Source organism: Schistocerca americana, chromosome 5 (assembly GCF_021461395.2).
Source record: "Schistocerca americana isolate TAMUIC-IGC-003095 chromosome 5, iqSchAmer2.1, whole genome shotgun sequence".
Classification (NCBI taxonomy): Eukaryota; Metazoa; Arthropoda; class Insecta; order Orthoptera; family Acrididae; genus Schistocerca; species Schistocerca americana.
Window position 1 is genome coordinate 646,094,501 of NC_060123.1, and position 144,179 is coordinate 646,238,679.

The window sequence follows — 144,179 nt, forward strand, 5'->3', positions numbered from 1 at the left end:
ACAGGGTTGCAGCCCATCCCCGATGTTATTCAATCTGTATATTGAGCAAGCAGTAAAGGAAACAAAAGAAAAATTCGGAGTAGGAATTGAAATCCATGGAGAAGAAATAAAAACTTTGAGGTTCGCCGATGACATTGTAATACCGTCAGAGACTGCAAAGGACCTGGAAGAGCAGCTGAACTGAATGGACATTGTCTTGAAAGGAGGCTATAAGATGAACATTAACAAAAGCAAAACGAGGATAATAGAATGTAGCCTAATTAAATCATGTGATGCTGAGGGAATTAGATTAAGAAATGAGACACTTAAAGTAGTAAATGGGTTTTGCTAGTTAGGGAGCAAAATAACTGAGGAAAGTCGATGTAGGGTGGGCATAAAATGGCCGACCGGTGTCGCCGAGCGGCTCTAGGCGCTTCAGTCGAGAACCGCGCGACCGCTACGGTCGCAGGTTCGAATCCTGCCTCGTGCATGGATGTGTGTGATGTCCTTAGGTTAGTTCGGTTTAAGTAGTTCTAAGTTCTAGGGGACTGATGACCTCAGGTGTTAAGTCCCATAGTGCTCAGAGACATTTCAAACCATTTGATATAAAATGTAGACTGGCAATGGCAAGAAAAGCGTCTCTGAACAAGGGAAATTTGCTAACATCGAGTATACATTAAGCTTCAGGACGTCTTTTCTAAAAGTATTGGTATGGAGTGTAGCCAGGTTTGGATGTGAAATATGGACGATTAATAGTTTAGTCAAGGGGAGAATGGAAGCTTTCGAAATGTGGTGCTACAGATGAATGCTGAAGATAAGATGGGTAGGTCACGTGACTAATAAGGAGGTACTGGTGGCGGTGCTGGTTGTTGGGATGTTTAAGGGGGACTAAAGGAGGTACTGAACAGGCTTGGGGAGAAGAGCAATTTGTGGCACAACTTGACTAGAAGAAGGGGTCGCTTGGTAGGATATGTTTCGAGGCATAAAGGGATCACCATGTTAGTATTGGAGGGCAGCGTGGAGACCAAGAGATGAATGCACTAAGCAGATTCAGAAGGATGTAGGCTGCAGTAGGTACTGGGAGATGAAGAAGCTTGCACAGGATAGAATAGCATGGAGAGCCGCATCAAACCAGTCTCTGGACTGAAGACCACCACGACACACATACACACAATTTTATCTCGTCGAGTTGCGAGATTTAAATCTCACCCGCTAGTCATTCTTGTCTCTCATTTGTTCTCCTTGTTACATCTTTAACCAGGTTCCGTCGAGGATCTGGTCCGCGCATTTCGACCTCGTCTTGTCGCCTGTCATTGCTGCGATCGTTTCTATTAACGTGATTGCCTGACTTTGTCTGGCATCAGATCGACGTGGCTGATACCAGGAATCACGCAAATTATCTCGGTTCCATTGATTCCTATTCTCATGCGGCGACTTTCCGTCTCGCCAGCCAGAATTTCTGTTATCACAGCTTGGCTCTTCATGACCTATTTGCTACAAGTGTTCAGGCTCTCTCTGACCTCTCTATAGTGGTTAGCTCACTCAATAATTGCAGATACGCGCTAACAACGTTCATTTTGCTTTTGCAAGAATTAGGAACTGTCTTATCCGCACCGTCCATCTTCAGTACTGTATCAGGTAGCTAAGAGACGAGTTCCCGCACTGCTCCATCGGCAGCATGCCATGCTTAACTCTCACTTGTTCTTCCTGTCCCCAAAACTCTTGCAAAAATGCTCGTTTGAATTAGCTGAACGTCTTGCATTGCCTTGCCACTAAACGTGCTGTATCTGTCGCTTCTTCTCAGAGATTCGAGCATTCAAATGAATTTAATTCTTCTCTGGCCACGATCTTGGTAAACCAGTCTTGAATTGGTCAGTCCAAAGGCTGGGGGTGTAACCGATACGATTCATCAGGAGAAAACGCGTACTTTTGGACTGGTACAAAGTGTTTCCTGATTTCGTCCCCTTCTGCATTGGTACTTCGGATATTCGATGCTGCTGATGACTGTTAATACTCTGGCGGCGGACCTGGCATTTCACGAATACGGCAGAGTCTCTCGGTCAACTCTTGCATCTCTTCATTCTCCTGCTTTTTTCGTCACACCGTGCATCACGGTTTTCTGCGCCGCTGTCCGCACTTTTGTTGCGCTGGCTGTCTTTCAGAAACTCGACAAATGTTTTCGCTGTTGCGTCTGCCTGAATCTCCTTAAATTTTAAGAGACTTACGATCTCTTCCTGATCTCTCAAATTTACCATCAGGGTCCTGTCCGAATCCGTTTCTTCATGCGCAGCTAATTTTTCTGAAGTTACTTCTTTCCATTCTTTTAAAGCGTCTACATCTTCTCATGTGGCATCAGTAGTGCTCACTATCATCCCTGCAGTTCCTCTGATGCGCTCTTCTACCATTTTTTCGTCTTTTCTTGGACGTTCCTTACTTAGGATTCTATTTTCGCTCCCAGCATCGTCATGCGATCTTCGCACCCTTTCTTGTTAAGCTGCTGTTTCACCTTCGTGAATCTGTTATCTAACGTCTTAAGACGTTCGTCTGTTTTGTGAACCTGCAAATCTGTCTTTTCTACGAGATGCTAATGGTTTTCTTCTGTCTTTCTGAAGAAATCTTCCGTTGTCTTGTACCGATCCTCGGCCAATTTCACTATTGTCAAATCATTTTCGTATTTTTTCAAAACTTCCCCTGCGGTTTCTTGTTAGCGCTTTTTCACGTACAGTGGCATTCGTATCAGATATTCCCTCAAAGCGAACGGTGCGGCAGAGGAAGAAATCGGTGCATGCGTAGCAAAGTTTTGAGTTCTTGTTACATTTCCAGCAGTTTCCTAGAATTCCGTCACCTGTGGTTCTCACCTCCCTGCATTATGTCACGCGATTGATCTATACTGCACTGAGCATGAAACGAAACATTAAGACTGTCCTCATGATCGGTTTCACGATCGTGATGAACCAATTCATCGCATGTAATTCAGGCGCACGAGTTACAATCGACATCACTAAAACACAGTAGAAAACTCTAAAACCTGACAAAATTATTCCTGAGTCCCAACACAGTAACATACGAAACAAATTCAAACATTTAAATACACAATCCCCAAAAATTTTCAACGCTGAAGTGAACAATGACGGATTATACAAACGACTTCGTCTGCCTGTTCTTCTAGATTGGAGAGGAACGCAAATTTGTACACGCGCAGCAGCTTATTCTAAGTTTATATGACCGTTTCTAAGATTACTGTTTAGTGCTTGTTTCCGTGTTATCCTAAGCAAAATTTAGATCATGGACTTCTGAAAGTTTTGAAGACAAATTTCGACTATGAACAATCAAAATATCGTGGAAATTCGGAAAATCATGGCAGCGGTAGCAGTAGTGTAAGAGGTGGAGTGGTTGTGGTGCATACATCTGGCATCCAAATGCCAAGTCCCCGTGATCGGAATATGAAGTGAAGCTCGTTACACAGCAAATTTACTTTCATATGGAAAGAAACAGGTTGTGCATCGGATTACATCTTATTAAGTGTGAATTTAGCAGGGGCATAAAAGTTAACAGTCACACATCGAATACACTGGTCATCCTCCACAAGACACCGCATTTTAGATCATGGAGGCAGCTAATTACTAACTGATACACGCTTATAATAGGTGCTACTTATTTCCGTTAACGTACATTCAAGTGAGAAAAATTTCAACAACATAACAATGAAAGCAAAGTTAAAGACACAATTACGTCTAAGTTCGATATTGATACCAGTTTCAGATCGCGTAATGATTACTGCCAATGGTCAAGCGAAGGGCACATCAGAAAGTACTATTGAAAAGTGAACTCGGAAGAAGAAACACAATTAACAGCTCCGAAGTGCGTCCTGCAAAACAAACGACTAAGTGCGGTCATCAATCACCGAAACGACTAACTCCGCAAAGTTAACAAGTACCGTGTCCCCTGAACTATTCCACGGAAAAGCATTGCTGGTCGAATCTCACCAAATGAGCTTCCAGTACTCGGCTGAGTGCGCGACGGCTGTGAGCGTCAGTTAATAGCGCCCTGGACCCATCGTTGCATGTGCGGACGGCGAGTTGCTGCAAGACCACCGTTCGTGGAGGCAGAAGGCTGAGTCAGTCCAAACAGAAATTCTAACTTCTCTATAAAGTTTTGGAAATATTCGATGTCCTCCACCAAAGACGGAAATGATTTCGAGCGTCGTCCAGTCTCTAGCCACGTTTCCCCGAGATTGCGACCACCGCTCCAATGGAATTTCAAAATATCGACGGATAGTGGGACTTTTCGTTTCTTTTGTAGGTGGGAACCCGGGCAGTAGCTAACCGTATTTCTAATCAAGTTGTAGAGCAGCTGTTGAGACGCTGTGTCTTGCTGTTCCCACGAAAACCATCCAACCGCTATTTCTTTAAGTAAAGGAGACGTTCCTCCGCGTAGGTATCGTTCCTTTGCAGGAGCGCCTTCTAGCCACCCGGCGCGTTATCTTCCGCCGTGTTAATATGGCCAGCCCTGAGTGGGGGAAAGTGCGAGAACCGAGGTTACCTCGGCCGTGAAAACCACTTAACACTACACGTTTATGGCTGTGCCGAAGGTCGAATGCTTGCGACCCTCTGCCATCTCTGTCTGCTAGGCTGTTTGCATAAAGGTTTGAACGGCAGTATGAACGTCAAGAGCGGGTGGGCATCCGACGTTTAGGAGATTGCTGCAGGGTGTGAAATGTTTACTACTGAAACTGAAACATGACAGGTTCTGTTGCCTGTCGCTAATGGATACAGAAATGAAGTCTCAAATCTTTCGTACAAGGTGGGGGCCTCATGGCTGGAGAGGAGCGGAAGGCAGATTTGAGCAGTCCGAGAGGTGGCTGAAAAGGGACCGTCCGCGCGCTCTTCAGCTCGCCCGCGGGCCCCACGTGACCGATTCCGTTCCTGTGATTGGCTTCACCAGGTACAGTTCATTGACTCACAGTGTCAGCAACGCTCGGTCATGGCGTTAGCTTTTCAACTCAAGTTCACACTTCCACGAGGCGAACAGAGAGTGCAATGGCCTGGTGTCAACCACCCAGGTCCTGCTGCAGATTAAGAAAACTTCACGAGCTACCAGGCATCGAATTTCCCTAAAGATGGTGCTAGCCGTCAGGGTAGGGCCAGTGAGACCGCGTCTGCAGCGCCATCTGCTTCCTGTAACAGCTGACGACGAATGTCAACACACAGTAATCCAAGTTCCATACATCGGTATCTGTTTCAAACCCGGAAGCATGTCGAGTTTTGTGCCTACGAACTACGATTTGCGGACATCATTTTCTGTTATCATTTGAAGAAAACTGCTCCAGAATCGCATAGAATTCTTGTCGATCTTTTCGGTGAACATGCTCTTGGGAAAACACAGTGTTTCGAGTGGTTCAAAAAATTCAAAATATGATTTTGACGTGAGAAATGACGGGCGGGGGAAACCACCGAAAAAGTTCGAAGACAATAGGATGAAAATGACACTCAAACTGAACAGGAAGTCGAGGAACAAATGAATGCGACGCAGAAAGGCGTTTCTCTTCGGTTGAAAGCTTTGGGAAAGGTGCAGAAAGTGGGAAAATAGGTTCCGCATGATCTGAATGAAAGACAGTGTAAGTAGCCTATTTATATGTTTGTATGTTGGCAGCGCGATAGGCTGCATTAATAACTCTGACAGCGCTGTACGGCCTCTGTAAGAGACTCTGTGTGGCTGGTCGGACTCGCAGTTAGAAGCGAATAGCCAGCAGTGATGGAGGTTAGAGGTCTGAAGCGTTAGCGTGAGCGGACGTCCTGGACGTGTTCGTCATGGAGATTTAATTTTGCTGACGATTATGTAATTTTTGGAACTGGATGTCACGGACAGTTATATAATTTTTGAACTGGTTGTCACATGATTAAGGTAAAATCTGCTAAATACATTGTTTGCTCTGCAACAAAATATTTCCTTTGCTAGCCACATGCCTATTAGTAGTTAGAGCCTACAGTCCTTAGAATCTTTTCATTCAGCTGGCTATATTGCTGGTCCCTGCATTGCTGTAGTCCGTGTAATGACGATTTTCTATGGGGTAAGTGACTTATGAAATGTATGGGCTATTGTTAGGATTTCTTCTAATTTAGGGCCATTCTTTTGACTTAATTTTAAAGCAGTCAGATCGCGTTATCCTTTAATATTGAGCTTAATTAATGAATAGGACAAGTTTGAGCTGCTTCTCAGGGCAAATTCTGTAGATGAGAAATGAAACAATGAAGACATGCAACGAGACAATACTTCAGTTTCACTCAGCAATTTTAAACAGTTCAGTCGCATTAAGCAATTTCATTCTGCAGTTATGGAAGATTCAGTTTCATTAAGCAATTTAAGTAAAAGCATAGAAGTTTCACTGTCTCAGTTATTTCAGTTTAAGTAAGTAAAAACATTTATTAAGAAGTTTCAACAGCAAAGAAATCGAAAGACCACCTGTGAAAAACTCTCGCCAGATACAAAAGAATGTCGTTGATCGTCGAATAGTGACAGATGACGAAAAATGTATGTATTTTGAGAGTCCTAAGCGTCGTAAATCATGAGAGAATCCAGGCAAACCATCGGCATCCACTGCAAGACCAAATCGCTTTGGAAAGAAGACAATGCTCTGAGTTTGATGAGATCAGAAGGGTGTTATTTATTATGAGCTGCTTAAACCTGTTGAAACCATTAACCCTGATCGCTACCAACAGCATCTGATCGATTTAAATCGAACATTACGTGAAAAACTGCGGGAATATAGAAAAAGGCAACACAAAGTCATGTTGCTCCACATAACGCCCCATCACACACAGTAAAACGGGTCAGTGAAACGATCGAGGCGCTCAGTTGGCAAATAACAGGGCATGCAGCTTATTGTCCAGACTTGGCTCCGTCAGGCTTTCATCTATTTGCGTCACTGGGACACGCCCTTGCTGAACAACGCTTCAGTTCGTGTTAAAACGTACGAAAATGTCTCGCTGACTGGTTCGCTTCAAAACAAGAAGTGGCGTGACATTCATAACCTGCCGGAGAGGCGGGAGAAATCTATAAATAGCAATGGAGATTATTTTGAATAATATATTGTTTATTATTTTCAAACAACAGAGTGTAATTATTGCAACCAAATTCCGGTTTCATACTTCTACACCTGGTACCCACGAACGAAAATTTAAAGAAATAAATCAATCTGTTGTTGTCCGCCCCCGGTAGTTGAGTGGTCAGCGCGACAGAATGTCCATCCTAGGGGCCCGGATTCGATTCCCGGCTGGGTCGGAGATTTTCTCCGCTCAGGGACTGGGTGTTGTGTTGTCCTAATCATCATCATTTCATCCCCATCGAAGCGCAAATCGCCAAAGTGGCGTCAAATCAAAAGACTTGCACCCGGCGAGCGGTCTACCCGACGGGAGGCCCTCGTCACATGACATCAATCAATCAATTTGCTGTTTATTACGCTTGTCCACCTTGGACACTGCTGTGCCGAATAAACAGAAAAATACCGATTCTCAGAACCTTAGTGAATAGCTAATTCAATTCCTAGCTTGATCCTAGGCAACATGTGGAATTACACGTGTATTTTGCAAGTACTAATTATGAAAAGAAATTTGTTACCCATTCACTATTTTAATAGATCTGCGGAGTATTATTGGAGCATAAAAGTATGAATAAGGTGTGTAAGGTGGCGCTACAAGCATAATTAAGCCTCTTTACAACATCGAGTACGAAACCGGAAATAAAGCAATATAGCAACAAAATATACACGAATATAGGTAAAACATGGCCACCCGGTTGGCCGTGCGGTCTAACGCACGGCTTTCCGGGCGAGAAGGAGCGCCTGGTCCCCGGCACGAGTCCGCCCGGCGGATTTGTGTCGAGGTCCGGTGAGCCGGCCAGCCTGTGGATGGTTTTCAGGCGGTTTTCCATCTGCCTCGGCAAATGCGGGCTGGTTCCCCTTATTCCGCCTCAGCTACACTATGTCGGCGACTGCTGCGCAAACAAGTTCTCCACGCACGCGTACACCACCGTTACTCTACCACGTTCGCTGGGGGAGGGGGGGGGGGCACTGGGGGCCGAACCGCACAATATAACCTTGGGTTCGGTGTGGGGCGGCGGAGGGGTGAAGTGGACTGCGGTAGTCGTCGTGGGGTTGTGGACCACTGCGGCTGCAGCGGGGACGGAGCCTCTCCGTCGTTTCTCGGTTCCCGATAAACATAACATAACATAGGCAAAACATTGTCTGTAAAAGACTGAAAATTATGAATGCCGTGAAATATTGGTGTTATAATCAAAGCAAGAGAAGACTAATCATTTAAACACAGATCTGCGTTGATGTTGCAGCTATAAAGTTACATTTTCTTCAATGACTGGACAACTCTGTGTAATAATCATCCTTGACATTACTTACAGACGATGCCCAAATCGAAAGGATGTACATTCAGTGCAAGTGCAGCACAGAGAGGGTTAAGAAAGGGCTCGACGCCTACTTCTCGTTGAGGACCAGGCATCCAGACATGATGTAAAGAGACCCTACGGCACAAGACTTGGTGCGCACCATGGAACACATGTGAGTACCTATAATTCTCTGCCCTATTTTTAAATGCTGGACACTCTGTAACCGTCACATACTCGACGTTGTAATATGTCATCATTCGTGTCTCCTTTCTGGCGATTTCAGCACCGTTTAAATGGAGCGTAACCTGCTAACAGAGATGAAAATCTAAATTCAGTTAAATAATAAATTCAGTTAAACGATTAAAACTGCAGATATGCACCTAAGGACAAACACATTGCAACAAGTGTTCCATAGGGCCACCGTTCAAGTCACGACAAGCTTCGTCCTCTACGCCTGTACTCGTTCAAAAATCACAAGCGTGTTCCAAATACAGTGACAACCATCCACATTTCGTTTCCAGAGTTCGTCGGAGCTATCAAGAGGGCTGAAATACATCAAGCTTTTTAAATATCCGCACATTCGAAAATCTCATCGGTTTCAGTTGGGGGGACCTGAGGGGTCATGGAAATGGTAAGTCACGAATGATATACTTGCTGTCGCGACGCTGTTTGCCCGCAGTTAGGTATCCAGAATGATGATAAAATCAAGCGAGGGCAATTTATCGCTTTCTCATTTATGCCTCACTCTCTGCGTATCGAAGTAATCACAGTCTTACACTTAAAAGTATTGTAATATTGGTACCACTACACCCGTGCATACGTTGTATCGAGGATACCATTCGTTTACAGACCTATGTTTATTAGGATTATTTGCTTGTTTCATCCTTTCGTCTGCACTTATAAAATTCAGATAATTTGTGTATTTACAATTACTTAATAATTATTACTCTCATTATTGTTGCTTTTATCATTTTATTATCTCTATATTGTAGCACAACTTTGTTATCAATTGAAACATGTAACAATTTCTTAACAAACTTTAGAGGCGCGCTCTTTTAGTGGGTGCGGAAAAACAATTCGACCAAACGTGTAGACAAAAAGACAGTATCAGACGAAGGAATCTGAGTATTTGACTAGGAGTCACAGTTACATACTGCTGCCACCAAGTCCTGTTCATTATAACCTGGTGTTGCACACACGCTGTCCTTCATGGCACCCTAAAGAAAAACAATCCAGCGGTGTCAAGTATGGTGAACGTGCTGGCCACCGCGTTGGTACACCGCGTCCGGTCCATCTCTCAGGAACTTTCCTGTCTTGGTGATCTCGGACAGCACGTGTCGTGAATCACAGTAGAGCAGCGATTAGCAGTCTAACAACACTTTATTTCATAGTCACAGAACATACAATACAACATGTCAAAGATACGCTGCCCTAAGAGTAAACAAACAGTCTCTCACTTACCCGAAGTACATCACTCTGTGACAGCATGTGCCAAGTGTCGTGTTGGGAGCAAACGTTCTGTCCTACTCCTAGCAGCATATCCTCGTGGAGTGCAGGCAACGCTTATTGCAAAAACACAAGGTTCGTATGAGCACTCAGCCTTGGAGGTAGCATCAACGGGCCAATGAGCGAGTAATTCACAATTTCCGCCTCTCTTGGTGACTATGGGCGTACTTTGAACGAGGATTCTGTAGTGTCCAAACGTGGCTGTTGTGTGAAATGAAAATGCCTTCACCGTTAAAGGTAGGCTCGTCCGTACACAAGGCACGTTCAGGAAAATGCGGCTGTCACGCTACTCGCTGCAGGAACCAGTCAGTAAATTCCAGACGCCTAAGGAAGTCGTCCGGACTGGTAACTTGCATCTTCTGTCGCCGGAAATGATGTAGACCTATCTCGTAAACGACATTCCAGTCGTGACGTTTGTCACGCAGTTTATGAGCGATTCGTCTGGTACTTGTCATTCGCTCTTGATCTATGCTACGTAAAGTAAGTTCGCCAAACCTAACGGTACGAACAGTGCGTGTTCTGCTTGTATCATGCTCATTATGGCGCAAGGATCCTGAGTCTTCTATACGTCTGTCAATTGACTGAAAAGTCAGGCAGCCTGCGATGTGGATAACGTTTCTGGTAAATCCTACGAGGCGTTCTTAGATTGCCAAGACGAGCGCCATAGGCCAAGTGCATGTTACTTAGCTCAATCTACGTGAAACCATATTCTACTTTGCTGTTTCACGACACACACACTCGTTGGTACCTACTCTGGTGGTCGGACCATTGTACTTACTGAATACAATGAAAGGCTACTTAAAACCAACGTTCTGCATTGCATATCAGTCGCACCTAGCGCTAGTGAGCAGACTCAATTCCTTCCTTTGATGCTGGCTTTCTGCCCTACGCTATCGGTCAAATTGCTATCTCGAGCCCCGCATAGACATAGAAGATAGGTCTATAGGCAGCAATGAATAAATAAAATAAAATATATCCTTTAGCACACAACCACATTGCAGCTCCAACAGTTTTGCGACTTCCGTGGTAAACGGAAACCATATCCACTTTTTCTAATTGTCGCACACATCGTGAAAGTCTGTTAGGTTCACAGGCAACTTGCCTAACCGCTACAACAGCAAAGTGTCGGACATGCGAAAAAAGGCCTCAGTTCTGCAGTTCATGTGAGGTGTAAGATGGATTAATGACGACCATTGGCCGAAATTTCATCACAATTCTGCCCAACGCCATCGTGGAGGAATCACACGGCGGGAAGGTAGTCTCTTCCCCTGTTCTCCACATTCCATCCCTTCTTTTGACTCCTCTGCGATGGAAGTCGGAATGGTGACAGACAGCGTTCAAATCACGCGGTTTTCTTATTGGCTTCCGAGGAAAACATTTGACACACACAGCCGCTTAGAATCGACACGGAAAGGCCTCGAATGGTGTCATGAAGGATTTCAATGTCACCCCCTTCTTTGGGGTGCTGATTCCCACATATTTCACGGTCAAAAACGACAGTTCGCAATGCGATAGGCAGTCTTGGCAACCCCTGACATTGCTTACTCCCTCGCACGTTTCAACCATTCTCTACGACATTATGGGACAACGTTCCCACTGAACATGATCACACACCTTCGGAGTGCAGCACAACGTTTTGCTCTCGTGTTCAGTTCGGAACCACTAGGGACCACTGGAAACCATTCGACGAAATTTGAACATGATCCGAAGCAGCAAAGGGTACTTGTGCATATTCATCCCCTTTATTTCGCGTCGTCCTCTGGCGTGACCAGGAGTGGGAGCTAAATTGACACATGCATGAGTAAAATAGCAAAGAATTCCTCTACGACCCCCAGTTCTACAATACCGTCAGCGACACCCACTGACGTAATTTTAAAAATATACATGTATTGAGAAAATCTGTGACGTAACAGTAGTTGCCTCCTAGCAGTGATCTGGAATCAGAAGAGAGGCGAGAGTCTGCCTTCCAGCAGGCACCTAGGTCTACTTCACACGTTGTCTCATGCCTCAGTACAGGTACATTTTTAAAAACCTTCAACATCGCAGAGTGTCAGCAATCGTTGGTTAATATGTTAAAAAACTAAAAACCTGCCTCAATTGCGAAAAAAGCACCTAGTGTCAAGTGTTAACCCAGGTTTCGGCGTAGATAGCTACACCTTCTTCAGAACAACAATAAAACCCACAAGTGCCTAAAAAGTTCTTTTTAGGAACTTGTGGGTCTTATTGTTGCTCTGAAGAGGATGTAATTATCTACGCCGAAACCTGGGTTAACACTTGACACTAGGGGCTTTTTCGCAATCGAGGCGGGTTTTTAGTTTTTTAATAAATTTTTAAAATTCGCAATAAAGGTTCCAATGAGGATATTGTCTAAAGGGGGGGGGGGGGGAAAGGGCTTAGAGGAACCCTTTGTCGTTTTACTGACAGATGTATCATTGGTGCCCTTCCAGAGGAGGGCGTGAAGCAGGAGCGGCGAAAATTTATGAGCATCCTTTGCCGCTTTGGCTCACGTTCAAATTTCGTCTAATGGTTTTGAACGGTCCCTAGTGGTTACAACACGTTCATGAGAGCAAAAATTGTGGTCACACTGCGCTTCAAAGAGGTACTATCACGTTCAACTGGGATGCAGTCCCACAGAGTCTGCAGAGAATAGTTGAAACGCTCAGGGATGTCAGAAGTGTCAAAGATCGTTAAGAACGTTGTCCTGCTGCTCGTCACACTGCGAATTGTCGTTTTCAACTGCGAAAGATGTTGGAATCAACGCCCCAAAGAAAGGGGTGGTTCCAATGACGCCCCTCGTGCACCTCGCGAGGTCTTTTCATATCAGTTCTGAGCGGCAATGTGTCTGAAGTGTTTTCCTCAGCCACCCATAAGAAAATCGAGTGATGTTAGTGATGTTCGTCGCCAGTCTGGCCTTCATCACAGAGACATCATAACAACGGGTTAACTGTGAGTAAGAGGGGTTATGACGACCTTCGCATCGTGTGACAGGCCGACGGTGGCGCTGGACCGAATTGTGGTGAAATTTGGTGCTAGCATAAAGTCATTAACCCACCTTACACCTAACGTGAACTTGTGAAGTGTGGCCTTTATCGCATGTATCGGCACCTTGCTGTTTGAAGCGTCATCAAGACCGAGTGTGACGTTTCAGAGCGCCACACTTTTGCACAGTTACAGAGGAGAGTCATAGGCACTTTTGAGCCAAAATTCAACCCTCTATGTTGCAATGAGAGACAATTACAGGATTAATTCTGTTGTGCCATGTATTTTGGAGGGACTATCATAGCTGACTCACCAGTTTCACTTCAGCTCTGTATACTTTAACTTTGTAGAGCTTAATGTGTGGGTGGCGTGGATTCATATGCTCATTGTAATTTTAAAATGAAAATATCTAGTGTATGTGATTCAAATAACCAAGTAAAATCAGAATTCTTGGTTTCAAGAGGAATTTTCATTATGCGCCGGTGTGTGCACTGTTTTCGACACTTCCTGGATGATTAAAACTGTGTGCTTGGCCGTCACTCCGACATGGAATGGTACCTTTTCGGGAAATACTCTCACTGACTGAGGTATCTGGGCACAGCCCACCCTCACAGCCTTACTGGCGGCTCCTCTCTGCTCCGTTCCAAACTTCACAGAAATTCTATTGGCTACTCTGTGGGACTACTACTACTGGAATAAAGGATATTTTGAAGAAATGGTTTGGCCACAGTCTGCGGGCAGGGCAGCGCCGCTCAGCTCGCTCACGGCAGACGCAGCTAATAATGGCTACCCACAAGGCGGCCATATTGCACATCTTCTGCGCATGCGTGAACCACTTGGCCGCCCCTGCCAGCGGGCACTATAGCTGGAACAGCCTCGTCTAGAGCACTGTTTACAAGCTGAGTCTTTCAATCCACAGCAGGGTGTGGAGGTTTAAGTCAATCAGTAAGAGAATTTGCGCATGAAAGGTAGGCATCTGGATTCGTGTCCCAGTCCAGCACGTAATTTTAATCTGCTGGGGTGTCTGTGAGTTCCTGTTTTTCGAACTAAATGCTCGAAACCACATACATTTCATTGAGTGATCTTACATAATCGGCTTGTGATAAGTGGTCAGGCAGTGCAGTTGAGGATGAGTTGCAGAGGGAGACACAGGGAGAAGGAAGAAACCGGCACTGACACTCGGCCTACCAGCCAAAGGGATGTACCGAGCTGTGCAGCCAGATGCTTCGAACGAACCAAACACGGTGGAGACTTCTGGTACACGGTTTGAAGCATAGAGTTCACTTACACACTGGTGATCAGGAGCTGTATCCCTCTGCACCTCTTACAACTCGCCAATCAAAAACTACTGAAGGAAATCTTGTCCACAACCGGTTTAATAATCGGCTAACCATGTGATGACTTGCAGTCGCTAAAGTTTTACATACTGTAGCCCAACAACTCACAGCTATGCCGTAATCCGTTTTCAGTCTTCATCCGAGACATTTTTGTGTAAATTTGTCGATAAAGCTTCTCCTGCTCCACAAAAGTGTTGCCTCAATCACTGCTTGCTACAGACTGTATCACTTACTTCTCACGTTTCCTCTTGGTAGCTCGCCAATTCGCCCTTGCCACCTTTTCTACTTCAAACAAAAGCACGCTGGTTCTTACATAACACCTATTTCTTACTTTGTTCCTAAGCGTGACCATTTCTTACAATTGTCGAATTTACATCAACATGAACAGTTTATACACACAAATATTTTAAATACAAAAATCATCAGAAAATTATTTAACGTAATAAACAAATTCCATAGTATTTTACATATATTACTCACATACAATTCAAAGAACGTTGAACTCCAGTGTAGCACACTTTACTTTACATATACAGAAAATGTAGAATCAATATGAGAAAATTTTAAAGCAAAATATTACAAAAATTTAGATGAACCATAAACAAATAGTGTTATACATCGTCAACTTACAATCCGCTTCTCGAGTTTAGTGCAAAAAAATGGTAAAAGAAACAAATTTTGTGGTGTTTTCTGAGTAACCGCCGGTGAACTAACGATGCTCCATAACCCTCTTATGACCCACTGTAAACTACATCGAACTGAAAAAGAACCAGCCATTTTCCCCATTTACCTAAACAGAAGGAACTGAGTAATATTCGTAATATGACCCTGTAGTGTAGGAATATGGCCCTGTAGTGTAGGTTAGCGATACTGCTGGGTATACAAATGGTCCCTAGAACAAGGGCTATCCAGAACAGTTGACCCTATCTTTCTATTACCAATAGAATCAGAGGTATGGCCCGGAAGAATCCAGTTTGTACGCACTTTCGGGAAATACTCCCATCATTCCTTCTAAAAGGATAAATATAAGATTTTCTTAAACTACGAATACACTGTGAATATACGTGGCACTATAGAGACAGGTTTGAAAATTACAACTAGCCAGAAGACGTTATTTCTCCATACACCGCTAAAATAAACTCATAGAAGCTTTGATCATGCAAAGTTAACCTCAGTGACGATATATAGCAAAGTTTCTGACAGGAAAGCTCACAGCAATTGTACCACGAAATGAATGCCTGCGTAATATAAATATAAATACATGTATCTGACATTCATCGTTTTGATCATTTTTCACCAACCTGCACACATGTACCTATTCTCACTGTATGGAGAAGTTGGGGGCTTGGTAAACCCTGGTAAGTGACAGTGGATACTTGACATCCGTAAACGGTTGTAACATGATTTACTGTGCAAATGAGACAGTTCACTACATTGATCATTATTACTCTTCCTCTCACAGTATCAAGGAACAGACTCTCTTTTCGATCCGTAAAAGGCAACTAATGGCCTGTTCCTTTAAATAACAATGTTTTTCCGTGGTTATGAGGACATAATTTTCCATACTCTTCATAATTACGTTGTTTTGCAACCAGCTACAGCTGTAATACCCCGAGCACATTTCAATTTCTTACGTCCCATTATTATGTGTACGTTCTTACTTTACTACTTTCATGTTCATCTTAATATTTTCATGTTATTATCACTATTACTATTATTATTACTTTATAGTTATTTATAAGCCTCTTTTAATTTTAATATCCTTGCTTATTATACTACCAGCGGAGTTACATTAGCTATTTCGACACTGTTTACACCTACAACTTGTTTGAATATTATTACCCATTATTCACGTACCACTTATATATCTTCATAATTACCTACAATAGTACTAAGTTACAAAAATTCTATGAAATAATATTGTAAAAGATCCAGAGGTTCTCCTATCACTGAAAAGTCTGTAGGTTACAATAGTTGAAACTTCCATTACTGAAATTTTTACTGTTCGAATTTCATTTGTAGCTTAATACCTCTTTAATGTGACTAAACATGCAGATAACTGCAGTAATCAACACAATTGGCTAATGTGACTATTTGGCTGTTTTCCAGACTGCTTTCTGCCGGAGGTTGAAAGGAATCCATTTGGTAAACGCTGATAAAGTGACTGATTTCGCAATGAAAATTGTGAAGTTAGGGCTTTCCGAGAAGTTACAGCAGAGGGTAAGGAAAAAACTCGTTACTCTATTTTGTATTTTGTTATACACTGCTCATACACCTCTAAACTAGGGAATGGTATATAATCAGCAATATCTCTGTAGTATAGAAAGTAATTCAGATCAAGGTTGAATGATCTAAAAGAAGAATGGAGAAATCCGTTATTTGGTGGTGAGATATGGGATCATGTCAGCGTATCCAGCCATATGTACCCTGCTTCTTCTCACCCTGCTTGTCTCAACATACTTATCCAGTTGTCTCTATTGTAAGTCTGTCGTTTATGCAGCGCTACAATTATTGAACTACACTCCTGGAAATTGAAATAAGAACACCGTGAATTCATTGTCCCAGGAAGGGGAAACTTTATTGACACATTCCTGGGGTCAGATACATCACATGATCACACTGACAGAACCACAGGCACATAGACACAGGCAACAGAGCATGCACAATGTCGGCACTAGTACAGTGTATATCCACCTTTCGCAGCAATGCAGGCTGCTATTCTCCCATGGAGACGATCGTAGAGATGCTGGATGTAGTCCTGTGGAACGGCTTGCCATGCCATTTCCACCTGGCGCCTCAGCTGGACCAGCGTTCGTGCTGGACGTGCAGACCGCGTGAGACGACGCTTCACCCAGTCCCAAACATGCTCAATGGGGGACAGATCCGGAGATCTTGCTGGCCAGCGTAGTTGACTTACACCTTCTAGAGCACGTTGGGTGGCACGGGATACATGCGGAAGTGGATTGTCCTGTTGGAACAGCAAGTTTCCTTGCCGGTCTAGGAATGGTAGAACGATGGGTTCGATGACGGTTTGGATGTACCGTGCACTATTCAGTGTCCCCTCGACGATCACCAGTGGTGTACGGCCAGTGTAGGAGATCGCTCCCCACACCATGATGCCGGGTGTTGGCCCTGTGTGCCTCGGTCGTATGCAGTCCTGATTGTGGCGCTCACCTGCACGGCGCAAACACGCATACGACCATCATTGGCACCAAGGCAGAAGCGACTCTCATCGCTGAAGACGACACGTCTCCAATCGTCCCTCCATTCACGCCTGTCGCGACACCACTGGAGGCGGGCTGCACGATGTTGGGGCGTGAGCGGAAGACGGCCTAACGGTGTGCGGGACCGTAGCCCAGCTTCATGGAGACGGTTGCGAATGGTCCTCGCCGATACCCCAGGAGCAACAGTGTCCCTAATTTGCTGGGAAGTGGCGGTGCGGTCCCCTACGGCACTGCGTAGGATCCTACGGTCTTGGAGTGCATCCGTGCGTCGCTGCGGTCCGGTCCCAGGTCGATGGGCACGTGCACCTTCCGCTGACCACTGGCGACAACATCGATGTACTGTGGAGACCTCACGCCCCACGTGTTGAGCAATTCGGCGGTACGTCCACCCGGCCTCCCGCATGCCCACTATACGCCCTCGCTCAAAGTCCGTCAACTGCACATACGGTTCACGTCCACGCTGTCGCGGCATGCTACCAGTGTTAAAGACTGCGATGGAGTTCCGTATGCCACGGCAAACTGGCTGACACTGACGGCGGCGGTGCACAAATGCTGCGCAGCTAGCGCCATTCGACGGCCAACACCGCGGTTCCTGGTGTGTCCGCTGTGCCGTGCGTGTGATCATTGCTTGTACAGCCCTCTCGCAGTGTCCGGAGCAAGTATGGTGGGTCTCACACACCGGTGTCAATGTGTTCTTTTTTCCATTTCCAGGAGTGTATATGAGAAATACGTTAATTAGTTACTAACTACGGCGTGCACACACTTTCTTGAACATGTAAACGTCACTACAGATATTCGTATTTAGGTTATCACATGTTTGTTCTGCCTGCCATCGTTGGCGATGATATGGCGCAGACGAATAGCGAAGTTCCGCATCATCTGCTGAAGTGTCGAAATGTCGATGACCTCCTGAATGGCTGTTTTGAGCTTAGCAATGATTTTGGTGTTATTGTTGTACACCTTGTCTTTAATATAGCCCCACAAAAAGCAGTCGCATGTGTTCAGATCCGAAGATTATGGCCAATCGAGATCCATGCCTGTGGCCTCGGAGTAACCCAGAGCCAGAATTCGGTCCCCAAAGTGCTCCTCCAGGACATCAAACACTTTCCTGCTTCGATGGTGTCCAGCTCTGTCTTTCATGAACCACACCTTATCGAAATCAGGGTCACATTGGAAAACGGGGATGAAATCCTCTTCCAATACCTATACGTACTGCTCGGTAGTCACCGTGCCATCAACGAATATCACAGCGATTATTCCGTGAGTGGACGTTGCACACCATACAGTGACCCGTTGAGGTTGAAGAGACTTCTCGATCGTGAAATGCGGATTCACAGTCCCTCAAATGCGCCAAGTTTGCTTATTGATTGACGAACCCATCCAAATGAAAGTGGGCTTCGTCACTAAACCAAACCATGCATGTCCATACTAATTCCCATCATGCACCGCAGCCAACCGTGCAGTTTGAACGTCTTACCCCAAACCGTTCAGAAGTTATGACGATTTTACTTCACATAGTTCAATAACTGTCAACCTGTAGCTACACAGTGTAAGATTCACAAACACACACACAAACACACAGTTGCTAAATTACTTATATTAATGACAGAGAGTTACAATTTTATTCGAGTCACTTGAAAGTTTTTTTAATGATTGAAAACCATATGATATTGTAACAAGCTTATTGTCCTTCATTCAGATGATGTAAAAGGGGTCAGGGGAAGGAAGGAGAAGAAAAAGAATGGAAATGAACATTAAGCTACATCTGATGGCCATGCATCCGATTAAAATGTGTAGCAGTAATGGGTGTTAAGTCTTTTCTAAAGAAAATGGTTGTAGACTGATGTTTTCGTAAAAGTACTGCATGAAACTGCCTTGTGCAAACCAGCAGGGCTTCAACTCATTTGCGCATTCTGTAGCAGGTAATCGCATGTCTAATGCAAGGAGATCGGTTGGAGCTGTTACAGAGACAGAAGGCAGTCTCGACAGCCAAACTGTGTCGAGAAGCCATTTACCAACATTCACGTAAAAGCTAAGCAGAAGTGGTTAAAGGCACGTAATTTTGATGCCCGTTTCCTGTTACAAAAATTTTTAAATTACAGGTTCAGTATCCACAGCTCACACCAAAACACATCATGAGGTTCAGTGTGCATCAGTTGTCACACATTCTTAACATTAGCGCCATGACTCAGACCCCCTTTACACGCTGCACTGACTGCAGTCGCAGGAAGTGAGGTTTCATGGTGTTCAGTGCACAAAACACATCATAATGATGGCAGGTATATAACATGAGAAACTTCGCGTATGTGACCCATCTCTCGTCACAAGTGGTGCGTTCCAAGTGCACACAACTGGTCAGTTGGAATACATATATTCCATAGGACGTGTACGAAGAGTTTCAGTAAATCAAGTAGGTAAACTTACAACTCGGCTGCAAGTAAGTGAGAATGCCACAAGGCTTTTAGCTGAGTAGTCCAGGGGTGGTACCAGTAGAACAACAATGTCATTTGTAGCGAAGTTCAAACTGTTGTGAAGACCTAGCAATTTAAACTGACTGCCACGCAACTAAAAATTGTCGGCTGTCAAGTGATATTGTGTAATAAGATGCCAACTGGAAAGTACAGCTGTGACGCGTCACTAGCAATAGGGTTCCAAAGTATCGTTGATGAAAAAGATTAATTTAAAGAGAGGGAGAGAAAAGGCGAGTGAGGGAGTATTAAAATGAGTAAATTAAATCTGCATATAATAACAGTAAATCTTTAAATAAGGTAACTGCATTATGTAAGATGCATCTCTGTCTCTCACAATCACAGCTCATTATTTAGTACTTTTATTTCATTTAGAGTATGACTTACAGAATTATAGTTTACAAGTACATACATTAAACTGATGCAAGGTAACATAATATACGAGGGGTGGCCATGAATTTCCATTTCTGTGCAGTGATGCAAATTGTAGTGGTGCAGCGATTGTTCCGATGCTCCGCCGTGGCATTGGTCGTCACTGGTCATTCCTCACTCACAAGATAGTCGTTTGGTCACTGTATGGCCAGTTCTGAAACTGTTGATGGAGCCCCATATTTATCTTTGTGCTTTACTCCCGACCTGTAGGTGGCCAGATCCCTTTCACCTGTCCGCTAAGGATCAATATTACAAAAAGTGTAGAGACTTTTCCCGAATCCCATTAAAACAGAAGTCTGCTCATTCCACATAAATAACAACATAGCAAACAACGAACTGAATGTAACCTTCTCTAACGAAAAAATTCGGCGTAATCGACACCCCGGATATTTGAATACGACTCTCGGCAGGTCCCTGACATTTAGAAAACACTTAGAACTAGCAGGACAAAAGCTAAAATCAAGAATTAATATATTAAGGCAACTGGCTGTTGCTAGACGGGGATCTACTGCAAACACCATGAGAACTAGACCACCAACACTTGTGTATCCTGCTGCCGAGTACTGTTTGAAGTAGAAATAGCCATGTCAATAAAACAGATATCTATGCAAACGACGCAACAACGATCGTGATCAGTACTCACCAATATTTCCTCACCTAATCTCCGACTACAACAAGCAAAAATACATGAGTGGGCGAAACTCTGAAGATAGAAAGACTTAGCAATTCATGAAATATTGGACAATTTACGGTACACCCGACTAAAATCTAGAGTAACAATCTGGTTTAAGTTATAGGAAACTCGTCCCAGAAAGCAATGATCTAAGAGATGGACGGAGAAATCAATTATTTAGTGGTGACATATGGATTCATGTCAGATCACGCGGTTAAATGTGCCCCACTTTCTATCATGCCGCTTGTGTAAACACTCTTGTACAAATGGTTCAAAAAAAAATGGTTCAAATGGTTCTGAGCACTATGGGACTTAACATCTGTGGTCATCAGTCCCCTAGAACTTAGAACTACTAAAACCTAACTAACCTAAGGACATCACACACATCCATGCCCGAGGCAGGATTCGAACCTGCGACCGTAGCAGTCGCGCGGTTCCGGACTGAGCGCCTGAACCGCTAGACCACCGCGGCCGGCGTACAAATGGTTCAAATGGGACTTAACATCTGAGGTCACCAGTCCCCTAGAACTTAGAACTACTTAAACCTAACTAACCTAAGGACATCACACACATCCATGCCCGAGACAGGATTCGAACCTGCGACCGTAGTGGTCGCACGGTTCCAGACTGTAGCGCCTAGAACCGCTCGGCCACTCCGGCCGGCGGGAACAGTACTAATGCAACATTTGAAAATACGGACAAAAGTTTAACTGCGTATTGTACTTTCGGAAAAAAACATCAGTCTTGTGAATACATTTGTTAAACATTTGGTAAAAGTTACATAGTAGACACCAGATTGCATTTTCAGTAGTTTATGTACGAAATATGTGTGTAATACGCATCAAAATACTCTTGGGAGCCTTATCCATTATCTGTTTTTGAAATCATAATGCAGTTTTAGTTTTTATGATGAAGAGTGTGTTTCAATTTGTCACGAAAATTCCAGGTTACGCTAAAGGTCTGTCTATTAGCACAATCTTTCTTCGGCCTTCACATTCCTCGGCTGCACGAAATGTCAACCGAATATAACATTTCCCTCAGAGAAAATTAGTTTCTTGGTTCATTTCTACGACCACAAGCATATAATACATCAATAACGTGTGACACAAGGTTCTTAGAATGAAATACGGACATAGGATAATACATGCATACTGCATCTAATACTAACTGTGATTTTTAGTTGCTACTTGCGACTTCTAGCTGCGACTTGTCATTGAAACAACAAATGGCACACATAGTTGAACCTTAAAGGTTATTTGAGACTCCTAGCTGTGACTGAAATCGCAGTTAGATTCTGTAAAGATGTTATTGTGATAACTGTGACTTCACAACCACTGTGATCTATAACAGATACGTGATTTCCTGCTCATCCCTAGTCGATGGCCTCCCCGACCACTGCAAATCGTGGAACTCCGAGGAATCGCCCTCTGATGATCTCAGCCTCCGTGCCAGGCGATTAACTGTACTTCTCTCGACAGCAGGTGTTCCATAGACTTTGCACAAGCGTTTGTGATTATTCCTCTCAGTTTATTTCTCTGCAGTGAGAAATACAATAACAGCACGTCGCCTGTAACGTACATCACCTACAGACGCCATTTTGAAACTATCCTGCAGCTACGCTATCCGTCGGAAGTCACGGTAATTTGGACCGCTCACTGAAGAGACTTCAAATAAAGCATACTTAACGTTTCATATTCTTAGAATTGTTTTCGGCTGAGAAAAAAATGCGGGGCATTACTGTCTGGGCAACCCTCGTGTTTTGTAAAACGCTGTTTATCCCGTTATGCAGATCATGTAAAAGAGGCCATGAGGACGGAGTGGGAGAAGGATAGCAGGAATCGACACTCAGATACGTCACATATGAGACCCCTACAACCATCAGTATGTTTAGGAATAATGGATGTAAAGTCTTTTCGTTACAGATGCTCAGTTTTGTTTCTTCACCTAGGACGTGTAACTGCTAACAAACACATAGTGAGTTTTCTGAGCAAATGCTTGTGAAGTCATATTTTCTAAATAGTTTTAAATAATGAGAGCAATCGTAGTTTCTTCCTCTGCTGCATCATTTTCTAGCACAACAACTGTGCAGTTGCTAACTGGTTGAACATCGTCCACAGCAGATATTCCTAGTGACGTGAACACAAACCCTTTTGGCACTGATTCAAGCTCTTGGCTCCACTTAAGCAGGAAATGTTTTAAATACCATCATCCTAACGAAAATCAAATATGCATTTCCTGCTGATTAGTTGATTCAGGATATCATGTCCTTATCAGAAAAAAACTATTGTTGCAGCACAGGAATTGTACAGAATGTTGTGAATCGATCACTCGACATCTAAAATATATTTTTGGGTAATCTTCAATGAAGACCTCATACTCAGTAAAATAACAAACTACAAGTAAGTTTTTAGTGCAGAAATTAAAATTTGAATCGTTTTCACACTATGTCTACATACGTTTCAATAAAACTGAGGAAGCTTTGAGAACCTGTTTATTGTTTTGGGGACACAGGCAAATGTGCAAGAAAGAGATCCAAGTCAGCAAAAACGAAGTTCGGATGAGAAACATTGTGAAGTTTTTCGCACAACGTAGGATTTGTTTTAAAAAAGGAGCAAATTCTTGACACAATGTGTCCATATTTGTAACAGATACCTGACCTTTAATTTGAAACCTAAAAATAGTACAAATGTCGAAGATGAAAGTAATGACAGCTGTTCAAGATCTGTTACAAGGAGAGTAACATACACAGGGTGTTAAGGAAAGTGTCGAATGCTTTGAGTAGTGTTATTACCCACTGAAACAAGAAGAATAAGTCCAATAAACATGGATCCGGCAATGCATACTTTCTGAGATAAATCCAATTAACATTGGTCCGGAAATGCGCACATTTAGCACGGTGGACCCCTCTGCCCTCTGGCGTAAGGAACGACGCACCCTTTAAACCACACAGGTTGTTGTTGAACCTGCTGTCACGCATTGGAGGCACAACCCTGTAGTGTCCGCACATCGTTGACTGGCGTGGCATTAACTAATTCCGTCATTTGTCCCCGTAACCAAAAGTCTGGGCCACTGAGGTCCGGGAAAATAGCAGGCCAAGGTGTACCAAGTGTCCCCCCCCCCCTTTCCCTAAACAATCCAGCAGTCGTGAAATGTCTGCGTCACATGTTCCCTCACATTGCGACGAAAGTGTGCTGGTGCGCCATCATACATGAACCACATTTGTATTTGTTGCTGCAATGCCACAGCCTTCAGCAAGGTAGGCAATACATCATTCACGAAGTGCAGATAATACGCCCCAGTTAACCTTTGTGGTAGCACGTATGGCCCCATTAATCTATCGCCAAGCAGACGTGCTGATACGTTGATTGAGAGTCGATGTTGCTGCCCTCTTTCCTGAACTCCTCGGGCATTTACATGTGCCCATACATGCCAGTCATCGGAATTCACGATACCGTCTCTTGTGAACCCTACCCCATCCGTAAATAAAATCATGGATGTGATCCGTGGATCTGCGACACACTTCTGCAACAGCCATTGACAGAACCGCCGTCTATCATGATGATCATGTGGTCTTAGGGCCTGAACGCGCTGTGGATGCTACGGGCACAGCAATTGTTGATGAAGCAACCCCCAGATAAAAGAGTGAGACACGCCTTCTGCTGGTCCTGGGGGATTCTTCAACAGAACTTAGCACAGGCTCCTCCATGTCAGGCGTGTGAACTGTGCGGAGCGTACCGCTGTCAGTCTTCCGAGGTGCTAGGGTAATTGTGTCCCTCAGATGCTTATAAAGCCTGTCGAACAACTCATCAGAGGGCACTCTTCGCTGTTGATGTTTTTCGGCATAAATGGCAAGGGTTCGCAGGCTACGTCCATTTGCTAAACCACTGTAGAATATCATATCCGCATTTCACTTGTCGAGTAGTAGGCTTCCATTGCTAAAAAGTGGTGCAAGAGAGAGAATGCAAATGTACTACACCATCAGTACGTACATACAGCGCAAAACACCATGATACATACCGATTGTCAGTACTGTACAATAAGGCACACAAACACGATGAAAACTAACGTAGCCTACAACACGACTCTAACCACACAATGATTGCACACCACCTAATGGTAGGTAGAGGCTGTGAGTAAGACATCATAATACCCTGCAATCAGATTTGAAGGGGTGCCAATGCAACGACAGTGTTAATATCCGCAACCAAGAATCGCGCAGCGCTTCCTGTAAACATGTATGGCATAAATACAGGAAGTATGCATTTCCAGACCCATGCTTATCGGACTTATTTTTCTTCTTTTGTGATTACTACCACCTCTCAAAGTATTCTACACTTTCGATATTTTTTTGGATGCCCTGTGTGTATGTACTTTTTACTTTCATCAGTCGTCAGTGTATCATAGACGCATCACGACTTCTTCTACGCCAATCTATTCAACTCATTTTAGCAGTTACACATATTAGTGTTGATAACTTTCTTCTTCCTGCGTGAAGGATATGTCAGGATGAAGTTCTATTTCAGCTTCACTTTACTTCCAGAATTCCTTCACTGTTTCACTATATTTATTTTTCCTCTCTTCAGACGACTTTCTGCCCTTTTTCCTTTCCCCCATGCCTTGGAATCCTTCCAGTTTCAAAACTTTATCCCTAACGCTCTCTCTTTCCAAAACTCCTTCTGCCCTTATTTTTTCCTTTCCAAGTTTTCCTAATCTCTTGAATCCTGATGGTTGCTAATTTCTTTACCATAAGATATCCGAAGATCTCCTTGTTGAGTATGTCGTCACCCATGCTGCAAATATGTTTAGAAATAGCAAGCACCTCTTCCTTATCGTTTATATGCTTTTTATGTTCAGATAAATTGTTTCTTGTTAATTTCCAAAATGTTGCATTTCTCTGAGGACCTAATACTTTTTGTATAACTCTTCTTTCTAACTGTTCTGATTTATCAATCTCTCATTTAAAAGTAGATACTTGCTAGCATACAGGCATCTGGTTTCACTATTCTAGTTGATTTTTTTAGACAAGCACTTTTTGTTTTAGGTATTCTTATATATATTAAATGCTTTTTTCCACCTCTTGTGAATCCTTTCCTCAAACGCAGATTTTTCTAAACCGTTGTCATGAGCAGCCTCCCCGAAATATTGGAATTTTTTTAATTTTTCTATTTGTATGATATCTGTTTTTAAATATTCTGGAGAAATTTTGACATTTGACACCAATTTTCTTTTTCTGCAGCTGTCGTGCTGTCTGGCTCTTCCAGACGACTGAACTGCACTGTTACATCTGTCAAGCTTTCAGAAAGTGTGGCAAAATGATCCGCAAATGCTAGGCAGTTTATTGCAACACCTTTCTTCTTTTTCCGTAGCACGACTGGCAATGTTTTGAATTCTTTTAGTTTTTCATGCCGAAATAACAGAATTTTCTCTATGACACAGTTAAAAAGATGATGACGTACTCAGAAAGAGACATAAGAATGTTATTACTCGTCACTTCACACAGAAAACTGTAACTAACATAATCAAAGTAAACGACCACATTATAAAACAAGGGCCAAAAAACTGCTACACCTGCCTAATATCGAGTACGGTCCCCCGCAGAAGTGCTGCAACATGACGTGGAATGGACTCGACTAATGTCTGAAGTCATGCTGGAGGGAACTGACACCATGAGTCCTGCAGGGCTGTCCATAAATCCGTAGGACTACGAGGGTGTGGGGATCTCTTCTAACCAGCACGTTGCCAGACATCCCAGATATATTCAATAATATTCATGTCTGGGGAGTTTGATGGCTAGCGGAAGTGTTCAAACTCGGAAGAGTGTTGCAGAAGCCACTCTAGCAATTCTAGATGTTTGGGGTGTCGCATTGTCCTGCTGGAATTCACCAAATCCGTCGGAATGCACAATGGACAATGAATGGATGTAGGTGATCAGACAGGATGCTTATGTACGTGTCACTTGTCAGAGTCATATCTTAGACGTGTCATGGATCCAATATAACTCCAACTGCACACGCCCCACACAATTACAGTGCCTCCACCAGCTTGAACTGTCACCTGCTGACACGCAGGGTCCACAGATTCATGACGTTTTCTCCACAGTTGTACACGCCCATCCGCTCGATACAATTTGAAACGGGACTCGTCCGACTAGGCTAGTCTAGTCTAGTGTCGGTGAGGACTGGCCCGGGCGAGACATAAAGCATTCTGCCGTGCTGTCATCAAGGGTACACGAGTGGGTCTTCTGCTCCGTAAGCGCATATCGATGATGTTCGTTGAATAGTTCGCACGCTGACACTTGTTGATGGCCCAGCATTGAAATCTGCAGCAGCAATTTGCTGAATGGTTGGACTTTTGTCACGTCGAACGGTTCTCTTCAGTTGTCGTTGGTCCCGTTCTTGCAGGATCTTTTTCCGGCCCCAGTGATGTCGGAGATTTCATGTTTTACCGGATTCCTGATATTCACGGTACACTTGTGAAATGGTCGTACGGGAAAATCCCCACTTCATCGCTGCCTCGGAGATGCTGCGTCCCATAGCTCATGCGCCGGCTGTAACATCACGTTCAAACTCACTTAAATCTTTATAACCTGCCTTTGTAACAGCAGTAACCGATCTAACAACTGCGCCAGACAGTTGTTTTCTATGGGTGTATTCTGCCTGTTTACATGTATATGTATTTGAATACGCTTGCCTATACCAGTTTCTTTGGCGCATCAGTATAATAAGTGTAAAGAAAGGGGTTTTTACCCAAAATCCACAAAGCAAACCAATATGAAAACCTACCTCATACATGGTCGAAGATTTCAAATAGCAATCTGTAGCTGCTCTGGTCAACAAAAAACTGATTAATCGTGTTCCTAACTTACTGACGAAATTTTGCATATCATTTTCAGTATATAATCTATGCTGCAGAGTGAAACGTTTGATGCCTGAATCAAGTAGGTATTTTAGAGATTTTAAAAAGAGAAATAGATAGTTTAAAATTACTTAAAGTGGCAATTAGTGTTATATGGTGGCAGGAAGAATTTTTCTACACGAGTATATGGTCATCAAAAAAAGATCAAATAAGGGTAATGCAGGAGTACGACCTTCATAAGTAAGGAATTAGAAATCCGGAGGAACAGTTGTGACACATAGTGGAAGCATTATCATAGCATAGAGAGACTGAAAGACACACCACAGTAATGCAAGTGTGTATTCCTGCTAGCTCTGTAGAGGATGGAGAGACTGAATGAATGTGTAATGATATAAAATACATTTTTTAGTTCGTTGAGGGAGACGAAAATGTAATTGTGACGAACGGAAGGAATTTTGTAGTAGGAAAAGGAAATGAAAGGAAAAATAGTAAGAGACCATTAAGTGGGAGAAAAAAATGAAAGGGGAAGCCGCATGGTAGAATTTTGCATGGAGTATAGTTTAATCAATGTGATCACTCGGTTTAAGAATCATGACTGATTATTTTATACGTCGAACGCAAGACAGCACCACAACGGTTATAACCTACGAACCATTATTCCAGAAAATGGAATACTATTTTTATTGGCTTAGCGTTTTTGTGCACAGTATTTGGTTCCTTTGTGGCTTGCTTCACGGCACTGTCACCTATTGCCTTCGCTGGTGTTAAGTCGATATCGAGTGTAGATATGATGCTTCTACGCTGTACCTGAAAAGGCGTTCATTTTCCCATTTAACTTTGTAAGGCTGTATGCATGTCTAAACTGTCTTTATATTTCCTGTCTTTTCTTGTAAGTCTCTTCTTTACAGTCAGTGTGTCCTCCTCCTCCTTCTTCTTCACCCTTGGCTTGTCCCGTTCACCTACAGGAATGACATTCTTACTTGGATTGAAGCAAAGTTAGTGACAGTGAGTGAGCAGATGCCCTTACTAGTGTCTTACTTTCCCCTGGGATAGATTTTGTGTTCCCCAGTGGTCTACGTCGAGAGTAAACCATATGTTCAAGTGTCAGGTTGGTTTCTAAATGTGTGCGTGTCGTTCTTCTGAAGCAGGATGAAGAAATCAGCAAGGTATTTGTGTAATGGGTTATGGGAAATCCCCTGAAACTCACATTCAGGTTGGCCTGCGCACGGATACTCGTCACTATCCGCAGGGCAGATTCGACCCGCGGCTGCCGCGTCTCTTCCAAACCCGAAAGTGGTGCGTTAACACTCTTAGCTGTCTGTACGGGTTTTATAGGCACTCTAAATTTTTTGGAGTACTGATACAGTGTGTCCTTTGCTAACACTAACGAAGGAATAATGAGAAAATGGAGTCAGTGCACTAAGATTATTTTGTACATAACACTCGTGTGGCCCATCCTAATTTATTGCTCAAGTGATTGTGATCCATATGAAGTAGGGCTAACAGGGGATATTGAACGTATGCTATAAGAGGCAGCACGAATTTATTGTTCTGAAGAAGATTCCATTACTGGAATCGAAACCTAGGTAAACGAGTGAAAATTACCTTGCAACTGAAGGATGTAAAAATTGTTTATTTCTAATGGTCTCAAGGTTTCCTTGAGCCACCGGACATTGTGAAAGGAATACTGGTAAATCTGGAATGGCAGACGCTTGATGCCTTGAAGCTAGACATGAACTATTCCATGAAAGTCAAAATTCAAAAGGCAGTATTAAGCGTGGAAAACAGGAACATACTGTTACCTCTGACGTGTAGCTAAAGTAGGAGCGTAACTCAAGTAGGGGCCGTGAATGAAATCGGAAGAAATCCTAATACAGTGTGATGTAAACTCTGGCGTGCACTTCACCATGGTTTTCAGAATATGGACGTTGAGCTGATGGAAATACAGGATGGGGTTTTATTACTGAGACCCTATTCCAGTTAACGTTTCTCTGCTTCAGGTACATGTCCATCTGCCAGGATCAACGACGCTGTTTAACCACGTGTCTAAAGAGTACCTGCCAGATGAACTAGGAGGTACTGCAGGTCCTACCGACAAACTTGCCTGTAAGTATGCACAGACACGTTCACCTCAGATGGTGGAATGATCCTGTGAAATTCGTTCATTAATTATTTCTTTTGATTCAACTGTGGGTACTTGCTGAAACATTATTACTTGATGGTACACCCATTTAGCTACTTGTTTCACAAGCTATTTATGTTTATGACTTCTCCGTCAGATTATTAACCCACTGTCTGCCATTAGAAAGATCCACAATGGGACAATTATAAACTGTTGAACAATATATGCTGATATGCTTTATACATTTTTGTTAGAAGTTGTTAGTTACAGTGAGAGCTGCATGACAAGCATTATTGATCATTTCTGTTAATTTCACACTAGGTATTTGTGAAACATCATCATAAGGCCAAACAGTCTTTTTGCCATTTTTTACAGTACTGCATATGAAACTCGTGACTTACACATTTTAAAAACCAACACACCGGGTGCTCAAAAAGTCAGTATAAATTTGAAAACTTAATAAACCACGGAATAATGTAGATAGAGAGGTAAAAACTGACACATATGCCTGGAATGACAAAGTATTGCTAGACGTGTGAAAGATCTCTTGCGCGCGTCGTTTGGTGATGATCGTGTGCTCAGCCGCCACTTTCGTCATGCTTGGCCACCAGGTCCCCAGACCTCAGTCCGTTCGATTATTAGCTTTGGGGTACCTGAAGTCGCAAGTGTATCGTGATCGACCGACATCTCTAGGGATGCCTAACCATAACTCCGGACACACTTTACAGTGCTGTTCGCAACATTATTCCTCGACTACAGCTATTGTTGAGGAATGATGGTGGACATATTGAGCATTTCCTGTAAAGAACATCATCTTTGCTTTGTCTTACTTTGTTTTGCTAATTGTTGCTATTCTGATCAGATGAAGCGCCATCTGTCGGACATTTTTTGAACGTTTGTATTTATTTTTTTTTTGTTCTAATAAAACCCCATGCCATTCCAAGCATGTGTTTCAATTTGTACCTCTTTGTCTACATTATTTCGTGATTTATTCAGGTTTCAAATTTATACAGACTTTTTGATCACCTGCTCCTTCAGTAAACAAGTTCTAAAATGAGGGAGGCTAGGCTGTTGCTTTGGAAAAGACATGATAGTATATTATGCTACAGTCCTCAAAACCCTAGAAGTGCCCTACACTAAGGATTCTGTCAGGTGAGAGTTTACGACAGACAATGGTGGTCCCGCATCCATATTGTGTTTTTCATTCATCAAGCCAAAATGTCAGGGGTAACACTTGTAAATAAAGTAAAAATCTTTATTATAGCTGATTATGTCAACCATGGTGACAGGAGTAAGGACCAGAGCGCAAGGTATAGTGGTAGGTAAGTGAGGCGCATGTGTCTACTCACTCTTTAACCTTGCAGTCTGAGCGAAGCACGCACGCCGATCACACGGGCACGGTATCGCACAAACAGTATGCACTCCTCGAGGCACAGATGAAATGAAATCATTGTATGCTATTATTGGCCGGGAGACTAGCCGGTATGTTTTCATCCACCTACTGCAAGTTCCCCTATTTGATGCAATTTCAGCGGCGTGTGCGTCTTTCTGCTGAAGATGAGATGACGAGTAAAACGTGAACAATCAGTCTCCGAACAAAGAAAATCTCCAGTCTGTTTGGCAATCGGAACCGCCACCACATGCTCCATAACCACAATCTTACCACCATGAAGTGTGCAGGACCAGTCACGCGGGTTATTGCTCCGTAAACTTCCTCTGAAACGTTTGTTGGTGGATCTAGTTTTTTTCTTTGTACTGCCACAGTTATACAGTTTGTCTAAGTAGTAAGGCTTACAGCATTGCTTTGCCCCATGACATAGGGTTAAAATAATCACTTGCTTAATAACACTAACCAATGCCGTGCAGTAATCCAAATACTTTCAAAAGGCCCTTATTGGACTGAAAACAAGACCCGCCAACAGTACCCTCACCATCACTAAATGGTTACTACTACCTCCTCTAGAAACACAGGATCTCAGCCTGAATTAGAAAACGCAAGAACACACACAAGAACTCCACACTTCCAATTTCCAATGGAGTAAAACGAAATTTTACTAATAGTATCCGTTCGTTAGACAACACCTCCAGCTAGGATGGCTAGCAAACGACTGAGCCTGTGCCTATGTTGGTACAACGAAATGCAGTTGCAAATTCATCCAATACTTTCCGCATCGGGAGAACCACATCTTTGTACTCTGACTACAAACTTCCATAAATAGCCTCTGCAATTCTACTTCCACCTCAGAGGCCATAAAACTTGCCTTTTGCTCGCCACGAAGGTTGCCAGCCGACTCGATTTCGCCAGCTCATAACCGCCCCACGAAGTTACTTCCACGTGAAAGTCTTTCGGGCAGTCAGGTTCCAGAGCTGACTGCAAGCATTTCGACACTCAGTTTCCTGTTAACGCTCATAGGACCTTGTAAGACGTTGCTGCCCGCTGAAATTTTCTAAAGTTTGTTACAAAGAGGTATTAGGAAACTGCAGTCATTCTGTCGAAATAACTCATCCTTGAAAACAGCCATGCCAGGGCAAACCATTACCATTTTACCGGGTTAATGTCACACGAGCCTGGTGAATAACGTCTGTCCCTGGAAACCAGAAAACGTCCAACGCCATTGACAACAGCATACAGCACACCATCTCTTGTCCTTATTTGTTTCCTCTAGTACTGCTACCGCGCCTTTCTATTAGTGTGAAATTTCTCCAATTTTACAGGAAAGTTATAATTCCAACAATTTAATTATCGTGATTTTAATAGGACTGACATAATTGTAATAATGATTTTAATTATTATAACTCCTTTCATTGTATGTGAACTGTGAACAAAATTACTTTGAATGCTTGGTTAGATGTCAGAAACTATCTGAAGGTCCTAGTCTTGTCAAGTAAATCATTGTGTACGTAAATAAATATTGTCTTGCCCTATGTAATGGGGTGTTCTACTGAAAAAGTTTATACGCAATACAAGCAACAGCGCAGTTGTCTACGTAGCCTTTTGATGTGGTTCAGCTCATAGTGTTTACAAACACTCACGGGTAACAACATAGATCACAAACAATGTTTGTGCTATCATGGCAAACACATCAAACTGGATTTAACCTTAAGTCTTCAAGCAATGCAGTGATAACCATACAGATAACATTTTTCGAACAGCACATGATGCTACAGTATTGGAACAACCTACATACCAAACCACAATACCGTTATTCAAGATGGCAGCGAAGACGTCATCCAAGATGGCGGCGATAGCGTCATCCAAGATGGCGACGATGACGTCATCCAAGCTGGTGGCGATGACGTCATCCAAAATGGCGGATTGTGAGTTAAAGTTTGAATTCTGGTGGGAATGTGTCACGCCCCCCTCCCCCCGAAAAATTGAGCGAATTTCAAATTCCAGCAGGATAATGCGTCACACCAAGGAGAACCGCGGGAAAAAAGGGCTTCTCTGTATAGTTTCAAGCATGTGTGTTCGCCACTGGGTCTGGACTCCAGCTGGCTTAGTTCATATCGGTGCCACCAGAGGACGCTCTCCTGACATCACCTGATGACACAAGTACCGTTCTTCAATATGGCTGCACACAGTGTATCCGCCACGTGGTGCAAGATTGGACACTTGGCCTACCTCCACTAACCTAACCCCCTCCCCAATAAAAATCGTGCGATGTTCAAATTCCAACATGATAATGCGATACACCTAAGAAAATTGCAGGAAGATAGGTCACTCGCACTTTCACTACCAACCTAAGAAAATTGTGGGAAAGAGAGGAAACTTGTACTAGCAACAGCCACCTGACCGCCACCTCCTCCTAGGGACTGGAGCCAAGTTTGAATTTGCCAGTAAACAATGCTCACTTGCGTTTTCGGTAACAACGTAAGAAAACTGCTGCAAACGAAGCTCACCACCACTAACCTAAGCCTCCAGGGCACAACCTCTTCGTAGGGGTTGCTGGTAAAAGGACTCAGGCCACACTAGGCTGATGGAGAGAGGAAAGAATGTACTTTATTTATTTGGGAGCAATTTATTTAGAGATGGAGTATATGTATCACAGAACATACGCTCAGACATGGCCCACATCATACAGACCGGCAAACTACTACTACATAACTCATCTATAACGCTCTACACACACGCTTGCTAAATGTAAACCGTCAACAATAACACATCGCACAACCTACAGACATAATGCAAAGCCTTTATGTCCAGATACCCAAACAACTCGTAAATTGTCAAAATAATAATCAATCTAAAAGACTCTGCTGGCTAATCGTCAGCTGCCGAAATCATACACCGGTTCAAAAATAGTCAAATTGCTCTGAGCACTATGGAACTTAAGTGCTGTGGTCATCAGTCCCCTAGAACCTAGAACTGCTTAAACCTAACTAACCTAAATACATTACACACATCCATGCCTGAGGCAGGATTCGAACATGCGACCGTAGCGGTCGCGCGGTTCCAGATTGTAGCGCCTAGAACTGTTCGTCCACCCTGGCCGGCTCATACACCGCCCTTTATTTAAAGAATTAGAGGCAGCACCACCACCATGAGTATTCGCCACTGAGTCCATAGCCCAACTGACTTAGTTCATATCCATGCCACTAGAGGACGCGGTAGTGACTACAGGTTATGACATAAGTACCGTAATCTAAGAAGGCGCCACCTAGTGTGTTCAACACGAGCTCCAGACCCCAGCTGTCTTAATACATTTCGTCGCCACCAGAGGACACCTCTGTGACACCAGCTGACAACGCAATTACAGTTATCCATGATGACGGCAAACTGTATGTTCTCCACGAGGTCTAATACTCAGTACCACGAGCAGAGGACGCTGCCGTGAGGTAAACCAAGATGGTGAGGGAAAATGGTGGGAAAACGACACAGCCTGCACTGGGGTACTGGGGAGAGTAAGGATGGAGTGCTCTTTATTTATTTTCAAACAACTTCAGGACACAGTATATCTATCACACTCATACAAAACATCCACCCTGATGTACCTGGGGTCATGTTGCACAGCCCACAGACACGCAACCAACTCGTAATTTCAGTACAGAATATGAAACTGCTCCTAAATAATTCTTCACATATGTTGACATGCTCACTACTCGTCAACTGTCCAAATAGCGCATAGCAGGGTCTACAGGGCAGCTGGTGAAATAACGCCGTCAATGCGCGCAAGACTGGTCCACCACGTCATGTCAGTAGAGCACACAGGAGGCAGCAAGAAGTGTTGCATCCATCAGATGTCAAACCGCGCAAAGCCCCTGCTCGGCTTCCGCAAGCATGAGGTAGCTGCACACCCATTCACACATAAAACATGAGGAATTCCTATCCGCTAGACATCGATGATGACGCGATCGCAAGTACGGTCGACGCAGCCGTCAGCTGGCAGAGCACTCACAGACCTCCATTTAGGGCCGCGAGCCACAACACCCGTCAAGTGAGGCAGCCGCAGCTCGGGTCCCACACGCTCCGTCGAACACCGGTGAAAGTTGCATGCCTCTACGCAGTCACTGTTATACTGTCATAGCATTACAGATCGCGATCACGCCAGTCTCATATTCGATATATCCCCAAGCGCCACTTGCCATTACCATTGAATGAAGAATAGCACAGAGCGTGTTGACACACACGTTCAACCGCACGTACCCACACTAGCTTGACTGACACATCGCCATCTAAAACATTCTCAAGATTATTCTTACGTCTCATGGCTTTGTGAAAAAAAAAATGTCAGCCAAGTCCAGCTGTCCATAACTTTATAGTGCCCCAGAAAAAGTTAACGCCTGCATTCTTGTTGTCTCAGCCTGTATGCGCCAAAATTCATGCACTAACAGAACCTCTTCAACAAAATATTGCCGAATCCAATCTTCCTCCCGGATATAACGTGATAGCCTTCCTGTTCTCAACATACGCAATTGTTCTCACCACTCCTATATCCCACTACAATCAATCGAGCAATTTTTTCTGGGGCTTTCTGTCGTTATTTTGCTAAGATTTCTAAATTGCACCGTCACTTCCCTCAATCTATACACCCACAACCTGTTCCTTCTTTCTACAGACGCTACAATCAGTGGTAATAAACTGCTTTACACTGATCATTTCGCTCCAAAAACTAAACATCGCAAAGCTGTCTACAAGTCGTCAAACACATACTATACTTGCAAGAATATTGGAGCGTTAAACCGATCTCCAACCAGGGAATATATCACCAAATACTGTCTCGATCTAGTAAACATGCAATTAACATCCCCCCACCATACCAAATCATTCCCTTGAAATCAGCGAACCGAAGTCATTCTCTCAGAACTGATGTGCAAAGTCAGGCTCGTTTCACCCCGGCACAAACGCGTTATTGTTTCCGCTTTCTTGCTCGCATTTCTACATACATCTCCATACTCTTCTATTAAAAGAACAACCATATTTTCCCCATAATATTATACAATTTTCGCCGTACTCCTCGGTATCAAGCACACAGCCGTAGCCTCCCGATAGCTAACACGTCATAATGCGCTACATATAGACTGTAAATTATTTCTCCACAAACACCAAACTTTAGCGAGGTGCAGCGTGCTGCAAGCTATTGACAAACTAGAAACAAATAGAGTACACTTATATTTGCACTCTCGAATACCGAAGTCGGTGATGTAACAGATTCCAAATGATCAATATTGTTTACAAACCAACTACGATCTTTCCCACGTCTAGAGAACAGGCAAACGTGTCTCCAACGTGGCACAATCGATATTCCCTCAACTAAATAAAGGCACCAAATGTACAGAAGCAGTCGACCGAACAATTTACATGGGAGGGAATAACGCTCCACCGCAAACGCACCATCTTCCCAAAGTTACACCTGATCAAGAAAGCTGCCCAGCACATACTAAGTATTAGTTCGCTATACGGTCGTCTAGAAGATAGTAAAGTTAACTCTGATACATTCCTACACTCCAACAGGCCTATGCTTTCGGATGACTGCTACCATTAACAAGGGAACGCGAATCATGCCACCACAGACTTTGCATACACGAACACATTCTAGAAAACCCCTCACATATATCTCCTATCATTATACTTACATTTAAATTTTACAATCGTGGTCTCAACTGAACGGTATTCGGCAATAAGCGAAGTATTGGAAATACACTCTGTTGAACGCTGTGGGTCTGGAAATACCTGTAGCTTCCTTACTACTAGACATACTCTTCCCTTCGCTATCACAGTACTCCAAGTCAAATACATACTCTCCCTACAACAGCACATAGACATTTCCTTTACACAAATACATATACTTTATAGAAATGATGCTCAAATGCGAGCATAACAAACACTTAGCACTAATACCAAGTATAAATACCTCCTCAATAACTGGATGCATACGATACCAAATAACACTGACCGAAAGTCAACGATGGGTGTGCATGTCTCTTACGTTCTTCCTGCGCGTCATATCACCGTGTCACAGACGTAATCGAGCACATGTTAAAGAAAAAATCCCGATCCCAACAACTACTGCACTAGTATCCATGTTAAAAGTTATATACTTGCTTTAGAAATCTAGGTACGTCATTACCTCTGAATGAGGTGGTTTTTTGTCCACACAAATACCGAGACGGTAATCGTAGGAATGGGTATTATCAGACCAACACGTAGCCCATGATGCAACCTCGTGATAAAATCAGTGAATTTTGAAAATCTTTCGGCTAAGGAACGCGGTATGTGACTGGTATTTGCAACTCCCTCACGCCGCTAGATGTTTCTCCAGTATGTGTAACGTATTCTGTCTCGATACCATGTCAGACGTTCAGTTATATATCGACTGAGTGAAAGACGATGACTGATTGAGAAGGATCACAAACAGTAGTAAATTGTATGCTTATTGAGGTCGTAAGAAATGTACACTAGCTTTTCACACCTCTGGAGTTACGCTATCCCCTAGAAATGATACCTATGATTTGGAATCAGGTCCTCCCATTCAGCCACATACCTACAGGAGATCACAGCCAGAAGTGAATCATATTTCTGGCGCTCTCATATCTCGAAACGAGTCACCTTTCCGGAACCTATGGCTACAGTAAAAATACAACATGGTCTTAGTCACTCCATACACATCTTGCAACTGCTTCCATTTCTACAGCTTTGCGCATGTGATCATTCCATTTTAAGTCGGAACTAAGCAGAAGTCGGACAAAGCCATATCCACCACCTTCTGCAACCAGTCTAGAAACAAAAGCGAACTGAGTTAGTGTGACTGGGCCATGTTTTGTCCATTCGGTGGAAATGCGCGCATTGTGGTGCATTCCCAAACTACATACAAGTACTACAGATCCATGTCCATCCAAATCTATCAGCCCAACATTCTATCATCGTTATTCTCTACCCCGCAACAGAGAAAAATTAACTACTATAGAAGCTCAAATAACTTTATCGGATATAGAACTCACATAGACGCTATTACTCGCGCAATGACGCAATACTGAGAGGGGGAGGGAGGGAGAGACAGAGAGAGAGAGAGAGAGAGAGATAGAGATTTCGCAGTGCTTCCCAGAATAGCACGGCGTGCAGCCCTCCAGGCATTCCTAACAGTATACTTCGTCCCTCACTGAATTTACCTGTCAAACTGCTGCTGCTACTACTCATTGTGTGGAACGAACCTATTAAATACACATGTATTGATACACTGCGGAGGGCTGTTTAATGTTTCATCACCTCTACTCTAGGAGAATGATCGTATCCCACGTACTATATCGTAAATCGCAAGAATCGCCCCCTGTGATCCTCTTTAGCTATTTGAAACACTCTTTTCTAACGCTCTTTGTATACTGCCAATCATTTCGTTTTTCTGTCACGACTTGGAGGGCTGCGCCAGGTTCCAAACTGACATTAAGAAGTTCTGATCCACGGGCTTTCACAGGAAACTAGACGTTGCACGGTGTAAATCATGTTCTTAGGGCTGATACCATAACATGCCACACTTCGGATGATTTTAAATAAAAGACAGCTGCAAGATAAGGAAAGCGGAAGAGTTTGCTACAGTTGTGTAGAGTCTCCAAATTGCAGTCTATATATAGTGCATTATGTCGTGTTAGCGATCGGGAGACTACTGCTGTGTCCTTGATATCGAGAAGTACGGCGAAAATTGTATAATATTATGGGGAAAATGTGATTGTTCTTTTAATCGAGAAGTGTGGAGATGTCTGTAGAAATGCGAGCAAGAAAGCGGAAAGAGTAACGCGTTAGTGACGTAATGAAACGAGCCTGTCTTTGCACATCACTCTGAGAGAAAGACTTCGGTTCGCTGATGTAAAGGGGATGATTTGGTATGGTGGGGGGATATGAATTGCATGTTTACTAGATCGCGACAGTACTTGGTGATATATTCCCTGGTTGAAGATCGGTTTCACGCTCTAATATTCTTGCAAGTATAGTATGTATTTGATGACTTGTAGACAACTTTGCGATGTTTAGTTTTCGGAGCGAAATGGTGATCAGCGTAAAATAATTTATTGCCACTGAGTGTAGCGTCTGTAGTAGGAAAGAATAGGTAGGGGGTGTATAGACTGAGGAAACTGTCGGTGCAATTCAGCAATCTTTGCAAAATAACTACAGAAAGACCCAAAAAAAAGAATGTTCGATTGATTGTGGTGGGATATAGGAGCGGTGAGAACATTTGCGTATGTTGTGAGCAGGAAGCCTATCACGTTATGTCCGGGAGGAAGATTGGATTCGGCGATATTTTGGTAAAGAGGTTCTGTTAGGGGAGGAATTTTGGCGCATACAAGCTGAGACAACAAATTAGCAAGCAGTAACTATTTCTGGGGGACTATAAAATTATGGATAGCTGGACTTGGCTGATGTTTTTTTTTCTTTTTTCACAAAGCAAATTGATGTAAGAATAAGGTTGAGAATGTTTTAGATGGCGATGTGTCAGTCAAGTTGGGGCGGGTGAGCGTGGTTGAACGCGTGTGTCAACACGCTCTGTAGTATTCTGGCATCAGTGGTAAAGACGAGTAGTGCTTGAAGATGCCTCGAATATGAGACTGGTTGGAACGCGCTTTGGAATGCTATGACAGTATAACGGTGACTGTGTAGAGGCATGCAACTTTCACCGGTGTTCGAAGGAGCGCGCGGCATCCTAGCTGCGGCTTCCTCATTTCGCGAGTGTTGTGGCTCGCGGCCCTAAATGGAGGTCTGTGAGTGCTTTGACAGCTGACGGCCGCGTCGACCGTACTTGCGATCGCGTCATCATCGATGTCTAGCGGATAGGAATTCCTCATGTGCTTAGTGTGAATGGGTGTGCAGCTACCTCATGCTTACGGAAGCCGACCAGGTGCTTGGCGCGGTTTGACATCTGACGGATGCGTCACTTACCGCTACCTCCTGTGTACTCGACTGACGGGGGGCGGTGGATTGTGCTTGCGCGCGTTGATTGCATTATTTCCACAGCGGCTCTGTAGAACTTGCTATGCGCTATTTGGACCATTTACGAGTACTGAGCATGTCTACACATGAGGGTGAAGAATTATTTAGGAGCAGTTTGCTATTGTGTACTGAAATTACGAGTTCGTTGCGTGTCTGTGGGCTGTGCAACATGACCCCAGGCACATCAGGGTGGATGTTTTGTATGAGTGTGATAGATATACTGTGTCCTTAAGTTGTTTGAAAATAAATAAAGAGCACTCCATCCTTACTCTCCCCAGTACCCCAGTGCAGGCTGTGTCGTTTTCCCACCATTTTCCCTCACCATCTTGGTTTACCTCACGGCAGCGTCCTCTGCTCGTGATACTGAGTATTAGACCTCTTGGAGAACATACGGTTTGCCGCCATCATGGATAACTGTAATTGCGTTGTCAGCTGGTGTCACAGAGGTGTCCTCTGGTGGCGACGAAATGTACTAAGACAGCTGGGGTCTGGAGCTCGTGTTGAACACACTAGGTGGCGCCTTCTCAGATTACGGTACTTATGTCATAACCTGAAGTCACTACCGCGTCCTCTAGTGGCATGGATATGAACTAAGTCAGTTGGGCTATGGACTCAGTGGCGAATACACTTTGTGGTGGTGCTGCCTCTAATTCTTTAAATAAAGGCGGGTGTATGATTTCGAAAGTTGACGATTAGCAAGCAGAGTCTTTTAGATGGATTATTATTTTGACAATTTACGAATTGTCTGGGTATCTGGACGTAAATATTTTGCATTATTAATGAGTGGTTCGCATGACTGTAGGTTGTGGAATGTGCTATTTTTGACGGTTTACAACTAGCAAGTGTGTGTGTAGAGCATTATAGACGAGTTATGTAGTAGTAGTTTGCAGGTCTGTATGATGTGGGGCATGTCTGAGTGTGTGTTCTGTTATACATATACTCCATCCCTAAATAAATTGTTCCCAAATAAATAAAGTACATTCCTTCCTCTCTCCATCAGCCTAGTGTGGGCCGAGTCCTTTTACCAGCAGCCCCTACGAAGAGGTTGCGCCCTGGAGGGTTAGGCTAGTGGTGGTGAGCTTCGTTTGCAGTAGTTTTCTTGCCTTGGTAGCGAAAACGCCATTGAGCTTTGTTTACTGGCAGAATTAAAACTTTGCTCCGGTTCCTAGGGGGAGCTGGCGGTCAGGTGGCTGCAGTTAGTACAGGTTTCTTCTCTTCCCCACAATGTTCTTACGTTGGTAGTGAAAGTGCGAGTGACCTATCTTCCCATGATTTTCTTAGGTGTACCGCATTATCATGTTGGGATTTGAACTTCGCGCGATTTTTATTGGGGACGGGATTATGTTTTTGGTGGTATACCAAGTGTCCAATCTTACACCACGTGGTGGATAAACTGGGTGCAGCCATCTTGAATAACGGTACTAGCGTCATCAGCTGACGTCAGGAGAGCGCCCTCTGGTGCCGCAGAGACGAACTAAACCAGTTGGAGTCCAGACCCAGTGACGAACACACATGCTTGTAGCTGATTAAATAATAAAGAGATGTCTTTTTTCCCGCCATTTTCCTTGGTGTGACGCATTATCCTGCTGGAACTTGAAATTCGCTCCATTTTTCGGGGGGAAGGGGGGTAATTCTTTCCCCTCAAAATTCCCGCCAAAATCCGCCATCTTGGATGACGTCATCGCCGACATCTTGGATGTCGTCATCGCTGGCATCTTGGATAATGGTACTGTGGGGTGGTACGCAGGTTGTTCGAATACTTGCTACTACTTGTGTTCTACATTGTGTATATGACGGATTTGTTGGAAAATATACACTATCAGGTCAAAAGTAACCGGACACAGACATTTTTCATATAAGGTGCACTGTGCTGCCACCTACTGCCACGTACTCCATATCAGCGACCTCAGTAGTCATTACACATCATGAGAGAGCAGAAAGGGGCACTCCACCGAACCCACGGACTTCAAACGTCGTCAGGTGATTGGGTGTCACTTTGGTCATACATCTCTCTACGCGAGTTTTCCACACTGCTAAACATCCCTACGTCCACTGTTTCCGATGTTATAGTGAAGTGGAAACGTGAAGGGACACATACAGCACAAAAGCGTACAGGCCGACCTCATCTGTTGACCGACAGACACCGCCGACAGTTGAAATAGGGTCGTAATGTTTAATAGGCAGACATCTATCCAGACCATCAGGCAGGAATTCACCCAAACTGCGCCAGGATCCACTGAAAGTACTATGACAGTTAGGCAGGAGGTGAGAAAACTTGGATTTCATGGTCGAGCGGCTGCTCATAAGCCACACATCACGCCGGTAAATGCCAAACGACGCCTCGCTTGGTGTAAGGACTGTAAACATTGGACGATTGATCAAGAAAAGCGTTGTGTGGAGTGACTAATCACGGTACACAATGTGGCGATCCGATGGCTGGATGTGGGTATGGCGAATGCCTGGTGAACGTCATCTGGCAGCGTCTGTAGTACCAACTATAAAATACGGAGGCAGTGGCGTTATGGTGTGGTCGTGGTTTTCATGAAGGGGGCTTGCACCCGTTGTTGTTTCGCGTGACACTATCACAGACAAGCCTACATCTGTCCAGACCGTCACACAGGAATACCAAACTGCATCAGGATCCACTGCAAATACTATGACAGTTAAGCGACAGGTGAGAAAAGTTGGATTTTATAGTCTAGCGGCTGCTCCTAAGCCACACATCACGCCGGTAAATGCCGAATGACACCTCGCTTGGTGTAAGGAGCGTAAACATTGGAAGATTGATCAGTGGGAAAACGTTGTGTGGAGTGACGAAACTCGGTACACAATGTGGCTATCCGATGGCAGGGTGTGGGTATGGCGAATGCCCGGTGAACATCATCTGCCAGCATGTGTAGTGCCAACAGTAAAATTCGGAGGCGGTTGTGTTATGGTGTGGTCGTGTTTTTCATGGAGGGGGCTTGCACCCCTTGTTTTGCGTGGCACTATCACAGCACAGGCCTACATTGATGTTTTAAGCACTTTCTTCCTTCCCATTGTTAAAGAGCAATTCGGGGATTGCGATTGCATCTTTCAACACGGTCGAGCACCTGTTCATAATTCACGGTCTGTGGCGGAGTGGTTACACGAGAATGACATCCCTGTAATAGTTTGGCCTGCACAGAGTCCTGACTTTGGAAAGCTCCCTTAAAACATTGGCTCTGTGTGATACGAGCACAATATAGCTTTCCAGAGGTGTATAGTGTCCACTGTTCACTTCTGATCACGGTTCAGAAGTTATACTATGCATGCCTCATCCCTATATAAAATGATCGCCAGTAACGGGAATACCTCTCACAAGGAAACAGATAAACGCATAGCAGTAGCCGACTTCGTGCCAGGCCTCAACGAGCGACATCGATACCTCTCCTCAGCGCAGCACTCCGCGAAGAATGGGCTGCCATTCCCCAAGAAATCTTCCAGCACCTGATTGAAAGCATGCCTGCGAGAGTGGAAGCTGTCATCAAGGCCAAGGGGGGGCCAACACCATACTCAATTCCAGCATTACCGATGGAGTGTGGCACGAACTTGTAATTCATTTTCAGCCAGATGTCCGGATACTTTTTATCACATAGTGTACGTTACCGTCAACACAGTATTGCATTTAATCGTAAAATTTGCAGATATTTCTTCAACCAACAATGCAGGTAGTCGAAACATTTAGTAAACATCCAATAGATGTATTTAAATAAATGTTCTTGTTGCTTGCTCCTCACTTTTTCAAACATCAGCTGAAAACAAAATTCTTAACGCTTTCGTGGCCACTTGTTGACAAACTGTCTGTTGGCTTCTGTCTCGGGTTCTTCGGACGACGTTCACCTGATTATTTTACTGACATTTCGGCAGCACGAGTGGCTGGCATTGTCAAAGCTTCACCCTCCATTGCCGGTGGTGAACTGAAGCCGAGCTCGCGGCCGCAGATTATATGTACCTGGCGCACCCACGTCCGAGGGCTTCTCCCCGGTCATTTCCGGTGCAATTCTCCTCATGCTACATGCGACGGTCGTTCACTGCCGTACGGGAACCGACACACACGGACCGATACCTGCACAAACTATCAAACCATCACCCGAGCCAGAAAAGAGGCATGATTAATACGTGCGTATCGCGAGCAGGACGAATATGTGAGCCGCAGCACCTCAGACGCGAAATGCAGCACCTGTTCTGAGGATCAGTGGGTACTCCTCAAATTATATTAGAAGTGCAACAGATCCAAACACTCGACGAAGTAAGGAATCAGAAAAATAAATGTAGGGTACAGCCTTTCTGCCATACATTCCCAGAGTGACGGACAGAATCGGCCGCATATTGTGCAAACACGGGGTAAAAACGATTTTCAAACCGACAAGGAAGATCAAAGAGTGTCTTAGGTCGGCAAAGGAGAAAACGGATCCACTTGCAATAACGGAAATATAAAGTATACCATGCACATGCGGAAAAGTTTATGTCGGAATGACTGGATGATCAATCAACACCAGGATCAAAGAACATACGCGACATTGCAGGTTGGGACAGGTGGAGAAATCGGCCGTGGCAAAGCACGCACTGAGTGAGACTGACCACGTAATAAAATTCGCCGACACGGAAGTTCTGGCTGTAGAGAAGTACTATCACACCCGCTTGTTCAAAGAAGCTGTAGAAATACAAAAACACGTGAACAGCTTCAACAAGAAAGAGGAAAGCCTTAAGGTAAACGGATCCTGGTTCCCCGTAATGCAGCCAACGACATCGCAGGTAGCAAGAGGAGAACCGCACCGGAAATGACCGCGGAGAAGCCCTCGGACGTTGGCGTGCCAGGTACATGTAGTCTGCGCCCGCGAGCTCGGCTCCAGTTCACCACCGGCAATGGAGGGTGAAGCTTTGACAATGCTAGACACTCGTGCTGCCGAAACATCAGTAAAATCATCAGATGATCGTCGACGAAGAACCTGAGACAGAAGCCAATAGGCAGATTGTCAACAGCTGAAAAGCATTGAACGTCTCTCCATTTTTACTAATCGGATGGACCCAGCGGATTATCTGACACTGATGCTGATATAAAGCGGATAAATACATGTGATCCATTTTGGCTGATGCCACAACTGTTGTATCAACCAAATAGCTGTGGAGTAAGGATTGCCTTTATTGGTCAATCATCATCGATGCTATTGGCGTCCGCAAAAATTTATCCAAAAGAAGGCAAAATTCCAAAAGTGGTAGTTCTCATTAGATGAGTTTAAGAATGTATTGTGCCTAGAGAAATGAATTTGACATGAAGTACTCAAAGCTTTGTATCTCCAATATTTTATTATTATCCACTCAATATGTTTTTGAAGGCATATTACGCTTGCACCTTAGAGGTAAGCATATTTCGCTAGTATATTCAAAGTACAGCTTTTTCTTATGTTAATAAGAATATGCATTTAGGAAACCATCCAAAACAATTATCAAATCGTTCAGCAGTAACAACTCTTGACAGTCCAGGACTGAATCTAAATGACAGTCATCTGCATAGTTCGACACATTACTTTTTAGCCATGTTTACGGGACTACAGAACTCCGAAGTATATCACTGGATGCCGCACTGGTTTGTATCGTATAAAAACCATATAGCTTTCACACACCGTTTACAACTTGATAGTTGACCATCCTTTCCTCTCCTCCGCGCAGAAAGTGACATTTCTTCTGCATTTAGGTCCACAGATGAATTGTAGAGCATGACCGTGCCGCTCATACTCTGTTACAGCCGCTCAACCTAGTAAAACTGAATGAAGTATCAACTTGCTGTGAATGGATCATACGCAGACCTAGCGTTGGTATTCAGATGTGCAGCTGGCGAAGAGACTGTTCTCATGCGAATTGGGGCCTGGTGTTGCTCAGGTGCACGATAACCATGTTTGCACATTGCTGGGTGTTGGAACTGTTCCTTCCCGTAGCTCGTTGAGGGCTTTACAAGGAAGCGACAAAGAAAAGATCGGTTACCCTACTTCGGATACGTCATGTAAAGGTGTTCATTCCCCACGACTGTAAAACAATGTAGAAGCCAGGACAAGAAAACAGTATAATTTTCTGTGAACAACATAGCAACCCGACAAAGTTGTGGTTACTGATGGCACAGTGTTTCCCTTTGCATTCGGCAGCGCTAAATCTGCAGCTGAGTAGAATCAGAGACTATTTCTAGAAATAGACGAGGAATCTGTAATCCATCCCTCTCCATGCTGACGCCTACGATCGATGATGATTACGATTTTATCATCTACATCTAAACATCAGTGGCTGATGGCAACCGACCGCAAAAGATTGATACTAAATAATGAAAATATAAAAATTTCTTAAAAATGTATCACAGAAATACATCAAATATCATATCAATTAATAAAGATACCAATCGTCAACATGTCATACGCCATAACTTTTTCTACACAGGCTGTGATGCTTTTTTATCTACCTGTTCGTAGTTCAGTAACGATCCATATACGTTAAATGCTTCTTACAGTTCTCTCCATATTTAACGTAACATGAAATTGAGCGCCATTTCTGTAGTGCGTCGCAAAGAACGTAAGCGTTAATAAATAAAACGTCAACAACCACGGACATCTCTCGTCGGCGAATACGATGTTCCTACACTGCTGTATCATTCCGCAACCATCTATAATACTGACACAGACCGCGTGAAAATGAAGGAAAGTTGAAAGTGTTTATTACTCGTAATAATTTCCTTCTAAAAGTAACAAAATAAAAGAGTAAAATTATTAGAGAACAGACCGAACACAAACATCTGAAAAAAGTTTAACTGTGGATATGTTGGTTTCCTTTCTGTAAGTACTTATATTTACAATGAAAAAAGTCAGTCTTTAGTACCGTAATCGCAAAATATAATTACATATTCCGGAGTGTCACTTTAGTACTTAAAAAACATTTCAAGCAGTATTGGCACACACCGCTTGACAACACGTATTAACTGAACGAAAAATTAAAGACAAGCCAAGCTTAGCGCAACAATTCCCAATGTTCCTGCCTTCGTTCGTTCAAAAATATTACTTCCCCCACGCCCCCTTCTCCATGACCACATTTGAAACTTGGCGAAAGTTTTGCCTTTGCGTCGTTAAGAGACGCGTTTACAAAAATGGTTCAAATGGCTCTAAGCACTATGGGACTTAACATCTGAGGTCATCAGTCCCCTAGACTTAGAACCACTTAAACCTAACTTAACCTAAGGACACCACACACATCCATGCCCGAGGCAGGATTCGAACCTGCGATCGTAGCAGCAGCGCGGTTCCGGACTGAAGCGCCTAGAACCGCTCGGCCACAGCGGCGGTTAGACGCGTTTACAAAATGGTTACTGTAAATGACGCAAACATTATTGACAGATGTCTCAAATAGCCTGGTTTCCTTACCAACATCATCAGAGGTCGGTATTTTTTATTTATCACCGATTTTACGTAGTTTCAGAGTTCAGTACCGATATTGAAACTACTTACGATTTTTAAACTTCCAACACAGATATTTTTCACAATATTGGTATTATGGACCATCTCTCGACCTAACACAGAGTCGGCAAGGAATGAGGAGGGGAAAGGGTGAGAGGGGGCACTTGCAACATCACCCTTCCCAGAATCTGGATCACAGACTCCTCATCCTTGATAAATTTTCATTCGTTTCTTGAAATGATTGTCTTCGATACTACTGAACACCAGTTTAGAAATGCTGAGCGCAGCGCGAAACACAGTGGCCTTAGCACAAGCATTGTATAAATTGAGTTTATTTGGTTTGTCAGGATGTTCGCGGCAAATTATAGCACTTAACTGGCGCAGCGGAGGTTTCGGCGCTGCTTTTCAGCCATGCTGGGTGCACAAGGGAACATACAAGCTTCGTGTCACCAGTTGTACAGTCTATTTGACGTGATTGCATAAGAACAAATCAAACAGAGAAATGTTGGTTAGTCCTAGATTGTTAACAGTCAGTTCTAACGGCCAATCTGACGACTGATTTGGAAATTTTCTTGCTTCTATCTCGTCGAATAGAGGCCCTGGGCTATATTTCACTCAAAGAACATAAAAATGTAGCTTTCAGAACACATCTTCTTAATTTTTTATGACTGTCAACACTAAAAAATAGGAAACGTGAAAATAACGAAGCAAATACATTATCAAGATAAGTTGTGAAATTTTGTTAAGTAAGAAATATAGTTTCGAAGTGGAAGAGGTTTTTATAAGTTTATTTCCTGTTTCTCACTTACAAGAGTATCAAATAGACACATTTTTGCTGTGTGTTTTTACTGCTAGCCACCATAGCAGTAATTCAATTCATCCATCTTCTTTTTCAGATTTCTAATTTTCAGTATCAACCTAACATTATTGATGTATGAATAAAAAAGTATTTTGCAAATATTTTGGAGCTTTATTGCGTAGCTTGTGTGCAGTAACATTTAAAAAATGCACTTTGCAGATACAAGTTAAAAACGCTTATCATTTAGGTATGAAAATAATCTTATCTCCCAGAACATAATGAGAGGATAATTTTCAAACGTTTGAGATTCGGTAAGTCTTGTGTATTCCCTCTCAGAGTAACTTCATAGACCACGAAACGTTCTCATACTCACAGAATTAGTTAATAAATGATGGTAATTGTTGAATCTTGCGCCCTCCTGGAAAAAGTTTCTGCGGACCTTCCCCATCTCTACTAAGGAGAGCAAAAGCCAACATTTATGCTGCAGCAGACACTGTCTGCCACCGATCAGCAGAATTAACGCTTTCATATCACCTCTCCCTACTCACAAACGGAGGTATTTATCAGCGCCTTTCCTAGTTTAAAAACTAACTTAAGCGTTCAGCTTCATTCCCTTTGCTGTAATGTATGGTCTAAACCGTATGCAACGATATCAACCATTTTCAATACAACATTTGTCAATAAGCACACGTGCTTGGCTAACTGTCAGAGCCGGCCAGGGTGGCCGAGCGGTTCTAGGCGCTACAGTCTGGAACCACGCGACCGCTACGTTCGCAGATTCGAATCCTGCCTGGGGCATCGATGTGTGTGATATCCGTAGATTAGTTAGGTTTAAATAGTTCTAAGTTTTAGGGGACTGATGGCCTAAGAAGTTAAGTCCCATAGTGCTCGGAGCCATTTGAACCATTTAACTGTCAGATTTCACAATGACTATGATAAACAACAATAACGCAAGGTTTTAGTTACGAATCAAAGATATAATCTAACCACATGTAAGAGAATCTGATATTCTAGTGCCACTTTCCCATCAGCCACTGATAGATTTGATGTGTCCCACCACGAATTCCTCCCCTGTCTCAACCTCTTCATTTCACAGCAACACTTACACTCATTGCTCTCACTTACTTGTTGGATGTATTCCGGTCTCTGTCTTCCCCTACAGTTCTTACGCTCCCTCTAATACCACGCATGTCATTCCGTGCTCTTAACAGATGTCTACATTTCTGTCCCTTCTTCTTGTCAATGTTTTCCACATATTTCTATCCTCACCGATTCTGCAAAGAACCTTTCGTTCCTATCGGTTCGCCTAACTTTGTACATTCTTCTAGAGCATCACATCTCAAATGCTTCGATTCTCTTCTGATCTACCGCTCGCACAATCCATGATTCACTGCCACTGAATGTTGTGCTCCTAAAGTTCATTCTCAGAAATTACTTCCACAAATTAAGGGCAACCTTTCATATTAGTAGAAGCTCGGAGTAGTGAAGCAATTAAACTACTTTATAAAAGTAAATGTTCTAGCCAAGACTGTATACCAAATAGCTTCCTTTCAGAGTACATTGATCTAGCTATCATAAACAACCGCTCGTTCGATGAACAATCCATACCCAGCGACTGGAAAACTGCACATGTCACACCACAGTTCAAGAAAGACAATAGGACAAATAAATTAAATTATAGGCCCATATCATTAACATCGATATAAAGCACGACTTTGGAACAAATATTGTGTCCGAACGTTAGGAATTGCCTCGAAGAGAATGGTCTGTTGACACATAGTCAGCACTGATTTAGGGAACATCGTTCTTGTGAAACACAATCGGCGCTTTACTCACACAAAGTGTTAAGTGTTAACGACAAGGGATTTCAAACTGATTCCGAATTTCTAGATTTCCAGGCGGCTTTCGACACCGTACTTCACAAGCGGCTTATAATCATATTTCGTGCATATGGAATATCGTCTCAGTTCTGCAACTGGATTCGGGGTTTCCTGTCAGAGAGTTCACAGTCCGTAGTAATTTATAGAAAGCCATCGAGTAAAAGAGAAGCGAATTTTGGCGTTTCCAAAGGTAGTGTTATAGGCCGTCTGTTGTTCCTTATCCATATAAACGACTTATGACACAATCTGAGCAGCCGTCTTAGGTTGTTTGCAAATGATACTGTCGTTAATAGTTCAGTGAATTCAACAGAAGATAAAACAAATTTCACAACGATTTAGAAATGATATCTATATGGCGCGAAAACTGGCAGTTGACCCTAAATAATGAAAAGTGTGAAGTGATACAAATGAGTGCTAAAAGGAATCCGATACACTTTGGTTACACCATAAATCAATCAAATCTAAAGGCCATATATTCAACTTAATACCTTGGAATTACAATTACGGATAACTTAAACTGGAAATAATACACAGAAAATGTTGTGGGGAAGGCGAACCAAAGACTGGGTTTTATTGGCAGACTACTTAGAAGATGTAACAGATTTACTAAAGAGACTGTCTGCACTACGCTGGTCCGTCGTCTTTCGGAGCACTGCTGCGCGCTGTGGTATCCTTACCAGATAGGATTAACGCAGCACGTCGAGAAACTTCAAAGAAGGACAGCACATTTTCTATTATCGAGAAAGAGGGGAAAGAGTGTCACTGACATGATACGGGACTTGGGATGGACATCATTAAAACAAAAACGTTTCTCGTTGCGCCGGGCTTCTCACGAGATTTCAATCACCAACTTTCTCCTCCTCTTCTTCTTCAGTAGCTCTACAGCCCTTGGTGAGCCTTGGCTTCTTCAACAATCTTCCTCCACACTTCTCGGTTATTTGCTGCTCTTTTCCACCCCCGGACTCCCATATTGCTGATATCCATTATTACCTCATCGATCCATCTTCTTCTAGGTCTCCCTTTTCGCCTAACTGAATGGATCATACCTTTCATCATTTTCTTTGGCATTCTATCCTCTGCCATTCTCTCCAAGTGTCCTAGCCATCGTATTCGCTGTGATTTAACAAATTTTACTATGTCCCTGCCTTGTATTAACTCCTGTAATTCAGCATTGTAGCGTATTCTCCAGCCTTCTTCCTCCCTTATTGGCCCATAGATTTTGCGTAGTATTTTCCGCTCAACGCTTCTTAGAGCATTTTTATCGTGTTCTGTCAATGTCCATACCTCTGAGCCGTATGTGATAACTGGGCGGACTAGGGAATTATATATTAGCAATTTAGTTTTTCTTGTAACAAGGCTACTTTTGAAAAGCTGCATATTTGCAAAGTAAGCTCTGTTTCCTGCTTGCATTCTTTCCCTTATAGCCTTTTCAATACTGTTATCATTTGTAATTAGGGCTCCCAAATAGTTAAAAGAGGACACTCCATTGAAGCATTTCCCATTGATGTTTAGGTTTTTAGGGGTTCTTCTGGCCTCAGAGTGTGACATTACCATATATTTTGTTTTGTTTACATTTACTATGAGGCCAATTTTTAAGGCTTCTGTTTCCATTGCCCGGTATGTTTCTAGGAGTGTATTGGTATTTCTTCCTACTATAGCAATGTCATCAGCGTATGCGCATATCTGGCTAGTTTTCATAAATATGGTGCCTCTTTTGTTGATTTTATTTACTGCACTATGCAGGGCAATGTTGAATAGGACAGTGGAGAGGCTATCCCCTTGCTTCACACCTTTATTAAAGTCAAAGCTCTCACTTGTTCTGCTAAGGACCTTTACTTTTGCTCTTGTCTCTGTCATTGTCATTCTGATTAGTCTTATTAATTTAGCACATATACCAACTTCTTTCAGTACTCTGTATAGTTCTTGCCGAATTATGCTGTCAAAGGCTTGTTTGAAATCGATGAATAAGAAATGCAGATCTATATCATATTCATAGAACTTTTCCATCATTTGCCTTATCACAAATATTTGAGCAGTTGTTCCTCTGCCCGGTCGAAAGCCACACTGATATTCCCCTAGTATGCCTTCTGCACACTTCCGTATCCTTTCGTTTAATATACTTGTGAAGATCTTATAAGCTGTACTTAGGAGTGTTACACCTCTATAGTTTTCACATGCTGTTCTGTCCCCTTTCTTATAAATGGGGACTATTATTCCAATTTTCCAATTATCTGGCATAGTTTCTGTTTCCCATATATCTGATATTAATGTGTGCAGTTCCTTTATTACAGCCTCACCACCAGTTTTTATTAATTCAGCAATTATGCTGTCTTCCCCAGGGGCTCGATTGTTTTTTGACTTGTGCACAGCCTGGGAGACCTCTTGTAGTGTTGGTTTTCTTGCCTCATTGGTTTCATTGTCTACTTCCAGCTCCACTCTTCCCTCCTGTGCAGCCGTCTCTTCATCTTCTAGGCTGGTGCTTAGTGTATCTTTGAAATATTCTGCCCATCTTCCCACTATCTGTTCTTCCTCCCTTATCATTTTCCCATCTTTACTGGAACAGGCCATTGTTTTTGGTTGGAATCTATTCTTCATTTTGCCTATGGCATGATAGAACTTTCTTATTTCACTCTGTTCCTTTAGTTCTTCTAGTTCTTGAAATTTCTTCTTATTCCACTCTCTTTTCTTTCTCTTGCACAGTCTGTTAGCTCTTCTCCTTAATTCTCTATATTGTTCCACATTATTTCTGGTTTCTCTCTGTAGCATTTTTGTTCTTGCCCTGTTCTTTTCCTCTATTGCTGACCTGCAATCTTCATCAAACCACTCCTGGGTTCTTCTGTTCCTTCTTATGCCTATTATTTCCTCTGCAGCATCCTTAATGGCTTTTTCAAACCTGTTCCACCTTCCATCTACTCCTTCTGTGGTCTCTTCATTGCTCAACTTTCTGCTTAGTGTTGCTTGGTATTTTTTTACTTCATCGGGGATGTTCAGTTTGTCTGTATTCCATTTCATCATCTTTCCCATTCTGTTGCCATTTGTTAGTGACAGTTTCTCTCTCAAGACTGATTTTATCAGAAAGTGGTCTGAATCACAGTTTGGTCCTCTGCAGCTCCGTACATCCGTGACTGACGTGGAGTGGCGTGCAATCACTAAAATATGATCAATCTGATTGACTACTCCATTGGCTGCAGACTTCCAAGTTCGCAGATGGATCCTTTTATGTGGAAAGCAGGTACTTTTAATAATCATATTATTCCTTGCTGCGAATTGGCATAATAAGTCTCCATTCTCATTGTTTTCTTCATGTAGTGAATATTTTCCAGAAACTCCATACAGATGTTCATTCCTCCCTATTTTTGCATTAAAATCTCCTATTACTAGCATCAAGTCATATTTAGGTACTGCACCGTATACTTTTTCCAAGTCTTCGTAGAAATGTTCTTTAATTATATCCTCTTTTTCCTCTGTTGGTGCATGTGCATTAACTATTGATATATTCCTAAATTTACCTTTTAGTCTGAGTCTGCACATCCTTTCATTTATGGGTTCAAATTCTAGAAGGCTTTTCCTAACTTCCCTAGTTATTATAAACCTTGTTCCAAGTTGGCCTGTTCTTTCTTCTGGTCCACTATATACCAACGAGTACTCAGGTTTATCTATCTGCCCATTCCCCTGCCATCTTATTTCCTGTAGCCCTACAATATCATATTTGAATTTTAAAATTTCATTAGCTATTTCTTTCATCTTTCCAGGCTGAAGTATAATCCTCACATTCCATGATGCTACTGTTAGATCCTTTATCCGTTTCCTTTGCCGGGGTCGTGATACATGCTTTCCATCCAGTTTCCGAGGCTTCTGTTGAATTTCCGTAATATTCTTTTTTTTTACAGTATGGGGTTATTAGCCCCATGCCCAACCCCCAAACTGGAGGACCAGGATTTGTATGAGGTTTACTCCTCTAGGGAAGCTGGCTTCACTACGCCTCTAGAGCCCTCCCTGCCCTATGTTGTGGGACACACTTTGTCTGGCTCCTCTGTCGGGACCAGTCCGGCTTGGGAGACCCTGCCAGTAGCTATGCTACCGCCGGCATAGCTCTCGACTTCACCGAAGCACGCAAACCCTCCCGCCCGGCACTGAAGGTGCCTACTATAAGGCGGTGTCCCCTGAGAGGGCAACTTTCTCCTCCGAATGCGAAAATATTTCGTTGACAACACCCACACAGCGCGAAACGATCACTATAATAAAATAAGGGAAATCAGAGCTCAGATGGAAAGATGCAGGTATTCGTTTATTTCCGGCGTGCTGTTCGAGAGTGGAATAACAGCGAATTATTGCGAGGGTGCTTCGACGAACCCTCTGCCAGGCACTGAAGTGTGGTTTGCTGAGTAGCCTTGTAGATGTAGATGTAGATGTAGTAGATTTGTTTTGACCAGGAATGCCGTCTGCTTCTGTGCTAGTCCGCTTTTACGTCCTCCTTGCTTCGTCCATTATACGTTTTTCCGATCCCAAAACTGTAGAATTTCTTCACTTCGTCTTCATCGTGGTCCCTAAGTTTGACGTTAATTTTATCACTAATTTCTGCTACTCTTGTCACTTTCGTCTTTCTTCGGTCTACTCTCGATCCATATTCTTTGACCAGTTGACTGTTCCTGTCGTTCAGGTTGTCCTGTAATACTTTCCCGCAACCACTTAGGGCAGCAATGCCATCAACGAATCTTATCGTTGATATTCGTCCACCACCGGTAGCTGAATGGTTAGCGTGACGGATTGTCAGTCCTCTGGGCCCGGGCCCCACTCCCGGCTGGGTCGGGGACTTTTCTCCCCCCAGGGACTGGGTGTTGTGCTGTCCTATCATCCTCATCGACTGCAGGTCCCTGAAGCGGCATCAACTTGAATGAGCGTCACCCTGCGAACGGTCTGCCCGACGGGGGGCCCTAGCCATACGATTAAATAAAATAAACAAATCGTTGATATTCTTTCACCACGAACTTTAGTCACACTTCTGAACCTATGTTGTACTTTCTCCATTTCTTCTTTGATGTACAGACCGAGAATTAGCACAGAAGACATCATCCTTGTCTTACACCCTTTTTATCTGAGCATTTCGTTCTTGTTCTTCTATCCTTATTGTTGCTTCTTGGTTCTTGTACATATCATATATCAGCAGCCTTTGTCTGTGCTTGAGGCGTAGCGCCGTACACCGATCCTGCCTTGGAGGCGGTTAAGTGGGATATGTGTCTCAGAGCTGGACAGGGACAGATGGTGACGTGAGACTGGACGCGCACGTAGTTTATGTATCAGCCGATAGAGGACAGTATTGGATAGGGGACTGATTTAGTTTCGCTTGTGCCCACTAGAGTGCACTAAAGTAATAGAATGTTTTTCATAAACCGTTATAGTATTTTCATAATGTGTTATTATGTCTTTTTGTGTAGGTAAAATGTTGTAAATGTGTTTTAGCAGTATTAATGATCCGTGAGTGTTGTTTAAGGTTAATATTAAGTTTTGTGGCGGCGTTCGTAGGGACAAGCAATTCGCTGTAGAAACGGCTTACGAAGTCACCGCCACACTTTTAATAGCGGGCCGACCGGTCCGCTGGAATTCGAGGGTTGGATTCCCTCTCTTCTTCATCGAAGAGTTTCACTGCCTGGGCTACTCTCAGGGTGCGCCTTCGACGTGGAAGATCCTTGCCGTGTCGTCTGTTTGCCGCCGCCGCCGCCGCTTGGTCGCCGCCTTCCGGTCCTTGTCGCCGCCGCCGCCGCCGCCGCCGCCGCCGCCGCCGCCTGCCGGGGCTCGTCGCCCGTCGCCCCCGCCTGGTCGCCGCCTGCCGGTCCTTGCCGCCGCCGCCGCCGCCGCCTGCCGGGGCTCGCCACCCCCGCCTGGTCGCCGCCTGCCGGTGCCCGCCGCCGCCGCCTGCCGGTGCTCGCCGCCGCCGCCGCCGCCGCCGGTGCCCGCCGCCTGCCGGTGCTCGCCGCCGCCGCCGGTGCCATCCGGTGCCGCCTGGTCACCACCATCGCCGCCGTCCTGACCCTGGTCTACGGCCGTCTTCGTCTTCATCCGTCTTCCTCTTTGTCTGTCCCCGGTTTCTGTCCTCTCCTCTTCGTTCTTGTTTCTCTCTCCCGTCATGTCCGCCCCCACCACCACTGTCACTACTACCACCACCGCCATTGTCTATACCTCCCCTTCCGCCGCCTCCACCACTATAACTTGGTGTGCCCAGTCCCACCTCCCTCCTTCCATTCCACCTCTCCTCACTGTCCCTTCACCCTCTATCTTTGTCGCCCCCTCTCCCGCTTCTTCCTCCCGCTCCTCTCGTTCTGATCCCTTCCCCCCACTCCCCCAGCCTGTCACTGCAGCTCCAGCTCGGGTGGTGGCCCGTCGGGCCACTGCCCACGCCCAGCTCTCCCCGTCACCTTCGCCATCACCGCCGCCTCTGCCGCCGTCATCGTCATCGTCGCCTTCACCGTCACCGTCACCATCTCCGGCGCCGACTCCGGCCCCGGGACCTGCCCCTCCCCGCCACATTCCCGTTGTTCCCATCCCCCACACCTCCTCCACCGCCGTCAAGCGCCCCGGTGGCACCCCTGCTTCCTCTGCTTCCAAAAAGGCTGCACCTCGTCCTCCTTCCCCCACCCTTGATGCCATGGAAGTCTCCCCGCCTGTCCCTGCCCCCTCATCCTCCTCCTCTCTCCCTTCCTCCTACCGCTACCTCCTCTCCCGTCCTGCTCCCTCTCTCCTTGAAGCCCGGAACCTCACCCTCTTCCTTCGCCAGCATTGTCCTGGTGCCCCCATCTCCCTCCTCACTCCTCGCCAAGATTCTGTTCTCATCTCCTCCCCCAGCCCAACCCTCCATACTGACATCCTCTCCCGTCTCCCCATCACCCGTTTTGGTCCCAACGCCTCCCTTACCCCTGCTCCTTCTCCATCTCCTACCCGCCAACCCCAACCTCCGCGTCGCCCGCCGACCCTCACCGCCGTGATCACGCGGCTCAGTCCGTCGATCACGGAGGAGGAGGTGTTGGCGGAGCTCCGGGCCCATCCCACGCTGGAGGTGCGGGCGGTCCGCCGCATTTTCAACTCGGCCGGCCCCACCCGCCTTATGCGGGTTTTCTCTGAGGACGCCCCCTCCATTGACCGTCTCCTGAAGGAGGGTGCCCTCCTCTTCCACCAGCGGTACAAGGTCGACCCTTCCCGTTCCCCTCCTCAATCCCTGCGCTGCCAGAGGTGTCTGCGCTATAATGCGCACCCCACAGCTGAGTGCCGCGAGGCCCCCACCTGCCCGCATTGTCGGCAGGCGCACTTCCTCCGGCAGTGCCCTAACCTCCAATCCCCTCCCTCTTGTAATACCTGCAATCTCCCTCATCCCACCTACTCCCAAAAGTGTAAAGCCCGACCCCCTCCAACCACTCCTGAACTCACCGTACCTGTCCGTCCTCTGGACGCCCCCACCCCTCCTGGCAATTCCCTTCGTCCCCCACCCACCGCTGAGGACATCATCAGGTTCCTCACCATCGTCCTCCAGAATGTTCATCCCTTTCAGCGCCCTCACACCCTCCAGCAGATCTCCCTTGCTGCCCGTTCCATCTTCCAACTCAAGATGTACGCCACCTACTCCAACAACCAGGCCCATTTCACCTTCTCCCGTCTTGACACCCTCGTTTAAATCCCAGTCATGGCGCGACAGCAACGTATCCTTTTCAACAACATACGCTCCCTTCCCGCCAACAAAAACCTGTTCCTGCACACCCTTGCCACCCACCGCGTGGATGCCTTCCTCCTCAATGAAACCTTCCTGCAACCCCACCACACAGTCCACACTTCGCCCTACCTCCTCCACCGCTCCGATAATCCCCTCCCGATTGCGCGTGGCGGAGTTGCCATTGGTCACCACCGCCAGATCCCCGTTCGGCTCCAACCTCTCCTTCCCGACCCCACCGAACACCTGATCCTTAGTCTCTTCTTCCCCGGCCTTACCGTTACCTGCGCCACCATCTATGTCCGCCCCAACGCTCCTATTCCCTTCGACTTCCTCTCCCACGTCGATCGTACCTTTTCCTCCTACGTGATCGCCGCCGACCTCAACATCCATAGTCGTTCCGCTGCCCAGTTACGGCGATGGCATCGGTTCCTCTCCACCCTTCAAGGTGACCTCGTCCCCATCCCCCGGCATACCCGTCCTGAATCCGACTCCACTCCTGATGTTATCCTCTCCTCCCCCAACCTCCTTGGCCGCATCACGGTGGATGTCCTGGAGCCTATTGGTAGCGACCATCTCCCTGTCCTCCTCACCGTTTCAGACGGTCGTCGCCCTCGCCCCGACCCTCGTACTGACCCTCCCCCTAAGTATGTCCACGACTATTCCCAAGCCGACTGGAATGCCTACCGGGATACCCTTTCCACCCAGGTCGATAGCCACCCTCTCACCTACCACCACCCTGACGATGTCACCCATGCCGCCTCCTTTCTCCAGCGAACCTTGTCTGAGGCCGTGGAGGCCCACATTCCTACTGTCGCCATCCACCCCCACCGTCCTACCTTACCCCCACAGGCCGTTCTCCTCCTCCGTGAATCCCGTCGTCTCTACCGTGCCTTCCTCCGCACGCGTGACCCGGACACACTACGACGCCACCGGCAACTCCAGCGACACGTTCGTAATTTGCTCGCGGCTAAGAAACGCCGGGACTGGCGACAGACATGCACCCGTTTAAATGCAACCCTACCTATCAACTCGTCCAAGTTCTGGTCGGCCTTCCGTCGCCTTACCGGAACTAAACCCTCCCCCTATTATCCTCTTCTCCATGATGATCACCCTTTCCCTGACTCCCTTAGTAAGGCCAATCACTTTGCCTCCTACCTCTCCGATGTATTTTCCGTCCCCGATGATCCCCAGTTCGATTACTCCCTCTTCCCAGATATCCGCGATCGAACTGACACCTCTTCCCCTCCCCTCGCTCCTGGCTTCCAGTACTTGGACAACATTACACACACGGAACTCAATGCCCCTATCACTACACAGGATCTCATTGCTACACTCCGCACAAAACGCGACACCGCTCCTGGTCACGATCGTGCCACCTACCGTCACCTTCGTGAAGCTCCTGTCTCTTTCCTCTCCACCCTGGCCAGGCTCTACAATGTAGTCCTGTCCACCGGTTACTACCCCGACCTGTGGAAAACCTCCCGTATCCTCATGTTCCTTAAACCTGGCAAACCGCCGTCCGTCGTCTCCTCCTACCGTCCCATCAGCCTTACCTCGGTCTTCAGCAAGGTCCTAGAATCTATCCTCACCCGCCGCATCCACCAGCATCTCCGCCAGCACCGCCTCCTTCCCGTCACCCAGTGTGGCTTTCGGCCATCCTTCTCTTCCGACGATCTTCTCCTTCACCTCACTCATCTCCTTTCCGAACAGCTTAATTCCCGTCGCTCCGCCATCTTCCTCTCACTTGACCTCGAACGCGCTTATGACCGCGTCTGGCATTCCGGTCTCCTCTTCAAGCTCCAAACCTTTGCCCTTCCCATTAACTACGTCCGTCTGATCGGTTCCTTTCTCTCCCGCCGTCCTTCCTATGTCACCATCCATAACACCGATTCCTACACCTTTTTCCCCTCCGCCGGTGTGCCCCAAGGCTCCGTCCTCTCCCCCCTTCTGTACCTTCTGTACACGGCGGACATGCCGCCGCCGTCGCCCCCCGTCCACCTCCTCCAGTTTGCCGATGACACCGCCTTCCTCGCCCTTGCCCCCACCCTGCAACGCTCCCAACGCCTTCTCCAATCCCATCTTGACCGGTTCACCGCTTGGTGCAACCAGTGGTTGCTCAAGGTCAATCCCTCCAAAACCCAGGCGATCATTGTAGGCAAAACCACCCCTTCCTTCCGCCTCCTTGATTTCTATCTCACCGTCTATGGCCGTCCTATCGCCCTCACTCCCACCCTTAAGTACCTTGGCGTCACCCTCGACCGTCGCCTCTCCTGGACTCCCCATCTCCAGACAATCCAAGCCAAGGCACGTTCCCGACTCCGTCTCCTCAAGCTCCTTTCCGGCCGCACGTGGGGTCTGGACCCCTCCACAATCCTCCACACCTATAAATCCCTCATCCGCCCTATCCTTTGCTACGCCCATCCAGCCTGGATCTCCGCCCCCCCTACCTTCTATAAATCCCTCCAAATCCTTGAACGCCATGCTCACCGCCTTGCCTATCGCATCCGTCTCCCCTCCCCCACGCGGATCCTGTATGCTCTCATCCCCTTCCCCCACCTCCTCCTTTTCCTTGAAAGGATACGTATCCTGTACACCTCACGTAAACTTGATCCTCCTCACCCGCTCATTTCCCCGATCCTCTCCCACCCCCGCACGCTGCCGCGCCTGTATTCCCACGTCCCACCCGGTCTCCATCTCTCCACCCTCCATACCCTCTCCCAAGGTGGCTTCCGCCAGCTCCCTCTCCCTGATGATGTCCTCGTCCCCTCCATCTACCCCTCCTATCAACTTTGACCCTGCCCCGCCCCCCACTTCCCGTGTCCTTTCCTTTCGGCACCCTCCCTCCCTTCTCTTCTCTTCCCTTCTTTTTCCGTCTCCCTGTCCCCTCCCTTCCCCCTCTTCCCCCGGGCTTCCTCTCCCCCTTCCTCCCTCCCCCCTATCTCCCCTGCCCGTGGCATCTCTGCTCTCCCCTCTCGCTCTCCCACTCCCCTTCCTCCTCCTCCTCCTCTCTTGGCAGGTCCCCGGACTCGCACACGTATAGTGAACATTCGCGCGCCGGAGATCGTCGCCTTTTGTGTCTCGTGTGTGTGACGTCGTATAGTGTTTTTGGTGTCCGCCGTCCCACTCCTACGTTCACTTGTGCCGTCGGACTCATCAGTGTTTTGTGCGCCGTGCCGACGTGTTTTCAGTGTTGTTATCGTCACATGTGAACGACTCCGTGTTTTTTATGTCTCTGTGACCTCTCTCTTTTGCCCGTCACTTTGTTCATTGTCATTCACCATGTTTCATACTCTTGTAAAACGCTATGGCTGAAGAGCGGCGTAGTGTGCCGCTGCCAGCCTACCTGAATTGTACAGGTTTTAAAATAACAATAAAGTAAAAAAAAAAAAAAAAAGTCCGCTGGAACAGTGAACAGAAAGATGAAAACCCAAACACTCTGATTAAATAAAAGTCGGTACTTATCTTTATTAACGAAGATACAGAAACACAGTAGTGAACTCCGTGTCTACAGAAATCTGTCTAGCTCGAGTCGGAGCGGCTAAGTCAGCGTCGGCTGACGACAAACAACAACTCTGCTGCGATGAACACACAACTGACTAGCAAGTACACAATTCGGTGGCGAGTATACAACTGAGCGGCGAATACAGAACTGTCCTAGCGCTCGCGACTCCAGCGCTTAAGAAACCAGAAGCCAGCGGTGGCGCGCGCAGACTTGCGGCGATTTCCTGTCTCACTGGCGCTGCTTATGCGGACGGCGTCCGGACTTTGATGCTGCCAACCTTTTGGCAGCTGGCTCGGGTGGCATTACTGGCTAGGATATAACATTAAGATAATTGTTTAACGAGTTATGTAGTGGGATTTAGTGTGGGAGCATTTCGAAGAAGTATGGATGTGGCTAAAGGGGATTTTTGTAGAATAGATTTGTAAAGTAAGTTTATGATAAAGGGAAAGTTAATTCAGGTGTAAATAACAATAGTAACTAACTTTATGCAAAAACAAAACTTCAGCATATTAGATAATTACGTCGGTAAAAAGCGCAGTCGTTAGGTTTACTATTTTGCGATTGGTTATTGATAAAAAGCGCGGACTGACGCGGGAGAATGTTGTTTTCCTATTGGCTGTTGAGTAAACTGACCAATGATAAAGCAATATATTTCGCGTGCCTTTCTCTGCTGGTAGAAAAGACTTAGAGTATTCTAGAGAGGAGTCGGAGCCTAGCCATGAAACACTTCTGAAATGTGTAGTAGTAGTTTCCGATGGAAATGATAAGTTGCCGGATCTAGCAGTGTTTCATACATCAAAAGTGTGGTAAAGTGACGGCATAATTATTCCGATGGGTGTGTAGAAATCTCGGAATTTTGAAGCGAATTTTGTGACGAGAAAAGACATATGTCCCGCGTGGCGTATTGAGCAGGTCGGTGGCTAAAAACTGTGACTGCATTAGGTACCGCCAGACCTAATATTTGGCGAGCATTCTCAACCAAAAACAATACGTATTTTTGTAGCTATTACGTTTTCGGGAAATGCAACACCATAAACTTGCTAAAGTGAGTGAAAGGTATTGTGAGTGACTGTTAAGACTAGCACGGGCTTGGCAGTGATACTTGTTCACCTAAGTTTCAGAATATATTAATTAAGGACAAAATTTCCAACCTTTCATTTCGTGTGAAAACTTTCTCCCGAAACGTAGATTTAGTGACTTTAATTGCAGCCTGGTTCACGTCGAAGTACAGTAGGTTTCGCTCGGCTTCCCTACTGATGATCTGCTGAGACAATGTTCACAGGTAGGTGCAGGTTCGTCGTAAAGGGACGGAAGGAACCGCGCCGCCGCATGCTTACACTTATTTTTCCGTGAATTTGCAACGTCTTGCACCAGTATACATTCTCCAACGCTTCTTCTAAGTCGACAAATGGTAACAAGTTGTCTTAATTTCTCTAAAGTCTTGCTTCCATTATCAAGTACTGTTTCTCTGGTGCCTTTTTTTCCCCAAGGCCAAGCTGACCGTCATCTAGCACGTCCACGATATTCTTTTAGTGAATATGCTTTTCAAAATCGGGTGAGTAACAATGCTACATGAAAAATAGCGTGAAATTAAAAATATAAATTCTCTTTTAGCATGTGAAGAGTAATTAATTTATTGAAAATCCAACCCCACTATCAGATCTGACGTACTCACATCTGTATACATATGTTTTTACAGCAGTAAAAGCGGACAAGACAATATACAGCTGCCAGATCTGGCACATTGGTGAAACGTGCGAAAACTCAACTGCGGACGTGTTTCAGAGTAGCTTGCCTTACGGCGGGAATCGTAACGCGTGAAACACCACTATTACCGAATTATTTACTAAAACATAACGACAGGCGCCTAGTGCGGCTTGGTCCGAGGCGTAACGTTTGGAAACCGCACGGAGAGAGTAGTCTGGTGTTCGGAGCTCCTGCGGACGTAATGGTGCACCGCCTGCCACTTTAGACCCGTGTAACATGGTCGGAATCGCCGAGGTGGCGATGAGGCCAACAGCGGATTGCCTTCAATAGCTCTCTGGGCTGTCAGTCACGATTTTCGTTTTTTCTATGCTTGGCACGACACAAGTCGGGAAAGGAGTCCCATTTTTAAACGCATTTTCCGTGTGTTATTCCATTTATTCGAGACGTTTTTAATGCGCCATTTTGTAATTAATGACCAAACTTTATATGCAGTTAATGGCGAATGTGGAAAAACCTTCTACTTACGATTTCTTTGTAGTCCAGATTCGCCGTTAACTCCGTATTTAGATCGACCATAAATCATAAAATGCTTGTGGTTACATGCTACAGTAAAGACAACAGAATTATGCAGCACCTAACACATCGAGAAAACTGTGTAATACACCCAAACCTCACTTGAAAATGGGAATCACTCCCCGCAATGCATTGCGCAAAAGATAAATATAAAGAAAACAGTTTCTCGAAGCAGAAAAAAATAGTTTTATATAAAAAAACGAAATGTTTTTACAGTCTCACGCTTTCTCCAACAATTTCTAGTGTATAAAATCAAGCCGGCCGTAGTGGCCGTGCGGTTCTAGGCGCTTCAGTTCGGAACCAGGAGACTGCTACGGTCGCAGCTTCGAATCCTGCCTCGGGCATGGATGTGTGTGATGTCCTTAGGTTAGTTAGGTTTAAGTAGTTCTAAGTTCTAGGGGACTGATGACCTCAGAAGTTAAGTCCCATAGTACTCAGAGCCATTTGAACCAGTTTGATAAAATCAAACTCTTTTTGTGAAGTGAAGGATTTGGTACGGCTAAAGCTGCTTACTGTCCTGTGGGTTTTCCGGCGCTAGCAGACACAAAGAAGTACATAACAAATTATGTCCCTGGGTTTAAATCCTGTACGAACAAAATCATTTCCGTCCCACTCCATCTCCCAGCAGCCTTTCTTGTAAGGCCCTTTTCAGACGTTAGATGATATCCTATACCGTATAGGAGAACTGAGTAACAATCTCAGCTCAAAGTACAGTTAATGACACATTTTTCAAACCAGCAAAAAATATCTTACTCCCTTGACGCACATTGTACCCTACTAGAGTTAAGTACGCTTCGTATCAACCAGACCTTCCTCATTTACCAAAGCTCGTGCTGTTCCAGAAATTTCTCTCGCTCAGAACTCAAAATGTCATGGTATATAATTTTGTTCACCTATATATACATTTTGTACCTCCTATAATAATTATAATAATAATAATAATAATTATTATTATTATTATTATCAGCAGCAGAAGTAGTAGAAGCAGTAGTAGTCGTAGTAGTAGCAACGCAAGTTTCTACATCATTAGTCGTTAATCATTGCTGTTGTTCACATTGTCCTTGGATACATTCCATTGTTACAAGTGAATTGTTAATTCCTATAATATCACGTTATTGCTAAGTATTCATGACATTAGAATTATTGTTTTTTCTCAAGAAACTAGTCTGTACAAAATGCTGTTTGTATAAAATCTTGGCCCGATGTAAGGCACTAATCTGATAAGGTTAAATAAATATAATCTATAAATAATCCGAGCCACACCACACTGCAACAACTGGTGGTATGGAGGTTTTTCTTATCCGGTGGATCTACATTTACACTATAAAGGTTTAAACATCGACTGATACCTGGAGTTATAGATGCGACCACATTACTAATTCAATAAAAGTTGTTTCTTTCTAACATTTAGGAGCTTCCTAACCAGCTTGGATGACAGTACTAAGCCCTTCCATATTTTTGTATACTGTACTTCAGAATCTATATGAAACTAGGCGTTATTTATGAAAGCGTTTAGATTCGTATTAGCGTTGAAAGTATATTTGTTATTTATTTTTAACAGTTCTTTTATAAAGGACTTACGGCAACAAATGAAGACAGCCATCAGGTGGAATCAGAGTATGAAAACAGAGCAGACGTACTTAGCGTATTTTACGGACTATAGTAGTAGTATGGTATTCTGTCTTATGGCAGGTCTTGTCATGGGTTAAGCCTCTTCCACTTTTGTCTGTCCGTAGCCAGTCTTTTCATTTCTGAATATTTGTGTCCTTTGATACTGTCCAGCATTTGATGTCTTCTTTTCCTTCATCCCATTTCCCCTCCACCATTCCTTCCATTCGTTCCTTCAATAAACAGTCCCTCCACAAACAATGTACAATCCAGTTCCGTTTACTCTTTCTGATGTCTTTCAGCATGTTTCTTTCTATTCCAACCCTTCTTAATATTTCTTCATTCCTTACTCGGTCTTCCTATTTCACATTTTCCGTTCTTCCCCATATCCACATCTCTAGTACCTCCAATCTTCTTTCATCTTCCTTCCTCAATGTCCAGGTCTCCGCACCACACATTGCAACGCTCCAGATGTAACATTTGGCAAGTCTTTTCCTCAGATCTTTGTTTGGTGGTCCGCAAAGCAATTTCTGTTTCCTCTTGAATACTTCTTTTGCCATTGAAATTCTCTTCCTAGTTCTTTTGAGCAATACATATCATTCATTATTACACTTCCCAAGTACCTGAAGTTATTCACTTGCTCTGTTTCCTCTCCTCCTATTTTCATATGGCGTTTTCTCTCCCTTCCTCCAATTACCATCATCGTCGTTTTATTCTTGTTAATCTTCATTCCATATTCTTCTAATTTTGTGTTTAGATCATCTAACATTTATTTCATCTCTCTTGCACCCTCTGCCATTACAACCATGCCGTCTGCAAATCTTATATACTCCACACTCCGACCTCCTATACAAACTCCCCTCCTTCCATCAAAACTTTCATTAATAATTTCCTCCAGATAGATATTGAACAGTGTTGGTGATAAACAACAACCTTGTCTTACACCTCTTCCCAGTTCATTTCTTAACTTACCACGCCTATTCTTACTCTTTCTCTCTGGTTCAAATATAAAATTCTAATTACTCTTCTGTCCCTCCAGTCAACTCCATGTTTCCTTAGGATTTCCATTAATTTGTCCCATCTGACACAGTCAAAAGCCTTCTCAAGATCAATGAACACAACGTATCCCTTCCTTTTCTTCTCCTTGTATCTCTCCCCTATCACTCTCAGTCGCCCAATCGCACCTGTGGGTCCCACCCCTCGCCTGAAACCAAATTTTTCATCTCCTACTACGCAATTCAGCTTTCCATATAGCCTTCTGTTGAGCGTCCTCAGCAAGAATTTGGCTGCATGCGATATCATACTCAATGTTCTATGTTTCTCACACTTTTTGCTGCTCTTTTTCTTTTCTATAGGTATTAAGATACTTTCTGTAAAGTCCTATGGCCATTTTCCTATCTTGTATATTTGATCACACAATTCAGTCCACTCCCTTTTCCGTTCTTTCCCCAATGACTAACAGTTCCGCAGGAATCTCATCAATTCCCATTGCCTTTCCATTTTTCATCTGCTTTATAGATACGTCAATCTCACTAGTTAGTATTGCATTTCCTTTGTCATCATCTGCAGCTTTATTTTCTTCTTCACTCGGTCAGCTGTCTGCAGCGTATAGCCATTTTATATAGTCTTCCCATCTTCTCATTATTTGTTGGGGTTCACTCACCATTTTACCATCTGCTGCCTCTACTTTCTTTAGTCCTTCCTTTACTCCTTACAGACTATAAGATGCACTTTTTTCTTCCAAAAATTGCCTCCAAAATTCAGGTGCGTCGTGTACTCTAAATTAATATAAAAAGGTCCACCGGTTGATTTAATACTCCTGCTAATCTTAAAAAAGGCCAAATATTCGATGCTGTTGCAAACCTATCTCTATCTGGTAACAATGGATTCAACTGACAGCAGCAGTGCACGATGCGACGTACATGAGTTGCGGGGATTCACAAGCTTGCTAACAATGTCTAGCCTATGATGCGTCATTGGAGTCTACGGTGCCTGTGAACTTGAACTGAACATGATTTTTGTTATCGGTAACAGTCCGATATTTATGTTAGTAGCTAGTTTCGTAATGGGAAAAAATAAGAGGTATTCGTATGATGCAGGCTATAAATTGAATGTAATAGCGTGGGCAGAAGAACTTGGAAACAGAGCAGCCGAGCGGCACTTCGGCCCTGCACCAACGGAAAAACCCATTCGCGATTGGCTGGCTAATAAAGAAGATATGACGAAAAATGAGGAAGACTAAATGTGCAAATAAGGGGACTGAATGCAAAATGGCCAAAACTAGAAGATGACGAATTGAAACGGATTCAAGGACACCGTCAAAATGGCATTGGAATTAATTCAAAAATGCTTCAAATACACGCTGGTGAGATAGCGCTACAGTGGGTCGTAACAGGCTTTGAGGGTGGAGTTGGTTGGTGCTACAGGTTTCTGAAGTGTCATGAACTTACTACGCGAAGCGAAACCAAAATATCTCAGAAAATACCACAAGAGTACGAAGAGAAAATATTATCTTCCCATAGCGTTATTATTCAACATCGAAAGAGAGTTATGTGGAACTAAGCCAAATGGAAAATATGGACGAAAATCCTCTGACATTTTATGTGCCGGGTAACAGAACTGTTGCCAGGAAAGATCCTAGAACTGTAACTACAATCACAAATTGGCATGAAAAAATGCACTACATTGTTGTCCTTTCGTGTTGTGCTGACAGCACTAAACTTCATCCAGTGATAATTTTAAACGCAAAACAATGCCAAAACCTTCTGAAATACAGCCAGGTGTTGATGCTCACGTACATGAGAAGAGCTGAATGGAAGAGGCTGGTATGAAACTGTGGATGAACAGAGTGTGGGAGAGAAGGATAGGTGCTTTATAGAAGAGGAGTTCTCTTCTTGAGCTAGATCAGTTTAGTAGTCTTTTGAAAATCCTGTGAGAGAGACACTGAGAAGGGGAAATACAGAGCTTGCTGTTACTCCGGGAGCCTTACATCGCAATTACAACCTCTTGGTGTCTCGATAAATGAACCATTTAAAGTGTACGTGAGAGAGGAATTGAATAAATGGATGATGGATGAAACACAACATGAATTCAAGAAGAAGAGAGCTTTAAAACGACCTACAGTGAAATAAGTGTGTAAGAGATGAAACAGTAAGGGTCTAGAGTGAGAAAAGACATTTGGCGTTAAATCTTTCAAGAAATGCGACATCAGTAACGCTGTAGATGGCAGTGAAGACCATCTTATGCATGAAGAGGGCAACGATGGCGATGAAAAAGAAGAAGAAGGAGAAGAAAGTACTGATGACGATTTTTTTTCAGGTCAGGTCGTTTTATAAACTAAGAATTTCTTGAAACTTCCTGGCAGATTAAAACTGTGTGCCCGACCGAGACTCGAACTCGGGACCTTTGCCTTTCGCGGGCAAGTGCTCTACTAACTGAGCTACCGAAGCACGACCCACGGCCGGTCTCACAGCTGTACTTCTGCCAGTATCTCGTCTCCTACCTTCCAAACTTTACAGAAGCTCTCCTGCGAACCTTGCAGAACTAGCACTCCTGAAAGAAAGGATACTGCGGAGACATGGCTTAGCCATGGCTCTGCCAGGAAGTTTCATATCAGCGCACACTCCGCTGCAGAGTGAAAATCTCATTCTAAGAATTTCTTTTTTGCCTGGTTTTGCAATCTAATATTTAAAAGTGGTAAAACTGTTATTTTTTTAAAAAGTACTTAAAAATTAAGGTGCTTCTTATAGTCCGTAGCGCTTATAGTTCGTAAGATACAGTCTCATAAAGGTATCTACAATAACTATAAAATTGCTTTCTCCTTATACCAACCTTCATATCTGTGACAGCGTACGACAGGTGTGCCTGAAGCTGACAAATTTTGCTACGTCCGCTTTGTTTCGCTGCTGTCGTCTGTTGTTGTAAGTCTTATACAGCGACATTAAAGAACTGTTACAAATTTTTAAACAAGCTGTCTGACAGCAATAAGAAGACTCAGAATGCTGTTGTAAATAACGGCTGTGTTTTTACAATCTGAAGTGCAAGCATTTAGCAATGTAACATGATCTGGACAGGAAAGGCTTAAACTTTAGGAAGAGACAATGATTATTGGACCATCAGTGTCCATAGTCGTCATCAAAAGGGGGGGAGGGGGGCTTGGAGAGCAAGAGGAGTAACTTGCCTCCTACGCCTGCGGAATCGTAGGTGTCGAGTTTTCATTCATTACAGAATTTTCAGAGACTTATAGAAGATATTTGCCGTTATTTCGCTAAACCTCTCGTAAAGCAAATTGTAGCGTTTCGTTGCTGATCGCAGACAGTACTACACAGTAACAATTTTCATAATATAAGAAGTATTCAATGCACTGTGGGTAATGCCCGATCAACAGGGACTTTCATGCATTGAGCGAAAATAATAGTGCATTGAGAATGGCTAGCTCCTAGCCGATATCTAGATCAGCGTAATAAAATTTAAAAAGGACGACTGATTGCTGCAATCTATAATTTACAAGTAAATGTAAGAAGGTGTAACTTGAAGATAATCATGAAATCATCCTAAGCTTTTAAGTGTAAAAAGCAATATACCTATAACAACAACTAAGTAGATAACTATCGGTCATCTGTGATATAACAAGCTTTTTTTCTCACACATAAAACTGAGTTCTTGTAGCATGGCACGTCTCGAAGCTGACCAAGGCATATGTATGAACAATGGCAATTTTAGAGTCTTGCTCCCCACCTCCCGGATAAATTTCTGCGGACGCCCATGCCAGTGTGGTCGATTTGTAATTTCTAGTGAAAAATAGTTTAATTCTACGTCAGTTACAATGTTTTTGCACCAACCTTTACGTGTTTAGATCGCTACAACAGCGTAACTGTTATTAGTGGTAAGCAGTGGCGATTTCACGGAGCATCGTATGAAGTTGTCAGTTGGTTAGGTTGCGACTAACACTATTAATAATTAATGAGTTTCCTGAAGAATTCATGTATGTGACATAACAAAAGGTTTAAAGGTGTAGAAGGTACTTACTGCGTAGGAAAAACTATTTGTGCTCCGTTACGAGGCTGAAATTCGCATATGTCGTGGTAACATAGCAAAGAAGTTACATTTTTCACCACAGCAACACAACAAACAGAATGCGCACTACAGTCTACCACACACAGTCGCGAGCATTTTCTTATTCTTTGCGACAGCAGCGCTACAAGCGGACAACACGCTATGCCTCTGAATAGAATATTGGATAAGTGCGAATGGTATAGACTATACTGATTTGTAACGTAGTTTTCCAATAGGGAGCGTATGTCATTCCATAAAAATCGACAGTAACTAAAAAATGACACCATATTTCTCTTTCTTCATGTTCCTGTTGACGATGGGACGTATGAAAAGGCACACTGAACTACAGTTTATTTACGGTTCACTACAGATATTTCTGTACGTCGTTTTCTTTTAAAATGAAAAAAAGAGACAGCAGAAGACCTGACCCTCTGCAGAGGGGTAATAATCTGCTCCACAACGTGAAGTTTTGTTCATTACACTTCATTACACTTCGAGTCAAATCAGTGAATGTGGAACGTAGGAAACCTATACGGAATGCAATACCGACACTACTGGCCATTGAAATTGCTACACCAAGAAGAAATGAGATGATAAACGGGTATTCATTGGACAAATATATTATACTAGACTGCACGCAATTTGGGTGCATAGATCCTGAGAAATCAGTACCCAGAACAAGCACCTCTGGCCGTAATAACGGCCTCGATACGATTGGGCATTGAGTCAAACAGAGCTTGGATGGCGTGTACAGGTACAGCTGCCCATGCAGCTTCAACATGATACCACAGTTCATCAAGAGTAGTGACTGGCGTATTGTGACGAGCCAGTTGCTCGGCCACCTTTGACCAGACGTTTTCAATTGGTGAGAGATCTGGAGAAGGTGCTGGTCAGGGCAGCAGTCGAACATTTTCTGTATCCAGAAAGGCCAGTATACAGGACCTGCAACATGCGGTCGTGCGTTATCCTGCTGAAATGTAGGGTTTCGCAGGAATCGAATGAAGGGTAGACCCACGGGTCGTAACGCATCTGAAATGTAACGTCCACTGTTCAAAGTGCCGTCAATGCAATCAAGAGGTGACCGAGACGTGTAACCAATGGTACCCCATACCACCACGCCGGGTCATACACCAGTATGGCGATGACGAATACACGCTTCCAATGTGCGTTCACCGCAATGTCGCCAAACACGAATGCGACCATCATGATGCTGTAAACAGAACCTGGATTCATCCGAAAAAAATGACGATTTGCCATTCGTCCAATCAGGTTCGTCGTCGAGTACACCATCGCAGGCGCTCCTGTTGTGATGCAGCGTCAAGGGTAACCGTAGCCATGGTCTCAGAGCTGATAGTCCATGCTGCTGCAAACGTCGTCAAACTGTTCGTGCAGATGGTTGTTGTCTTGCAAACGTCCCCATCTGTTGACTCAGGGATCGAGACGTGGCTGCACGATCCGTTACAGCCATGTGGATAAGATGCCTGTCATCACGACTGTTAGTGATATGAGGTCGTTGGGATCCAGCACGGCGTTCCGTATTACCTTCCTGAACCCACCGATTCCATATTCTGCTAACAGTCATTGGATCTCGACCAACGCGAGGAGCAATGTCGCGATACTATAAACCGCGATCGCGATAGGCTACAATCCGACCTTTATCAAAGTCGGAAACGTGATGGTACGCATTTCTCCTCCTTACGTTTCACCATTCAACGCCGGACAACTGCTGTTTGTGTAAGAGAAATCGGTTGGAAACTTTCCTCATGTCAGCACTTTGTAGGTGCCACCGCCGGCGCCAACCTTGTGTAAATACTCTGAAAAGCTAATCATTTGCATATCACAGCATCTTCTTCCTGTCGGCTAAATTTCGCGTCTGTAGCACGTCAGCTTCGTGGTGTAGCAATTTTAATTTACCTGTATCTAACATTCTGCGTGGTGTCTGTTTGTTCTAAGTCGTGTCTCCCTACCACTTTCGCGCAACGACGCTCTGAGCGTGTTTTTTTTAGGGAATTGACTAGTTTCAACCTGGGACCTGTTGCTGGTAAGGAGACGCCACACCACACATGACATGTAGAGTTCAGAAGAGTTCAGTGAGACTGGCGATGATATAACCAAATACTTAATGATTTCAGCGTCAGCTCCACTGCACTCCCTGTAAAAGAATCTTAATACTAACTAAATTTAGTGGAAGGGGTTCGAGGCTTTCCTATTTTTAGTTAGCTGATAAAATAACGGCGAAAAAGCAGTTAAGTTTACCATTGGAAATTTTATTCTACTCACAAAACATTGTTTATAAATTGCACTATTGATAAAAGGAAATGTTTTAATACAGGATGATAAAAACCAACTGCCGGCCGGAGTGGCCGTGCGGGTCTAGGCGCTACAGTCTGGAGCCGAGCGACCGCTACGGTCGCAGGTTCGAATACTGCCTCGGGCATGGATGTGTGTGATGTCATTAGGTTGGTTAGGTTTAATTAGTTCTAAGTTCTAGGCGACTGATGACCTAAGAAGTTAAGTCGCATAGTGCTCAGAGCCATTTGAGGCATTTTAAAAACCAACTGCGTTCAACAAAAATGTGAACGAATATTCCCTGAATGGGTTTCCAAGTTCTACAATGGATCGAAGGATTACCTATGCCATATCACATCTATAATCTAGGTTTAAATTAAGTTTCACAAAAGAGAAAACTATCAAAATGGTCTAAAGTGACCCTCAATTATCTTTAATTACTTATCTAACTTGTCGTAAATTACAGTGGCTGATGTGATTTCTCAATAATTATATAACAGAAAAACCATCGCGTTTCAGATTTTAACTTACGTAGCAAATGTGAATACCATTAGCTTTAATTGGCGATCGACACTAGTATTACGCAAAACAGGGGTGTAACAGATGAGACTTCTGCAGTTCTGAGTGAAGCCTTATGCGCTCAAAAATGCGGCATCGCGTCCGTTCATTACCTTGTCGGTATTCGTCAGGGGTGGCGGTCGGCGCAGCTCCATACAGCTCACCGTCTCGGAAGCAACTCTCTCCTAACTACTCCTTACTACAATTTACCGAAGTTGGTTTAAAAAAAAACTATCTGGCTGTGTTTTCATCTGACCAATCAGGGTCTCAATGTTAACCTTAAGCTCCGCCTACAAAAATTCTGTCTATCCAATGAGAAACGTTATACTTTTCGTGGTGGGGCAATGTTTTTAAAGTCTGCAACGTAACAGAGACGCGAAAAAGTCTCACGCTAAAACTCGCAGCTAGTGTGGCCCTTTTAGTGTTATCGTAAGATCTATACTGTTCTTCTGGAGGGCTCTATCTTTTAACATGGGCTGGGGGGTGGTCCTGGCGGTTACTTTTCGTGGTGGGGTAAATTTTTAACGTTTGCAACGTAACAGAGACGCGAAAAAGTCTCACGCTAAAACTTGCTGCTGGTGTGGCCCTTTTACTGTTATCGTAAGATCTATACTGTTCTTCTGGAGGGCTCTAGCTTTTAACATGGGCTGGGTGGGTGGTCCTGGCGGTTAGCTGGCGACGTGGGTGTCCGTCCCTTATCGTAGGGCCTTCTAGTTTAACACGGTTCTGCTCTCGGCTTCTGTTCTCGTTTCTCCCCTCGGAACTGCGTCTGTCTCACGGTGGGAAGGTATGACATGCATTTAGGCATTCTTGTGTTAGTCTGTGGTATTCCATTTGCTCACTCTTTACTCGTATTACTTTGGTTAATTTAATGTCACGATTTATTCGGAGCTATGTGACATACTACTGGATTTGCTTATCATGTCAGGGTTTCCATGGAAGGTGTTGGATTTGCCTGACACCTTACAGTTAGTGTACATTATTTAACGTATCAAATGAGCTACCACAATTTTAACTCAAGGAAGAATCACACAGACGTGGTAAGAAAAGGTCAAAAATAAAAAAAGAACTATTTCCCAACACAGAAGAAACCAATCCATTATGGTTGCTACATCTGCATCACGATCGACAACAGTCTTCTACACATTCGTTAGACACTATGCAAATTTGTTACGGGTAAGGGGACGTGCTGATCATAGTAACATCAGACAACAGCAGCAATATATGGTTCTCACCCATAAAATATGCGTTTGTATTCTCTTGATTTCAGCGATAAAAGCTGCAATTATACACGTATGGGAAAGCATTTCTTTACCAATGAGTTGTAGCTTATGGCACTGAATCAGTGAGATTCAACTGTTTTTACATTCATTTCACGGTCATTCATGCCCCCTCGATAATTTACTAATGGGCGGATTGCAAAAATATCATAATTACTTCGTTAATTAGGTAGAAAAATAATTTAAAACGGACGTTACTCTTACGGACTGTTTCTCACCGCTAGGGGCGCCTGTGACATTAAAGCTCTTAGACAGTAAGAACTTTCACAGCAGTGAGTGCTGGGACTGTATGGTGCGTCAATTTCTTGTGTTGTCAATCGCACGGTGCTATGAAGATTTTGTAAATTTAAATTTTCATTCAATGACAACAGGAACTTATTAAACGCCTCCTGAAATTTGCACAATTGCACGGTTAATAATTTTTGTTCCTGTTCATTTTTTCACGTTAAATAGAAAGTCACAGCTCATACAACATGGTCCATAATGGTATAACTGACATCTGCGATTCCTGGTAGAACTTCGTCTTCGAAGATTAGTGGTATCTAAGCACTAGTGGTATCTAGCACTAAAGCCCACACCTCGTCTAATTTCAATTAGTCATTCTTTTCTGTTGAAGTTGTTTGCTGTGACCTTTCTGTACATCCTAGGACAGCAATTACTGGATCCTGTTAAAACCATTTGATGGTTATCTAGTTCCAGAGCATGATCTGCTGCCGTTGAGATATCCGTGTTCTCCTAAAGGCAATTACTCTTGTGTTCCTTAGATCTGCTGTTAATGCTTTTTATCGTTTCTATGTACACCTGACCGTACGCAAAAGGAATTTTATATACTCCTGATGTGGCAAGCGGTGGGTGTATATCCTTTTCAGTGCTCAGATACGCACACCTTTAAACACTGTGTTCATACTGTGTACATATAGTAGTCTGCTGATACGATCTGTGTCTATTTACGCGAATGGAAGGAAAACTTTTCCTTTAATTATTTCTTTTTCTGCAGAAACACGTCTTACTGAGCTTGTTGAAGATGTTGGTATCTGAATCTTTATAGCCACTGATGATGTCTTCAGCACAGGAAGCCGAAACGCTTAGGCAGAGAAGTATGCCTTGGATCACGGTCTGACGCCCATGAAACAAAAATCACCAATAAGGGACGTGATAGCTCTCAGTCGAAGGAATTAATTTCCTACGAGACGGGAGAATTAAGTGTACTTTCTTATTCCAGATGAATTCATCAGGATGGCGGAGAAGAAGAGAGACTGGTTCCTGGAGCAAAACCGCTACACCTCGGACGAGAGCAAGAGGCCACCGGACAACCACTACGCCGGCGACTTGTTCGGAGTGTCGGGATCCTTCAAGAAGCTCTCAGTAGACTGACGCCGTTACAGTTAATTTAGTAGACTCTGCTTCTTGGTGACAGAAAATTGTGATACACACAGAGAACCCGATCCCCATCGGCAAAATTTCAGAGTTTGTTTCTTATATTTTCCGAATAATTCACTGTATTGAACCCATGATCTCCCTTGGTTCGTTTAATTGTATTTCCTTTGATGCTTTCTTGCTGTTTTGGTCTTTAGTTCGAAGGCTGGTTTGATACAGCTCTCCACACTAGTGTATGTTGTGTAAACCTCTCCACCTTTCCATACCTACAGCAACCTATGTCCATCTCAACACTTCCTTCAACTATAAAATCGACGATCCCTTGATAACGCTGTCTGCGTCATTTCAACCGAGCCCTTCTTTTACTTCAATTCTGGTTTTCGGTAATTATTCGTCCTACCCACCAAATCTACAGCATTCTTCTGTAACACCACACCGCAGAAACCTCTTTTCTCTTCTTGTCTGAACATTTAAACCTTCACATTTGAAATGCGTACAAGGCTACACTCCAGACAAATTCATTCAGAAAAGACATCCTAAAAAGGAACTTTACATTCAATGTTAACAAATTTATCTTTTTCGTAAATGCTTCCCCTGAAACTGTCAGTCGCAATTTTATGTTCTCAGTGCTTCGACCATCGACAGCTAGTTTACTGCCCAAATAGCAAAACGCATCTACTGTTTCAATTTCCTTTCCTAATATAATCCGCTCCGCATCCCCTGATTTAATTCCCTGACCATTAATTCCCGTTACAAGTATCTCCACGATTAACTTTACCGCCTTAATCTCCAGACTGCATTATATCTGTGATAGGTTACAACCCTGTCTCACTCGCTCCTAAACTCTCTTCGTGGTGTTAGTCTCTTATAACTGCAGTCTGGTTTCTGCACAAGCTCTTCGCTACCTGCATTCAATTCCATCTGCCTTCACAATTTCTTAGCCACACTATCAATTTTTTTCTCTAAATGTATAAACGCTATAAAAGTGGTTTGTCTTTATGCTGTCTATCTTCTAAGATGAGTAGTATAGTCAGTATAGCATCGCGTGTTCCTGTATTTCTCCGGAACCCAAACGGATCTTGCTCAACTTCGGCTTCTAGCACTTCTGCAAATAACTCGCATCAGTATTTTGTAACCATGACTTATCAAGCTGATGGCTTCCAAATATTCCCATCTGTGAGCACCTGCGTACTGTGGAAAAGGTATTATTACTGACATCTTGATTTCTCATCCCACTTTCCCTTCTGCTTTGTATCTGCACCGAATTGAAAATATCTAGCAATTAGTATAAAAGCGAATGAATCATAATCACAGTATCACTCTATAAATAGATACCGGAGACCACGGGACCCTTATACAAAAATGCTCTGAAAATGTCCTTGAAAAACCTCTGAAATTTTGTTTGTGGATCGTCTTAATCTGCGCGTGTCTTAAGCATGTTCTTCTACACGGTCAACGAGATTCTTACTAGCCCAGTGCATTGTGCATGTAAAGCTTTTCTTTGCGTCTGGTATGATTCTTGGAGTAAACTGAAGAAACAATAATATTGTGTTTTCTTTCCTCCGTCCCACGCATTTTCTCCTTGTATGTTAGTATTAGTAGTCATAGATTCTAAACCAAAGAAAATAGCCTTCGGAGAAGTTTTGTTAAGATTTGCAGCAGTCATTATCTCTTAATGTCTCTAACTGTTCCTACTTTACGTAGCTTAATTGCGTTGCAGATTCATTTCTAACAGCGAACGAACTACGTTTGCTCAAAAACCTCCAGTCATCCGGCTGTCACGGATTACGCCTTGAGAGCACCGCCCTCCCTCCCCCCTCTCAAACTCACTCTCTCTCTCACACACACACTCACACAGAGAGAGAGAGAGAGAGCTCCATCCATCGTTTCGTCGTCCCTAGGACTTCACAGGTAATATTAAACCTTCACAAACTGTTCTACAGAACTTTCGCACTTGTTACTACTTGCAGCCGTTGTACAACAGGATAATTACGAATTGTATAAGATGTGACCAATGTTCAAGTCCAGCTTCAACAATCTTAATAACAGATTTCGCAAAATGCAGAAAAACAAGTGTTACACACCCGGGTTCAAACATATGACAATGTGACCCAAACTATAATAGCAACTTTAACGTACTTAAAGGTCATTGCAAAGAATCCGCAGCATGAACAGTTGCATCACACCAATACTGATTCTGAGACTCTCAAGGCATTCTGACATTTTGTGAAACCGCACAGCGGCCTGAAGCTCCAGATCTATGTATTATACAACAATGTCCTGCCTAAACAGAGGAGGGCAGACAGAAAGCAGTCCAAAACTTGTCCATCACTATCCGACTGCCGCAAAACCTCACAAACGGCTGATGTGGAAACCAACACCACGGTTTTTGATCATTTGAAACTGAATACGAATATGAGATTGGTCTTTGACTGCGCACGGCACGCATTGATAACAGACCATTTGCAATCCCCAATGAAGCAATTAGAAACTGCTGGCACAGTAAGGAACTGCATCACAAGTGCTCCCGAAAAAGATTGTAGAAACGGACATTACAACGTGAACAATGTGGTTCACGTATTTATTATTGAAAAAAAAAATCCTCACATCACTTCTGGTACAAAGCGGTATGAAGCACAGAAGATGAAAACCAATTTTGCAGTTCCCTTCTAATTGGTTCGCGAAATATCTTAGAATATACTGGCATAATTTACAGCAGAATATTGCCTATCTTTGGTTTTTTTGTACTGGTTGTTAAAATTAGTGAAAAATCTTGCTTCAGTTTTAGATTCTTGATGCATGTAAAATGTTAGCCATAAATTTCTACTTTAAAAAAATTCTGACGAACTAAGATACTGAGCAACTGTAACTGAGGCAAACTATGAACCACTTTGAGCCAAAATCTGAGACAATGAGTCTGAATCACATGGCCTTAGGCGCCCATCTATACATATTTCATGTAACATTATAACAGCACTGGATATATTTCACCGATAGCATTTGCAGCTTCACAAGAATTTGGTACATAGTTTGGTTTTCAGAAAACTATTGACTTGTTTCGCACTAATCAAATTAATGCAAACTCGGATTTATAATACAACATTTAGTACACTAATTATTCAAAACAATTGAGTAAGGAACTTTCTACTTTCTGTTTTAATTACGTTTTGGTTTTTGTCGTTAATACATTCATAGTATCTTCATTTGATAACTGACTTTATGCAACTGTTTTTTCTGTAATATACAATTTGGGACTGCGATTTCAGAAACTGATAGCAAACCGATTTTCTAGAATTTTCTTTGAGGATAGATTTTACGTATAGTAATTAGAATTTCAAGTACAGCAGAAAGCCTTTTTAAGTGTAACGGCAGTTATATACTCATATTCAAGTCAAATTAAATATTCCACTGTTACATTAGTTCTATCTGCAAGCTGCAAAGCTGTGTATGAGGATGTGTATCAGTCCTGATACGGATCAGTTCATGATAATGTTTCCTGGTTTTCCGCATTACAAAAAGCAGAAAGTTACAGTTATAGAGGGTGGACAGCCACGTACGTGTGCAGTGACCCGAAATGAACCATTTTGCTGATAGTTGCCGACTCTGTGAATATCACATGCGGGTTACTACAACCTGAACTTTTCTGCATATGTCGAGTCGTTTGATAACATTGCAGAACTATTTTCATGTCTGATTCAATAGATACGCACTGGACACACAAATGATTAATTCTTTCATAAGTGTAAAACGTGCACAGCTGCCTATAACGTTATACTTGTGCACGGTCAAATAAGAGAGGATCTATCCCTCACCCCCACCACCCCCAAAATCGATGCGCATAACGTCAGTTCCATTGTCCGCGTTGAAATATCTCTTGTTGTAACATTTTCCTGGAACTCTTGTGATACAGTATGGTAGATTATGAATCCGCAACATGAGGAGTTAGTGTCCCGTTCCTGCCAATGTACTTATCCCCCCTCAGATCGTTACATAATTAATTGCACTGTCAAATTCTGGATACGCACGTGTAGTATGGAAAACCATCTACTCATTATCGTGTACTTTTTTCGTTTTAGGCAACCGTCGGACTATCTCCACTGCCTTAGAACTTTCTTGTCCCGAAGGAAATCCTCCTATCCACGTACTTCTTCCGACTGCTGCTGTCGTCCTTGGGTAGCTTCGTACACAGGCCAGTCTCAGCAGAAGTTAATTATCAGTGCTGTTTATGGTCAGGGGGTTTACGAATAACTCAGTTGGTGGCGCAGCTTTTGAATAATTGCTCGCTTCTCGTTCGGGTATGGTCAGTTGAGAACACACACTAAGTGATCAAAAGCATCCGAACACCCCCAGAAACATACGATTTTCATATTAGGTGCATTGTGCTGCCACCTACTGCCAGGTACTCCATATCAGCGACCTCAGTATTCATTAGACATCGTGAGAGAGCAGGACGGGCCGCTCCGCAGAACTCACGGCCTTCGAACGTGATCAGGTGATTGGGTGTCACTTCTGTCATACGTCTGTGCGCGAGATTTTCACACTGCTAGACATCCCTAGGTCCACTGTTTCGGATGTGATAGTGAAGTGAAAACGTGAAGGGACACGTACAGCACAAACGCGTACCTCGTCTGTTGACTGACAGAGACCGCCGACAGTTGAAGAGGGTCGTAATGTGTAATAGGCAGACACCTATCCAGACCATCACACAGGAATTCCCAACTGCCTCAGGATCCACTGCAAGGACTATGAAAGTTAGGCGGCAGGTCAGAAAACTTGTATTTCATGGTCGAGCGGCTGCTCATAAGCCACACATCACGGCGGTAAATGCGGGTCGACGCCTCGCTTGGTGTAAGGAGCGTAAACATTGCACGATTGAACAGTGGAATACGTTGTGTGGAGTGATGAATCACGGTACACAATATGGCCATCCGATAGCAGGGTGTCGGTGTGGCGAATGTCCGGTGAACGTCATCTGTCAGCGTTTGTAGTACCAAAGTAAAATCCGGAGGCGGTGTTGTTATGGTGTGGTCGTGTTTTTCATGGATGGGGCTTGCACCCTTTGTTGTCTTAAGTGTCACTATCACTGCACAGGCCTACATTGATGTTGTAAGCCCTTTCTTGCTTCCCACTGTAGAACAGCAATTCGCGGATGGCGATTGCATCGCCGCGCGGAGTGGCCGCGTGGTTTCCGGCGTCATGCACGGATTGCGCAGCCCCTCCCGCCGGAGGTTCGGGTCCTACCTCGGGCACGGGTGTGTGTGTATTGTTCTTAGTATATGGTTCAAATGGCTCTGAGCACTATGGGACTTAACAGCTACGGTCATCAGTCCCCTAGAACTTAGAACTACTTAAACCTAACTAACCTAAGGACAGCACACAACACCCAGCCATCACGAGGCAGAGAAAATCCCCGACCCCGCCGGGAATCGAACCCGGGAACCCGGGCGTGGGAAGCGAGAACGCTACCGCACGACCACGAGATGCGGGGTTCTTAGTATAAGTTGGATTCAGTTAGTTTAAGTGGTGTGCAAGTCTAGGGACCGATGACCTCCGCAGTTTGGTCCCATTGGAATACTCACACATTTGAACATTTCTGCGATTGTTCAAATCCCACCTGTTTATAATGAACGGCCTGTGTCAGAGTGATTACACGACAATAATATCCCTGTAATGGACTGGCCTGCACAGAGTCCTGACCTGAATCCTACACAACACATTTGGGATGTCTTGGAACGCCGACTTCGTACCAGGCCTCACCGATAGACATCGATACCTGTCCTCAGTGCAGTACTCCGTGAAGAATGGGCTGACACTAACCATGAAACCTTTCAGCACCTGACTGAACCTTTCAGCACCTGACTGAAAGTATGCCTGCAAGAGTGGAAGGTGTCATCAAGGTTAAGGGGGGGGGGGGGGGGCAACACCATATTGAATTCCAGCATTACCGGGGGAGGGCGCTACGAACCTGTAAGTGATTTTGAGCCTGGTGTCCGGATACATTTGAGCACATAGTACATCATCAAATGAATTAGTTTTCCTTGAACTTCCAGTTAAAACAAAAGCCCAAAGGGCTAGGAAGGGCGGACAACATCCTATTAAAGTAACTCGACTGACCAGAGGTTTATATTATACGATGTTTATCAATATGGATGAAGATGATAGTAAATTTATAAAATGTGCTAGAAAGCTAAAATCTTCAATTTATGACCTGCTAGGCTACATGAAAGAACATATAATGACAATCAACATAGAAAAAAACAATTCTTTTTCAACAGAGGGAAGAGTAGTGTGCATACTGGTGTGACTGATCCCATAGACGTTAATTTCTCATAATACGTCTTTTCCAATTATTTATATTTTTGGAAAAAAATATTTGCTAACGCTATTAACAGCATTAACTTATAGCAACAAAATGGTTTAACACAATGCTATTTTTAAGTTCATCAAAAAATTATCACTATCATAATTAGGGTTACCACTCATAGTTTGTTATAAAGTATTGTTGGTTATTTCGGCAAACTGTTCTCTATCCTTTATGAGAAGAAGAAAGCACGCAGAACTACTTTATTTCACTTGGTTTGGATATTATAAGATTCATTTTCGTAAATCATTAAAAGATCAGGAAAGATGATGATTTTGTGTACAACGGATCAAGTTACTAACTGAACCGTGTTCGAATGCAGTCTGACCTTCAATGTTAATATTGTCAGTGTCAGAGTTTCTTGTCAAAGTTTCAATTGAGAAAGACTGAAACCCCGTTAATTTCATATTTTTTGCACTACTAAGTGTCATATATAAGCCTGCTGGACTGTCACTGTTTTTACACGTGGCTCCCAAAACTGAATTTTGTAAACCGATTTGACAATACTGTTTCAGGTAGGCCCTGTAAATAGTCCAAAATCGACTCTGGAAATCCGTTTCTAGCTGCCAGTCTTCTACTTTCACAATCGATTTTCGCTCCCATGTAAACGCACAACCGTTTTTGAAACGTGCTTGGAAAGTCAGGTTACGTCTTGTTTTGAAAATGTTATACTAATATGGACAGGGTGACACTGCGCTGTGATGGAGAAGCAGAAATATTTGACTGAACATGAAACCGTCTACCTTTAAATTTAAATGAGAAATAGTAATTGTGCTCGCTAAATCAGAAACTAGAACAGTTGTTTTCCAGGCGCCCTATTTAACTGGGCTAGCGAAGCCGTTTCAGATCTTCACATGTAAACACGACAACGAAAAATGGTTTACGAAATTCAGTTTTCATCTTTTTGAAGATATGTTGTATGTAAATGTAGTGTTTGTGAAGCAAGTAAACAGCTCTTTGTGGATTAGCTCTTTCGCAAAAAGTTAGCCGGGCCTCCAAAGTATAGCTCCTTACATAATAGCCCTAGTCCTCAGGTGACGACTGCTGACAACCTCAGCTACCTAACAGATGTGATACTATTGTAGCGTGGCAAAGCCGTGTATTGGGTGTTTCAGACTATGTTGTATGAGGCGAATTGAGTGCAATGAAGTTCGATTATTCGGTTTTATAGCTTTATGTAACAGTGAGTCATCGATAACGGCAACTTTAGTATACTCAATATTCCTTGTACACCTATAAAACGTAATCTTAAGCGTGAAAGAGATTAAGTAGACCGAGAGTGTATTACACCAAAAATATCGCCAAAAGCATAAGTGATGGGAAACCAGTGATGGTGTTTGGTTAATTAATGATTCACGAAACAAATATAATGGAAAATGAAAATTATATGAAGTTAAATTTACAGTTCTTCAAATGCAATAAAACAGGAGAGTGAAAAATTTTTTTCTGCATGCATGTGTCATGGATACGTGTGTGTACGTTTTGTTGTGGCTATGATGGTCGCTTCGACTGGTCGTCGGTATTTGGTGAGGTGAACGGTTTATTCTTGTTGAAATCAATTCAAGCAGCACGTGGAAACAAAACACAGCGTATCTAAATCAGAAATGAAAAAACTGTCTGGGCTGCTTGAGTAAATCCTGGACTTTTCCTTTGCTTCCACATCTACAAGTTTATCTTGCAGCCGTCAAGAAAACGTTACTGTAGCTGAAGAAGCGGTACGTCGGGTATCATACTGTAAAACAATTTCTTCTCCAACAGTGTAGACTGTATTGTAAAAGTGAAGAAAATTATTTGTGTTAATTCATGTACAGCTTCAACCAAAATGAAAACTCCAGTTACAGAGGTGTTGGGGCTATATGCCATTCAAAATACAGTAGATGATCTAAACACAGACAGTTTATTTTCTTGCTTACAAACTAAGGCTTCTAAAAGGATGAAACATGAAACTGTTTAAATTCTCAGTACAAAATTTTTCTGCCAAAATTCATTGAAAATAATTTGATAGATATTTGTGAAATATAATGATGAAATCAGCAGATGGCATGTTACCATCAAATCAAACGCCAATGGAAAAATAGAAACTATCTTTTCATAATGTATCTGACATACAAATGCTAATTTTTGGAGCTAACCATTCTCTATTTGTAAATATGACAAATGTTCTGTCAGATTTGCTTAGGGGAAAGTGTCATGAACACACAGCGCATATCATGTGACATAGAGACTACAATTTTTAAAATTTTTGCTCACATTTCCCACTCTGCCGTAAAAAGAGACTTAAAAACAATTGTAGAATTAGTGGGCAAAAGCTTTCATGAACTGAAACGCCAGTTTGGACCAAGATTGCTCTTTCCTTTATCTTGCACAGATACAATATTATTGATTTGAACAATGAAAAATCCAGGATGGAATGTAACAATATTACCAAAAGGAAAGTTGCCACTTACCATATAGCAGAGATGCTGAGTCGCAAAAATACTGTCAAAAATAAAGCTTCCGACCCATAAGGCCTTCATCAATAATTGATGACAGACACACACACACACACACACACACACACGCACGCACGCACACACACACACACACAAGCTCACACAAACGCATCTCACACACACAGATAACTGCAGTTTCAGGCAACTGTAGCCACATGGCGAGCAGCAGCGCCAGTGCATGATGCTAATGGTTACTGAGTGAAGGTGTGGAGGAGGCTAGGGTGGGGATGGGGAGGGTTTGTAGGGTAGGGGTGGTGGACAATGCAGTACTGCTGGGGAGCACGTAGGGACGAGATGGAGAGACGATATAGCAGCTATGTGCAATTTGGGGGTTAAACAGCGGGCAGGGGAGAGGTGGGGAGGGGATGGGTGTAACGAAAAGGAGAGGAGTAAAAAGACTGTATGCGAAAGTGGAGTGAGGTCTGAATAGTGCTAGAATGGGAACAGAGAAGCTGAATGGGTGAGAACAATGACTAACGAAGGTTCAGGCCAGGAGAGTTACGGGAATGTGGGATATACCGCAGGGAAATTTCCCACCTGTGCAATTCAGAAAAGCTAGTATTCGTGGGAAGGATTTATATAGCACAGGCTCTGAATCAGTCATTGAAATCAAGGATGACAAGTTTAGCAGAGTTCTTAGCAACTGGGTGGTCCACTTGTTTCTTGGTCACGGTTTGTCAGTGGTCATTGATGAAGACAGACTGCTTGTTGGTTGTCATGCCCACATAGAACATGGCACAGTGGTTGCAGCTCAGCTTGTAGATCACATGACTACTCTCACAGTACTTTGATGGAATAGGTGATGTCTGTGACCATACTGGAGTAGGTGATGGTGGGAGCATGTATAGGACAGGCCGAAAGTTTATGGGTCAAAAGCTTTATTTTTGACAGTCTTTTTGTTGTACCTATCTACGACTCAGCATCTCCGCTATGTAGTGATTGGCAGCTTTCCTTTTCATATTATTATTATATTATTAATTCGGAAAGATATCAGAAGTTATTTTGTAAGCTTAGGAGAAAATTATTCAACGAATTCGCGAAAGTTACTAATGCTTAACACTGACCAGACTTGCTTGAAATTTACTTGCATTTTCGTAAAAATATTTTAAATTTGCTTAGCAAAACTGTAAAATGCATGGAAAAGAACTGCATAACAATTCTTGATATGTATAATATCACTAATAATCTTAAAAATGGGCTAAGAAAAGAGAAACAAGGTGTCACCTTTAGATATAAACAGGCAAATAATTAAACTGTTGGCTTCAGCTGAGCTGACTAGTAAAATTCGCGGAAATTTTATACTATTTGTTTACATAGCTTTAAACTAAATAGTTTGATTTCAGTGACACAAACCCGTTATTCACACTAAGCAATACAAATTTAAAACCAATGTTGGGTTTGACCATTCTGTTAACATAGTTGAAAATTTTAAGCTGCAAAGAACTCAGGTTAAAGAGTGATGATGTTTATGGGGAAATTGTATCATTCATTATATGATCAAATATTTACTTCTGAAGGTTTTGGAAAATTTTCCACTGCACAGAGATGGCAACAAATATTTAACATGACAAATGACGGTTTAACAAATTTATGTAAATCCATTCCATTTGTGTTGTCGACACCCACTGCTTCAGTGTTCACGGTGAGTTATTTTTCTGTGATGATGTTATTTCGACGGACGAAAGAAACAAAGAGCCTCTGAATCTGATAAAGATGCATTACTTGTTTATTTTAACTTAAATATGGACTGAGAAGATGCTTTTTAGCTATGACAATTGTTTTTTAAATATTCCTAAAAGTAGTAAAACATATTTTAAACTCAAAATATCCACGGGTATGTTGCCGGTCTATAGTGTCCAACGGGCACGATATTTCGGCGATCAAACACGTCGCCATCATCAGGTGAACTGACGGACTGAGCTCCTGTGAACGTGCCGGCACGGAGATCCGTACGCTATGGCTGCTCAGAGGGAACTGGGTTCGGTCGCGGCGGCGGCCAATTTAAATACCCTCCGCCCGCGGCGCGCTCCCTCCGCCGTCCGCGCCCAGCGCCACGGTCGCGCGGTGGAACAGATTGCGACGGCGTCTGAGATGACGTCGGTGTGATGGCTCTGTCCGCCGTGGTCGTCACAACTATACGTCCGCTCGATTTACTCTTGATTAACCCGATCGCTGGTTCCCAAGCCTTGCTAAGATTATAGCCACAGTCACGGTTTATGAGGTCGTCATTGGTGCGAATTTCGATGGCCTCTCTAACAACGCTGTCCCAGTATCTCGACGTCTGTACCAGAATCCTCGTGCGGTCATACTCCATGGCGTGATTTTCCGACAAACAATGTTCAGCGACCGCCGACTTGCTCGGATACATCAGTCGAGTGTGCCTCTGGTGTTCACGGCATCGATCCTCGACGGTACGCATTGTCTGACCAATATACGACTTGCCACATTGACACGGAATCTGGTACACGCCGGCCTTCCTCAAACCGAGGTCATCTTTGGCGCTCCCCACCAGTGCACGAGTTTTATTTGGAGGACAAAACACAGTTCCGACCCGGTGTTTCTTCAGAATGCGGGCGATTTTCCCCGAGAGTGCGCCTGTGTATGGAATAAATGCAGTGCCTACCTCCTCCCTCGTGACTTCATCCATCTCAACAGGTTGTGCTGCAGTGGTTGGGCGGAGAGCACGTTGAATCTGCCACTCTGAGTACCCAGCGACGGAGGGAGTCGCCATGGGTAGCCCACTCTCACCGGTGGTAGCGAATTTGTACATGGAGAACTTCGAGGAGGAAGCCCTGTCGTCATCCGTATGGAAACCTACTTGCTTTTTCCGTTACGTGGACGACACGTTCGTCATCTGGCCACATGGTATGGATAAACTCCTTGATTTCCTTACACATCTAAACTCCATACACCCCAACATCAAATTCACTATGGAGACTGAAACGGAGGGTAAATTACCTTTCCTTGACGTCTTGGTCAAGAGAAGGGCTGACGCCACCCTAGGTCATGGGGTGTATCGGAAGGCTACGCACACTGATCTGTATTTGCATGCAGACAGCTGCCACCACCCTTCACAGAGGAATGGGGTACTTAAAACTCTAGTACATAGGGCGCGCACTATCTCTGACGCAGAGAGTCTACCCCAGGAATTGGAACATCTGAGAACTGTATTTCGAAAAAATGGGTACTCAGAGTGGCAGATTCAACGTGCTCTCCGCCCAACCACTGCAGCACAACCTGTTGAGATGGATGAAGTCACGAGGGAGGAGGTAGGCACTGCATTTATTCCATACACAGGCGCACTCTCGGGGAAAATCGCCCGCATTCTGAAGAAACACCGGGTCGGAACTGTGTTTTGTCCTCCAAATAAAACTCGTGCACTGGTGGGGAGCACCAAAGATGACCTCGGTTTGAGGAAGGCCGGCGTGTACCAGATTCCGTGTCAATGTGGCAAGTCGTATATTGGTCAGACAATGCGTACCGTCGAGGATCGATGCCGTGAACTTCAGAGGCACACTTGACTGATGTATCCGAGCAAGTCGGCGGTCGCTGAACATTGTTTGTCGGAAAATCACGCCATGGAGTATGACCGCACGAGGATTCTGGTACAGACGTCAAGATACTGGGACAGCGTTGTTAGAGAGGCCATCGAAATTCGCACCAATGACGACCTCATAAACCGTGACTGTGGCTATAATCTTAGCAAGGCTTGGGAACCAGCGATCGGGTTAATCAAGAGTAAATCGAGCGGACGTATAGTTGTGACGACCACGGCGGACAGAGCCATCACACCGCCGTCATCTCAGACGCCGTCGCAATCTGTTCCACCGCGCGACCGTGGCGCTGGGCGCGGACGGCGGAGGGAGCGCGCCGCGGGCGGAGGGTATTTAAATTGGCCGCCGCCGCGACCGAACCCAGTTCCCTCTGAGCAGCCATAGCGTACGGATCTCCGTGCCGGCACGTTCACAGGAGCTCAGTCCGTCAGTTCACCTGATGATGGCGACATGTTTGATCGCCGAAATATTGTGCCCGTTGGACACTATAGACCGGCAGCATACCCGTGGATATTTTGATTATCACATACGCCGGGAGAAACTCAAGAATCACATATTTTAAACTCAATTATTAATCAAAATAAATAGCACTTTATTTTGATACAACGTTCCATATACTTTATTTGCTCAAGAAAAAGGTGGTAACCCTTATCGCAATGCACTGCAACAAGTACAATGTACACTGTAGAGTAGTAAGCATGCTATTGAAGGATAGTGAGGGTATGACCAGATGCTACAGCTAGACTCTAGCCCATTGGTCACCAAACTCTTTTGCACAAGAGCCAGTACGGAAAGTGAGAGGTGGTACCTCAGGCCACATATGTTGCGATTTTATTATTAACTGATAACCTACAGAAGTTAGTATGTTTTGAGGCCCCAATACAGAAGTTGTAGTAAAAACACTCAAGCAATGATAGATAAAAGTTGCCACTACTTGGAACACTTCACGTCGATTTTTCTCTGTTTCAGACTGCTGACCACATAATAGACCCCAAATTTGTGACCCTATAATTCCTGACAAAGTGTTGTTGTGTTGTCTTTGTTAGAGGATGATTAAATGGTTGATAACAATAATTGTATTTAAATGCTCTTATGTAATATGTGTCATTATAATAAATGTTTATTAAATGGTTTGAACGTTTTTACTTCTACTCTTTGAATTGCACAGCAACAGTATTAGTTGAATTTCATATCCTTGCTACAAATGTGTACCACATATGAAGATGACCATCTCTATAATGCACACTCACAAATACATGTCATCTCCATTTGAAATTTATCCCATAGCAGTTGACTGGTATGAGTTACCAGCACTGGGCAGCAGACAAGAGAACATTCCTCTGTCAGCCTTCCACCCCTCCCCTCCCCACCTTCACCTCCAAGCAACGACAAACCTATGTGCCCTACACCCAGCTTCATTCCTGAAGGGGCTGGCCAACTTTTCGAGGGCCAACTGCAATTTCTCTAATGTATTTTTGATTCGACGAAGGAGTCAGTTACAGTCAACAATTGCAAATTGTAAGTATTTATTCTTCACCCATTTTAGACATAAAGATACGTGTGCTATCCTTCTTCAGTAGCTATTAAGGGAAACGCCTGTTACAAATGAAAGGTATTCGAAACTGGTAAAGAAAAACTATTTACCATTCACAGCTGCTGGGTGTACCTGACGCCTACATAAAATAAAATTATTGTACAATGTATGACAATGAGCAGCCATATTTATATTAAAATCCTCCATCACAGAGAATGAGAGTATAAAACTTGCACACAGCGACAATTAGTTTTCGTGGGACATATTCATGGCAATCGTGTGTTTGTGCTGACTGGAATAATCGTCTTGATATTAGGGGTCAATGACTCGATTCACCATTAACTCAATTCTACTAAATGACTGGTACCATTTTTCGTAGTGTGGAAAATAACATACAGAGCCGTTGATCAGTTTTTGATAACCTAAAAGAGAGAATACAGTGAGCCTGTCTAATTTATCCCAGTTCACCTATCTCTGTGAAACTAAAGTTTACCTGTTGTGCATAATATTCGTGTTGCCTGAAAGGTGCACAGGAAAGATGAAGGGAAAGGAAGGCAGTCAGTAACTCGATAATTTTGAGTCTCTATCAAAACGTAGTCTGGGATCAGTGTATTTTGTTCCTGAAGTTGATTTCAAAGTACTTTTCTGTAAGATGAGATAGATGTAATATTAAAAATATGTTATATTATTCAAATGACTACGTAAATTCTATTCTAATGCGATTAATCTCTACCATTCTAATGGAAATAAAGCCTGAACGCTTCTTGATTTCCGACACATTTCACATGCCAAAGGCTTTGTAAAGGAGCTACAGTGTTGTTTTTGAATCGGGATTTTTATTCATTCTAATGGCAAAGCAACTAAGTACAAAAATGAAACTTTTAGTTAATGTGACATGTGATGTGCTTTTTTTCCCCCATCTCGTCTATATCTGCATCGTTTGGACTGCATGTAATCCTCACTGCATCTTTTAAATAAGTAGACACATTACAATATTTATTTTTAAAATAGTTTAGTTTTGAAAACGAAGCTTCACAAAGATAATTCAAAGAAAATAATTTTAAAACAAACTGTGCACAGTATCTTACTTTTCTTGATTTTCTGTAAATTTAGCATTAAGCCATGTATCATGCTGAAGATCGATTATTCCACTTATCAAATGAGTTTTATATAATCAAAATGGGCAGAATAATTTGAGATCATCATGCCCTACATGTCAAGGAGTCTTTGCAAGAATGAAACAACCTTGAATATTTCTAACATCTGCTAATACGTTTATTATTTCTTCTCAAATGTTCTTTCAAATAGGACCCCATGTCCTGATAAATAATTTTGGCTATAGTTAAGTTCGATTAGAGCATAGTAACAGTTGGGAAACTACACACGTCTTTCCCTTCAAGTTCATATATATACAACTCCAGTTTGACTTCTAATTGAAGTATTTTATTAGCCATTTACCCAGTTTTTTGTTTGGTCCTTGCAATTCCAAGCAAAGTTTGTCGAATTTTTGTCAAATATCAGACAAAAAAAAACTATCACTGTCCAGTTCAGCATAATTTTTACTGCTTGGTTGTACCACAAAAATCTTCTCTGATTTCACAATGACAAACAGTTACAGCACTTTTCCTTTGCTTAGTCATCTGAAAGCAATATGTGGGGCAACATAGGTAACAAGCTTGCAATTCTCATGGAAGTTAATTAAAATTTCGATAGTTAAGTTAAATGCACAAAAGACATTTCTTATGACGGTTTTCAAAACAGCCATCAATTTGTTACTTGCAGTTTGACATGTCACAATTCCTTCATGCAGTAAGCAGTAAATAGAGAGTAAATTTGGTAAATTCCATTCCTCTTAATTAGTGTAATTCAACCATGGTTTATATCCATCACTGAAGGACAGCCATCTGCACACTGTGGCGGTTGCTATCATTTGATGGTCTAAAACCAATTAAATTTTGAGCCCTTACAAATTAAATTAAACTATGCCACAAGCCCATATAATGGATGTCATCAACAATCAATGACACATTAATTAAACTGTGTGGAGTCCATATCAGGAGTTTGGCCACAGGGCTCACTCGTCCTGATACTGTGTATCGCAGGCCACACAGACTACCCCAATGTCAACTTACCCAGAACCATAATTGATGTCACTCAAAAATCTATTTACTACAAGTCTCTCAGTCACAAAAACCAATTACAAGTGCATCCTTCATAGTAGATGTATGTTGCCTGACGGCTATCACTATTTTAATTCATATTAATTTTTATATAAGAGATTATATCCTGTGAGTATTACAGTAACGGTCCTTCCCCAAACTGTTCTACCATCTTAGAAAATAAAATACATGTAATTTTTGCGAAATAATTGTAAAATGATGTGCAAAATGTCACATCTTTAAAGACATTTTGTACTGATTACAAAACAAATCTTAAGTTTTGAGAGTCTATAACATTACCAAAATTACAGAGAATTAAAGTTTATGGTGAATATTTTATTAGTAATAATTTCACACATACACTTAGGTTACAGTTGTTTGTGTATATGATGTTTTTTTGTTGTCCATCACTGATTAACTGAGCATTACTTTTCAAAATGATCTTTCACTGAATTTTGATATTGCATCATAATCTCTATTGTTGACACTTGACACAGTTTTGGAATTAGTCAAAGGGCTTGATGCCCCATGAAACTTATTACCTTAACAGGTTATTAGTTGTTATGGGTCCTCAGTTCACAGTAGCAAAAAAAGAAGTGCTACATTCAAAATATGGACTTCGCACATTAATCCTAAAATATTATTTCAGGATAGTGGTGGCCATGAAATCAACAAGTGACTGCCATTGTAATGCTGTTTGTATAAATATTTTCAAGGGGTAGGGAGCTGGTTATGGAGTGAAAAGATAGTGCAACCACGAAATAAAGTATTGTCTAACCATCATTTTGTTATTAAAGAAAAATAAAATCTCTACAATGAGGAATCACAATTAGATCCAATCCTTGAAATGCATGTAAGTTAACTGATAATTAAGAAACAAGATTCAGTCCTTGAGATGCATATAAGTAAAATGATAATTAAGAAACAACGTAGATTGTACCACATATGAGGGTGCATACGAAATTTTAAAACAATTCAAGAACCTATCAGTGACCAAACAACTGTTAATCGTCCTGCAGCAATATTCGTTAACAGAAAAATTCAGGAAATGAATTGACTATACTTAGCAATTGCAAAACTGGCTTAAGGCCAAGTAAAAGCTATGTTTTATCGGTAAACCATTATAATTTCAAGCTACATGTAGGTACAAGGTAAGCAGTTAACAATCTTACATATCAAGACAAGGAAGTCAGATAAAACACGAAACGTTCAAGTGGGCAATCTTCCAGACCGGACTTCTGTTACGAGTGGAAGAGCTCGAAGAGGACGTTTTCTACCAATGTACCAGGGCATGTAACAACACAAGCAGAAAACAAATACAAAATGATGCCCTACGCCACTTGAATGATACCAACACATATTCGTCTCACAGCATCGAAAACAAGGAACAGATAGATGTATTGACAGACCAGTACAAGAAACGCAAAAAGGCACAACACCTGGCGACAGTTCACTAAGTCAAAACACATCATTAAAATAACATGCACAATATAAGTCAAGCAAATGCAGATTGTACATGAAGCCTATACATTTTACATATGGTGGCAACACACACAACACAGAAACACAGGGAAATAGTCACAAAAAGATACTCAGTTGCCAAATAACCTTAAGATAGGAAAACAACATTCACAAAACAGAGATACTGAAAGTCCAATGCTAAATACAAATAACCGACCCAATTATACAGTTAAAATACTTCACTCACCCACAATTCCCAGTGTACACAAACAAAAGGGGAAGACAAATGTCATAATGTTTCGCAGGACACACACAGAAACCCCAAACAACACAATAATAACGTAATTGATTATGGTAATCTTGAGAATAGCTTAGGCATACGTAGGTTAGGAAACAGGGACATTTTCCAGACTGCTCTGTGTCTGGCGATACGCCTCAATCACTCGGAAGGGGAAAAAATATGTTTCCCTACAACAGAGCAGACCGATAGAGCTATACTTAGGACAGAGAACCTGCCAACCTACCATCGTGAGCTCTGCAGACTCTTAGAACAAGCATGTGCTCGAAGAGATGAAGATTTAACCGTAGATAAAGTTTATCAGGACTTCATCTGGGAGCATGGAAGCGTTTATTACGATCCTTAAGAGACAACACCTAAGTGATATGCCTTTACTAGTCCCCCCCCCCCCAATTGTGAAGGTCTTACAACTAAACTGCAATCGGAATACTTTGGTTGGAATTGAACTGGGTAAACTTCCGAACGAAATACAGGCTGATATAATCTGTCTCCAAGAGCCAGATATAGGGGCGGGAGCCTTCCCGGTCTTCCCGAACATCTCATAACATTACCAGGACACAAAATGCCAAGGCTGCAATCGTAATAGCGAACATAAATTACACAGCCTTAAAAATAATACAACTTTGTTCTGAACATGTAGCCACAGCCGGAATTACGCATGGGTGAGACTCTTGGATTATCATATCATTGAATGCATATTATTCATATGACTTAGGGCATTTTGCTGACCAAATAGGATATATAGCACAATTTTCTAGGGACAAAAGGTTACTCACACTTAGTGACATCAATGCACGGTCGACTACGGCACGCAGGCAGATCAGACAATAGAGAATGAGTCATAGTTGACAAAATGAATGAATGCAGCCTCTTTGTTGTAAACAAAGCTGGACAAACACCTACATACTGCAACAATGCGTGTGGATCAAGCAATATTGACATCTAAATCCGATTGCGCCACTGTGGATATGTGTGATTTGTCCTCGGCTGCCTCTGTGGTAGCGTCGTCATTGAAGGTGGTTGTCCTCTGGCGGCTGTGTCGCATCCGATTTGGAAGTTGCTCTACGCTTCCGCTTCCGTCGTTTCGGAGAGGGTTGCTTCCTGGTGTGTCCTTCTGTGTAAGACAATGGCAACGACTCACGATGTTCCAGCACAAAGGCCGCCATTGGCACAATAAACGAGTCCACTGCCCTGCTGTCGTCATGTATCGCTTCATCCGTCGACGGGGGCGGCGTTGAACCTGTAACATGTAGAACGGATGTGTCGTCATCGCCCTGTATTGGAGGATGGAGTGGCGACTCAGCAGTGGAGAGGGCTGCTACATAAGTCACAGGAAGCAGCGTCGATAGTTCGAATGGAAGTTCGAAGAGTCTGATCGTGCGAAGCCCCATGCCAGAATAATCGGCGTGCACAGTCCCCACATTGACATCTGCATGGCAGAAACAGAGGCCTGATTTTGTCTCCCGAAGGATCCGTTCACATGTTGCGTCGTTGATGATCTTGACATATACGATGCTACTCACAATGGACAAGTGAATGGCAAGAATGTCGGTCGCCGGAATTTTTGCCTCTTCTCGTAGGAATCGTTCGACTTCAAGTGCTTTGGGTCGTGCAAATTCGTTACGGAAAGTAAATATGATGGTCGATTTTCTGTTTTGGTAAGTCATGGTGATCTATATGCTGAGTACGGAACGCGCGAAACGGCCGAGTACGACGTAAACAACATGAACGTTCGCTCCGCGGCAGGAACACAAAAAAATGGTTCAAATGGCTCTGAGCACTATGGGGCTTAACATCTATGGTCATCAGCCCCCTAGAACTTAGAACTACTTAAACCTAACTAACCTAAGGACAGCACACAACACCCAGTCATCACGAGGCAGAGAAAACCCCCGACCCCGCCGGGAATCGAACCCGGGAACCCGGGCGTGGGAAGCGAGAACGCTACCGCACGACCACGAGCTGCGGACCCAGGAACACAAACAGCGCGTCCTCACCGCATATTTTTCTCTGAGACACGAGTTTTCCATTCTAACAAGGGAAACTATCCATCGCACGCCCCTCAACTTTTGTGATAAGCCCGTCAAACTGAATACAGATCAAGCATGAAAACAGGAAGAAAGTGTAGTGAAGCGTGAAAAAAAAAATAGAAACTGTGAACGATCCAAGCACATCAAGTGCAACAGTGAGCGAATGCCCGCGGAGAGCTACAGCGTCATGGTTTAGTCGTCACTGTATTGGACTACTAAGGTGGACGAGATGGGTTCAAAACGCGTTTGTCCCTTTTATTTTACTTTTTTTACAACATTATGAACTGTCCGTCCTGTCAGTGAAATGTTTGTTTTCTTTCTGTAGTCTTGGTAGTTGTCATACCACACATTCGTTATAGAAATGAGTCGTGGTGAGAATACATTACCGTCGCCAGAAAATGTGATGAGTAGTAAGAGCAGGCGAGATACCATGTACGCGTCTCACAGAAATGAAAACTACAAAAAACGGGTGTGAACTACATTACGACAAAGGAATTCAAGAAACGTCCAAAACGGAACGCTACTTCCAAAATTTTAAAAACATATGTCTTTACAAAGCACAGCGAAAACTGTGCGATTGTGAAACTTTTTCATTCATTTCTTGCCTCATATGGGACAAGCAATTATGTTTTCATCATTTCCTTCGGAGTGATCACATTCACATTCATACGAACACCTGAATCGGGCAAAGAGTCATATCTCACTCACTCACCAGGCGTACAAGTTAGATGCGTCGACAAGAGATTCCGATCCTATGACGCACGTACTGTCACAAAGCCCTTTATGACACACCAGACGTGTTTTCTGGTGGGGGATTCGGTTGACTTGCCGCCTTGTGAGCGAACGTTTGTGGTTCCCATTTGAAATCCACTTCTTTTCGGTTGCTAATAGAGTAGCTGTGCAGAATCACGTTTCATTGTATGCCTCTCCCTTACTCCACGCATTTGCAAACGGACGTTACGCCACGACACGTACGCAAATTTGAACACAGCGAAACAAAGAGAGAAAAAAAAAAACAAAGTACGCTGTGACAAGGAAGCTTTCAATACGGCTCGCCTGCTTTACACTCCAGTATCGTAATCCGTTAACCACGACGCCGTATCTCTTCCACACTGCTCTTTGTTGTACTTGTGCTTGGACCGTTCACTGTTTTTATTTTGCACTTCCCTTGTATGTTAACGATTTGCTTTTACAGATTCCTTCGAAATTCAAGTCAAACACCTGCAACGTTGTACCTATTGTCAAACCATCGTGGTTGTGAGAAGGATGATTTAAAGTTAAGTTTGTACGGAATATGTTTTCTGTGTCGCAGTACCAATTGAGAAGAACTGCCAGTGATTCGCTCTTGCACAAGGGACGCCGGAGTGTGAATATGGGATTCAGCACACCCTTCACCGAGGCTCCTTCCTTCACCCACAGTAATAGTTGGGATAACAAACTGAGTAAGTCATAAATATAGGACACAGCATCTCCGAGGTAGCAACGAACTGGAGATTTTTCCGTACGATCATTTCACGATTGACGATTGTACCGTGAATATCAGGTATCCGGTAAAACAACAAATCTCCGACATCGCGGCGGCCGAAAAAAGATCCTGCAAGAATGGGACCAACAACGACTGAAGAGAATCGTTCAACGTGACAGAAGCGCAGCCCTTCCGCAAATTGCTGCAGATTTCAATGCTCGGTCATCAACAAGTGCCAGCGTGCGAACCATTCAACGAAACATCATCGATGTGGGCTTTCGGGGCCGAAGGCCCGCTCGTGTACCCTTGACTACTGCATGACACAAAGCTTTACCGCTCGTCTGGGCCGGTCAAAATCGACATTGGACGGTTGGTGACTGGAAATATGTTGCCTGGTCGGATGAGTCTCGTTTCAAATTGAATCGGGCAGACGTACGTGTACGGGTATGGAGACAATCTCATTAATCCATGGACCCTGCATGTTAGCAGGGGATTGTTCCTGCTGGTGGAGGCTCAGTTATAGTGTGTGGCGTGTGCAGTTGGGATGATATTGGACCCCTGATATGTCTAGCTAGATACGACTCTGACAGGTGACACGTGCGTAAGCATGCTGTCTGATCACCTGCATTCATTCATGTCCATTGTGCATTCCGATGGACGTGGGCAAATCCAGCAACGCAATCCGACACCTCACACGTCCGGAATTGCTACACAGTGGCTTCAGGAACACTCTTTTGAGTTTAAACACTTCCGATGGCCACCAACGAACCCAGGCATGAACATTATTGAGTATATCTGGGCTGCCTTGCAACGTGCTGTTCAGAACAGATCTCCACATCCTCCCACTCTTACGGATTTATGGACAGCCCTTCAGGATCTGATGTGTCAATTCTTTCCAGCACTACTTCTGACATTAGTCGAGTCCACGCCACGTCGTGTTGCGGCACTTCTGCGTGCTCGCTGTGGCCCTACACCATATTGGGCAGCAGGTGTACTCATTTCTTTGGCTCTTTAGTGTATATCTTACCTTTTCAGCAATGATTTCACTATATTTTTAGAAGAAGAGTAAGGCTTGAGCAAATTTCTCGTTTATTGCTCTGTTTGTTTAGAAGTACTGTCAGCTGTTATGTCTCCAAATCTATAAAAGGTCGCCGAAAAATGATGGGAACATGCTTATCAGCAGCGTGCGGTTCGTGATACCGTATAAAATATCATGCCACTCTACAGCTGAACATAGCGTTCAGTAATCATGCAGCAGGCCTTTAAGTTCGGTGCAGCAGTCATATCATAAAACTCGATGTGGTTTGTATTATCTTACAAACGAAGCCGCCTGTCGCAACGATAAAGTTTCCAAGGATTAAGAAGCGCCATTTTCAGTTAACTTTTAAGTTTGTAACTAGTGTGCTGTTACTCGTGACTTCTGAAAGGTGGGCAGGAAAATATTACGACAACCGAAAAGAGCAGTGAAGTTTATTTTCTTCGACAGTGGACTGATCGAAATCCTACTCTAACAACAACAGGTGGAAGTGTAGCATTATGCCAAGTACGTGGGAAACACATAAGTTCTACTTTCGTATTTTCAGATTATTTTAAATGTCAGTCCGCTTTTCGAGTTTGTAATTGTCGTTTTTATTCAACTAAAATAAATTCGCATTGTTCTTATACCTCTGTTATACGCTGCGACAAAAAATTCCACATTACACAACATTTAGCCGGCCGTTTTGACCGAGCGGTTCTAGGCGCTTCAGTCCGGAACCGCGCTGCTACTACGGTCGCAGGTTCGAATCGTGCCCCGGGCATGGTTGTGTGTGAAGTCCGTAGGTTAGTTAGGTTTAAGTAGTTCTCAGTCTAGGGGACTGATGACCTCAGATGTTAAGTCCCATAGTGCTTAGAGCCGTTTGAACACAACATTTACAAAAAAAATGTTCAAATGTGTGTGAAATCTTATGGAACTTAACTGCTAAGGTCATCAGTCCGTAAGCTTACACACTTCTTAACCTAAATTATCCTAAGGACAAACACACACACACCCATGCCCGAGGGAGGACTCTAACCTCTGCCGGGACCATCAACTCAGTCCATGACTGCAGTGCCTGAGACCGCTCGGCTAATCCTGCGCGGCACAACATTTACAAACAGCTACTCATAGAAATGTTGACAAAAAAAAATAAAAGTGGCTGCAAGATCTAAACGCATTTTCTGCAAGCAGATGTGGATATAATGTCAATGATAATTTTCGAACGATATCTGCAATGCATTAGTTTCAGGCAGCATCCCTTTGCATAAGTTAAATAATGCAGAATTTCGGTCGTTCCTGGAAAAATATTTCGAACGGAAAATTCCTGATCAATCACCAATAAGAAAAAACTACCCTGGCAAAGTTTATAAGGACCTAAGTTCAAAAATTTATGTAATGAAATTAGTTTGTGTGTTAACTGCCCCTTCCCCCCATGATTTTGAGCTGTATACCAACATGTCAGTTATTTAAATCTTTTATATGTACTACAGAAAAATATTTTTAAAATTGGAACGTAAGATCATGTACGTCCTATAGTGTCACGGAATTTTATTTAGCTTAGTTTACTATCAATACATACATTTTGTATAAATTTTTAACCATGTTTCGCCTAAAAGTGAGACCCCAAACTACGCTCCTGGTCTTTGATAGTTTTCAGTAAATTACTTATTCTGAAGTAATTCGAGAAATAAAAGACGGTATTGGCGACTCACGCTTGTGATTGGTTACCTATATATGAAACAACCGACCTGTGAGTGAGATTTGTTGCCAACATCGTCATGGGAAAAATGACGGAATCTGAACCAGGAATGCCACGTCTCATAGTCTCGAGGGCAGGGGAAGAAACAAACCGTTCAGTGAGTGATTGCTACTGTTGTTCGTGATTCACAATTTGTTATGTGGCCTGCTAAAAATAGTCACAGTTGCAGCAACATACATGATTAACGCTGCTAAAGCTTTGTAGGTATTTTATCCTGATGCAGTTCATATGACTTCTTTAGCAATTGCTCATTAACGGTTGGCAGAGGAAATTCGAACGAATTTTCCAGAGGCAAATGCCTTAATTTTCTCTGTGAAAAAAATGTTTGTGAAGGCGCCATCAAGAGTAAAATTGTTTACTTATATGATGCTGAACACTCATTTATCCCCAGAGCCAATCCTCGCGATATGGGACTGAAGCAAGTCTATATTACAACGACCATTTAGAACATATGAAAAAGGTGTTCGACGTGATAGACAAAAATAAATCAGCAAGTATCCCTGCTGCAGTTAGTGTTTGCAATGAGAAGAGCCTCCAGAGTAAATTTTTGTTTAGTAGGACCTACTTTAGTAAGCTCCCAACCGCAATCACACGTTTGGAAGAAAAAGAGATGCCTCTATCTTCTGCCCTGCATCTGCCACTAGAGACATCCCAGGAGAAATAGGGAAGTGTCTTCGTAACACAACTCAAATACTGAAGCAAGGGCCGGCCGGAGTGGCCGTGCGGTTCTAGGCGCTCCAGTCTGGAGCCGAGCGACCGCTACGGTCGCAGGTTCCAATCCTGCCTCGGGCATGGATGTGTGCGACGTCCTTAGGTTAGTTAGGTTTAAGTAGTTCTAAGTTCTAGGGGACTGATGACCTCAGAAGTTAAGTCCCATAGTGCTCAGAGCCATTTTTGAACTGAAGCAAGGAAGGCAAGTTTAACGTTTCTTCCGCAATGAATTAGGTGCTACAACGACAATCTGAAAAACAACTTAATGTTTATCCTGTAAGTGACATAGCTTCTTTCTGCTACTGTCCTGTGACTTTGTGTGAACCAGATGTTTCACTTACGTTGTAAACAGACACACACACACACACACACACACACACACACACACATACATAGAATTATTTAATATCAGACATAGAAATAACAATTTTCAAAACATAATTTTAGCTTAAACAATTTATCTGTTTTAAGGTGTAAGTGGTTGCAGGTGACAAACTGTGGAACAAAATAGTCACCGTAAAAACACAACACATCAGAAAAACCACACCATGTGGTAAGAAGATATGGATTCATAATTTATGTTTTTTTCAAATATCTGTAATTACGATTTAAAAACTAATAGTTGCATGTATACAAACAGTAAAGAACGTTCTTTATCTTTAACAGATGAAAAATAAAAGCCAACTGAAGATGCTGCAACTGAAGTGACATGTTTGGGTTAAAAAACAAAAATTGTGTTTTGCTAAAGGCGGACCCTATCCAGAAACACACGTATTGTTAAAGCAAACACGGAAGAAAAAAATAGGAGCTTCAACCCCAAGATGATTGTTCTTTACCGACTAGCAATCAAGTTATGAATGAGTCATGAAACCAATGTAATGATCTATCTTTATCTAGTTAACTCACAGAGTGAGAGTCCTTTTAAACGTTATGATCATAATACACTTGACGACGTTACATCCACTATTTTCAGACTTAAGCCCTCTTGTCAATCCACAAATGTAGTACTGGCCAGACAGAAATGAGGGAAAGACTGCCGACCTACTTTCTGATTGAGTTATTAGACAACATTTTGCCTTGAGCCAGCAAACGTTTGTTGGTCTCACTGCCCCATTTTCAGGCTGAACAACGACAGAAAACAACATACTATCGACCACGCTCCTAAGATTATAGATGACTTCAGTATATTAAAGCAAAAGACATTATCTCTTTCCTTTCTGCTCAAAATTCTTACTCAGTTGACAAGTCACTGTCCCGCTGCACGTTTCAGCAAAGACAGGAAATAAATACAATGACTAACCTAAGACAAACATTTCATATCCTCCACATATTTAACTAAGTCATTAAAAAGAAAACACACGATATTAATATTAGAAAATATTGACGAAAATCCCCATGCACATTTTCAAAGGACCAGCTCTCGCGCAAGTTCGGTTATTGTTTAGCACGCCCTATGTTGGAGTAGCCACACGGCACTATGTTAAAGTCACACACACACACACACCATCTATGGTAATCGTCGGGGAGGGCTTTCTTCCAAAGGAATTTGGAGGTAGTCTATTGCACTCTGCTGACTGTTTAACTCATGCTGTCTTCTTAGATTTATTGTTCCGTAGACGATTACTTTCTGAAAAATTGTGGTGACAGACTAGCTGTCCATTTGCAGTCAACACACTGTCGTAAACCAGTTCCACATGTGCGCGTCTCTAACTTGTTGACCTCTTTACCGTGCTCTGTCTACTTCCGAATTCTTTAAACAGGAATTTGCCATGGCTCACGGGCCTAAGTTCTGTGATGGACGGCTTTTTTTCCCTGACACAGATGTCTGTGCCTACCCTTCACCGTCAAAAAACAAAAACAAAACAAAAAAACAAAAACAAAAAAATTGGCTCTGAGCACTATGGGACTTAACTTCTAAGGTCATCAGTCCCCTAGAACTTAGAACTACTTAAACCTAACTAACCTAAGGATATGACACACATCCATGCCCGAAGCAGAATTCGAACCTGCGACCGTAGCGGTCGCGTGGTTCCAGACTGTAGCGGCTAGAACCGCTCGGCCACCTGGCCGGCCGAACCGTCATGGATTACCAAAACGTAAGTTCATCATCACTACACACACACTTTACACAAATATCGGTTTATTTAACTGTCCCTATTTCTAAATTCAAAGTCCGCTGTCTTTGCCTTGAAAGTTCTACAGAGGTTCCCAAACTAGTGCGCGCGCCCCCCTGGGAGGGTGAGGGGGGCGCGTGATGATGTTGCAAGGGGGGCCCGGGTGGAGTTAGCGGTATAAACCTAATATTTCTTTTTAATATCGATATTTTAATAAAAATGTATGTGCAGATAATAATGATAGATTATGGGGCTAAATGCAATCGTTTGGCGTCCCACTTCCCGCAATCCTATCTCAATAACCTATCCTAGAACATACAGCTTTTGAAGATCACGTTTAGAATGTCACGTTTAGAATGTCACACACAGAAACTCTCAAAATTACGAAGGCGATATGCGTTAATTCTAATACATCAGATTTGTAAACAACTTGCTTCTGACAATTGGAAAACAGAAAAGTCAGGTATTAACTATTCCGTACATTTGTACACATGAACTGAACGTAATAATGTTATAACTTTTACCTGTAGTAGGCTATGTTTATGAGAGTAATAATCACTTATACTGCGTAACTGCAAAAATGCCGTTTTATTACCTTGTCAACCCGCGGATCCCCATGTGATGCGATTACAGTTACTTTAACAGATTGTATACGCTTCAAATGAACTGGTGGGTTCGTAATTTGGACGCCAGGGTTATGCCCTTTGTCACCAGAAAAATATGCACAACGTGAATGCGAAACTAGTACAAGTGTTCGTTCTGAGCAGAGTACTTCACGCCGTTCTGGAAACATTGTCGTGAGTGCTAACAATGAAACATAACCCAACTAGGTAGACAATGAAGTCCATTAGTGAGGCTATTTTTTTTTTTTTTCGAACGGTCAGTACTACAGTTCTTTCATTCGGATTACTTACCTGACAAAACAGTTATTTTTCTTCTGCCTTTTAGAAAAACGCCATAATTTCGTTTGAAATTAGTGTACGTTCTTTGCTGCGACAATGGCTTCTTTTGGTACGAGTACAGAGATAACTGCTTGGCACTGTGCACAGTTTCCAGCGATGTGTGAGGTGTATCCATGACCTTACTTAATTACTGTGAAATTTGACAACCAATTCATTGATGTTATCTCAAAACTTATATCGTTTCGTTTATAAGTAACGAAAGATAGGGGCACGTAAGCGATTTTCGCGTAAATCCCCAGGCTGCACTGCTCAGAACAGCACCGAAGAACAGGTAGCAAATTCTTAGGGTGCCTGTGGGCTGTTTCCGCCCTAATCCGGGAAAAGCCCGTTTCTCCCAGCACCAGCCCTGCTCGGACACGAAGTCGCAGACAGACAGTGCACTGACTACCTGCGCTGCGGCTGGGCTTCCCCGTTCTTCGCCCCACACCTCACAGGCAGTCATCTGAGGTGCCGACATACGACAGCAACTTTCCTTTACTTCAGTTGGTTGCTTGCAGTTGTTGACACATCTGATGTACTGGATTTTGCTGAAATCGCGTTGAATCTTTCACAGTCCGTGCCTCAGTAAAATCAGTGTTAAAGCGAAATTATAGTGTTAACTTCTTGTTTTTTTTTTTTTTTTTTTTTTTTACTTCACCATGAGTGTCGTAAAAAACGTAAATATAATGACGATTATATCAAATATGGTTTTGCTTCTATACAAAAAAATGGTGTTGACCAGCCGCAATATGAGGTATTGAGCATGATTCCATGAGACCTTCTCGTCTGGAACGCCATTTGTGGAGAAAGCATGGTGCATTGAAAGAGAAGCCGAAGGAATTTTTTGCTGCAAAATGAAATAATTTGAAACGGATGAAGTTGGACACTGCTGGATCCTTCGCTCAGACATCAGAAAAGGTACTGGGAGCCTCGTATGAGTTCTCGCTACTTATTTCAAGGACCAAGAAAAGTCATATTATCAGAGAGACACTAGTCAAACTCTGTTTGTTGAAAGCTGATGATATTGTTGTTGGGTCAGAAAGTAAACAAAAATTTTCACAAATACCGATTTCTACTGTGAAACGTCGGATTGAAGATATGGCCGAAGACATATAAAATCAATTAGTTACGGCCGTCAAACAATCGCAGTTTTTCGCAATACAGTTAGACGAGAGTACCGACGTTGCGAACTGTTGCCAACTACTAGCTTTCGTTCGCTATATAGAAAATGAAGCAATTAAAGAAGAGTTGCTTTTTTCTACAGAGTTAAAGACAACTTCAAAAGCAATTCATATTGAGAGGCACCCACATTCCTTGCTCATACTGTGGCATCAAGTAGTCAGGCCTGCAAGATGAGTGGTCTGCCAAGCGAGTGGATTCATTCATATTTTTCGAGTGACATGAACTCTCGTACTCACAATTAAGTTACAAATTATCCTCCTATATGAATAATACGCAACGGAAACGCACATCTGACAATCAGTAATTTACAGAACTCTGACTGTTCACCACGCACTGGCAATACCACATTTTCTTTTTTTTTTATTTATTTATTTATTTAACGGCTTTTATCAACACGTGGCCATCGCACCGAATATGAATGGCGCACACATTATAAATTCTGGATATCATGACAACATACAATTCGAAGGAAAAGGCCACTAATCTTTTTCTTTTCACTATCTTATTTATTCCGATAAATTCTATTACCTAAACACACAAATTCTACAACCTACAACAATAACACATGAGAAATTCCGCCCAGTGGGCATGGCTTTTCATTGGTGAATCTCTATCTTATGGTCTCGTAATTATTTAACGCTACAGTGCACTTTCTGGATAGGATGGTGGATCTTTTATTATTTCTCACACTTCGACTCTCACAATCATCATCACGAAACTTTCCTGCAGACCGAGCAGTACGAAAGGAACATGCATAACACACTACCTCCGAAACTACCTTGCTACTCTCCCATGCAAACCCCACATACTTAAATTACATGACATACACCACACTACAACATGAAATACTACACAGGAAATAGTCACAACATTATCACTTTCAGCTTTCCCACTTCAATTAATATTTATCCCAGTTTCACACGACACTGCCCCACTTCGTAATTCTACTTTCCTATTATGAACTCTGGAGATATATGCACGTCTTCCTGTGCAATGCAAGCCAAGTGGCGTTGCTGGATAGACGGCTGACTCACCTTGCTTCTCTCTCAGAGTATTATAGTTTGAATCAAGCGTCACACGGAAACATATCTCGCAAAGTAATATTAAGAACATATTCACCACACACACGAGTCCTCAACTAATACCATGGACGAGTACTTTTCCTTATCCTTTGTCTCATACACAGATTGAGACTCACACAGTACTCACCACATGTAAGTACTCGCCTCTAATTTCAAGTCCTGCTCACGCTATTTCTTAAATATTTCAACTTATAGTACACACGCTAGTAATTCAGCTTAACTTAAGCACACGGAAGTATTTCAACTTATTGCTACACATGGGTTCATTGTGACCGTTGGTCACTTCCGAAGATTACTACGATCCCATTAATACTACCTGCCTGACATTTAATTCTCCCCACAAAAGTTCCTGAAATAGAGAAATTATTATTTCAAACTACTCTTAAATATTCCACATGCGTACCATGTCTCCACTCTTTTGTCTTTACAGAGCACAACTAAGACAGGTCTTAACAGCACAGAATCCAGCGGCAGAGTGCTGAAACATGGCCGTTCTTCAGGTTCCCTCGCACCTCTGTCGAAGTGGGGGAGCACCTTGCTACCGTATTGGTCAGCCACATTTCAGGCACTCAAAGCTCAGGTAAATTTCATCTCTTTGGTCCCACCTAAGGTGGCCAAAGGATCGTCTCAAAGATGATCATATATTCACATTCACTATCTGCAGTTAGCAGACGACCATACATTCATTCATTTCCCACATCTCACCAAACTGGATGTAGGGATTTATTTTGTGGGAGTGCACATGTGATCAATTAAAGAAATAAATTGTCATTCTTTCCCACACTGGTATCCAGCTGTATTAATTGAAATTGAGTTATTTTACAAAAAAAATGTGTTGTTCTGACAAAAATAATGAAGTATGTTGTACCTGTTTTCAATGTCGGGCAGTACTGTACCTTTTCACCACCGGCTACCCATGCAGAAAAAAATGGCATGGTACTATCCTTGCAATCCGAGGGTAGTTCCGAACATTTTTTTTAAGAAAGCTGTATTAGAACAAACGTAGCAAGTCATCAAAATAACCAGGAGGAGACCTTAGCCCTTGGTGACCTCAAATAGACGACCAAATGCTGTTACTTTACCAAATTATTGACACAGTTGTTGCATTATTGTACTCCTCACAATCCGGAGTAACGTACACATACAAATTTACAATAATCCACATGACAAATAAAACATTACATCATACAAATAAAAAATAATGTTGAGGTAAAAATTTGCTTAATTACTGGGATCTTCGTTATTTTTATGAGTAATCCAAACTTCACTAATTCTATGACAAATAAAAAAATACTAATTGTACTCATGAAATTTTAAATAGTTCACCGTCCAAACACAGAACAAGTAATCTGACATTGATAAATTGCGTTGTAATAATCTTTACCCGGCAGTGTCTAAATACAAAACAAAATCAACAAAAGAAAAAATTGCGTAAACTAGTTCCATGTATAATGTCAGGCTCCATATCAGTACTCTAAAATATACATCAAACCTACAGAGAAATAAAACTGAGAAGAAAAACAATGAAATATACCACAAGTTACATACTGGTTATGTAATATAGTCAACCTAAGACATCATGTCATACCTCATTAACTATCATCACTTAAGCAATTGCCACCACTTCTCGACTATGAGTTTAACCTTACCACCAGTACAAATACCTGCTGCTGAGCTAGTCAGTCCGCCAACTTTGATCAATACAAGCAGTAAATAGTTAGCAATAAGTGCTTGAATCCACCAGTAGCTCTCGTATCATACTCTACTGCTCATTTCTCTGTTGTTACACATTTAGATGACAAGAACTTGCATTTCGACTAGCCTTCGTTACACTTTAATGTGAAATATCACCACTGTGATAATGCAAATAAGTGGCTTCAGTCAACACACCAACAAGATTATTACTGTCCATGACATCAAAATGCATCAGTTAATTCCGATATTTGTTGTGCAATGCAAACTCTTGTCCCCTGTGACAACCTTACTGATCAATGCAACAAGAGCCGCTATGTTAGTATTACGCCACTGGCTAATAATTAAAGCATCATTGTACCAAATATTCTAATAAACATGCTACGTGAACTGGTAACCCAGAACAAACAAAAAGACACTGACTATTCTAAACACAAATGTTAATGAAATACAATTACACTTGCTGTCCCTTCAGGAATGAAACATATAAAAAAAATTTACACAATTACAAGTACAAATACATTATTCCCTATCTTACGAGTCACACGGAATCATTTCATTCTGTGATTTTCTTGGGGTCAAAAAAGTTGCTGACAGGTTCCCTGGAAACACTGTCTCAGTGTCAAACCTCTCCCATGGTTACCCGGACGAAAGTCTTTAAGTCACTCCAATCGGCATTTTGAACAGGCACTGAACAGTAAACTGTATCTCACATTAAACACAAATGTCATAGTCACTCTCATCGTACCATCCACACACGAATCTGGTCGTCCAGAAATGGCCCTACAACTACTATTACCCACGGTTCTGTCCTTTCAGTTCATGGTGTAATTAAAAGTCGTAAGTTCCAACAAACAGCACTCATTCCCGCACCAATTAAGGAAATGTCTCCTACTACAAATGCAAATGTCAATGTCCCACTTTAGTTTCTTGCATTCATACAATAATTAGTCACCAAATGACAACTGTCCTCTTTAAGTATGCCAAGCGTCCCACATGCAATTCACAAAGCACACTTAACAAGTCACTGCCAAAAGTTTATGGATCCCACCATTCAGTGGTCAAGACAAAACAAAACAATCGTCCTGTATGCTAAAGACAAAATCTTTTCCACCACTCACAATGTGGAAACACCAGTCCTTCACTTTCCACCTTATGGAGACATACGAGCAGTCATCTTGTTTCACGGCTCCACAGTCCAGTACCAGTTAATAATTGCTGGTAAAAAATGCCCGCTGGGCTCTGCCGCGCATTGTTCATTCTGCCATGGCGCCGCCGCGCGTGCCGTTGAGCCGAAGAAACCACCCGCTGTTGCCTCTGTGGGATACTTTCCTCAGTTGTAAGGGTGGCGGAACTTATGAATGGTCAGTGGTACGTGCGTGTCGCCCCAGGCCGTTGACCTGCTGTAGCGGGCGCGTGGAGTGTACCCCGACTGGCAGTGGAGTGGGGAGCGCACCGGCTCTGTTGTCTCTCCCATGCCGACGTCTGCTTGGCTTATGTGGTACGGGCGCGTTCTGTGTAGCCCCTCAGCGCTACGACACCCAATCAGTCAGACCCTTCCATGTGTCTCGCAACATTACAGACAAAAGGATATTCTTACAGTATTTAAATACTGATTGATTACATGTATGGTCTATTAGATACATTGGTAATAAAAGAATCTTTGTTCCAAAAAACGTAAAATCATACACCCTAGATACACATACAACATCAACATTTATCCCTTTTCTATATACAGCCCACACTTGTGCTATTGACTGTACCTGTCGTCCCTCATACAAAACATGAAAGTGTAAACAAAAAAAAAAACAAGGAATAAGAAACAATCTGTACAGCTCATAATTACAATATCAAATAGTAGACTACTCTAACATCCTATCACAGTGAAAATGTTAAAAACTGTTGACTCTAAAACTACAACATACAATGAACCTTTGTGCTTGTGACAGACTGAAATTAATACCCCTTGAAAGTGTTCTAACAAAAAAAATAAGAAATAATCTATACAGCTCACAATTACCTACCATATGTTATTAAATAGTAAACTACTTTAACATCCTAACACATTAAACATTTTAGAAACTGATGACTCTAAATCTACAACATACAATGCACCTTTGTGCTTGTGACAGACTGAAATTAGTGTCTCTTTACATATTTTACCTTTTTATTATATATAACAACATTTCTAGGACATGTATGAACCATCCACATGATGTCAGATCCTGACCTGCCATCGAGGTTCATCCAAATCAAACAATAAAGCACAATAACGTTTTAGTTATGGATCACACTACTCTACGACTCTCTCCCCCCAGACATCACATTTTCCCTCTCATTCAATCCATTAATACACTAACAGAATAGGTCTAGAAGTGAGCTAACCTTAACACCACCACACTCACGACAACATACCATACCTTTGCTCCTTTATACTCAACCACACAGCACATGAAGCTTGTTTGGACTATGCTACTCACTCCAACTGCCATCTAGTGGCAGCTTCAGACTGGCCAGGTCAGACTGTCCAGTATAGTCTGCTCCCTGTAGGAAGAATTTGCAACCTATGTGCGGAAGTAGACCTCCCAGGTCCTTTGTGTGCGCAGGTAGGATTAGCCGTTGTAACGGCCGAGCAGGTAGCTGCGAGACCCCGTAGCGGACGGGCGTGTATGTCTTCCAGCTAAGCCAGGAGCCCCAGTTGGCGCGCTGCCTGTGCAAGTTGTAACGTTTAATGTAATAAACAATTATAACAGACAGCTTGTTCCGTCTAATTATTGTGAGTGGAAACAAGGGGAGGACAGTAAGTTCTCTCGCACTATACATTCACACTCCAATGTGCCATCACGGGAAGAAGAGCCCGCGCGCATATTTTTTGGTCCTCCGGGCCGGATACAGTGACCACGCGGAATTTACGTTCGCGCGGATTTGTTTTCCGGTATTTATGAACTTCTAAAAAACCACGTGTGAGCTGCGCACGTGATCGGTTTCGTTGTTGCCTGCTATCGAGTGTCCCAAGGCCTGTTCGGGACTTCGACAATAACAGCCTTAACAACGACGATCGGGGACATATTTGTGAACATTTAATGTGTCTCTAATGGTAACGCGGGAGGCACAGAAACGCGTCGGTGCAGCATCGTCGGTGACGTCACCTCCTGCTCCCGCCGAAACTTCGCGCCGTCGGAGACTGCAACGCCTGCCACGCCAGCTGCCAGTGTCCGTGCCCGTAAGGCCGCTGCTGTTCCAGTCCGTACTGCCGCTGCAGCCTGGTAAGTGCAACTGTTGGCTTCCTGCTATCATCTTCCTGGTCCTAAGATGGAGCCCTCAGAGAAAACAAAATTAGTCAAGCAGAGAGGTGTAGCAAAGACCGCTCTCGCGCGCTTAGCGAGCTTTGTGCAGTCTGCAGACAGTGCCAGCATCGAAATGTTGGAATCAAAATTAAATCGATTGACTCGGATTCAGACTGATTTTGAGTCGTCTCAAACACGGCTGGAAATTGAAGACGAATCAGCAGATCACAGTAAGGACAGGGCAGAATTCGAGGATTCGTGGGACTTTGTTGAATCCACTCTCAAGGGTTCAATGAAGAGGTACACCCAGATTCCGCAGCCTTTGGGCTCGAATCCATCAGGCAGTGTCAGTACTTTGAAACTACCTGCTATTAACTTGCCAAATTTTGAAGGTGACTACCTGAAGTGGTCATCATACAGGGATACGTTTTTGAGTCTCATTATGAATAACAATTCAATTGATGACGTTCAAAAACTTCATTACCTTAATTCGTCTTTGCGAGGTGAAGCTAAGGACCTTTTGAAACATATACCTGCCACAGCAGGAAATCTAGCGATAGCCTGGGGACTTATTACGCAGAGGTGTAACAACCCAAAAATAATTGCAGCCAGACATGCTAAGGCTTTGTTGGCCTTGCCTACAGTCGGCCACGGCGCAGCGAGCGATTATAGGCAACTAATTAATCACGTATGCAGCCATTTGAAGGCCTTAGAAGCTCTCAAACCTGATGTTCCACTTCATGAAGTTATTCTTTCGGAACAGATTCTGTCCAGTGTGCGACCCACAGATCGTCATGAGTGGGAGGTAAAGATGTCTGGGTCGACATTCACCACATTAAATCAACTAATAGATTTTTTGGAAACAAAATGTCAGGCCCTAGAGTTGATCAGGTTCAGGGATAACACCTCAAGGGATTCGCAAGGAAATGTCAATAATTCAAATCAAACAAGACATGTGAGGAGGGCTCATCTCGCTAATGCTGATGCTGAGGAATCATGTAATTTTTGTAGTGAACCTCATACTATCACTAAATGCAAGGGGTTTCAGGCACTAAATGTCGATGAGCGGCGGGCATATGTGACAAAAAATAAGCTTTGTTTTTTGTGCATCTGCTCTGGTCATTTCTCGACTAAATGCAGGATTTCTCCTTGTAAGACCTGTAAAGGAAGGCACAACATACTGCTACACAAGCCTGCTGAACCAAGGAATGGGCAGAATAGTAAACCAGGAGGCCATTCCTTGGCCCATCAAGCTACAAACGGGAAAGCAAACATCCATTGTAATGTTTTATTGGCAACAGCTGTTGTCAACATTAAAGACAGCATGGGTAGACCGCAGGTTTGCAGAGTTCTGCTAGATAGTGCGAGTCAGCTATCCTTTATATCTAAGGGCATGGCAGAGAAATTAAAACTGAAACGAAGTAAACATTCGTTTCCTGTGAAGGGTATAAACAATGCCTTTGCAGCCTCAGTGTCTTACACTTGTGATGTTGAACTGTCGTCTAGGGTCAACGACTTTCATGTCAGAACCACTTGTGCTATTGTAGATCATGTCACCAGTGACCTACCAGTGAGCAAGATAGACACAAGGTCCTGGAGTGTCCCCTGTAATCTTCCGCTCGCTGATCCAGAAATCAACAAGCCTGCCACAGTAGATTTAATTCTTGGTGCTGAGGTTTTCTTTGACGTTGTTTGTAAGGAAAGGCTGGTGAAACCAGGTCATCCCTCACTGGTCGAAACAAAATTTGGCTGGATTTTGTCTGGTAGGATGCCTTCAGCTGCATGCAACATGCCTCGTTCTACAGTGACCTCGTTCTTTGTTAGAGGTGACAATTTAGATGCCAAACTGCAAAGATTTTGGGAGTTAGAGGAACTGTCTACGAAAACGATTAGTAAGCAGGGTAAAATATGTGAGGCTCACTTTCAGCGCCACATGGCACGAGATGAAGAAGGGAGATTTGTGGTTCGACTACCAGTGAAACCTGACTGTAAATCATTAGGCGAATCACGACAACAAGCATCTCGGAGATTGGCGCATCTTGAGAGGAGGTTTAAAAGACAACCGAATCTGCAGAAGGAATACGCTGCATTCATGCACGAATATGGTAATGAGATCGCTTTGTTGAAGGCCAACTCCCCTATTCCACAATATAGCAAATTAAGGGATTTGCACCCGTTTGTTGATGCCGAAGGTATTTTACGAGTGGGAGGGAGTTTAATGAATGCTGATGAACCATATGATGAGTGCCATCCTATTATCGTTCCGCCTAAGCATCATTTGACAAAAAATTCTCATTATAGATGAACATGAAAATCTGTTGCACGCTGGGTCACAACTTTTGTTGGCTGTGTTGCGTAGGAGGTTCTGGATCCCCAATGGGCGTAACACAGTCAAGGGAGTTATCAGAAAATGTATAAAATGCTTTAGGCTTAAGTCCAAGACAGCAGTTCAACTCATGGATCAGCTACCTGCAGCTAGAGTAAACCGGTCTCATCCATTCCAGCACTGTGGAGTAGAGTATGCAGGCCCTATTGCTGTAAAGCATGGTGGAAGGCGGAGTAAAGTTACCACCAAGGCTTATATTGCTTTATTCATTTGCATGGCAACCAAGGCCATCCACTTAGAATTAGTTGGTGACTTGGTAACAAGTTCATTTTTGGCCGCCCTCAGGAGATTCATTGCAAGAAGAGGGAAACCTTCTCACATGTACAGTGACAATGGTACCACATTTGTAGGTGCAGACAATGAGCTTAAACGTTTTCTCTCCAACGATGTTACTGTTGAAGGTGTGGTGAATCATTCGACCTCAGAGGGAATCAGTTGGAGGTTCACTCCACCTCGTGCCCCTCACTTTGGTGGACTCTGGGAGGCAGGAATCAAATGCATGAAGTCGCATCTCAAACGCGTCGTCGGCAATGCAGGGGTGACATTTGAAGAACTGACTACTGTGTTAATTCAGCTAGAAGCATGCTTGAATTCAAGGCCGTTGTGTCTTCTCTCTGATGACCTAGATTCTCCTGCTGCTCTCACTCCTGGTCATTTCCTAATCGGACAGCCCCTTTGTGCTCATCCTGAACCCTCTGTCCTTGAGGTTCCCGCCAACAGGTTGCACAGATGGCAACTTGTGCAGCAGTTGCATCAGTCCTTTTGGAAGAAGTGGTCCACAGAATATATACATGATCTGCAGCAACGCAAAAAATGGACATCGGAAGGAGCATGGCAACCCCAGATCGGCGATCATGTGCTGGTCAAGGAGGATAATTTGCCTCCCTTGGTGTGGAGGCTGGGTGTCATTGACCAGCTGTTTCCCGGTCCTGATAAGTGTGTGCATGTGGTAATGGTAAAAACTGCTAATGGGCATATTAAGAGGCCTATAGCAAAATTGTGTCCCCTACCTAAACAGTGAATCAGTTAAGTGTTCCCTCAGATCTGTGTAGTGATTATATGATACAGAGCCACTGCCAAATTGTCATTTACTGGAATAACCTCATAATTCGTAAAATCAGCTTGGGAGGCTGTGGATGTTTCTTGTGGACTAACTGCTGTTAGTATTGATTTCATGTTTTTATGCAGTATAATATTAATACTCTATTGTTTTGTGTCCTGCATGTTAGTACCCATCGTGTTTCACATGCAGCTTGACAGTGGTGTTTGGTGATGTGGGCATCCCAAATGTTAGTATATTCATGTTTTATGTGCATTAATATTGTGTCTAGTTATATTTTTATTGTTTACTTGTTTTGGTTGATGTTTGTTAAAATTTTGGTATTTGTAAAATGAGAAAACTTATTTTAGAGTGGGAGTATGTTTGGACTCTGCTACTCACTCCAACTGCCATCTAGTGGCAGCTTCAGACTGGCCAGGTCAGACTGTCCAGTATAGTCTGCTCCCTGTAGGAAGAATTTGCAACCTATGTGCGGAAGTGGACCTCCCAGGTCCTTTGTGTGCGCAGGTAGGATTAGCCGTTGTAACGGCCGAGCAGGTAGCTGCGAGACCCCGTAGCGGACGGGCGTGTATGTCTTCCAGCTAAGCCAGGAGCCGCAGTTGGCGCGCTGCCTGTGCAAGTTGTAACGTTTAATGTAATAAACAATTATAACAGACAACTTGTTCCGTCTAGTTATTGTGAGTGGAAACAAGGGGAGGACAGTAAGTTCTCTCGCACTATACATTCACACTCCAATGTGCCATCACGGGAAGAAGAGCCCGCGCGCACAAAGCTGTTTCGGAGATAGCATTCCAGTCTCCGAATTCGTCCTTTCACTCTGGCACCTCTCTCCATTGGCTTACCTCTGCATTCACTTTACCGACTATTCACCCTGCTAAATATCACTTTATAATTGCGACATTTAATCTAAGAACAAAAAATACACAAATTATTCGTCCTGCAAAATAACTGTACACATTCTTGGTACCGTTTTGAGTAGTTATACTGGCACCAGGCTTCAACGACAACAACAAAAATTACTTTTTTTTTCATGTTGCAAATGTTATGGTAAGAATTATATTTACACTTATATTACATCTTACGTCAGTATTCCACAACGTTCACCATCTGGATCTCATACTCCCTTTATGTCCTTTCACGTTGTGCAGTTGTCCACCTCTCTTCATTCGTATTTCGGCTCTCCGTCCGTCCATTACTCCATCATTTCCTGGTCTTCCCTCGCCATTGGTATTAATCTTGATTGCAGCATACACAGGCCTCTCTGTAACATACATCTAAGACATCTCCCCATTATTAATTCTACTCACCTTTATTCACCACTGTTTCATCTCATTGAATCTCTCTTTATTAATCACACTGCTTCACGTCGCTTCTCTCCTTAAATATCACCTTTATGAACTACTATTTATTACGTCGCTTCCCTCATTATCTACCATCTCTATCCACTCATTACTCATCACGTCGTTTCTGCTTGATCCTTATTCATATGACAAAAAATACGTACATACACCACTCTGTCGACTCCTGTTCATGACTCATTCAACCAATCTATTCCGTCATACTTCCTGACATCCTGCCTGAAAATTCTTATGTTCGATTTGAACCTGCACAACGTTACACACCACAAATAAATACACTGACTATCTACCATAAATTGCCTACTTTCGATCTATCCTTAACTTTTCCATAATTTGATGTTAAAAATGTGATGAAGCCCACGAGATTGTTTTCCCTTGATCGTCTCAATCAGTACAGCATTTTCATGGACAATCCGCCTCACTCTGAATGGTCCACTATATACCGTAAAGAATTTGCTAGTTAGGAATCTGTGCTTCTTTGATAATCGATGAGTTTTAATTAGAACCTTGTCTCCTACTGCCAATTTGATCTTACGGATCTTTCCTTTCTGCTTCTCCTGCCTATCCTTAGCTGCTTTCTTAATACGCTCTATCGCAACCTTGACAATTTCTGTGTGCCTCTGCTTTCCTGATCGCGGAAAATCTACCAGCTCCCTGACTCGATCTGGTGGTGGTTCATTCTTTAGTACCGTAATTGGTGATAAACCAGTTGCTCCATGTGGTAGCTCATTGAGGATGTCCTGAAAATCTTTGAGAAAAATACTCCAGCTTCTAAGTTGCCTATGGCAATAGATCTTACACAACTTTCCCAGTTCTTTTACCACTCTTTCACTGGGGTTACTTGCAGCATGGTATCGGGATATGAACACCGGTTGTATCCTTCTTCTCTTCACTGTGGTTAGCCATTGTCTGGATCTATATTGTGGTCCACTGTCAGCTATGAACTTTTCTACAGTTCCTACTTCTCGCAAAAAGTTTTTAACGATCACTGCTGCCACTGTCCTTCCCATCGCACGTTTCAATGCCGTAAAAGTCACATACTTTGACACCAATTCCACTGCTACTAAAGCATATCTATATCCCTGCACTGACTTAGGTAGCGGGCCAAACAAATCTGTTGCTCCGAATTCCCTCAATCTACCTGGCACTATCGGAAAAAGCGGTGCTTTGCATGAGATAGTTAACGATTTTGCCTTCTAGCACAACTTGCAACTACCAAGCACGTTCTTGATCCTCCTCTCCATACTAATGAAATAACCTGATTCCCTTAACTTCTTACAGCATTTCCTTGCCCCGTAATGCCCGTAACTTAGGTGCGTGTACCAGATCAACTTGTTGTCTATTTCATTTGGTATACACAACACCCAGTCCTGTGTGTTCGGATTTCTACGGTAGAAAAGGACCCCGTTCTGAATTGTATAAAAGCGCGCTATATTGGCATCTAAGTTCGCTTTAACTCTGTCCTTCACCATTGTCCATGACGCGTCTTTATCCTGCTCTTTCGCGATATTTGTGAGTACCGCCCCTATGTATTTCTCGAACGGCATGCCCTGCATACACAATATATCATATCTGTTCTCGTTTACCTCCTCATCAAAGCATTGACCATGACCTACTGGGTTCTTTGACAATGCATCTGCCACTATATTCTGTGGCCCAGGAATATACATGACCGTAAACTGAAACTCCTGTAAATAGAGTGCCCACCTAGCGAGTCGTCTATGGTTAAGTTTAGCCGACATCAGAAACTGTAGTGACTTGTGGTCAGTATAGATTTTAGTATGCCTCCCATACAAATAGTATCTAAACTTACTAAAACCCCATACTATTGCCAAAGGTTCGAGCTCAGTTACTGTGTAATTTCTCTCAGCTTTGCTAAGCACTCGGCTCGCAAATGCAATAGGTTGTTGTATTACTTCTTCTCCTTGCTCTTGCTCTTGGAACAATGTTACCCCAAGTCCACAACGGGAACTGTCCGTGGCCATACAAAACTCTTTCCCTAGGTCTGGATGCCCGAGAAGAGGTGCCGATAGCAGTGCCTTCTTTAACGCCTCATATTCTTCCTGCGCGACAGGGTCCCAATTCCATACCGTTTTCTTTCCAGTCAGCTGACATAGTCTGGGTGTCGCGGCACCCCCAATCTTAATGAACCTCCTGTAAAAATTGATTAATCCTAAATAACCCTATAGCTGACGTTTTTTTCTCGGCACCGGAAAATCTCTGATTGCTTCGAGTTTGTCTGGATTTGGTCTTATTCCCTCTGGTGTCACAATGTGACCTAGAAATTCGATTTCTTTTCGTCCAAATTCTGACTTTCCCAAATTCACGGTCACCCCATGTCTCTCCAGTGCACCGAGCAATATGCTTAACGTTCTATTGTGGTCTTCCCAGTTTCTTTCGGCTATCAGAACATCATCCACGTACTGTGTTACCTTATCTTTTATTTCATTAGGAATGACAGTATTTAGCGCTCTGATAAATGCCGCGGATGATACATTTAACCCAACTGGTAGTTTCTGGAATTGATACGATTTCCCGTAGCACAAAAAAGCAGTGTATTTTCTACACCCCCTATCTAACTCCACCTGCCAGAAACTCATTCTCAAATCAACTGATCTGAGAACTCTGATCCCGTGGAACTTTTGTAGCAATTCGTCAAGTGTCAGCGGCCGATCTGTCTCTGGCTCTAATATCTTATTAATCCTTCTTGCGTCCAAAACTAATCTAATTGACTCATCCTTTTTTTCAACACAAACTAAAGGACTGTTGTATGGACTGGATGCTGGTTCGATAATCCCTTGTTGTAGCATGCTTTCGATCTGAGCTTCCACTCTTTCTTTGTACACAACAGGTATCGGGTACACTTGTGCCCTAAACTGTTTATGAGGCTTGACCTTGAATCTATACACCAAATTTCTTATTGTACCCGCAGCATGTTTATATAACTTTCTTTTCTCGTATAAAATTTTCTGCAATTCCCTGTAGACCGTGGTCCCTCGTAAATGCCAGATTTTCTCCCTGATCTCCTCCTCCAAACATTTATGAATTTCTTTCTTCTCTTGTTCGAACCCCGTATTCTGTGCCTGTCTACCGGACTTTACCGCCAGACATAATGCTAAGTGTGCGTTATCTTTAGCATAAGCAATCGTCGAATCTTAATGTAATTTCCTCCGAATCTCGTTTCAACTCCATCGAACCATTTCTCATGTTAAGGACTGCTTTATATTGGTTCAAAAAATTAACGCCTAATATCCCTTCAACAGTTAGAGATGACACAATCATGAACACTGTGCTAAGCCTCTTCGCCTGGCACACAAAGTCTACCTGCGCTTGTAACTTCACCTCAATTCCCTTTCCTGTAACTGCCCCTCTCACTGTTGTCCTTCGCAATGGCAACGTTGGCCATGGTTTTGTAAGACTACAACACTTAAACACATCTTCCCTCAAAACACTCATTACACTGCCTGTGTCGATGACACAAGGTACGATTATATTATTTATTTCTACGCTAATTATTGGGTGGACTTCACTCCCCACATCTCCTACCTCCTCTAACAGATTCTCCCTTAGTTTTCTGTAATCGATATAACTAATATTTACATCATTAATAGTCCTGGTTTGTACCCGCCTATCATGTAGTCACCTTCTCGTCCCTCCGTCATTGTGACAGTGATTGTCCTGTCGTGAACCCAATGACTGCCTATCCTCTCTTCGCCCATCATTCTCATTTTCCCTTCTTCTTCCAACTCTGTCCCATTTTCTATTTTCCCAGTTTGCCGGTCGATATCCCCATGAATTCTGCCCCCTATTTCCTCGCCAGCTTCCATTTCCGTCATTCCTCTGATTCCATGCTCTCCTGTCATTCTGATAGTTTCTGCCGTTCCTATCCTCGACTCTGTCTGACCTATGAGTCGTGTCGCCGTTCACAATATTGCTCTCATTACCCAGTTCCTGTAACAAGTGCTGAAATGACGCGGAATCGTCTAAGCCTCTGCCTCCTATCACTAAATCTCTGCGCAATCTCACTGGCAACCTCGTTATACAGATCCTAATGAGCTCCCAGTTTCGTATGGCACATCCAAATACCTATTTCGTCTCAGCATTTCCTGATAGCACGACACTGGATCTCTTATACCACCTTCGTTACAATTTGGCATCATCAATATGCTTTGCTTAACCTGGTCCTGCTTACTTTTCGACCAGAATTCATTTAAAAACTTGTCACAAAATATCTCGTAGCTCCTACAGTCTTTAATAACTTCCTGCATTTTCGCTCTAGCCTCGTCCCTCAAATGGTTACACACAAACTTCATTTTGAGGAGCGGTCCCCATGATGAAGGTAATGAATCTTGATATTGAGACAGCCACAGGCATGGATGTTGGTAATTATCAGGATCCGGAAAACAAGTGTACATTTGTACCGACATGAAGTGCCTCCTACATTCTTCTTCCGCATTTATGTTTTCCGACCTTGGACTATACCCAGTTGGGTTTGCCACCTGTTTTATCCGACACAACCGTTCTTCTAACTCTCTGAGTTCGTCTCCCTCTTTCTGCCTATTTTCGTTTTTTGAATTTATCTCACTCTCCCTCCGCAGTCTACCTGGTGGTGTTTCACCTTCTTTTCTGCACACTAATTGCAACTGTGCTAGTTCTTCCCTATGTTTCCTATTTGTGTCCCTTTAAACTGTAATAGTGATTGTATCTCCTCCTGGTTGGCATAAACCTCTCGCTGCGTACTGTCAGAGCCTGTTTCGCCTCTTATACTGATCTTTTCTACATCTGCGCTAATCGTATTCATTCTGACCACTACCTCCGCAACTTCATCCCTGTGTTTATTTAGCGCCACTTCCTGCCGGGTGACTTGAGCTTCCACGCTTTCTAATGCCCCTTGTTTATCTGCTAGTAAGTCCTCCACTATCTCTTTGATTCTCTCATCTGGCAACACGTCCCTACGTTCTGTAATATCACTCTCTATTGCACTTATTCATACCTCCAAATTATTGGCTTTTTCTTTCATGGCATCACATACTTGCTTCAACGCATCCAGATTTTTTTCTCCCTCGTCTAGCCGATTATTAACTGTGGACAGACGCTCATCGATAACTGTGTGTAGCTTCCTCATTGCCTCTTTATTTCCCTTATCCATTGCCTCCAATCTTTCCTTAGTCTCCCTATCTCTTTCCTTATTATCTTTATCCATTACTTCCAATCTTTCCTTACTATCTGTATCCATCGCTTCCAATGTTTCCTTGTTATCTCTATCCATTGCTTCCAATCTTTCCTTATTATCTTTATCCATCCTCTGTAAAAACTGCAGTAGCACATTGTCATTTGCTACTTTCGACATGCTCACCTCGTTCGCCTGAGAAGCAGTAGCTTCGCTAAGGGTAGCTACACTTTCACTGCATACCTGACCCAGTCCCGGCTCGCCCGCGTCGTCGGGAAAAGCCCCCCGTTGCGGACAAAGCCCGCCGCTTAAAGGATCACCTTGCCGCGGTCCGCTGACCAATTCAGCCCCTTCCGAGTGTTTGCCGTTCTCGCTCATTAGCCCAAGGTCGACACCTACTCCCTGCTGCACTGCTACATTCACCCCAGAATCACTATTCTCCATGGTGACTACACTTTTTGACTGCAACCTAGTTACTACGGACATTACGCAAAAGAAATTATACAACGATCTTCCAGCCTTGGGCGATATAGCAATTAATTACATAAAAAAAATAAAAGATGCTCACCAATCCAGAAAGAAATTGCAAAAAAAAAATATTTTACTTCTTAGCGCAATAACAATATATTCCATAAAAAAAATCTTAACAGCAAACCCTAACAGCAAAATATCCTGGCAGGGTCGAAATTACAAGAGGCACCCACATGCCTTGCTCATACTGTGGCATCAAGCAGTCAGGCCCACAATATGAGTGGTCTGCCAAGCGAGTGCATTCATTCTTATTTATCGAGTAACATGAACTCTTGTACTCACAATTAAGTCACAAATTACCCGCCTATATGAATAATACGCAACGGAAACACACAACTGACTATCAGTAATTTACAGAACTCTGACTGTTCACTACACACTGGCAATACCACATTTTCTTTTTTTTCATTTATTTATTTAACGGCTTTTATCAACACGTGGCCATCGCACTGAATATGAGTGGCGCACACATTATAAATTTTGGATATCATGACAACATATAATTCGAAGTAAAAGGCCACCAATCTTTTTCTTTTGACTATCTTATTTATTCCAATAAATTCTATTACCTAAACACACAAATTCTATAACCTACAACAATAACACATGAGAAATTCCGCCCAGTGGGCATTCAAAGGAAAAGGCCACCAATCTTTTTCTTTTCACTATCTTATTTATTCCAATAAATTCTATTACCTAAACACACAAATTCTATAACCTACAACAATAACACATGAGAAATTCCGCCCAGTGGGCATGGCTTTTCATTGGTGAATCTCTATCTTATGGTCTTGTAAGCATTTAACGCTACAGTGCACTTTCTGGATAGGATGGTGAATCTTTTATTATTTCTCACACTTTGACTCTCACAATCATCATCACGAAACTTTCCTCCAGACCGAGCAGTACGAAAGGAACACGCATAACACACTACCTCTGAAACTACCTTGCTACTCTCCCATGCAAACCACACATACTTAAATTACATGACATACACCACACTACAACATGAAATACTACACAGGGAATAGTCACAACATTATCACTTTCAGCTTTCCCACTTCAATTAATATTTATCCCAGTTTCACGCGACACTGCCCCACTTCGTAATTCTACTTTCCTACTATGAACTCTGGAGATATATGCACGTCTTCCTGTGCAATGCAAGCCAAGTGGCGTTGCTGGATAGACGGCTGACTCACCTTGCTTCTCTCTCAGAGTATTATAGTTTGAATCAAGCATCACACGGAAACATATCTCGCAAAGTAATATTAAGAACATATTCACCACACACACGAGTCCTCAACTAATACCATGGACGAGTACTTTTCTTTATCCTTTTTCTCATACACAGATTGAGACTCACACAGTACTCACCACATGTAAGTACTCGCCTCTAATTTCAAGTCCTGCTCACGCTATTTCTTAAATATTTCAACTTATAGTACACACGCTAGTAATTCAGCTTAACTTAAGCACACGGAAGTATTTCAACTTATTGCTACACATGGGTTCATTGTGACCGTTGGTCACTTCCGAAGATTACTACGATCCCATTAATATTACCTGCCTGAAATTTAATTCTCCCCACAAAAGTTCCTGAAATAGAGAAATTATTATTTCAAACTACTCTTAAATATTCCACATGCATACCATGTCTCCACTCTTTTGTCTTTACGGAGCACAACTAAGACAGGTCTTAACAGCACAAGATCCAGCGGCAGAGTGCTGAAACATGGCTGTTCTTCAGGTTCTCTCACACCTCTGTCGAAGTGGGGGAGCACCTTGCTACCGTATTGGTCAGCCACATTTCAGGCACTCAAAGCTCAGGTAAATTTCATCTCTTTGGTCCCACCAAAGGTGGCCAAAGGATCGTCTCAAAGATGACCATATATTCACATTCACTATCTGCGGTTAGCAGACGACCATACATTCATTCATTTCACACATCTCACCAAACTGGATGTAGGGATTTATTTTGTGGGAGTGCACATGTGATCAATTAAAGAAATAAATTGTCATTCTTTCCCACACTGGTATCCGGCTTCGCTGTATTAATTGAAATTGAGTTATTTTACAAAAAAATGTGTTGTTCTGACAGAAATAAAGAAGTATGTTGTACCTATTTTCAATGTCGGGCGGTACTGTACCCTTTCAATATAATATCAGCCGTCTCTGAATTCTTTTGTAAAAATGAGTTATCATGGCAGAAACTGATAGGCGTATGCCATCAATGCTTGGAAGTCGCTCAGGATTCGTGCAGATGGTCAGAGAAAAAAACCCTACTGTTACTGCTATCCGCTGTGTAATACACCGTCAAGCATAGGCAGCTAAGACACTTCCAAAGGAACTCAATGATGTCTTGAAATTGTGCATCAAAATCGTGAATCATATTAAAAAGAGTGCGTTAAATTCCAGGTTATTTACGGCTCTTTGTGAAGACTTGGGAGCAGAGTATAAAACACTTTTATTTCATACAGAAGTACGCTGGCTCTCAAAACGAAATATGCTAGGAAGATTATTTGAACTTCGAGACGAAGTGATGCAGTTTTTGGAAAATAACAAACAAACTGAATTGTATGTGGAATTTAGAAAGCCCGGTGTTCATGTTGTATTGACCCATCTGTCAGATATTTCCGAATCTTTAAACACATTGAATTTGAAATTACAAGGTGGAGAGTCAAACATAATTTTCATCGGGATGCCATCAAAGCGTTTACTGATAAGTTGCAACTATGGAAACGTAAAATTTTAGCCTGCAATTGTTCCTGCTTTCCCAGATTGTTTGGAATCCTGGAGGAAGCCCGATTTCACAACGATTTTAAGGATACTGATACTAAGAGTAAAATATCGAACCATTTGCAGCACCTCATTGATGAATTCGAACGATACTTCCCTAACAGTTGTGATGATAAAATTTGTTATGGGTTAGCGACTGATCCACTTCACGTTGACGTGGATTTGTTGCCAGACAGACTACAAGAGGAAGTATTAGAAATTAAAAGTGATTCTGCGGCGAAGCATGATTTTGAGAAGATGGATAAGCCTTTATTTTGGGTGAAATATCTCACGGTGTATCCCAGGACAGCAGAACAATCACTGAAACTGTATTTACCATTTTCAGGCACTTATTTGTGCGAAAGAGCATTTTCAGTGGTAGTGGCGATAAAAAATAAGCTTAGAAGCAAACTCAGTATTGCCAATGATTTACGTTGCGCATTTTCGACTATTCAGCCAAGAATTCAAAATCTTGTAAAAAATATTGAAGCTCATCCTTCACATTGATTTATTTGTTTGTTTCTTGCCATATGTGTGTGGAAATAATATTTTTATAATAAATACGTCACATTATAAGATAACTTGTTATTTTTCTCCTAACTATCCTTACATGTAGGTAATACTGTAAAATTATAAAAAACTATTTCGCAGAAAAAATATAAAATAAACATAGTGAATCTGATTTAAGTATAAATGCTGCGTGTGATCCTTATGGATTCTGATGTTACGTGTGGTATGTTATTTCAACTAATAATAGTATTTCTTCTGGACGAAGACACAGCGAAAGTTTATCCTAGATATGGCAAGCGAAGAGTAGTCCTAAAATCGTATACCGGTGAAGAAATTGTGTGCAGCAAGGGAATGAAATCAAGGTAAGGAAGTTGTTTTATTCATATTTTTAAAGTTCTGTGTAGTCTGCAAAATTATTTCGTAAAACTTATTTTTTATTTTTTGTCTGGATCTGAGAACTGGGCGTTTGTAGCCGTTCGGTAACTGTCGTCGTTGACATAAATCCCAGCCTATGCGCAATGGCAATGGGGAGCGCTATAGGCATACAAATCAGTGATGTTCGTTAACACCGTGACTGACTACTTTTGATAATGAGTGAAAGTAATAAGCTACACTCAACTTAAAATAATGGCCTGCATCCACTAATTTGCAAAGGTCGCAAATATTTTGCCTTGTTTACCAAGGACTTTCTTTACTTTGGGAGTGTCTTATAATCACTAGACTAGACTGGTGACGTAATAACTGCGACTCGATACATTAACAGCCCACCATGTTACATGACGTCACCATCACAAATTTTTCAATATTTTCTTGATAATTAATAAAAATCTCTATGTTTTTAGGGGGGGGGGGGCACGGAAGTTTTCTTTTCGGGTGAAGGTGGGCGTGACAAACAAAAGTTTGGGAACCTCTGTTCTACAGCGTGTTCTCCCTATGCTCAGTGTTCTCGCATCTAACAAGAGTTACCAATGAGGCCAGCATCCCTTAGTAGTTTGTCCTTTACCCCTTGACTTTTGCAAAAGCCACAGTGTTCACCGTCACCAACTAACAGGTTCAGTAGCGCTAATAGCCACTGCCAAAGTCGCCACTTCCCGTGTCCTGGTGGAGCGACACTGCACCCTCCGTCCGACAAGGTGTCTCGCAGCGATAACAACAGGGATCTCCTTCGTAGCGGGAAGAGTTTAGCCGCTCTGACCGGTCGTGACCTCACCCTAGTAGCTACACCGCGTGCCACAGTTTGGGGCCGTGCGTCAGCGCGCACCGCCTCATAATCCAGTCAAATAGTAAATATACCTTGCAAAAGATGGGGTAGAAGAGTTTATTTTTTCAACTCGTTCATATGGTTGTAAAGATTAGAAAACCGAGTTTTGCCAACAAAATTTCGCTTGGGAAGACTATCTGCGGTCAAAAAACTTCGAAAATTTCGGACTTTTTTCAGTTTTTTCAAAATATCTCAGTTTCATTTGCTCCTATCGCTTTAACGTCTATTTTCTTTTTTAAAGAGCACAAAATTCTCTACAAATTTGATTCTTGCCATTTTTTTCTACTCCCAATATCTAAGACGCTACAGCGCCTCAAAAAATACCAATTTTTCAAATTTTGAGCATAGTGGCAAGATATCTTATTTTTGAACACTATTTTTCCAGTTTCTCTTTGTGTAGTATAAATACATTATACATCATGTTATAAGTTGGAATTTACCACCTCACTTTCAGGTATTCAATTTATCTGTATGCAACATGAGGATTGCTGGGCACCCAACTATTGTGATTCTTACATCACTACCTGAAGTTCACTATGGGCCACCTCAGCCCTGGTATTTGTAAAACTATAAATATAAAAACGCATCATTAAGAGACATAAACACACACACACACACACACACAGACGTACACACGCACACAAAATGAATTGTCTCAGGAAACTGAACGATTATTAGCTGCAATAGGCAACCTAATTAGGTAGGTAATTAGTCTTGTGTATAAAAGCCACACAGTTGACATAAAAAAATAATTAGCTTTATTACAATTAAAAGGTATTGTCAGTTACTAAAAAATGTTGACAGTTCTGGGTGTGTAATACTTGTAATACCGCACTTAAGCGCACTTGAGACAGATATGAGCATCACTTCCAACGTTTTGATGGGCTAGGTTCCTAAGTGTCACCAGAAATACCTTGAGTTACGGATTCAAGGTCTGTACATACAGTTGATCCCAGATTGACCTCTTCTTTAAACAGCGAGTCAGCCTCAGCAAGTTCGTTGGTTTCGTCAGCGGTTTCCTCAACATCCTCCATAACATCTTCTTCACTGTCTTCATATAAAAATTTTGGCACGTTTTCACAGTTGACCCCAATACATTTCTTGCAAAATGAAGAACATTTCAAACCCAATTTTCTGCAGGAGGACGCTCCGCCACAGTTCAGCTTGCATGAGCATGAAACAATGTGAAGAAGTGCTTCAGGTGCTGGATCTTGGCTCATTATAACGGGTATTGGACCGTGGTCATTGTGATTCCAGCCCCATTTCTCAGGAGGTTCCCAGTTTCCCATCCAACTTTGGAGTTGTTGGTAAGTCCGCAACCAATGATGTGCAGCATCTTGTGTAGGTGGCAACCGTGCAAGATTCAGTTTGCTTTTTGTGGCAGACTTGGCGAATAGCTGGTACCGAAAATGGTCTAGTGTGTGGGAACTGCTGTCACCTCCACTATACAATGCGATAGTAACCTGTTCTCCTGCTGTTATTATTTTTTCACGGGTAGCATGTGGTTTATTGGACGTGCAAAGCGCTGAGGTTAGGTGTTCATTTTTCGCAACAATATTGCAGCACTTAGTTTTTCCTTGACCAAAAAAGAAGCAGATGTTGTATCACATCCGCTAAAGGCGTGAGTGAACAGAATATATTCACTGTCAAACTTGTAAGATGCAGTGGAAAACCACTTGTCTTCTGCATTTCCTCTTCCTGGCTTTAAGAAAAATAAGTTTTCAATGCCTTGCCCCAAACCGGTCATGAGCACAAGCAGGTCTACATCTTCTCCTACAATGACAACACTTCCAAAATCTTTGGTTCTTGAAATGGCAGATGTTACAATTCTAACGTCAGCATCTTCGTATGGCTGGTGCACTTCAATGCTACACTCCAGAAATTCCATTTTAAGAAGTGTGATCAAACGCATCTTGTTTCGTTCGTTGTACAAGAACTTGTCCTGAGGGACTTGGTTCACCATCTCTGATTCAACCACAACGTCAACCGAAGAATGTTGTTTGGATCTACGAATCTTCTCAGCACTCTTTGTGCAACATTTGTCTCCCTCACATGGATACCCATCAAATACAATAGCAAATTGAGATCCAAAATGACGTTGCAGGTAAGAAACATAGCTTTGGGCTACTGACTTGAAGCAAACATTTCGAGTCCAAGTCACTTTGTGGATAAGGTACCATCCATCAATGACAAAAAATTTACTCGGTCCGCCTGACTTCACATCTTTCACTGGAACGAAGGCATTGTAGAATGAAGATTTTGTTCCTTTTCGCATGCCTTTTTCTGAGAATAGGGACATTGGGTAAGGAGTAAATTCATATTTCAGAAAGGCTTTTAACTCTTCTTCACTTTGTTTCATTAAACAAATCCTTTGGAAAAGAGTTAAAGGATCAACAGGAGTAATTTTAGTGCTCCCAGCTTTTACAGAATTGAACGCAGAAAGGAGAGTCACAACTTTATCTTTTCTACGGAACTTTACATCGTGGAAATTATCACCAACTATTCTTTGGTTGAAATTTGAAAAAATTGGTATTTTCTGACGCGCTGTAGCGCCTTAGATACTGGGAGTAGAAAAAAAATGGCAAGAATCAAATTTGTAGAGAATTTTGTGCTCTTTAAAAAAGAAAATAGACGTCAAAGCGATAGGAGCAAATGAAACTGAGAAATTTTGAAAAAACTGAAGAAAGTCCGATATTTTCGAAGTTTTTTGACTGCAGAAAGTTTTCCCAAGAGAAATTTTGTTGGCAAAACTTGGTTTTCTAACCTTTCCAGCAATATGAACGAGTTAAAAAAATAAAATCTTCTACCCCACCTTTTTTTCTGACAGTTTCACTGGACTATCAGCCGCTGTCGCCTGTCAGCCGCCATCACCACCGCTTTGAGGAGGGGGAAGGGTAGCGCCAGACTCCATTCATAAGGCCAGGCCTGCCGCTCGCGGGCACGCGATCAGCTGTTTGACATGGACAGGTCGTCCCATGTCATTGCCGTCCGGAGCCAACCGGTTACCCTTTGCTGTTCACCGTCAACTTGCAACATTTCAATAAGTTGTTACTCCCTTAACTTTGGTGGTCCTCAGTTACTCTTAGGGGTCTTCAGTTCCTCTTGTTTGTACCAAGAACGATTTTCACTTAATCTGCTGTATATCGAAACTGAATTATCTATGAAGTTCGCCAGACCTTTACAATAATGGCGAATAGTTAACAAAAACTAGAACAATCCTAAATCGCTATATATTACACGTTCGCTTACAAATACAGGTCTTGAAAATGTCCATTCTCATCTGTGAGGCACAAGGTCTTTTAAGTTCTGAATAACAATTGAATAAAGAAAATACGTCTTAGAAGTCTTCACAATATTGTAGACATCCTACAAGAACTAGCCTATTTCTTATTTTAAATGGTATTCGATTGCCCATAAATCATCAAATTATGGAATAAATTAGGACAGTTATCTTGGGTTGTGAGAATCGGTACGCAATTAACTACAACCCCACCACTATCTACATCTCCATGTCCTACTATTCTGCATGCTTGCTATCTCATAGATTATCTGGTCTAGGTTACATGCTGGTTACCCAAAACGTTTCCAAATCACAATATGGTCTTACTATCACCCTTTCGTCTAATCCTCTTCCAAAACAGGTTAGATGTGTCATTATTGTTCCTATATTACACACAGCAATCAAATCAGGTGACATATCTGCTCACCCATGATATCTGCTCACCTGGATAACACACCATCAAATGACAAGTAAACAATTACACAGTACAAGAGAAAAATATACAAAATCGAAACTAATTGGAACGACACCACCTGGAGTTATTACCATTTGGATCACCCTCTTGCATTATCCAAATCGGACAGTTTTCTCTTCGTTCTCTCTAGTTTAGTTCGTTAAGGAAACCACTATGGCGTTGCTCACTTAAAAGCTCATAGACATATGATACTTCCGCTTTAATTATTACACCAGTTCTTGTTATTCGCGATTCATCTCAATCTATGGTCAACAGCATCTCGTCCTATTTAGTGCCTTTTATTCCCTGTGAACAAAAAATCAAGCACAGATAACGCGCATCAAATACATCTAGTTTAAAACTAAGGGCCCACTTTACATCTACTTATTCTACAAGTATCATCTTTCATTAAATAAATGTCATTCATGACTATAACCAGTACTCCCTTCTGTCACCTCCATGGGCTTCCTCTTTAGTCAGTCCTGCCTTCATTCCTCTGGATGGTTTACCTCCAGGATCCTTAACTTGCCTCCGTCTGATTTTTCTTGCTATCGTCTGTCATGCACTCTTTATAGAGTTCAGCTCTCCCTCGGGGCCTCTCAAAGTCATCACTGCCTAAGTCAGTAACACTTCATAGCGCTGCGTCTCTGCACACAACTGTAACACAAATACAACTCGCAAAATTCGGTGCCTTTAGCAACCGACAACTGGTCCCGTCGCTCCTTCGGCGCGAGCCATTATTAGACATAAGCGCATCTACGCGCGTTTCCCCATCATTGTACATTCCGAAAGGTTTACCTTTCCTAGCGTAATTTGTTCTTGTTTCCCTCGCAAGTGATCATCGTTCCTCCAGAGCAAATCACGATCATAACGCAAGAATATCTTCCTTCGACACTCGTTATTACAATTCATACCTAACAGATGACCAGGCAAAGACAGCAAAGAGTACCAAACCCCTTTACACATTATGCTGTAGGCTGCTATTTTTATACGAAGCTAATCAATTCCCCTGTTTTCAGAAGAAGACACATCTGCCCCTAATTCTTACTCTATCCATTTATTGATATCAGTTATGTGATGCAAACCCCTAGGCCTACGAGACCTGATCGTTTCTATTTCAAACGTGTTCTGACAAGCAACACGCCTCACCCGAAAGGGTCCAGAATAGACATCGAAATATGTCCTGCTAATAAACCGCTGTCTTTTGAACAAACTATGAGTCTTAACGAGAACTTTATCTCCTATTTCAAAGGTTAATTGTCTTTTACGCCTACTACTTTGTGCTTTCCATTTGAAATCACATAAGGGCCCAGTCGAATGAGAAAAAACGGTTTGGTTCCTTCCGTGAATCCCACATGGTTGTTCCCCCACCTCTGTCGATCCTAAATGCCGTGTTTTCTCGCGTATTACCTCCTCTACTGTTTTCTCGTCATCCCGATCTCCTTGCTCCGTATCTAGCATGCACAGGCACACTTCAGCGTCGTCATACTCGCCGATCACGCGTACACCAAGGGACGAACATCCCACTCCTTCTACGTGTCCCCCATCGAAAACGGCACTCATTCGTGTTTCGTGATAGCGCAACTGGACGCGCATACCATCAAAATCTAGAACGGTCTTATAATGTTAAAAGCGGTGGCTCGTTTTATTTTACTGGTTATTATTCCTTGCTGTAGGGGCTGTGATTTTCGATATTTTTTTGTCTAAACCAGCAAGGTAAAATACAGGTCACTACTTCCACCACATCAAGTGGATTTAGTGCTCACGTACTCACATTGAGCCGTGAACACTTCCCAGTTTATCAATGGGGAATAATTGAACCTGATTACTACTGTTATCGGTGCCATGCGTGTAATGGTCGTGCCAGGCGCGCGATATTGAATCTTTATACTATCGTTAGAGGCGCGATACCTGCACTACCTTTAGCAACCGTTATATTTCCGTATTATTCTGTTATACTAGGGGTGAGTTCACGTAAGGAAAGAGAGAGAATGTAAGATTAACGGACTCATTTATTAAACAGTTGAGAATCGAACAATCATACAACCACATGGGGGTGGGGAGAAAAAAAATTCGAGTTCAGCAGCCTGCCCCAACGTACGTTCATAACACGCCACGATAGCAGGAGGAAAGGGATTTCAGTAACGATCGCCGTATTATCAAATAGGATCCCATTTAATAAAGGAAGGGGTTGCAGGCGTGCAACGACCACCACCAGGAATTAGCCAAAGACTAAGAAGATGCTACTGCGCGTGAATCGCTAGGTAGCCTCCTGTACTCAAGCAATAAAACCCGCAAGAGGGCGGTTGGCGCCCGCCCGCGAGAAACGGGCGCGCGCCTGAAATGGCCAATCATAGGGCCGGAATTTCACTGGGAGGCGACCTCGCGACGTTAAAATTGAGCAGAAATAGCAGTTACAAGGTTGGTAAGGCAGGTTGGGGAACTGAGAACAGGAGAAACTTTGGCCCCTACTGAACTTACAAACGCGACCACGTACTACCCTAGCGATCGGAAAAAGGATAGGAAACGGGGAGCCATCATGGCTGCTAGGTAGACTGCTGCCCTCGCCCATAAATAAAGAAAATTCCTGGCGCCAAACTCCTCTCACAGATCAGTGTGAGACAAGCTGTAAAAATCGTCAAACAAATCAGGCAACCCATACAAATTATTAATATTACCTGAATTATTACTTTAGCGAGTACCAGAATGCTGGGACTAGAAATATGAAATGCAAGAACTGAATGGTGAAAGAAGTCTTTCAATGTCATAGAATGTCCAGGCCAAGCACTGCCTCAACCGTTAGTGACGGCACTATCAGGAACACGACTGTAAGGCCGTAAGATTGACAAGTAAAATCGATGTACGCCTGCTGTTCCGTCTCTACGCTTTTATTCCCTACAGCACCATGCAGTCTTGTATTCTACAAGGGAAGCGTCGGCCATCGAATCTTCACACTGCACCGTGTGAACCCATCTTCTCTAATCACCGATGCTCCGCTTCCTGGGTCAAGTAGACAGGGAATGGTGATCTTGTTAATTGTTATGCTGACTGTGGGGCATTTGACTGAGTGGACTTGTGTTGTTTCCTCTACTAACACGTCCCGGATATATTCGTGTCCCAAGCAGATTGCGTTGACATCGTACGCTTCATCATCCTGCGTCGCCGCTGTGCTTGCACTTATCACTGCTAGTCGTGCGTCCCTACTTTCATTATATTGTTGCCTCGGGACTTATCGTGTGGCTCCATTGACCTCCTGACTGTTGTGTGGAACACATTACCATTATCAGGCCGGTGCCGATCTTCCATAAGCGTCTCCAACCTCTATCATTGCTCCGTGGGCTTCAAGGCCTAGGCCCACGCCTGTCATTACCACGAGCATGACTGTTATTGCGACCAAACTGAGGCCTCCCATTCTGGTAGCGCCTCTGTCCGTGGCTCCCGTCATGATTGCCGTCGAACCTAACTACATTCTGCTGCTCAGGTATCCTTTCAGTGCCTAATTCTTGCAGCAGGTTCTGAAAACCACTAACGTCGTCCATACCTCTTCCCACAATTGTAATATCCTTGCGCAGTTTATTCGGAAGCTTAGTCAAATTCTGTTAAGTTGCTTGGGATCGTGTGGTGCAGCGAGAAACTGATTACTTTTCACAAGTTCTTTCTAAAATTCCACGGGGTGCTTGTATGTACTTTCAGCATAGTTTTCTCGCATCAAGATGCCTAACTTTACTCGTTCTTACATGCTCCGCGACCAAACTCGTTGGAGAAAGCCCTTTTAAAATCCTCGTACGTTCGACGATCTTGAAGCATCATTTTTATTCGGGTTGCCGCTTCACCTCTCAGGTGACTACACGCAAATTTTATTCTGAGCACGTCTCCCCATGGGCGAGGTAACGAGTGTTCAAACTGGTTTAACCACATCGAGGGCGCTATGTCGTGATTTGTGGCTGGGAAAAGAGAGTAAGATTGTACAGAGAGAAAGTGTCTCCCGCGTACTTCCTCGTCACTATCGTAATTCGTACCGCTGTTCACAGAGCGTACAGGTGGCGCCGAATTTCCTCTCAGATTACAGAGCCTCTCTTCGAATTCACGATATTCCTCGTCTCCTCCACGGCCGCACTTATCGCTGGTGCTTTCCACTCTTCTAACCGTGTTGCTAATAGTGGCACTGCCCTCTGCGCTTTCGTTTTCCTGCAGCTTATCATGCAAGTCAGCTACCAGATCCCGATTTCATTTGTCAATGTCTGCTTCCACCCTTTTAAACTGCAGCAGTGATTGCGCTTCTTCGGATTCCGCAACTGCGGCTGTCTGTGTCCTGTCCGAGTCTACCTCATTCGTTAGCGTGATCTTCTCTACCGCATTCGGTAGGGCGCCCACTATTTGAATCGTTCAGCTCATCATTTAATGTTTTTTTTGAATCGTTCAGTTTATCACTTAATGCTTCCTCAGAATCTTTCAGGTTATCACTTAATGCTTTGTTTGAATTGTTCAAGTTATAAAATGCCCTCTTGTGCTCAGCTTCTTGCCACTTCACGAACTGAAGAATGTTTCCTAGAAACGGACTCTCCGTGCTCATGTTTCCCGAGCTCGCCAAGACAATTGGAAGTGGTTCTTCAGCAGCTTCGTTTCTCGTACCCTCGTCAATGCTGGCTCCAGATCCACTATACTTTTAGTGCACACCCTGGTAATAATCTGACTCATTCCCTATCTCTGCCGTTATACCCACTGTTTCCCACCCCTTACACAGTATGCAAGCACAGGTTATAGTTAACCTGCACTGTGCAGATGACAGAATGCGCACTGTGGTGGATGGTCTTTCAATTATAAGTGTGAGAAACATATATTTTTATAAATGAAAGTTTTCAGTAGTTCACTTTACAATGATTATGTGAAAATCAATATTTAATTGAGCGTGATGCTAAAAATGTAATTGAGCAGAATAAAACTTTAATTTTGTCACATGTGTTGTGAGTACTGTTGTCACTGCATTTCATTTAACACAGAGCCTCTACTAAGAGTGAACGTGGCCCTTTCAGCTTCGTTCCATCTTTAACAGCAATTGGTATATTTACTCCAGTAAGATCGTTCATTATTTATACAAACATGCAGTATTAGTTCATTACCGAATATATCAATTCTAGCGTGTACCAGCTGTGAAACACGAAATACTTTAAACACCTGGAACACAGGATTGACATACACTCACTACTCACATTATGAAATAAATTAGATCAATTACAATTATCAAATAGATAATGATTCTAATAAAAGTATCATAGTTGAGAGAGACTGGCTTCACAAAGTGAGAACTTAACTTTACATAATAACTTTCTGAGAGCGTGTTCACTGATGGAACTCGTAAAAAAGTAAATCTGTAGTTACTGTAGTGAGCATTTTTATTGCCTCTGTTGTTAATGCTATGTAATTTCCCACAGCTGTAGTCAATAAAATATTCATAATATCTCATAATCCACGTAGGCTGCTGTTTCTTTCGCGTGATTAACAAGTTACAATTCACATGTTACCTTATGATGACCGTTTCATGGTTGTAAAAACTGTCTTTCGAATACTTGCAGAAACAGAGCCAAACACGTCCTATCACGACGGTGCAACAGCTTCCAAATAATCTTCGATGGCACAAATAGCATTTTGACGCACATTATCTGAGGTTTAGTCCATGTCTACTCACAAACGTGTGCGCTCCTAAACATCACAAAAGAGACTCCTTACAAAAACTGTTATTAAAACACCTTTTTCTCCAACTGTATATCCCCTAATAGATGTAATGATCATTTCCCTACATCTGTAACTCTCTCGTTGAAATGAAATGAAATGATCGTATGGCATTTGTTGGCCGGGATAGTCCCTTCGGGGTTCGGCCGCCGCATTGCAAGTCTTTTTAGCTGACGCCATTTCGGCGACTTGCATGTTAATGATGATGAAAATGACGATGAAGGACACACAACACCCAGTCCCCTGCCGGGAATCGAGCCCGGGCCCCCTTCGGTGGTGAGCAGTAATGCTACCGCTGCACTACGGAGGCGGAACTTGTGGTGTCACCGCCAGACACCACACTTGCTAGGTGGTAGTTTAAATCGGCCGCGGTCCATGTAGTACATGTCGGACCCGCGTGTCGCCACTGTGATCGCAGACCTAGCGCCACCACCTAGGCAGGTCTCGTGATACGAGAGTGGACTCGACCCCCAGTTGTACGAGAACCAAGCTACCGGCCAGTTGTACGCGAACCTAGCTATCGCCCAGTGGTACGAAGCCTTTCTCTCTCATTAGCCGAGAGACAGAATAGCCATCAGAAGTTAAGGGCTACGAACTAGCAAGGAGCCATTTGTATCAGTGCCTATAGCTTACAAGTATTCAAGAGAGATGTATTCCAAGGAATAAATAAAAGTTAAGTAAAAAGTATCTACATACTTTTCTTCTTATTCATTCATAAGTTTTTATGTTCCAGACTTCACGCCCGTATGCTTATTGCCGTACGTGCACTATCGGCCACAGCTTTAGTTTAGCATTCCTTTTCAGCATCAACACCACAGTGTCGGTCCAGCTACCGACACTACAGAACTCTCTCGTTAAATACATGCATATTTTGCCTATATCATTTAATTGTTTGCCTTATATACGCCATAATTTAAGTACTAAACATCTCAGTCATCGACACATATAATTTGAAACCCATAGATTATATAGTTAATTATGTTCAATGGTAGGCGCTAGGTGCTAGCACCTTACAGCACAGTATAATTTCAGTCTGCCACACTCTGTTAATTCTCACTACTGCCGCTAGACGTAGTAAGCTTTCATACAACTAACTGTCGTACTGGTGTCTCCATCATCAGAGATGCGTATGCAAGTGGTAAATGTAGCCAATGCACAAAAGGAAAATTGTTTCGAAAAATTTATGTAGATGGCAATATACGTGTATCGTTACAAATTTTGCTTCTTACCTGAGTTATCTATCACATAACTTTGTATTATTCACGATATAACAGTGCCAGTATTCACAATTTGGACAGGAACTTGTGCCTTGTTCTTCTGAAAAGAAAAACAGGCCTGCTAGTAGCTAATGAAATCGGTCGTCACCCAGAATGCGCCAAAAATTGAAAACCAGGTTTTGTATTTGCATTCACAACCATTAACAGCATATTTCTTGAAACATCAACTTCAGTGATAAAATGAAGCAGCAACTACAATTATATTCCTCCACTTTTTTCCCTCACAATATTGAACATATGCAAAGAGAAATGACATGATGGCGGCTTTAACCGTGTTGCTTTCCGTAAATTTTGCAAGATCCTGAAATTCAAATTAACCATCCACTATGACAAGTCGATAATTCCGATAACTGACTGTACTGACTGTAGACATATCATTCACACATTATCATTACTGCGCAAACAATTATACCGCCTGTTATTAATCTTTGATTAACAATTTGACATTGGAAAATGACTTGTGATAAACGAAATGATAAGCTTTCATGGAACACTGACACATGTCATTATAAATCATGCGACTGTATTGTTAAGAAATAAATAGCAAAAATTTTCCTTAATTGACTCTCTTGTTACAGTTCTAACGATAAAAGAAAAGGACATTCCTGACTTTTAACTTAACCACTGACATTTGAGTGAACAGTTACTACTTTAGAGTGCTGCTTGCCATATTGCTTTCTGTAACCACAATGCCTGCTAGACTTGATGCATCAGCAATTACAACATAAATTTAGCCTCGATATATCGTGCAACAGAGGCAGTTACCTGAATGCTACGGTAAAAACACCAAACTGCCGCTTCCATCACACACTGAGCAAAACTTTACTGCGCTAAATTAACTTTTTGCTCTGCGCACTAGCCATCGACTGCACTGTTCCACTGTCTATATGCAACTGCCTACATCCCCTGCATTTGTGTTTGAAGGCCACACATACATTAATGAGAAAGTCGTTCCCTCAGGAAGAGATCGGTCATTGAAAAAAACATTAACAATGAAAAAAATTCATGTAAAACAGTTTCAAGAAAGAATACTGCATAAATGGTAACGGTTAATCTTTTGTTTCATAACTGTTGTTGTTGTTGTGGTCTTCAGTCCTGAGACTGGTTTGATGCAGCTCTCCACGCTACTCTCTCCTGTGCAAGCTTTCCTCATCTCCCAGTACGTACTGCAGCCTACATCCTTCTGAATCTGCTTAGTGTATTCATCTCTTGGTCTCCCTCTACGATTTTTACCCTCCACGCTGCCCTCCAGTACTAAATTGGTGATCCCTTGATGCCTCAGAACATGACCTACCAACCGATCCCTTCTTCTAGTCAAGTTGTGCCACAAACTCCTCTTCTCCCCAATCCTATTCAGTACCTCCTCATTAGTGATGTGATGTACCAACCCATCTAATCTTCAGCATTCTTCTGTATCACCACATTTCGAAAGCTTCTATTCTCTTCTTGTCCAAACTATTTGTCGTCCATGTTTCACTTCCATACATGGCTACACTCCATACAGATACTTTCAGAAACGACTTCCTGACACAGTCTGCAACCGCGCGACCGCTACGGTCGCAGGTTCGAATCCTGCCTCGGGCATGGATGTGTGTGATGTCCTTAGGTTAGTTAGGTTCAAGTAGTTCTAAGTTCTAGGGGACTTATGACCTCAGCAGTTGAGTCCCATAGTGCTCAGAGCCATTTGAACCATTTGACTTCCTGACTCTTAAATCTATACTCGATGTTAACAAATTTCTCTTCTTCAGAAACGCTTTCCTTGCCATTGCCAGTCTACATTTTATATCCTCTCTACTTCGATCATCATCAGTTAATCCTCGTTTTGCTTTTGTTGATGTTCATCTTACACCCTCCTTTCAAGACACTATCCATTCCGTTCAGCTGCTCTTCCAGGTCCTTTGCTGTCTCTGACAGAATTACGTCATCGGCAAACCTCAAAGTTTTTATTTATTCTCCATGGATTTTAATACCTACTCCGAATTTTTCTTTTGTTTCCTTTACTGCTTGCTCAATATATAGATTGAATAACATCGGGGAGAGGCTACAACCCTGTCTCACTCCCTTCCCAACCACTGCTTCCATTTCATGTCCCTCGACTCTTATAACTGGTTTCTGTACAAATTGTAAATAGCCTTTCGCTCCCTGTATTTTACCCCTGCCACTTTCAGAATTTGAAAGAGAGTATTCCAGTCAACATTGTCAAAAGCTTTCTGTAAGTCTACAAATGCTAGAAACGTAGGTTTGCCTTTTCTTAATCTAGCTTATAAAATAAGTCGTAGGGTTGTAGGCCTCACGTGTTCCCATGGATCTACGGAATCCAAACTGATCTTCCCCGAAGTCCGCTTCTACCAGTTTTTCCATTCGTCTGTAAAGAATTCGCGTTAGTATTTTGCAGCCGTGACTTATTAAGCTGATAGTTCGGTAATTTTCACATCTGTCAACGCCTGCTTTCTTTGGGATTGGAATTATTATATTCTTCTTGAAGTCTGAGGGTATTTCGCCTGTCTCATACGTTTTGCTCACCGGATGGTAGTGTTTTGTCAGGACTGGCTCTCCTAAGGCTATCAGTAGTTCTAATGGAATGTTGTCTACTCCCGGGGCCTTGTTTCGACTTAGGTCATTCAGTGCTCTATCAAACTCTTCACGCAGTATCATATCTCCCATTTCATCTTCATCTACATCCTCTTCTATTTCTATAACATTGCCCTCAAGAACATCACCCTTGTATAGACCCTCTATATGCTCCTTCCACCTTTCTGTTTTCCCTTCTATGCTTAGAACTGGGTTTCGGTCTGAGCTCTTGATATTCATACAAGTGGTTCTCTTTTCTCCAAAGGTCTCTTTAATTTTCCTGTAGGCAGTATCTATCTTACCCCTAGTGAGATAAGCCTCTACATCCTTACATTTGTCCTCTAGCCAACCCTGCTTAGCCATTTTGCACTTCCTGTCGATATCATTTTTGAGACGTTTGTACTCCTTTTTGCCTGCTTCATTTACTGCATTTTTATATTTTCTCTTTTCTTCAATCAAATTCAATATTTCTTGTCACCCAAGGATTTCTACGAGCCTTCGTCTTTTTACCTACTTGATCCTCTGCTGCCTTCACTACCTTATCCCTCAAAGCTACCCGTTCTTCTTCTACTAGTTTCATAGCTAAGGTATATAAAAATACGATATTATATTATAGTTACAAACTACGTGAGATAGCAAGCAAAACGTAGTGCTGTTACGTACAAGAGAGTAGCAGGGGTAGTATTATGGTGGTCAGAGGTTTTCAGATGCATAGTAACCCCTAAGAAGAGGACATGGTGCCAAGAGCTGTGGTTGGTATACTGGGTAGATTTCAGCATGGTGGTTTGGGCTAGGAAGAGTGAGCTTGCTGAAACTTCTTCGAGGATAGGAGCGACGTCTGTTAAAGCCTCCTGTGACCAGCAGAACCAACTACTGCCACTGACTTTGCAGAAGTGCAATCCTGCTTGAAGCGCTCATAGTATCCAGCCAACAGTACAAACTTCGGCGATCATTTTGAGACCAGGTGCAGATACTAAAAAGCATAAAAGCACACACTAAGTAAAGTCTCCTACCATTTTAGAAGTCTAGTGTCCCTTAGTGGCCACAAAGTAAACATTAGCATAGCCACGTTGTACTGTTTGCTGAGAACTGTGACGACTATTTCAATGAGCTCTGACAGTAACACCTTCTAGCAGTATGCAGAGTCAACCAGTTTTTATTTCTTTTATTTACCATGTATGTCTTAAATAGGGTACAATTATTTGTTGTGAATTATCTTCCTAGATGTTATATAAATCATCTCTGGCTAGTTATTTCAATTTTTGCTACTTTTATTTTATGTTATGTTATTTAAATTTATGAGTTATTTATTCCACTGTTGTATTATATTTTTATATCCTTTCGCCATATTCTGAATTGTTTAGTCATATTTATTTCAGAATGTAATTGTATAGAACCATCCTACACTGCTGTTTCGGGTAGTATCCATTGGGATATAGTTGGGGAAGCCCTTCCCCCAGTCAGAAAGCAACAAGATCACAGTCAACATCTGAAACAACAGATGGTTCATCTCTGCGTGTTCGCCTCGCTTGGCTCTAAACAAGCTATCTCTGCTACTGTTCCAACCACTAGGATGGTTAAAAATAAAATAAGCGTTGAAAACGTCGTAGAAAGAGATAAAAAATATAATATTTGACCGAAACTCATCACAGTATGTGTAAAGAAAGAAGTGTGGTTAACTTAGAAATGTGCTCAACAGTATCCTGTCCATGCACATTGCTGACAGTTAATGTCAAACTCTTTTTCAGTCCTTTTGGTCTAAATTTACATCTACATGATTACTCTGCAATTTACTTGTATGTGCCTGGCAGAGGATTCGTTGAACCACCTTCAAGCTATTTCTCTACCGGCCTACTGCCAAAGAGCACCCGGGAAAAATGAAGACTTAAATCTTTCTGAACGGGATCTGATATATTTTATTTTATCATGATGATCATTCCTCCCTATACAGGTGGGCAGTAACATCTTTCGTGGAGCGAACGATTGTATATGACTGTTAAGCATGGAGCTAATGCATCAGCATACTCCGAAAGGAGCTTAACAGCTTATATTACTCGTCACAGTTTCCGTTTAAAAAATGCGGAATTTGCTGTGGGACATCGTGGTATATTCCCGCTTCAGCCCCTATACTTCAAGAAGCTAATTGCGATAGGCAGCAACGCCATGGGTAGAATTCAAAATGGCGTCTGTAATGGAGGTGCGTTCCAAGCAGAGAGCTGTCACTGAACCTCATTTGGCAGAAAACCAGAGCATCAGAGATAAGCATAAGAATGTCTACGGAGACCTGGCAGTGAACAAAACCACCGTGAGTCATTGGGCGACTCAGCACGATTCAGTTAACAAATAAGCGTAATTTCTGAATCTTGCCCCTCTCGGAAATTCTGTGGACGTTCATGATCGCTGTGGGGACGCTCATCACCCCTGCTGTGGAGAGCAAAAGTCAACAGTTGTGCTGTGACTGACGCTGTCTGCCACTGATTCGCAGTCCCCTCCCCCTACTAACGATCGGAGATATGTTTCACTGAGTTTCCATGTTTAAAAACTAATTCAAATATTCAGCTACTTTTCTTGCGTTGTAATGTATGGTCTAAAGCGTACCGAACGATAACAACCTTTTTCAATACGACTTCAGTGAATGAGCACGCGTGCTTGACTAATGGTGAGATTTTACAATGACCTTGATAACCCACGATAATGTAAGCTTTAGTTACAAACTTAAGATATAATATCAGCACATGTACGAGAATCAGATATTTTAGCGCTTTCTTTTTCCTTTTCATCAGTCGTCTAATAGATTTGATGCGGCCCGCCACGAATTCCTCTTCTTTGTCAGCCTCTTAATTTCAGAGTAGCACTTATGCCCAATGTCCTCAATTATTTGTTGGGTGTATTCCAACCTCTGTCTTCCTCTCTAGAGCTCCCTCTAGTACCGTGCATGTTATTCCCTAATGTAACAGATGTCCTCTCATCCTATCCCTTGTTCTTGTCAATGTTTGCGTCATATTTCTATCTTCGCAGATTCTGTGGAGAAACTCTTCATTCCCTATGTTATCAGTCCACCTAATTTTAATATACTTATATAGCATCACATGTTAAACGTTTCGATTCTCCTACGTTACGATGCTCCCACAGTTCATGATTCACTACCAAAAATGCTGCGCTCCAGCGTACATTCACAGTAATTTCTTTCACAAATTAATGCCAATGTTTCATATCAGTACAATTATTTAGACCAAAATGACCTCTATGCCTGTGCTAGTCTGCTTTTTGTGTCCTCCTTGCTGTACCCATCATACGTTATTTTGTTTCGAAGGCAACAGAATTCCTCCACTTCATCAAGTTTGCGCTCCCCAATTCCGATTTTAATTTTATTACTAATTTCATCTCGAATACTCCCCATCACTTTCGTCTCTCTTTGGTTTAATCTCACTCCACATTCTGTGCTCAGCAGACGGTTCACGTGGTACAATTTATCCTGTAATTCTTTCTCGTATCCAATACGGACGTCGATATTCTTTCACCATGAATTTTAATCCCACTCACGAATCTATCGCTTATTTTCACCACTACTTCTTCGATGAACAAACTGAACGGCAGGGAAGAAAGACTGCATCCACGTCTTACATCCATTTTAATCTGATCACATTTTTATTGGTCTTCCATACCTATTGTCCTTCTTGGTTCTTATACGAGTGTATGTTGTATGTCACCTATCTTTCCGTACAGCTTACGCCTATTTTTTGGGAGTTTCTAACATCTTGCACCATTTTGTACTGTCGAACGCTTTTTCTAGGTCGACAAATCCTATGAACTTTTCTTGATTTTTTAAAAATTCTTGCTTCCATTATCGGGCACAACATCAGGACTGTTTACCTGGTCTCTTTACCTTTCCCAAAGCCAAACCGACCGTCATGTAGCACAACCTCGTTTTCCTTTTAGGGAATACATATTTCAAAATAGAGTGAGCAACATTGGTATGTGAAAAATCGCGCGGAATAAAAATATGGGTTCTCTTTTAGCTTGTGAAAAGTATTGCACTTATTGAAAAAACTAACTCCTCTGACAGATGTGGCGAACTCTCATTTACATAAAAATGTTTTTACAGCAAGATAATCGGCAAACCAATATGCAGCCACCAGATCCGTCACTAAGCCGGAAAGTGCGGAAACTCAACAGTAGACGTGATTCAGAATACCTCGCCGTATAGCGGAAATCGTAACGCGTGAGACACTGCCACTTAGTACGTACTGAAACGTAACTGCTGCGGACCGAGGCGAAATGGTCGGAAATCTCGAGGAGAGAGTAGGCCGGCGTTGGGGACGTCTGTGGACATAACGGTGCACCGCCTGTCAGCTTAGACGAGTGTAACATAGTCGGAGGCACCAAGGTGAGCGCCAAGGCTAACAGGCGGTTTGCCTTCAGGCGTGTCAACGTCCTCTCTGCACAATAAGATTCAGTGCTACCAGTCACGATTTTCTTCTTATCTACGTTTCGCACGACGCA

The 144,179-nt window shown here is 43.0% G+C and overlaps 3 protein-coding genes across 3 annotated transcripts; all 3 read left to right on the forward strand.

Annotated features, from left to right (window-relative positions):
* Window positions 1-16,314: 16,314 nt before the first annotated feature.
* Window positions 16,315-77,699, forward strand: LOC124616004. Its single transcript, XM_047144214.1, has 3 exons — window positions 16,315-16,418; window positions 29,851-29,956; window positions 76,016-77,699. Exons 1-3 carry the CDS (start codon window positions 16,374-16,376, stop codon window positions 76,165-76,167), a joined length of 303 nt encoding a protein of 100 aa, XP_047000170.1. The 5' UTR covers window positions 16,315-16,373; the 3' UTR covers window positions 76,168-77,699.
* Window positions 77,700-111,335: 33,636 nt separating this feature from the next.
* Window positions 111,336-113,615, forward strand: LOC124616608. Its single transcript, XM_047144930.1, has one exon. It carries the CDS (start codon window positions 111,336-111,338, stop codon window positions 113,613-113,615), a length of 2,280 nt encoding a protein of 759 aa, XP_047000886.1.
* A 151-nt stretch (window positions 113,616-113,766) lies between these two features.
* On the forward strand, window positions 113,767-114,717 carry LOC124616609. The gene has a single exon (XM_047144931.1). The coding sequence runs from the start codon at window positions 113,767-113,769 to the stop codon at window positions 114,715-114,717; it is 951 nt and encodes a 316-aa protein (XP_047000887.1).
* Window positions 114,718-144,179: the final 29,462 nt, after the last annotated feature.

Excerpts from the sequence above, each read along its gene's own strand:
- LOC124616004 (XM_047144214.1), top strand. The coding sequence starts at position 16,374 with ATGAAAATTGTGAAGTTAGGGCTTTCCGAGAAGTTACAGCAGAGG. Across the intron at positions 16,419-29,850 it reads CCGAGAAGTTACAGCAGAGG|GTACATGTCCATCTGCCAGG; the intron begins GTAAGGAAAAAA and ends TCTCTGCTTCAG. Across the intron at positions 29,957-76,015 it reads TCCTACCGACAAACTTGCCT|ATGAATTCATCAGGATGGCG; the intron begins GTAAGTATGCAC and ends TTCTTATTCCAG.
- LOC124616609 (XM_047144931.1), top strand. The coding sequence starts at position 113,767 with ATGGATCAGCTACCTGCAGCTAGAGTAAACCGGTCTCATCCATTCCAG.
- LOC124616608 (XM_047144930.1), top strand. The coding sequence starts at position 111,336 with ATGGAGCCCTCAGAGAAAACAAAATTAGTCAAGCAGAGAGGTGTAGCA.